The 143181-nt window shown below is 41.7% G+C and overlaps 6 protein-coding genes and 1 long non-coding RNA gene across 20 annotated transcripts in view; 2 read left to right on the forward strand and 5 right to left on the reverse strand.

The window, feature by feature from the left end:
* Positions 1–591: 591 nt before the first annotated feature.
* On the reverse strand, positions 592–25817 carry BAAT (bile acid-CoA:amino acid N-acyltransferase). 4 transcript variants are annotated; one of them, XM_045042460.1, is made up of 4 exons: positions 25739–25817; positions 5350–5843; positions 4909–5111; positions 592–1676 (listed from the first exon to the last, which is right to left on the reverse strand). In XM_045042460.1, exons 2-4 carry the CDS (start codon positions 5810–5812, stop codon positions 1083–1085), a joined length of 1260 nt encoding a protein of 419 aa, XP_044898395.1. In that variant the 5' UTR covers positions 5813–5843; positions 25739–25817; the 3' UTR covers positions 592–1082. The 4 variants fall into 4 exon arrangements, with proteins under 4 accessions (XP_044898395.1, XP_019671804.2, XP_019671803.2 ...); XM_019816245.3 differs by lacking the exon at positions 25739–25817 and adding an exon at positions 22521–22601; XM_019816244.2 differs by lacking the exon at positions 25739–25817 and adding an exon at positions 22467–22590.
* Positions 21462–47392, reverse strand: LOC101096116 (bile acid-CoA:amino acid N-acyltransferase). Of its 3 annotated transcripts, none has more exons than XM_045042462.1 (5): positions 41968–42028; positions 34375–34512; positions 29477–29993; positions 25739–25941; positions 21462–22601 (listed from the first exon to the last, which is right to left on the reverse strand). In XM_045042462.1, exons 3-5 carry the CDS (start codon positions 29940–29942, stop codon positions 22005–22007), a joined length of 1266 nt encoding a protein of 421 aa, XP_044898397.1. In that variant the 5' UTR covers positions 29943–29993; positions 34375–34512; positions 41968–42028; the 3' UTR covers positions 21462–22004. The 3 variants fall into 3 exon arrangements, with proteins under 3 accessions (XP_044898397.1, XP_044898396.1, XP_044898398.1); XM_045042461.1 differs by lacking the exon at positions 41968–42028 and adding an exon at positions 39503–41846; XM_045042463.1 differs by lacking the exons at positions 34375–34512; positions 41968–42028 and adding an exon at positions 47273–47392.
* Positions 44232–47410, reverse strand: MRPL50 (mitochondrial ribosomal protein L50). The gene is made up of 2 exons (XM_003995701.5): positions 47273–47410; positions 44232–45187 (listed from the first exon to the last, which is right to left on the reverse strand). The coding sequence occupies exons 1-2, from the start codon at positions 47362–47364 to the stop codon at positions 44800–44802; spliced, it is 480 nt and encodes a 159-aa protein (XP_003995750.2). The 5' UTR covers positions 47365–47410; the 3' UTR covers positions 44232–44799.
* A 121-nt stretch (positions 47411–47531) lies between these two features.
* ZNF189 (zinc finger protein 189) lies at positions 47532–60324 on the forward strand. 3 transcript variants are annotated; one of them, XM_003995703.5, is made up of 3 exons: positions 47532–47968; positions 48673–48799; positions 57542–60324. In XM_003995703.5, the coding sequence occupies exons 1-3, from the start codon at positions 47936–47938 to the stop codon at positions 59260–59262; spliced, it is 1881 nt and encodes a 626-aa protein (XP_003995752.2). In that variant the 5' UTR covers positions 47532–47935; the 3' UTR covers positions 59263–60324. The 3 variants fall into 3 exon arrangements, with proteins under 3 accessions (XP_003995752.2, XP_006939395.2, XP_003995751.2); XM_006939333.4 differs by having other exon boundaries at positions 48718–48799; XM_003995702.5 differs by having other exon boundaries at positions 47534–47968; positions 48715–48799.
* Positions 60325–68012: 7688 nt separating this feature from the next.
* ALDOB (aldolase, fructose-bisphosphate B) lies at positions 68013–82469 on the reverse strand. The gene is made up of 9 exons (XM_006939334.4): positions 82381–82469; positions 77368–77489; positions 76102–76313; positions 75011–75065; positions 73974–74134; positions 72779–72862; positions 71711–71885; positions 71103–71302; positions 68013–68521 (listed from the first exon to the last, which is right to left on the reverse strand). Exons 2-9 carry the CDS (start codon positions 77477–77479, stop codon positions 68426–68428), a joined length of 1095 nt encoding a protein of 364 aa, XP_006939396.1. The 5' UTR covers positions 77480–77489; positions 82381–82469; the 3' UTR covers positions 68013–68425.
* A 1294-nt stretch (positions 82470–83763) lies between these two features.
* On the forward strand, positions 83764–87977 carry LOC109493884. The gene is made up of 2 exons (XR_002148358.2): positions 83764–84007; positions 87723–87977. It is a non-coding gene; the product is annotated as an uncharacterized LOC109493884 (long non-coding RNA).
* Positions 87978–115026: 27049 nt separating this feature from the next.
* PGAP4 (post-GPI attachment to proteins GalNAc transferase 4) overlaps positions 115027–143181 on the reverse strand; it is a 44267-nt gene continuing 16112 nt past the window's right edge. For 2 of the 7 annotated variants that reach the window (XM_045043513.1, XM_045043514.1), the window contains exon 3: positions 115027–118960. In XM_045043513.1, coding sequence (XP_044899448.1) covers positions 117672–118883 — 1212 coding nt within the window. In that variant the 5' untranslated portion in view covers positions 118884–118960 and the 3' untranslated portion in view covers positions 115027–117671. Of the gene's footprint in view, positions 118961–126940; positions 127088–137147; positions 137287–141087; positions 141261–141347; positions 141938–143181 lie in introns of those variants that run through there. The other 5 variants (XM_045043511.1, XM_045043512.1, XM_045043515.1 and 2 more) reach the window with 5 other exon arrangements.

A 143181-nucleotide genomic window follows, 5' to 3' on the forward strand; every position in this document is an offset into this window, starting at 1 on the left:
CATAGGTGAAATTCTGAGAAAATATAAATGGCCAGGTTGACTCCAAAAGAAAATTTAAAACTCAAATTAGTCAATATGAGAAAATCATGCAGTAAAATTAGATGCAAAAGCAAAATGAGTCCATTAATGAATGTCATTCACCCCATTAACAGATTGAAGGCAGAAAGCAGTATGAAAATAATGACCGCCAATTCTGATACAGTAATTGCTATGTATCTGTTCTATTTACTATTCTAATTGTTTTAAATACATTAACTAATTTCAATAAATGCTACAAAGGCACATGATTAAATTCAACCCCAGTCCTTATTAAAAATGGTAAAAAGAAATATATTTTAGAGATGAAAAGAAACATCCCTATTCTGAGAAAAAAAAATACCTATTGGAAATCTATAGCAAGCATTACATTTGATGGTAGCATTAGAACTTTTCATATCAAATGTCAGAAACCCGGTTTTTTTTTTTTGTTGTTGTTGTTTTTTAAATTTTGATTTATTTTTGAGAGAGAGACAGAGGGTGAGCAGGGGAGGAGCTGAGGGGAGGGAGATACAGAATCACAGGCAGGCCCCAGGTCCCAAGCCATCAGCACAGAGCCACACGCGGGGCTTGAACCTACAGACTGCGAGATCATGACCTGCGCCGAAGTCGGACACCCAACCAACCGACTGAGCCACCCAGGCACCCCGAGAAACCCAGTTTTAAACAGAAAATGTTTTCCACCACTTGCCAAGTCCCAGGGAATTCACCTAGATTGGCAAATACCTGGATCCAAGGTATCCCTAACTGGGGTACAAAGGTTATTCAATTTGCAAGGGTATCACAATTTTGAGACAGCGATGTAACCTGCTGGTACATATAAACTAAGATTCGGTTTACAAAAATTCAAATCACATACAAATTTGTTCGAAATAGTTCATATGCACCTGTGCCCTTGTCCTTTGATTTTGTCCAATTTCCTTCCAGTTGGTCCAAAATAACTGTGAATCTAGAGAAATCAGGAAAGCCCCCTCTTTCCGTCATATTCCTGCCTTACTTTCATTGTCTGTCTCCCCAGTGCATCATCACCCTTAGCCCTTCCTTGCTCAGAGTTTGCTTCTGGTTTGAGTAAGGTGTTCCCTGAAGAATTTCTGGATCTCTCCCCAGGAGTGCTCCTGGGCTGCCGCATGGGCAACAGGGTCCCCTCCCCAGAGCAGGATCCCGGAACTCAAACTGTGTGGGGAAGCATAACACAGGGGTGTGTAGGGCGGTTCTATGAGGTGGCCCGCCCCCGGGTATACCAGCATCCTTCCATTGTTTCTCCCATGGCTCCTCAGCTGGTCCAAGGCCTGCTCAGCATACTCCCTGCTATTCAAGCATTCATCACCGTCTCCTACAATGAAAAGAATCGCACCCTGGGCCTTTTCGATGGGAAGTACGCTCTTCTGATTCAGTTCATCCCGGGCGTCCCCCTTGTAGTAGCGGAGGCGCATAGCTCCTAAAACGTCAATCTGCACGCGCTCCATAAACGAGGGGATGGGTGTTATAACCAGATCTTTGTACCTGAGCGGAAATTCATAGATGGCGTTGGGCCCATTGATGCAGATGGTGGCTACCACCTGCTTCGTGAAGCAGGCCATGGCCAGCGCGATCTCTACACCTTTGCTCACGGAGATCACTCCGATTCCTGGCTTTTGGATCTGAAGCACAAAATAAAGGGAGCCCATCACATGCCATACTCGAAGGAGCCGCCTTACAGGCCAGTAAGCTAGTGTGAGCAAACAGAAAATATTGGGTGGGAGTCCTGGCACTCGAGTTTACCAGCTTCTATGACTGAAAACATTACCTACCTGTCTGCCCTCTGAAAGCCTTCTTGTCTTATGGGGGCGTTAATATTACCTACCCTGCAGGATTGTTATGATGATCTAGTGAAACAATAGAAATAAAAGCCGTGGGGCGCCTGGGTGACTCAGTCGGTTAAGCCTTCAGCTTCGGCTCAGGTCATGATCTCACAGTTGGTGACTTTGAGCCACGCGTCCAGCTCTATGTTGACAGCTCAGAGCCTGGAGCCTGCTTCCAATTCTGTGTCTCCCTCTCTCTCTGCCCCTCCCCTGCTCGATCTCTCTCTCTCTCTCTCTCTCTTTCTCAAAAATAAACAAACAAAAAAGAAATAAAAACTCTTCATCAAAGGCAGAGTTCTGTAAAAGCAGAGTCTAAATGGACCAGCAATGTTCAACATCAAGTGAGTACAAGCAGGTAAACTTCACAAAGAATCAAATGCTTCTCTCTGGCTAGGAAAAGAGATTTCCCTAGGTTCTTTAGAATATTTTGTGTGATTCATATTTAAATAGCATTTTACAGCAACGGAGATTTTGCACATCCGTTAATCTAAGAACTAATCATGAAAGCATTGGGGGTGGAAAGATGAAAGCCTTGGATTCTATAAACAATTGAATTCCAGTGCCCAGTCCAATAGCAAAAGTAGTAGGCCGTAGAAGGGGGTCCTTAATTCTGTGGAAGGCTGAGGGAACAGAGGGAAGGGAGAAGTTAGGAAGATGAGTAGGGAAAGGTGTTAACTAACTCGAATTTAAATAAAATCTTGTGGGGTGCCTGGGTGGCTCAGTGGGCTCAGGTCCTGATCTCACGGTTCATGGGTTCAAGCCCCGCATCGGGCTCTGTGCTGACAGCTCGGAGCCTGGAGCCTGCTCCAGATACTGTGTCTCCCTCTCTTTCTGCCCCTCCCCTGCTCACATTCTGTCTCTCTCTCTCAAAAATAAGTAAACATGAAAGGAAGGAAGGAAGGAAGGAAGGAAGGAAGAAAGGAAGAAAGGAAGAAAGGAAGAAAGGAAGAAAGGAAGAAAGGAAGAAAGAAAGATCATCCTAGGGTCAGGTACCAGGCACCTAGGGACCTCTCCTATACTTAAACAAGTAAATAAATAAAATCCTGGGGGGAAATATGAGTAGGGAAAGGAAGGGCATTTGGACAGACAGTAGCAAATACATTGCAACCTGATATGTTTACTTTGCTTACACTTGTATGCCCAGCACCTTTCTTTTATCAGATCACCTGAAAAAAAATCTTTTTTAATTAGAGCTTTCCAAGATCCAGTTTTCACGTTTCTACTTCAATAGTTCTGAGTGGGCCCAAGAATCTGATAATATAGCATATCCATGGGGAAATCCAGTGGGCTCCCATACTTGGGAACCATCCATAAGAGGACAGGACTGGGGCAAGGGATGAGAGCAAGGGACGAGAGATAGGAAACTACACTATGGCGGTACCACAGTGGGGCAGTGATGACAACAAACTAAAACAGTGGCCTGGACGGTGGACAGGGTGTGAGGTATTGAGAAAGATTCAGGAACAGACCCTAAAACACTTTGGGACTGGTTGAGGATGTGGGGAAGGGAGAGGGGTAAAACCAGATGGGCAAAGATGACAAGGTGGATTTATTGAGAGTTTACTATATATGCCAGCCCCTCAGCTAAGTGCTCTACACATAAGTTGTCTCAGCTTGTCCTTCCATAATAGCACTGAGATTCAGGAAGTTTACAAGCCCTGCTTAAGGTTACAACAGTATCAAGGGGCAGAGGTGGGAACTGCACCTCTTCTGATGAATCTGAATCTAAACTGAATTTTGGGGCACCTGGGTGGCTCAGTCGGTTAAGCATCTGACTCTTGGTTTTGGCACAGGGCATGATCTCGTGGTCTCATGGGATCAAGCCCCGTGTTGGGCTCTGTGCTGGCAGCACGGAGCCTGCTTAGGATTCTCTCTCTCTCTCTCTCTCTCTCTCTCTCTCTCTGTCTCTTTCTCTTTCCTTCCCCCACTAGTGCTGTCTCTGTCTCTCTCAAAAAAAAAAAAAAAACAACAAATAAGTAAACTTAAAAAAATTTTAACTGAATTTTGACAATTGCCCTTTCTCCTCAGATAATGTCACAAATAGTTAAATTTGAAGTGAAAGAAAATTTTTCACTTAAACATTTTATCTGGACAATCCTTTAAAAAGAGCCAAATATGCTTAGAAAAATCACCCATTCACATTCATCACCTGATAACAAAGCCTCTGGGCCATGGATGACATTTTCAATGGTACAACAAGACTTGACAGAGTTCTAAAATGATCCTTCCTTTCCAGATTCCATTCCCTACCCTGGCTTCTAGACTTGGACACTTACTTTGGGCTTAGTTCTGTTCCTAGATCTGATACCTGAAGAGCTAATTCAGCTAATCAGATGGTGCAGCCACATCCATTTTGCTGATAATTCTGCTCTAATCCTGTGGCCCAGCTCTAAAACGGAACTTCTGCATGTTCTTAGTCTCGGGACTCTTTAGTGTGACTTACTCCAGCATTACCCCATGCAGAGACAATCACTGAAGTTTGAAAACACTTCAAGTCAGAGAATTCATGATTTGAGATCAGCGGCTGATGAAAATTGAAGAGCCACTGATGAACAAGTCACATGCACTTCAAATGTGAGGACTCTTGGCTTTTTCTTCCCATTGAAAATGATCATAATATATCCACCATTTATTGTCTTTTGTGCCAGTAAGTTGATCACCACCGATCCCAACAATCCTACGAGGTAGATATTATCATCCCCATTTTAAGAGTAAACTCTGCTATGCCCAAGTCTAAACAGATTGGTAAAATAGGCAAAACAAACATTTATGTGTTTTTTTCACTATAATGTTGCAAGGTAGAATGAAAAGTATTTTAAATACCTTGGATTGGGGTGCCTGGGTGGCTCAGTCAGTTAAGCGTCCAACTCTTGATTTCAGCTCAGGTCATCGTATCACAGTTTGTGAGTTTGAGCCCCACATAAGGGCTGCTTGGTATTCTCTCTTTCCCTCTCTGACCCTCCCCTGCTCATTCACACTCTGTCTCTCTCTCTTTCAAAATAAGTAAATAAACTTAGAAAAAAATAAATACCTTGGGATGAGCTAATAGCCAGTTAGCAGCTTCCTCAAAATACTCCAGGTCGATCTCCTCCAGTTCTTTAGGTAGATCTTCATAGAGAAAATATGCTAACGCCAACACTGCAAAGCCATGGGTAGCCAAAAGACTGGCCCGAAATTCAGTGAGACCCCCTCTGCCCCCAAACAAATCCACGATTCCTGGGAAAGGACCTTCCCCTGAAAGCAACAGAAAGAAAAGAGAATGGAATCAGAAAGAGTGAAAAGAGGGCCCAGTGGATATCAGGGGAAGTACGGGATGAGCAACGTGATTTCCACCTTCACTCACACACAAAACAGCGTGTTCGTTTTAAACTATCGTGTATCGAAATATTAGTTCTCCAATAATTTGATGCCATCTGTTTTTGTTTTTATATTTGTCAACAATGTGTTCCATATCACCAAAGATTGGCCTCACCTGGAGGGAGAAAAAGGGCTCCTCGCACACGACCTTCTCGGATCTGCACCCGCTGTACGCCAGGGCCTGAGAACCAGCGCTCTACCGTCTGGCTGGCCCTAGGCTGATCTGTGGTGGAAACTTGCACATGAACTGAGTCATATAGGTTCAGAGTGACATAAAAGGGGCTGTTCATCACATCCTGCTTAGTCAGCCTCCGGAAAACCTTCTTGGGCTTCAGAGACCAGAAGAGACCCATCGGGTGGACCCCCACATAGTCGCCTCCAATTGAAGGAGCCTCCATTAGGTCCAGTTCACCAACCTCGTTCGCCTTGTAGAAGGCTTTAGACTGGTACACGTACCCCTTCTCATCCTTCAGGGATGCTGTGAGGGTCACCATCTGCCACGGGGGCAGGCCTGTCACTCGGATATGCACTGGCTCATCGGCAAGGGCACTTGCCGGGGTGGCGGTCAGCTGGAACATTGGCAACTGGCAGAGAGACCTGTAGTGTGCCCTGTAATGTGAGAGGAGACTTTGAGTTGGAGACTGAAATCCCAGGAAAAAGACCAAGACAAGGCTTGCATTAGGTCTGGCCAAGTTCTGCTTCTAGAGACCTCGTGCAAAATACACAGAACATTTCCAGGAGGGAAAAGGAGACATGCAAGAGGACACATTATTCTCATTTTACATATGAGGAAACAAGTGACAGGCTTCAAACCTCATACATAACAGTAGAACTGGAAATTCAAGCTAAGGCTAAACCACAGCCTCCTGCCTTATCCATTATAACACTGTCGTAAACATAAGTTTTATGGTTTTAGGTAAGTTGAGCTTTAATTCCTCAGTTAAGATAATACCCATGTGACCTATTTTACAGGGTATTTGCCAGGATCTAAGGAGGTAACGCATGGTAGAGCACTTACAGGAAAGATCAGTGCTGCTTTTCAATCCCCATACCTAGCTGGGGCAGAGTTACATAAACAAGAAATATACTAGGATGTTGTTTCTTTTTTGTTTTAGTTTCTAATCCATCCCTGCCATTATAAAACCAACCTTCAGCTCTTTTTCGAGTTCCCATTATTTATTCTTTTCATAGGAAAATAAAACTCCATGATCTTGTCTCTGCTTTTCTGCCTTTCCAATGGGGTGATAAATGTCAAAATGCTGTTTGTAGTAAAGAGACTATAATAGACACTGGATCATACTCCGTTTCATTAATGAGCAAAATGTGGGGCATTTCCTCCTTCCTTACATTCCTTCTCCTGTCCTTTCTTCTCTCTTTCCTCCCTTCCCTTCTTCCTTCCATTCCTCATATCTACAACAAATTTGAACCTGTTTACAGATAACAGATACAGAGTAAAATAAAATAAAATAGAATGGGGAAAATATGAACAAAATCAGAGACATTGGTCAAAGAAACCCTGGAGCATGAAAACTAGAGCTTTTTGTGAGCTGTAGTAGGTTTGGCCCTAAATAAATTAGTGATAGCCAGAGGAGAAAAGGCAATCTGGGCAGTTTCATTGTTCTAATTATTCTCATAGAAAAAGTTACCAGTTCCTCAGGGAAAAGGAAGAAGTGAGACCTTTCCAATATTTAGTTCTGAAATAGATTTCTTATATTAAACTTCGACATAGGTATGCATCATTCTTCAACAAAATCTTGATGCAAATTGTAGTGATAGAACTGCTTTCTAGAGCCCAGAGATGGATACCCAGCAGCAATGTTTATACCATGTGACCTCAACCTGGGGCCATTGCAATGGATACCTGATACAATATGTGCCAGAGATGTTTTCCCTTTGCCTATTTAGAATGGGGGCCCAGAGGGGCACCTGGGTGGTTGAGTTGGTTGAGTGTCTGACTTTGGCTCAGGTCTTGATCTCACCGTGAGTTTGAGCCTTATATCAGGCTCCTGTTGTCAGCACAGAGCCTGCTTTGGATCCTGTCTCCCTCTTTCTCCGCCCCTCCCCTGCTCAAGCTCTTTCTCAAAAATAAATTAACATTTTAAAAATTAAAAAAAAAGGGGGGGGACCCAGAGATCACCAGTCACTCTGACTTGTCAGAAATTCCTCATAATGGTCACTATTATTCTATGTCTACATGTTTGCTATTTCCACCAATGTATATGCAAGAGATTAGAGTGAAATTTCCTATAAGAAGCAGTTCTCTCAAGAGAAGATACGACTTGACAGGTCAACAGTGGGTGCTTGTGAATGGTGTCTCAGGTTTCCCCATGAAAGACTAGGAAGGGACCAGATGGTCATCAGCCCTAGTGTCATTGCCCTTGGAATATAAGCTAAATAAAATCAGCATCTTTCACAAGTTGACAAGGCAGGGAGGACCCTTATGAGGATTGGGTAGGGATCTAAGGCAAAATTGGACAGATTGCCTTCCCAGAAGTTGGTTGTAAGTCTAACAGACCTCGGACTTCTCAAGCCTATGTGTCATCCCTCCCTTATATATTCAAGAAGCAAGAAGAGTCCGGGATTAAAATACACACACATAACACATACATATGTGTGCATGCACACACGCGTGAAAGAAGACTTTGTACCTCTACACCAGGGCTTCTCAACTGGGGTTCTGAGGAGCACTGAGGTTCTGCAGAATGTCATGAGGGGGTTCCACTAGAGTTCTTAGTTGAGGAAAAAAGAAAATTTTTGAATTTCAAGTGTCATGTGATGCTAGTGCACTCAAGGATGGATAGTGACCGAGCAGTCCTATCAGTGATTTCTTTACAGGTTTTTCATCCCATAAGGGCAGCGGGCAAAAGGATCATGTTCATTTGACTAAGTTCATTTTCAGTTTTGGATGCAAGATAGAGGAGGCTCTTGACGGTTAGTGAGCACTACGTTGCATGGAGAGAAGGGTGGTAGGCTGATCACATTTGCCTCTCCTTCCTGATTTACCTACTCCAAACTCCCTTTATGCTTCATGAAATGAGTTAAGGGAATAGACTCTATTGGTGTAAGAGAAAATCAGAGGGAAATTTGCCTTCTGAAAAATGAATTCTTACGCACTGCAACTCAGCTGCCCTCTGACACTTTGCTATTATTTATAAGCATTGCCAAATGTGTGGACAGTGTAAGAAAAGCATTGTCAAGTACGGATGGGACAAGAAGAACACTGTGATAAAGAACTGCTTTTTCAAGAATTTTTTCACACCCTGTTATTTATTATGCCACTCTTCTGTATTTTAGTAAGCATTTGCCTTTTGCAAACATGTCTGAAGGTCCAATAGGCTGATTTTTGAAGATTTTTTAAGTTCCTGTTTTCCCTGTATTCCATTTCTATTATCTTATTCTCATTTGGATCCCAGCTACTCCACATATTATGACAGGGATTAACACCTTTGTCAGTTGATAAGGCTTATTGCCTCTTGGAACCAGACCCTCATAGACTTTCATAATAAGCTGTAAGAAGCCTTAACGCTTATCCTGTCCAATGCTGTATTGTCATCATTATCAATAAAGCACCTACTGTGCACAGGGAAGAGGAGTCTCCACCATGCCACTCAGAGCACTTAATATATTACTGAACCTTATACTAGAACCATTTATGTTGAGCTTTCACTTTCCTGTTAATCTGTAAGTCTCTTGGGGGCAGGATCTGGTCTGACTTGTCTTTGTCCCACCTGCTGCGCATGGAGTCCTTTACAATCCATGTATTCAGTAAATGATTATCGATTGTGCTGTCTACTTCATTCCCATAAACTCTCATCCATTTATCCAATTCTTCCTCCCTGTTTAGTCTTTTGCACTCCCCAGTCTAATCTCTGCAATGTTGTCAGACAGATCTTTACAAAACACAAAAGTAATCAAATCACTCTCCTGCTTTATACTTTCAATGACAGCCAGAGTCATTAAAAGGTGAACTCTAAGTGTTGGGAGAAGATGGCAGTGTAGGGGGACGCTGGGCTCACCTCGTCCTGCTGATCGCTTAGATTCCACCCACATCTGACTAAATAACCCAGAAAACCGCCAGAAGACTACCAGAACGGACTCTCTGGACACAAGCATAGACAAGAGGTCCACGGAAGAGGGTAGGAAGGGCGGAGAGGCGGTGTATGCTACATGGACTGGCAGGAAGGAGCCGGGGCAGTGAAAGGGCAGCCCGCCCAGCAAGGCAGAGCCCCCAAAGTCTAGCTTGCAAAAGCCGAGGGGCCAGACTGCATGAGTTCTGACAGCCAGCGGGACTTAACATCTGGAACGTTATAAGTCAACAGCTCTGCTCCGAGAGTGGGAGGGCGAGAGGACACCGGGAGGGAGAGGTGTTGAGCCCTGGAAGACAGAGCTCAGCTCGGCAGGGGGACAAAGTCACTGGCCAGTGCCATCTCCCTCTCCCATCCCCCAGCTGAAATCCCAAAGGGAACTAGTTGCCCAAACTTGCTTGCACCGTGCAAATACCCAATGCTGTGCTTTTGTGGATCCATCCCTCTGACAGGTCTGCCTGCCTCCCTCTGGTGCTGCAGGGCCTCTCCCGCAGGGGACCACCGACAGCAAAGCGAGCTAAGCCTGCCCCTCCCGCCCCAGTGCAACCAGATCCACCCCAGCTAATACACCAAATCCTATCGAAGCACCACAAGCCTGGCAGTGTGCAAGTAGCCCAGACAAGGGCCACACCACTCCACAGTGAGTTGTGCCCCTGGGAGAGGGGAAGATAAGGTACATACCAGTCTGATTGTGGCCCCAGTGGTGGGCTGGGGGCAGATATTGGGTCTGACTGCGGCCCCGCCCAACACAAGTTACTCCAGACAGCACAGGGGAAGTGCCCTGCAGTTTGGAGCCACTGCAGGGACTACCCAAAATGATGAAACAGAAGACCTCTCCTCAAAAGAAACTCCAGGAAGTAGCGACAGTTAACGAATTGATCAAAAACAATTTAAACAATATAACGGAACAAGAATTTAGAATAATAGTCATAAAATTAATCGTTGGGCTTGAAAAAAAGCATAGAGGACAGCAGAGAATCTATTGCTACAGACATCAAGGGACTAAGAAATATTCATGAGGAGCTAAAAAATGCTATAAATGAGGTGCAAAATAAAATGGAGTCGACCACAGCTCGGATTAAAGAGGCAGAGGAGAGAATAGGTGAATTAGAAGATAAAATTATGGAAAAAGAGGAAGCTGAGGAAAAGAGAGATAAAAAAAAAATCCAGGAGTATGAGGGGAGAATTAGAGAACTAAGTCATGCAATCAAACGGAACAATATCTGTATCATAGGAATTCCAGAGGAGGACGAGAGAGAGAAAGGGGCTGAAGGTGTACTTGAACAAATCATAGCTGAGAACTTCCCTGATCTGGGGAAGGAAACAGACATTGATATACAAGAGGCACAGAGAACTACCTTCAGACGTAACTTGAATCGATCTTCTGCATGACATATCATAGTGTAACTGGCAAAATACAAGGATAAAGAGAGAATTCTGAAAGCATCTAAGGATATACAGGCTCTAACTTACAAAGGTAGACCCATAAGAGTAGTGGCAGACCTATCTACTGAAACTTGGCAGGCCAGAAAGGAACAACAGGAAATCTTCAATGTGATGAACAGAAAAAATATGTAGCCAAGAATCCTTTATCCAGCAAGTCTATCATTCAGAATAGGAGAGATAAAGGTTTTCCCAAACAAACAAAACCTGAAGGAATTCATCACCACTAAACCAGCCCTACAAGAGATCCTAAGGGGGACTCTGTGAGTGAAATGTTGCAAGGACCACAAAGTACCAGAGACATCACTACAAGCATGAAACCTACAGACATCACAATGACTCTAAACCCATATCTTTCAATAATAACACTGAATGTAAATGGACTAAATGCTCCAACCAAAAGACACAGGGTATCAGAATGGATAAAAAAAACAAGACCTATCTATTTGCTGTCTACAAGAGACTCATTTTAGATCTGAGGAAACCTTCAGATTGAAAGTGAGGGAATGGAGAACTATCTATCATGCTACTGGAAGTCAAAACAAAGCTGGAGCAGCCATACTTATATCAGACAAACTAGACTTTAAATTAAAGGCTGTAACAAGAGATGAAGAAGGGCATTATATAATAATTACAGGGTCTATCCATCAGGAAGAGCTAACAATTATAAATGTCTATGCACCAAATATGGAAGCCCCAAAATATATAAAACAATCACAAACATAAGCAACCTTATTGATAAGAATGTGGTAATTGCAGGGGACTTTAATACTCCACTTACAACAATGGATAGATCATCTAGACACAGGATCAATAAAGAAACAAGGGCCCTGAATGATACATTGGATCAGATGGACTTGACAGATATATTTAGAACTCTGCATCCCAAAGCAACAGAATATACTTTCTTCTCGAGTGCACATGGAACATTCTCCAAGATAGATCACATCTTGGATCACAAAACAGCCCTTCATAAGTATAAAAGAATTGAGATCATACCATGCACACTTTCAGACCACAATGCTATGAAGCTTGAAATCAACCACAGAAAAAAGTCTGGAAAACGTCCAAAAGCATGGAGGTTAAAGAACACCCTACTAAAGAATGAGTGGGTCAACCAGGCAATTAGAGAAGAAATTAAAAAATATATGGAAACAAACGAAAATGAAAATACAACAATCCAAACGCTTTGGGATGCAGCGAAGGCAGTCCTGAGAGGAAAATACATTGCAATCCAGGCCTATCTCAAGAAACAAGAAAAATCCCAAATACAAAATCTAACAGCACACCTAAAGGAAATAGAAGCAGAACAGCAAAGATGCCCCAAACCCAGCAGAAAAAGAGAAATAATAAAGATCAGAGGAGAGATAAACAATATAGAATCTAAAAAGACTGTAGAGCAGATCAATGAAACCAAGAGTTGGTTTTTTGAAAAAATAAACAAAGTTGATAAACCTCTAGCTAGGCTTCTCAAAAAGAAAAGGGAGAGGACTCAAATATATAAAATCATGAATTAAAATGGAATTATTACAACCAATCCCTCAGAAATAGAAGCAATTTTCAGGGAATACTATAAAAAATTTTATGCCCACAAACTGGACAACCTGGAAGAAATGGACAAATTCCTAAGCCCCCACATGCTTGCAAAACTCAAACAGGAAGAAATAGAAAACTGGAACAGATACATAACCAGTGAAGAAATTGAATCAGTTATCAAAAATCTCCCAACAAATAAGAGTCCAGGACCAGATGGCTTCCCTGGGGAATTTTACCAGACATTTAAAGCAGAGATAATACCTATCCTCAAGCCGTCCCAAAAAATAGAAAGGGAAGGAAAACTTCCAGACTCATTCTATGAAGCCAGCATTACTTTGATTCCTAAACAAGACAGAGACCCCACAAAAAAAGAGAACTACAGGCCAATATCCCTAATAAATATGGATGCAAAAATTCTCAGTAAGATACTAGCAAATCGAATTCAACAGCATATAAAAAGAAGTATTCACCATGATCAAGTGGAATCCATTCCTGGGCTGCAGGGCTGGTTCAACATTTGCAAATCAATCAATGTGATACATCACATTAATAAAAGAAAAGAAAAGAAAAGAAAAGAAAAGAAAAGAAAAGAAAAGAACCATATGATCCTGTCAATTGATTCAGAAAAAGCATTTGACAAAATTCAGCATCCTTTCTTAATAAAAACCCTCAAAGTCGGGATAGAAGGAACATACTTAAACATCATAAAAGCCATTTATGAAAAGCCCACAGCTAATATCATCCTCAATGGGGAAAAATTGAGAGCTTTCCCCCTGAGATCAGGAATGTGACAGGGATGTCCACTCTCACCACTGTTGTTTAACATAGTGTTGAAAGTTCTAGCATCAGTAATCAGACAACAAAAGGAAATCAAAAGCATCAAAATTGGCAAAGATGAAGTCAAGCTTTCACTTTTTGCAGATGACATGATATTCTACATGGAAAACCCAATAGACTCCACCAAAAGTCTGCTAGAACTGATACATGAATTCAGCAAAGTCGCAGGATACAAAATCAATGTACAGAAATCAGTTGCATTCTTATACACTAATAATGAAGCAACAGAAAGACAAAGAAACTGATCCCATTCACAACTGCACCAAGAATCATAAAATACCTAGGAATAAACCTAACCAAAGATGTAAAAGATCTGTATGCTGAAAACTATAGAAAGCTTATGAAGGACATTGAAGACGATAGAAAGAAATGGGAAAACATTCCGTGCTCATGGATTGGAAGAATAAATACTGTTAAAATGTCAATACTACCCAAAGCTATCTACACATTCAATGCAATCCCAATCAAAATTGCACCAGCATTCTTCTTGAAGCTAGAACAAGCAATCCTAAAATTTGTGTGGAACCACAAAAGACCCTGAATTTGTATGGAACCACAAAAGACTCCAGATAGGATTAAATACCTATCCACCAAAGGAATTTTGAAGAAGACCAAAGCAGGAGGCATCACAATCCCAGACTTTAGCCTCTACTACAAAGCTGTCATCATCAAGACAGCATGGTATTGGCACAAAAACAGACACATAGACCAATGGAATAGAATAGAAACCCCAGAACTAGACCCACAAACGTATGGCCAACTCATCTTTGACAAAGCAGGAAAGAACATCCAATGGAAAAAAGACAGCCTCTTTAACAAATGGTGCTGGGAGAACTGGACAGCAACATGCAGAAGAATGAAACTCGACCACTTTTTTACACCATTCACAAAAATAAACTCCAAATGGATAAAGGACCTGAATGTGAGACAGGAAACCACCAAAACCCTAGAGGAGAAAGCAAGAAAAACCCTCTCTGACCTCAGCCACAGCAATTTCTTACTTGACACATCTCCAAAGGCAAGGGAATTAAAAGCAAAAATGAACTATTGGGACATCGTGGAGACAAAAAGCTTTTGCACTGCAAAGGAAACAATCAACAAAACTAAAAGGCAACCGACGGAATGGGAAAAGATATTTGCAAATGACATATCAGAAAAAAGGGCTAGTATCCAAAATCTATAAAGAGCTCACCAAACTCCACACCCGAAAAACAAATAATCCAGTGAAGAAATGGGCAGAAGACATAAATAGACACTTCTCTAAAGAAGACATCCAGGTAGCCAACAGGCACATGAAAAGACATTCCATGTCACTCCTCATCAGGGAAATACAAATCAAAACCACACTCAGATATCACCTCACGCCAGTCAGAGTGGCTAAAATGAGCAAATCAGGAGACTATAGATGCTGGAGAGGATGTGGAGAAACGGGAACCCTCTTGCACTGTTGGTGGGAATGCAAACTGGTGCAAGCCGCTCTGGAAAACAGTGTGGAGGTTCCTCAAAAAATTAAAAATAGACCTACCCTATGACCCAGCAATAGCACTGCTAGGAATTTACCCAAGGGATACAGGAGTACTGATGCCTAGGGGCACTTGTACCCCAATGTTTATAGCAGCACTCTCAACAATAGCCAAATTATGGAAAGAGCCTAAATGTCCATCAACTGTTAAATGGATAAAGAAATTGTGGTTTATATACACAATGGAATACTACGTGGCAATGAGAAAGAATGAAATATGGTCTTTTGTAGCAACATGGATGGAACCGGAGAGTGTGATGCTAAGTGAAATAAGTCATACAGAGAAAGACAGATACCATATGGTTTCACTCTTATGTGGATCCTGAGAAACTTAACAGAATCCCATGGAGGAGGGGAAGGAAAAAAAGAAAAGTTAGAGAGGGAGGGAGCCAAACCATAAGAGACTCTTAAAAACTGAGAATAAACTGAGGGTTGATGGGGGTGGGAGGGAGGGGAAGGTGGGTGATGGTTATTGAGGGCACCTGTTGGGATGAGCACTGGGTGTTGTATGGAAACCATTTTGACAACAAATTTCATACTAAAAAAATTAAAAAATAAAAAATAAAGGTGAACTCTAAATCCTCTGGCCCAGCATTGAGACCTTTAGCAGGGAATGGCTTCATGACCACACCCTGGAGAGCTTCCAGGCATTCACTGGCAAAACTTGTACCACTCTGCCTAAATCTGGATGGAATGCCTTGTGACTCTGCCAGGAACATAGCAAGGTAGATGATCTTTAAAGGAGGCTTCACAAGATTGTTTTCTCACTTGTTTTTCTTATCTTAAAATATAATTGAAATGTGATATTACATTAGTTTCAGGTATACAACATTCAACAAGCTAACCAAATGGTCAACAAACTAACCACATTACCAAATGGTCACCCCGAAAGGGTTACCACCTGTCATCAGACAAAGTTATTACAATATTATTGGCTATATATTCCCGATGATTGATTTATTTTATAAGTGGAGGTTTGCAGCTCTTATCTGTCTCTCCCTATCTTACAGGAGACTGCCTCGAGACAGTTTTCCCATCCACCTGGTTCCAGAGAGGCACAGGACTTTCTGGCTCACACCCACACCCCCCTTCAAGGGCAGAGCCACAGGCTCTGTGACCATTTGCTGCAGTCTGGAGTTGGTTTCTCTGCAACAAGGCACCTCACAACTCTGTTGAAGTCATGAGGCCCCTTTTGTTTCAATGCCATTATTTCAGGGTGTAAGACAAGGACTCGGACAGCTGGCACTTTCAGTTTCTCTTGCCTCCACTATCTATGTAAGTAATAAGCTGTCTGGAATCTAACAAGGGCTTATTATTTCTTTACCAGCTGAATCTGTCAGTCTTGGATTTGAAGTTCCCTTTGTTTTTGGTGCCCTTTATAATCTGATGCAATGAAAGCCTTTTACAACTAACCCCAACCTATTACCAGTCCAACCAACCAACCATCTTGTTATAAAACTTAGTATATGATATTGTAAAAATCTGCTTCTTTATCTCTCACCCTTTTTGTTCTATCCGAGATAGTAGCCTCTAGCCACATATAGCTAATTAAATTTCAATTTATTAAAAATGAATTAAAATTTTAATCCCTCAGTTACAGTAACCATTTTAATTGCTCAAAAGCCCACATATAACTAGTGGTTACTGCATTGGACAATGCAGATATAGAATATTTCCATCACCCTAGAATAGTCTATTAACACTAGATTATAAATTATTCTTCAAGGGCAAGAATTATTCCTTGTCCAACACTCTATTATTCAGTTTCTAGAATAGTTCCTGGCACATAGTGATTGCTCAGTAAGTGTTTGAGGAATTAAAAGGAAGAATAAAAGATAGATGGAACAGTTTAAAAAAAAAAAAAAGAATAAAAATTTCTCCGAGAGAGTATGAAGAACAGAAACCCAACTGAATTTTCATAGGTTACTTCTGAAGAGGTGAGACTCTTCAAAATGCAACGGAATAAAATCTCCAGGCTTCTCACTTCTCTGCAGCCGAAGGCTACACCCTGCGCGTTGCAGAGAATCCAGGAAGCCAAAGCCACAAAGCAGCCGGAGGGCAAGAAACCAGCTGCGTCACACAGGATCAGCCCTGTGGTGGTTGCAGAGAGAGACTTGGGCAATCTGGAAGCAACCCGATAGGAGCTGAGAGCTGACAGCCATACTGTGGCATAAGTTCCAGGCATCCAGACTCCCAGGGTGAAGGGTATCAAGGCTACACCCCAGGGAGACTTTGACCCATCAGGAGAAAAGGCAGTTAGGAACTGGCCGGACACTACCGCGCAGGAGGCAGGAAAAAAGGAGAGCAAAAGGTCACTCACAGAAGTTAAAATTACCAGTCAAGAAACAGAATGTCATTCCCTCTAGGGGCTTTTTGCTCTTCATCACAGGCACTTCCTCCCCCTCCTTCCAAGCAAGAAATCCCAGAGGAAGATTTCTCCCATCAAGAAACAGTCTCTCCCTGGAGCACCTGGGTGGCTCAGTTGGTCAAGCGTCCGACTCTTGATTTCGGCTCCAGTGGTGACCTCCCGGTTGGTGAGATGGAGCCCCACGAGGGTGCTGTCAGCATGGAGCCTGCTCTGGATTCTCTCCCTCCCTCCCTCTCTCCCTCTGCCCCTCACCCTCCCCAACTCCCTCAGAAAGAAAGAAAGAAAAAAAAAGAAAGAAAAAGAAAGAGAGAAAGAAAGAAAGTCTCTAAGTTCACATTAGCAGGATCCTGACTTTTACAGCCAAGTGTGCAGTTTGCCCCCAAAATAGTCTCAAACAGTCTCTTGTTGGGTGGATGCATCTGACATATCTGCCTTTCCAAGCAACCGGCCACCCCGGGACATTAACTGCAGGTTCCTCAGAGAGCTGTGCTGCCCATCCAGACGAGAGGAAGGCAGCCAAAGGAAACCGCCTTCCCAGGTAGCAAGCAGCTAAAATACAGAAAGGACCTTGTCTGCGGCATGCCCACATCCCCCGACTGCTGCACACTCACTCACCCTGAATTCCTCTGCAGGAAGCGGCCTGGAGCAGGACGGCTTGCTGAGCCAACAGGAAGCCCTTCTGCTTGCTGATGTGTTCTCTTTCGAACACCCCAGCCCACGCTTCCAAGGTGAAGTTGTGTCACAAAACTATCAGCTGCTCCTTCCTTCTATAGGTCCCCTGTGAGGGGACTACCAGCCGGTGCCGCCGCGGGGTCAGGACAGAGGCTTAGTGGAGCTGCTGCACCTTTCAGTCCCACTGGTTCTTGTGTTTCATCACACAGCTCTGGTTTCTAAGCCTCTCCCTGACTCCTCCTCTCAATCCCTGGCTCTGGTCTCCTTCACTCCAAATCCTTTTCTATTTCCTCCTCTAAGTCATTGGTGTCTTAGGCAACTGCCTTTTTGATAGTGTCTAACAGGGTAACTCCCAGTTACCCAGCGTCAGAGCCCAGAGTGTGGGCTTAACGCTCACCGGGGGCCTGTTAGGTAAAGGTTTCTGGGCCCTGCACCTGGAGGCTCTGACCAGAATAAGGCTCCAGGATCTGTATCTTTGGCAGGGAATCGCCAAGGCATATTCCGGTGTGCAAACCACTCTTCCAAGGGACCGCAGAAGCCCTCCCAGTGCAAAAATGCCTCCCCAGGGCCAGAATCCCTGAAGTCCGCCCTATGGTTAGTCTCATGAGTCAATGTCTCTTGTCAAAGTGTACAAGTCATCAAGTTTACAGATCATGGCCTATGCTTCCAGGTTGCCACCTGCTTGAGGGAGGGTACCATGTCTTTTCACTTTTGCATCTTTGGCAGCCTGTGAGGTGCGGCTGGAAGACCACCTGTCTCTGGAACCAGAGACCTAGATTGGAACCCTGACTCTTTAGCAGTGTGACTGACCTCAGGCAGATTGCTTAACGTCCCTTGTGCTTCAGCTTTTTAAACGGGAGTGATACATACATGTATTACAAGTGAAATACAAGCCTCGAGGAGAAAGGGCTGCTCTTGGAAGTCACGGACAGGCTGAAAGTTCTGAGAGAAGACAACGGTGTCTTGGCACACAGCCATCACACTGGATGAGAAGTACCTAGGCAGGGTAGCAAGGTTCCCAGTCGAGTGACTAATTCCCAGGAGCAGATCCCAGGATGGGATGTGAGGTGGGTGAGGAAGGCAGCAGATATTAGTATCACTTTTATGAAGATTCTTTTTGTTTGTTTGTTTGTTTGTTTGTTTGAGAGAGCACATACATGCAAGCAGGGGAGGGACAGAGGGAGAGGGAGAGATAGAATCTTAGGCAGGGTCCACACAGTGCAGGACTCAATCTCATGACCCATGAGATCATGACCTGAGCCAAAATCAAGAGTTGATCACTTAACTGAGCCATCCAAGGTCCCCATTTTCATAAAGATTCTAAGAGAAGTGCAAGAAAAGGTGAGCAGGTCATGATGCTTCAGCACCCAGGTAATAAAGAGAGGAGCAGGTTAGACGGCATAGACCCAGGTCTTCTCCACTCTGCTGCTCAGAGCAGAAAACATCAGAAAACCATGGGCCCCTAAGGGATGTGGCCAAAGAAGACTGGGGACGCCGGATGGTAAGGTGATGACTATGTAGAAAAGAGGCATCCACAGTTACTAATAGCAGGCATGCACCATGCAGAAACAGCTGAGGTCCTCTCGGGAGGAAGGATATCTAGCTCCAGTCTGCCTTCAGACTCACGAATGCAACACCAGCTCTTCCCTGGGTGTCCAAGCCTGCTGGCCTACCCTGCAGATTTGAGTTCCCACAATCACAGGAGCCACTTTCTTAAAATCAATCAATCTCTCTTCCCCTCTCATTATGCACACCCTCTTAGGGTATATTGACCAGGCCTGAGAACATAACTGACTTAAGACAGATTCAGAGGAGAAAAGCATGCAAAGGTATTTAATATAAGTCTTTATGTGCCACGGGAGCCTTCATAAGGAATGAAGAGCCAAAGAAAGAGCAAAACCTTCCTGCGAGTGTCTCTCCACTTCTCATTTGTGAGTTTCAGAAGCTCCCACATTCTCACAGTGCTGGGCACGGAAGGCAGCTAAGAGCTGATGGCCAGCAGGTCGGCCCTGGGATCATCATGGTGTAGTGTAAGCTGACCCTTTAGCATAGGATATGGGGTATATGCATCTACCAGGGACCTGACAGAAGACACGACTTACACTCAGAGAATTTGCAAGGGCAATAAAAGCCAAGTGGAGCAAATGCAGAGAGTGAGAGTGGGTTGGCCAGCTGGCCTGGACCATGCCAAAAGGACAGGTACATCGATGTACATAAAAGGCCAATGCCTGGAGATCAGACTAGTTACATTACTAAAAGGTTAGAGAAGCTGGTCAAGAATGTTATTTGATCTGCATTCATGCCAATCTTCGTAGCAGTGATACTGAAAAACTATGTGGAAAAAAAACACAGAACCTTCTTGGTTTTGAAAAGCCATAAAATACAGGGCACACCTAGTTGGCTCAGTTGGGAGAGCATGCGACTCTTCAGCTCAGGGTTGTGAGTTTGAGCCCCATGTTGGGGGGAGAGATTAGTTAAAAAACAAAATATTAAAAAAAAAAAAAAAAAAAAAAGAAAACCCATAAGCTAGAAATCAAGGGATATATATCAGACCAAACACTAACAGCATACCTCATAAACATAGTCATTCTTCTTAAAATCCAAAACAGGAAACAAAATAATTATACCCATAGGGCACCTGAGTGGCTCAGTCGATTAAACATCTGACTTCAGCTCAGGTGATTATCTTAGTTTGTGAGGTCTAGTCCTGCTTAAGGTGAGCTCAAGCCTCACTTTGAGTGAGCCCCACTTCTCTCTCTCTCTGCCCCTCGCTCATCTGTGCCCTCTCTCTCTCAAAAAATAAAAATAATAATAATTATACCCATTAAACCCACTATGATAACTATTATGTAGCGTATGGCATATACAACTAATGCATATAACATCTAACATATATAGTTGTTAGCATATAGCACAGGAGATAATAGCCATTGCAATTACACGATTATTATAGCCAAAGGAGTGATGTATTCTAATTGACTAGGTCTGGGAGATGTGAAAACTTATCTGAATGAGAAAGGAGAGGCTAGTAGCCTCAGTCATACTGAATGGAATAATTTTATGACCAACATAGGGAATATCAGACATCAAATAAAAGAAAAAGAGTTTAGGCAGGTACAATGAAGTGTCCCCATGTGACTTCTATTCTAATTCCTCACTGGCTCCCCCATCACACCTACAAAATCATTTAAATATGTTTTTGCTGGTTTATCTTCACTTGATTATCTACTAATCACCTTTCACATCCATCCATTGCAATTCAGTAGCTCAGGAATATTTGGATGGTGACTTGCCCCTTAGAGAATGTGTACTTGGACAAAGTAATCTGGATTGTTCTAAACCCAGGGTCATCAAACTGTGCCCTGTGAGCCAAATCCAGCCTACAGCCTGTTTTTCTGCTGCCCAGAAGCTAAGAATGGCTCTTACCGTTTAGATACTCGGAAAAAAATGAAAAGAAAATTACTATTGTGTGACATGTTAAAATTATATGAAATGCAAATGTCAGTGTCCATAAAGAAAATCTAATTGGAACAGAGCCACAGTCATTCATTACAGCCTGTGCTGCCCTTGTGCTTCAGTGGAAGAACCCAGTAATAACGACAGAGACTTTATGTATGGCCCACAAAGCCAAAAATATTTGCTATCTAGTACTTCATAGAAACAGTTTGCCAGCCCCTATGGTACACAATCCACACCCTCATGGCTCCTTTCCTAAAATGCAATTCTGTGAATCTCAGATTGTTTCTTTCTTAAAATGCTGTATGTTTAGACACAAAAATTATTTCATTTTATTAGCATTTGTTGAATTTATTGTCGACCGACTCAATCATGTTACCTCCGTATCAGCTTCCATATTGCCTTAAAATAATGCTCTAGTTTTTCGGTGACAATGATGTAACCATGAGCCATGAGCATATTTTCAATGAGAAATATAAACATATTTAATTTGAGTTTTAAGAAATCAGCAAATATGAGCACCTGATTCTACACACGTCTGTTTTATAAACCAGGGGATTCTGTAGTTCATTTTGGTAACTTTCTTCCTCCAGAGAATTGCTATTATAATTATAAACTGGAAAAGTTTAGGGCAGGTAGAGCCCTAAATTTATTTTTCGAAATAGAAAATCCTCTGTGTATGATGCTGGATTAAGTGGGAACCATTTTTTCCTTTCCAAGTCAAGACATGACCATTGCCATCCTCTTGCTTTCTCTTATTATAACCTCCCGCAATAAGAGGTCAAAGACATTGTTCCATGAAAATCAAGTGAAGGTCTGATATTGCTTCTCTATTTCTCAGGAACATTTTCTCAGAGTTGACTGGTCACAACTGGAATGAGATGCTTCCTGAGAAACTTCTGGATCTCCTTCCAAGAATGCTCCTGTGCAGCTGCATGCAGGGTCACCTCTCCTCCCCACTGCATGAACAGGTGGAGTTTGGAGAGCTTTGAGGCACAGCACAGTGGGGAATAGGGAGGCTCTAACATGTGGCCTGCCCCAGGGTAAGATAGCAGGGTCCAATTGTCCTTCCCATTTCTCCTCAACTGTTCTGTGGCTTGCTCAGCATATGCTTTGCTGTTGATACTCTTATCATCTTCTCCCACAATGAAGAGGAAATGTCCCTGGGCCTTTTCAATGGGGAAAAAAAAGGTCTCACTGGCTTTACTTCTAGCTTCCTCAAAACAATACTGGAACTGTGCTAACCCTAAGGCATTGATAGATACTAACTGTGGAGAGAAGGACAAGGGCTGACTAATTTGACCACGATATACCTGTGGAGTGCTAAATACAAAGTTGGGTCCATTAATAAGCACGGTGGCTGTGACCTGTTTTAGATGAATAGCCATGGAGAGTCCAATCTCTGCTCCTTTGCTTATGGAAACTATCCCAATGCCTGGGCCAAGGACCTAAAAATAATGAAAATGAGACATTGATTTTATCCACCATTTAGCAAAACCCTAGCATCTCAAACAACCAAAGAACTTGAATGGCCAATCGGAATCAAGCAAGGACTAATCCCACCTACATGCCCAGTTCTAGAGTTCTGAAATATGTAATGTATGTTCAAAGGAAATACTCCTTCAAGAATATGTCAGGCTTTCCAAATTAAATACTATGAATTCAGCATGATGTTAGGTGCTGAGTTTAAAATGCCCTAAAGAAATACCAATGTAGTCGGGAAAATAAGAAAAGGGCACATAACTATTGTGAATAGTATGAGTCAAGGTATAGCTGATTGGTAAACTTTGTTGTATCAATACTGGGTCTCTAAAGGTCATAGGAAAGGCACTCTGTAGGAAAAGACTGAGGAAGAAAGGTAAAATTAGTAAAATAGGGCATTGAAACACGAACAGAGGATTCTACATCTGCTGTGGTTTCCATAGAAGGTTTCTCCTTTGGAGAAAGGTTTCATGAAGGAGGCTTGGCTCAGCTTCCTCTTCCCTGGTCAGTCACCAAGCAGGCATTTTTAGATCGTCCACCCTGTACTAACCACTGGGGGACACTGAGGGGAAAAAGGCACAAATAATCTCTTACCATCAAGGAACTCACTACCTACCAGGTGGAGAGACAGGAGGGCAAAAACAGACAATTAGAGTAACTTACAAATTCTGCAATATAAGAATGCATAGGCAAGACTGCCAACCCAGATTATCAGGGAATAAAGGCAGGATCAGAGAAAGATTCTCAAAGGAAATAGGCTATGAATTGGGTTTTTATATTTAAAAAATTTGAGTTGGGGCACCCAAGTGGCTCAGTCAGTTAAGTGACTGACTCTTGATTTCAGCTCAGGTCATGATCTCACAGTTCGAGGGATCAAGCCCCACATTGAGCCACACATCAGGCTCCATGCTGACAGTGCAGAGCCTGCTTGGGATTCTCTCTCTTTCCCTCTCTCTCTGCCCCTACCCTGTTCTCTTTCTCTCAAGATAAATGAATTAATTTTAAAAAATGGGAACAAACAAGAAGGAATGGTATTCTATGCTGTGTATAGGCTCACTAACAGGAGCCATTCTCTTCTTATTTTGAGGGGCGTGAATCCCGTCCCAAGGGATAAGTTCTGATGGATCTGAACTTAGTCCCCTTTTCTATGTATGTTTTCAGGCTCTCTTGTAAGGCCAGTACATTCTACCTAAGATCCTACCCTGCATATTAAGTGGGGTGACGTGAATCATCTCCTTTTGAATTGAAAAGAGCTCTCAAGCTCTGAAGTTCTAGGTCTTAATATAAAAGATATAGAGTCACATCACTGCAATGAGAGCTGAGAACCCAGAAAAGATCTGGCCAGGGAAGACAAAGTAAAAGGAAGTATAACATGCATGAACAACATGGTATAACAAAATGACACAGCTATCTGCAGCCTTTTGGCAGAACACTAACTCTCGTTACAATTTCTGCCACCAAATTTGGGATCAGGGATTTTAGGATGCTTAAAATCAACAGATGGAGAAATAAGACCTACAAGGAATTGAAAGATCTGTGGTCTATCCTCCCACAGAAGAGAGCATGAAGCAGGTTTAGTGCAAGTACCAACAGCCTAGGAAAGAAATCTGGTTTCCAGGTCTCATTTAGTCATTGACTATCTAAATGACATTGGTAAGATTACTGATAAAGAAGTCATGCAGCAAGTATAAGAGGAATCAGGCTAAGAAAGTGAAAAACCAAATCACACAGCCTCTTCATCTCTCAACTAAGTTAAGCAGAAACTCAGCACAGTCACATTGCCTATTTGATAGCTCAAGGACAACTCCATTATATGCATCAAAAATAGTTTTTTAAAAATTCAATGCATTGGGGCACCTGGGTGGCTGAGTTGGTTAAGTATCCAACTTGAGCTCAGGTCATGATCTAACAGTTTGTGAGTTCAAGCCCCACGTCGGGCTCTGTGCTGACAGCTCGGAACCTGGAGCCTGCTTCAGGCTCTGTGTCTCCTCCTCTCTCTGCCCTTCCCCTGCTCATGCTCATGCTCATGGTCATGCTCATGCTCTGTCTCTCTCTCTCTCTCAAAAATAAATAAACATTAAAAATAATTAAAGATAAAATAAAAAGTAAAAATTCAAAGCATCAATAGATTGTCAGTGATCATTGCCCATCTAATTACTACAATTCTAATCATATTTTGGTGATCCTGATATGAAATAGGATGTGGTACAGAGACTTAATTTTACTTAGATCAATTCTTTTTAAGAAAAAAATATTAGCTGGGCCACCTGGGTGGCTCAGTCAGTTAAGCAGCTGACTTCGGCTCAGGTCATGATCTCACGATCTGAGTTTGAGCCCCACGTTGGGCTCTTGTGCTGGCAGCTTGGAGCCTAGAGCCTGCTTTGAATTTTGTGTCTCCCTCTCTCTCTGCCCCTCCCCCTCGTACTCCGTGTCTCTCTCAAAAATAAATAAACATTAAAAAAAAGATAAAAACATTAGCAATTAGCAAGGGCTAACATGCAGCAACCCTACAGTAGCAGCAAATCACATTTTAAAATGTAAAGAAGGTATAGACTAGAAAGAACTATAGTATTATTTTTAAGGCCTCTCAAATAGCTAAAAATGCAGACTCACTCCTCAAGAAAGACAGACTATCTTTCTGGTGAAGTCTGGTGATTAAATAATTATCAGAGAGGTGATGATAATAATAATTACATTTACTGAGGGTGTAGTATTGCCAGTGACTCTAGTGAGCACTTTGCTTGTATTATCCCCTTAAATAATTCTCACAAGAGCCTTACAAAATAGCACCACTGCCATAGTATTTAATAGATGAAGAAACTGAGAATTAGAGCATGTTAGTAGCTCGTCCAGATTCCCACAACCAGATGGGATGGAGCCAGAAGGCAACCCATTTCTGTCTGAATCTAAAGCCATTGCATTTTGATTCCATCATGGACACAGGCTAACTTCCCATTTTGTCTTTCTGAGCAGAAGACATTGGGTGTGAAAGAAATCATGTGAATAATATGGGTATGTATATAGAATCATACTTGGAAGTTAAAGGGTCACAGAGTGTTATAGTTATTTAAAAACAGGAACTGAAAGAAAAGGCAAAAATTACCTTCGGATGTCTCAGGAGGAAGTTGACAGCTTCTTCAAAATATTCTAACTCTATTTTTTCTGGGTGTAAAGGCAGATCTTCATAGTCACAGTAGGCCAAGGCCAACGCAGCAAAGCCATGACTGGCCAGGAGACTGGCTCGGTATTCAATCAGCCCACCAATATCAGCAAACAAGTCAATTACCCCTGGGAAACGGCCCTCTCCTGAAAAAGAACAAAACAAAACAGAACTGGATATGAAGGGAAGGGAAGGAAAAAGGAAGAAAAATAAGACAACACAAAGAAATGCATCACAAATCGTGGAAACGACATATAAATTTTCAGTGGAATCCCTAAATTTTCAGGCTCCTATCTGGGACAGAATTAAAGCTGATTGAATACACTAATGGAACACAATATCAGGAAGCTTGATTGGGAAACCTGATCACTGACATGCTTCATCTCTGTAGCCAAGGACTACTGGGGACTCGTAGTGGCTCATTTCTATAGTACTGAGTAAAGAAAGCCATTGAAATTAGGCAAGGGCTTTTTAATCTATGAAGAGGTACACAATTAGGCTTTAGGACACCAGTGAAGGTCCTGAGATTACACACAAAATATATGTTTATATGTGCATGTTAACTAATGAAAGCCTCTATGGATTTAATTGGGTTCTCAAAGTATATATGACTCAAAAAAAAAAAAAAAAAAAAAAAGGCTTCAAAAGTATATGACTCCAAAAAGTGAATTGAAATGATTATTAGCTATAATCCTGACTTAACACTGCTCTGTTACATTAGTCTGACTACACCCAAGCAGATGTAAATGATGAGGGCTTTCATGCAGTAACACTGTTTATTCACTGCAGCTTAACACATGGCAAAAAGTAGAGGTGCTCAGAGTATCATTCTATACTCACTCTCTGTGTAGGCAACTTGTTTCCGAAATAAAGCAAGGTTCACACACTGAAAAAAAAATTTATGACGCACTACTAGGGGCATTCTATTCTTGTGTAAGTGATTTTAGCTACGGAAGACTGGTCCCATCTACCTTTAAAAAGAGTGACTTGGGGATGCCTGGATGGCTCAGTTGATAGAGTGTGTGACTCTTGATCTTGGGGTTGTGAGTTCAAACCCCATGGTGGGTGTAGAGACTACTTAAAAATAAAAAATATTTTAGGGGCGCCTGGGTGGCGCAGTCGGTTGGGCGTCCGACTTCAGCCAGGTCACAATCTCGCGGTCCGTGAGTTCGAGCCCCGCGTCGGTCTCTGGGCTGATGGCTCAGAGCCTGGAGCCTGTTTCCGATTCTGTGTCTCCCTATCTCTCTGCCCCTCCCCCGTTCATGCTCTGTCTCTCTCTGTCCCAAAAATAAATAAACGTTGAAAAAAAAAAAAAATAAAAAATAAAAAATATTTTAAAAAAAGAAACAAGTGACTTGATTTAAAGGAATATTGGGAATTTTCAAAAGAAAACATTGCTGTGTTTCCTTATGTTGAGAGAAGAAATAAAATGATACTAAATCTATCTTGGCCTTAAAATATACCACTTGTTAGGGCGCCTGGGTAGCTCAAGTTGGTTAAGCGTCCGACTTCGGCTCAGGTTATGATCTCACAGTCCGTGAGTTTGAGCCCCGCGTCAGGCTCTGTGCTGACAGCTCAGAGCCTGGAGCCTGCTTTGGATTCTGTATCTCCCTTTCTCTCTCTGCCCTTCCCCCCACCCCTCAAAAATAAATAACCATTAAAAATTTTTTTTTGTTAATTAAAAATAGAACTACCTTCAACCCAGCAACTGCACTATTAGGTATTTATCCAAAGGATACAAAAATGTTGATTCGAAGGGGCACATGCACCCAATGTTTATAGCAGCACTATCGACAATAGCCAAAGTATGGAAAAAGCCCAAACGTCCCTCGAATGATGAATGGATAAAGAAGATGTGATATACATATACAATGGAATATTACTTGGCGATAAAAAAGAATGAAATCTTGCCATTTGCAACAATGTGGACGGAACTAGAGTGTATTACGCTACGTGAAATAAATCAGTCAGAAAAAGACATGCTTTCACTCAAATGCGGAATTTAAGAAATAAAACACACAAACATAGGGGAAGGGAAGGAAAGACAAAATAAAAACAGAGAGGGAGACAAACCATAAGAGACTCTTAAATACAGAGAACAAACTGAGGGTCGCTGGAGGGGTGTTGGGTGGGGGCATGGACTAAATGGGTAAGGGGCACTAAGGAAGACACTTGTTGGGATGAGCACTGGGTATTATATGCAAGTGATGAATCACTAAATTCTACTCCTAAAACCATTATAAAAAAAGAGTACTGAGCCTCTTATCCTGGAAGAATGTCATAGTTGAGAACCACTTTGAGACCTGACTCATTCTCTTTTGGCCCCCACAGAACAAGGAGGACACGAGCACGTGCGGTGTCCAAGAGGATTCACAAATAGCACCCTCTAAACCAACACATCATCCCAACGTGGGAGGCCTGCACCAATATTAAATTTTTCATTGAAGTGGAATAATAGAGGCACAGACGTTTGTGTCACTCACTGATCCCCCCACACAATAATCTTGCCTATATGCTAATTACTGGGTGTAAACATATTGAAATTTGTCCAAACAACTAAATGGGTCATGATGACTTTGGAAAGGGAAGTTTTTATTCCTTCTACATCGTCTATAACTCTATGCTGTTGGAAACCATTTCTACCACTTCAAGCTTCCTCAATCCATCTCAGTTCTACTAAGTGATTATGTTTTTATTTTTTTAATGTTTATTTTTGAGAGAGAGAGAGAGAGAGAGAGAGAGAGAGCGAGCAGGGGAGGAGCAAAGAGAGAGGGAGACAGAGGATCTGAAGGGGGTTCCACGCTGCTCAATGGGGACTCAAATTCATGAACTGTGAGATCACTGAGCCGAAGTGGGATGCTTGACTGACTGGGGCACCCAGGCACTCTGTGATTATGTTTTTAAAAGCAGAGAGAGAGGCATACATCCTGGCAATACGATGGCTATGTCCCAGATCAAATCATGTGTCTGCAGAAGGGGGCCTCAGACACTCCTGAAACCTGGACCTGCCATGAGCAACTTCTGGAAAACTAACTTTGCTTCATTCAGTCCCACAATAAACCCTGATAAATGTACCAGTAGATGTTTTGAACCACTTACTGATATGTGGAGATCACTGTGAGAAACTATGTGTATTCTGGTAAGTTGTATGCCATTAAAAAGCATGTTGTATTTTCTGCAGATTTGTGGAATACTGTATAAATATGAAATATTTATGGAACTAGAGAATATAAAGTTTCTTTGCATCCTCTATATTTGTTGCAGTATTTCACTCCATAATATCATCAGCTTATTGCATGTGATGACCTATGCCTAAACTGAAACTCAGACAGGACAAAACCCCCAAGAGAAGCTGGGATACAGTTCCATGATATCAGGATAGGGGTCTTCAGATAGTCAGGCTTCAATATAGAAGGATTTCACATAAATCCAAACCCATAATGCAGGGACTTCATAAACTACATGTAGTCGTATCCTTAGAAAAGCTCCAGAATTGTTGAGATCAAACTTGAGTTGGAATGGGGCATCACCATATTCTTGTTCTGACCCAGAATTAACCCTGATTCTACGGCTGGCAAGGATTACACTATGTACTATCCATATCCAAGTTAAACCTCTAGAAGGACGAGGCATTCAAAAGAGGAAACACGAGGATGACAGTACCAGGTTAATTCTACTCACCAGGAGGGAGAAAGAGGGCTCCCCGAAGGTGGCCTTCTTGAACTTGGATCCGTGTGACACCAGGTGCTCTGTACCACCTCTCCAAAGTCACGCTGACTTTTGGATCAGTGGCAGCAATCTGGGCTAATGGTAAATTTGAATCATAAAGTTTTATCTGGACCAGGAAGGGGCTAGTCATCACATCTCTTTTCATCAATTTAGTTAAAAATTTTTCAGGTTTCAGAGACCAGAAGAGACCCATGGGGTGGACTCCTATATAGTCACCTCCAAGTGAAGGAGCATGATCCAGGTCTACCTCACCAACTTCACTGGTCTTATAGTAGGCTTGAGAATGAAACAGGTTCCCCTTTTCATCTTCCAGTGTTGCCTGAAAAATCACTATCTGAGACGGACGCAGGCCTGTAGCTCGGATGTGCACTGGCTCATCAGTCAGCGTGCTTGCAGGGGTAGCTGTCAGCTGAATCATTGTTAAAATGTGGCACCTTGAAGATTCTTCAAGTAATGCTTTGAGTAAACCCTGGATATAAAAAAAAAAAAAAAAATGGGATAATGAAATAAGACAGTGATAAGGTTAATGAGAGGTGACCTGGGACAGAAATCAGGCTGCTTGGGATTCAGCTCTAACCCTCCAGTTGTTTAGCAAATATACTGATATAATCTTCAAGTATTAGATACCTGAGAGCTTTCAACAAATTTATAGAATACATAAAACAAGTAGATAAGTTTTATAATCATTATGAACCAGGGTGGAGGAAGCAGCAGCCAAAATATGCATGAATGGTATCAACATATCCAAGGAAGATATCGCAATCGGCCACCAGAACCCTTGGAAAATTAGATGCAGTGGAGGATAAGAGTGAGATGTGCAGTTGAAAAGGGGGGTTTGTTAAATATCTATATATATATGGAACTGGTGACTTCACTACTAATCCCCTTCCCAAATCCTTCGGACAGAATGCTTGGCATCTAAGAATTCATGTCTAACAGAGTATTAAAAAAACAGACAAATCTTCTCAAAAGTATGAAAATAAAATCTTTGGGAAGAGCAAGGAGGCTGACATATGTATTATTCCCTAAAGAAAAAATATTCCTGGCTTCAGAGTTAGGATTTACCCAGTCCTAAGCAAAACCAGGCACTGACCAGCCCTTCAGACACCCAAAAATTTGCTGGGCTTTTTATAACTTCCATCTTAAAAATTAGGGAATGCCTCTCTCCTTCGGTTAGTGTGAAGAAAGCCACAAAAATGACCATAATTCCCATTCTAATAACCTAAAATTATCTGTATAAAAACAAAATCAATTTAAAAAAATTTTTTTAAAGCTCATTAGATTGTCAGGAATCTAAACAAATTAAACTCTAGTGAGTAACAAACTCATAGGAGAGAGAAAACTTTCTCTTCTACAGAGTGACTTTTATTTATGACAAAGCAGCAAAAAAGAAATGCCCATCAAAAAAATAAAGAGAAATCAAAAATAAGGAGAAAGTATAATGGATGTGTGTGGGCTGGTTTGATAGATTCGAATCCTGGGAAACTCCAGCCAGAGTCTTTCTCCAAGTGCCAACTCTTTAGGACCTGGCCATGTGCTCTAGGACAATACATCAAAGAATGGGAGCAGAGACATGAGCCAAGAGAAATCTGTCTGCAGGTCTTCGGAAGAAGCAAGGCAGCTAACTTCCAAAAGATAGGGAAGAATAGCAAAATAGAGAGATTTCCCCAGGCTCAGAAAGCCAGGACTGGGACTGCAGAGCAAAGAAATGTCCTTGGTGACCCTCCTTCCAGAAGAATTATAAATCAGAGGGAAATATTCTACAGTTAGAAAAGCTAGCAACCTGGCCACAAAAACCAAAGATATCTCCAGAAGTTCAGCAATGGTTAGGCACCAGTTTCTTCTGATGAGAAGAGCCTAATTTCATATCTCAAACTATGTGAAGCCAGGGGTACGCTGAATCAGATAAAGCTGAGACAAAGCCCAGATCCAGCTGGACTACAGGTCAGCCCCTAATTCTACCATTCTGACAGAACAGGGCTTTGCTCTTTTCTTGAGGTAAATATGACTTAGTCTACTCTTTTTTCTTTTTTTTAATGTTTATTTATTTTTGAGAGAAAGACAGAGCGTGAGTGGGGAGGGGCAGAGAGAAAAGGAGACACAGAATCCGAAGCAGGCTCCAGGCTCTGAGCTGTCAGCACAGAGCCTAATGCAGGGCTCAAACCCACAAACCATGAGGTCATGACCTGAGCCAAAGTTGGTCGCTCAACCGATTGAGTCACCCAGGTGCCCCTAGTCTTTTCTTTATATGAAATATCTGGGGTATAATAAAAAAAAAAAAATTACAAGGTGCAACAGAAGCAACAAAATCAACCCATATTCATGATGAGAGCAAACAATCAGTAGGAAAGGGCACAGAAATAGATGAGAGTGGATTTATCATGCAGGAACTTTGAACCAACTACAATAGAATGCTATTCAGGAAAAGAAAACAATCGAATTACTGATAAATACAATAACTGGGAGGAATCACAAGAGAATTATGCCACTCCCAAATGATTACATATTGTATGATTCCATTTATATAACGTTCTTGAAATGACAAAGTTATTTATTTGTTTGCTTATTTGTTTGTTTTTAGAGAGCAAGCAAGTGGAGGAGAGGGGCAGAGGGAGAGAGAGAAAGAAACATAAGCAGACTCCACGCTCAGCATGGAGCCTGGTGCAGGGCTCGATCCCACAACCCTGCGATCATGACCTGAGCCAAAATCAAGAGTCAGACACTCAACCGACTGAGCCACCCAGGTGCCCTTTGAAACAACAAAGAGAAATGGAGAACAGATTAGTGGTAGTGGTTGCCAAGGTTCAAGGATTGGGTTGGGAGGAGATGTCTATAATAAAAGGACACCATGAAGGATCCTTGTGTTCATAAGAATATTCTGTATCCTGATTGTATCAAGGTCAATATCCTTGTGACACTGTACTACAGTTTTGCAAGATTTTACCATTAGGGGAAGCTGGGTAAAGGGTACATGTGTTCTCTCTGTATTATTTCTTACATATGTGGTAAATCTACCATTACCCCAAAATAAAAGCGTAGTTAAAAAAAATAACTGTGATAAAAATGCTAAAGGATCAAGTAGAAAAGGCAGACAAAATATTTGAGAATTTCATCTGGGCATGAAAGTTGTAGAGAAGAACCAAATGGAAAAGCTAGAAATAAAAAATACAAGAATAAAAATGAAGAATTACTAGATAGACTTCATAGAAGACTAGAAAACAACAGCAGAGTAAAGGACCAGACTAAATTGCAACAAAGAAAAAAGGGTATAAAAGAAAAACAGAGCACTTGAGACGTGTGGAACAATATCAGATTCTAATATGTGTGTAATTGGTGCCTCAGAAAGACAGGGGAGAGAAAGGCACAGAAAAAATGTTTTAAAAAATAGTAATGGAGAGGCACCTATGTGGCTAAGTTGGTTGAGCATCCGACTCTTTTTTTTTTTTTTTGGTGCAAAAAGATGATTTTTTTTAAAGCACATGGACAGTACCCATGGGCAGAAAGACAGAAAGAGCTGCCCCAGGACCATGAGAAGAGACTGGTTCGAGCAACCGACTCTTGATTTTGGCTCAGACCATGATCTCATGGTTACTGCGTGGGCAAGAGCCCCACGGTCGGGCTCTGCTCTGACCATGCAGAGCCTGCTTGGGATTCTCACTCTCCCTCTCTCTCTGCCCCTCCTGCCTCCCTCCCTGACCCCTGTACTCTCAAATGAATAAACTTTAAGAAAATAAATATTGACTGAAATTTTCCGAAAATTGTTGAAAAATATCTTGCCACAATTACAAGAAACTCAGCAAACCAGAAGGAGGACAAACACTAAGAACACCACAACTGCAGCATTGCCTATTATCGTTAGTTAAACTAATGATAATAAAATATAAAAAGCAAATATTAAAAGCAACCAGAGAGGGGCACCTGGGTGGCTCAGTCGGTTAAGCGGCCGACTTCGGCTCAGGTCATGATCTTGCGGTCCGTGAGTTCGAGCCCCGTGTCGGGCTCTGTGCTGACAGCTCAGAGCCTGGAGCCTGTTTCAGATTCTGTGTCTCCCTCTCTCTGACCCTCCCCTGTTCATGCTCTGTCTCTCCCTGTCTCAAAAATAAATAAAACGTTAATAAAAATAATAAGTAATAAAAATAAAAGCAGCCAGAGAAAAATGGAAACCTTGCATATAGGAGAATTAACAACATAAATAATGTTTGACTTCCCATCACAAGCAATGGAAGCCAGAAGACAATAGATTTTTTAAATGCTTAAAAGAAAACATAAAAACTCCAAAATGCTCTATCTAGCAAAAATACACTTCAAAAATGAAGGCAAAATAAAGACATTTCCAGGAGGTGGGGAAATGGGAGACATTATGTCTGTGGTAGACCGACATTATAAGAAATGCTGAGTTGTTGGAGGGAAATTGGACCAGATGGACAACCAGATCTGTGGGAAAGGATGAAGACCACAAAAATGGTAATTATAGAAGCCCATTTAAAAACATCTTTAATATGTATACACACATATATATATGTGTGTGTGTATTTAAATGCAAGTAAGAGACTATATAAAATAAAAATAATAACAATGTCTTGTGGGGTTTACAGAATACACTGAAATAAAATATAATGACACAAAGGTGGGAATGGGGTAAATAGAATTAAACTGTTGTAAGATTATTATATATTACCTGCTATTTTTCGACCAATACAAGATTATTTGCAGGCTGACTGTAATTACTTAAAGGTACTGTTAGGAGCTCAGCTGAGCTCAGGGAGATAGAGAAAGCTGAGTGGCTATGTGTCAGAGTAGCTGATTAAACCAACAAGCCAAAAACAAGAGTGAAGTCTTTAATCACTTACTGTGATGGGAGAAAATGCCTGGGCAAGACGAGGCTCGACGGTCTGAAGTTGGTGGCTCAGCCAGAAGTGGGGGTGGGTTGTTGAGGGAGCTTCAAAGGATCCAGCAGTTCTGAGGTCAGGAGAGAGTGAGGGGAAGGGCTAGAAGTAGAAAAGAGCTAGGCGCTGAATCACAGTGAAAAAAAATGTCTTCAAGTATCCCTCCTCCTTGCATACAGAGACCTCAGCAGACACACCTTGACAAGAATTTGGACCCTGAACAGGCCTGATATAAAGAGATCTACAATGGGCAGGGAAGGCAAATACGAGAAGAACATGATGGGCCTGAGTGACTAATGACTATGGAGACCAGTAACTGCTGAGTGGCTTAAGTCCTTGACTCCAACTTTTTCAAGAGGCTGCCATGCACTGACTGTACCCCAAAACTGGTGCTGGAAGGGGAGCTTTCTCCCATGATGCCTGCCAGCTAAAGCCTTTGTAATTGCTTATGGTCAGTTCTGGAAAATCATACATAGGTTTTTAACTAGGAGCTAGACTCCTCAGGTACATATTGTATTCTATAGAGTCTCTCACACACACACACACACACACACACACACACACACACATTTAAGTAACCCCAAAAGAAACAGATGTTTAATTTACTATGGCTGTGTAGTAAATCCCAAAATTTAAAGGCATACGATAGTGATTATGCTCATATATTCTGTGGGTTGGGAATCAGGACAGGGTTCAGTGAGATCAGTCATCAGTTGCAAAGACAACTTTTCAGAGACTGCTAAACCAACCTCCACAACTGTGTAAGTTTAAATCCTTAAGAGTTACAGATCAGCGGGATTGAGGAGGCTAAAGGAAAGATTATTTATCGTCAGTTGATATTTCAAGCAAGCCAAGTTCTGAAATCGCTGTTGGCTATACCATGTAAATCCTTGTGCAATTCTAGAGAGAGGAGGCCAGTAACATGTGACAGCAGAACCTGGTAAGAGCAGGGTTGAAGAATAAATATGATAGCTTAATTATTCGAGAATAAGAAGAGAAACAGGGTGGTGGTTAAAGGAAGGGTCAAGTAGTTTGTCCTATCTCGGGTTGCTCGAGAAGCCTACCTTGAGGTAAGAACTCAAAACAAGTAGTGTATTTTGAGGGGGTTCCAGGAAACAGGAATGCTGAGGGGCAATGGGAAGTATCCAATAAATGGTTAGCTAAGGGCTGAGTGGTAAGGGAGGAAAAAGCCTTAGTTTCCCACCACTTCCAGCCTGCCATGCTGAGAGGTAAAGCTGACTCTGGAGGCCCAATAAAACTATCAGCCAGAGGAATCCAAGGTCTGATGTTGTGAGTCAGGCCTGTGCACTAATGCCACTAGGGGAAGTATACACAGGCAAGGTATTGACAGTATCTGCTAACACGACAGTCTGGGTTGTTTTTTTTGTTGTTTTGTTTTTTGTTTCATTTATTTTGAGACAGTGTGGGTGTGTGTGTAATCTTCAGATGGGGCAGAGAAAGAGGAAGAGACAGAATTCCACGCAGGCTCCGCAATGTCAGTGCAGAGCCTGACACGGGGCTCGAACCCACGAACCGTGAGATCATGACCTGAGCTGAAATCAAGAGTCAGACACTTAACCAACTGAACTACCCAGGTGCCCCAGGATGAGTTTCTTTTAATGTCAGCCCCACATCAGGCTCTGCGCTGGGCATGGAGCCTGCTTGGGATTCTATCTCTCTCTCTCTCTCTCTCACTCTCTCTCTCTCTGCTCCTCCTCCCCTTCATATGTGCTCTATCATTCTCTCTCTCAAAATAAATAAACTTAAAAATACAAGAAAAGAAAATCATCCTTCAAACAATATAAAAATGGGACCACAATTCAAAAGCCCAAACTAAGACAGTTTCTTCTATACTATTCTAGGAAGTCATCTTTAAAAAGAGGGAGAAATATTAATGGAGATATGGGGGAAGACTGAATAAAGAAAAGTTAATTTCAGAGAGCCTGTCATTCTCCCTCAGAAATATAAATTCTGGCTTGATATCTTCATAATCACAAGTTCCTATGATATCCTTTCTAAACAAAATCCAACAGATAAGACATACCCTTATCTGAGCACTCTTTGAACTCCAAAGCTGAGATTACAAAATGAATAAAAAGACTATTTGTCCACACGAACTGCCAAATTCCAAACACTGAAAGTAAGAATCTAACTTTATGACTTGCTCAAGACCTGAGACTTTAACCCATCTCCAACTAGCCCAGAAGAGAGAGCCCTGATTACAAACCAAAGTACTTGACTTTTTCCTCTTGAGCCTCCCTTTCCATCCCTAAAGGAAGAGTGGCACTCCCTAGAGTTCTTATTAATCAAAACCCCAAATACATCTTTGCAATCTGACCAAACTAATACAAGAGAAGCACCGGCTTATGGCCCACTGTTTGCTCTAGTTTCCTATTAACTTTTAAAAGGTATTGAACCCAGTCCCCTCCTATTTTCCCCTTTTTCATTCTCTATGCTTTCTAAACCTCTCCCTCTTAGGAATAGCACCTACATTTTACTCACATATTTTATCAATTTTTGTCATAAACAAATTGCTTGACCTTCATTGGCACCGTTTGGCCATACCTTTGCTCTATAAATAAAGAAGTCAAGGACTTTGACTTACTACCAAAGAGTTCTGAACTGAGAATTGCAAATGTGGCCACAGTAACAGGCAACAAAATACTTGCTCTTGGGCCCACAATTTCTGCTTTGGGAATGTGGGCAACACCAAATCTCCCAGTCATTACCTCCCCCTCCTGAACTAATTCATAGGAGCTCTTGAGAGCCTACTTAATGCTATAGAATGGAGCATTAGTGTGTGGGAAATAAGGTTAGGAATTCCCTGAGTTTCCACCATGGGTTAACAAGGCATAAAGAATTAGAAAGCCACAGGATAAACACACTCAAGTTTGGGTAAACAAGATTAGGTAAACAGGGCAAAGTCTCCCAGTATAGGACAAAGGTATAGGAATAGGAAATCTCAGGATGGAAGCATCCAAAATGAGGTAAACAAGATTAGGTATTCAGGGCAGAAATGCCCCCCAACTTAGTACAATAGCAGAAAGCTGCTTTCATAGGAAGGAAAGACAAAAAAAAAAAAAAAAAGGAAAACAGGACTTTAGACAGGGCAGGGCAAAGTTGCCCAGAGTGGAGCCAATTAGCAAAAGAAAGGTATCTTTTTGACCCTGAGGTAGCCTGCTCTGTCTTTCTTTACCTAGGCCAGTTTAGGTAAACAGAAGTGGTGCCTCTTATCTTTACCTAGGCCAGTTTAGGTAAACAGAGGTGCTGCCTCATATCTGCTGTAAAAAACCTTCCACCCAGCTCCAGGATTTTGTTTTGTATTGACCCAAACTGCTAATACTGCAGATCTTCAAAACCCCCTTTTCCCCATGCCCATGAGTTAACGTTCATGGTTCCATTGTCTCTGTGCACATCCATCATGCTTGTAAGCCTTCTGATCCTAATAAAGATGGAGCAAGGACCTTACTCAGGGCTCGTCTCCTCTCGGACATTAGCCTCTCTTGCATTTCAATTCTGCAGACGCTCTCTTGCTGGACAAGAGAGAACTCCAGACCCAGGGTCTACGACATAGTGGGATTTTACATGATAAGAAAATAAAAGCACTATTAAATCATTGAGCCCTTATTTATTTATTTGAGGTGACAGACAGAGCACTTTAAAAGTATGAGTTTAAGGGCACCTGGGTGGCTCAGCCAGTTAAGCATCCTACTCTTGGTTTTGGCTCAGGTCATGATCTCACAGTTCATGGGTTCGAGCCTGCTGTCGGGCTCTGGGTTCTGTGCTGACAGTGTGGAGTCTGCTTTGGATCTTCTGTCTTCCTTTCTCTCTGCCTCTCCCCCACTCACTCTCTATCTCTCTCTCACAAAAATAAATAAATAAACGTTAAAAAAAATAAAAGTATGAACTTAAAGAAACTATTAGTAAATTTATCTTCCTTAATTGTAAGGACTTCTGATCAGCCAAAAACTCCATGAAACACTTGAAAACACAGGCTGCTAACTTGCAGTAGACTTATATTACACATAAAATTGATTAAAAATTATTAAGCAGTGGGGGAACCTGGGTGGCTCAGTCAGTTAAGCATCAGACTTCAGCTCAGGTCATGATCTCATGGTTTGTGGGTTCGAGCCCCATGTCGGGCTCTGTGCTGACGGCTCAGGGCCTGGAATCTGCTTTGGACTCTGTGTCTCCCTCTCTCTCTGCCACTCTCACATTCTGTCTCTCTTTCTCTCTCTCAAAAATAAACAAACATTTTTTAAACATTAAATAAATTAAAGCAATAAAAATAAGACTCATAACTATATTCAAAAACCTAGGTGAACATCACAAACATAATATTGAGTGTTAGATGCCAATCATAAATGAATATACATAGATTAATCATAAATTTATGTATGCTAAAAAATTATATAACATACTTTTAGAGTAAATTTTTAAACAAAAGCAAGGAAGAGATTACCAAAAGAGTCAGGATTGTGGTGAAAAATTATCAGTGTAGTTCACATTGATAAACTGCAAGTAAATGGATGAAAAATAATATACCATGCAACAGTAAGCATAAGAAACCCAAAGTGGCTATATTAATGTCAGATTAAGTAGATTTCAATATCAAGAGTATTATCAGAGATGAAAAATAATGGGGCACTGGGTGGCTCAGTTGGTTAAGCATCAGACTCTTGATTGTGGCTCAGGTCATGATCTCACCATTCGTGGGACTGAGCCCTGTGTCAGGCTCTGTACTAGCGGCCTGGAGCCTGCTTGGGATTCTCTTTCTTTCTCTCTCAAAATAAATAAACATTTTTTTTTTTTTAAAGAAAAAAATAATAGGGGCGCCTGGGTGGCTCAGCCGGTTGAGCATCCGACTTCAGCTCAGGTCACGATCTCGCAGTCCGTGAGTTCGAGCCCCGCGTCGGGCTCTGGGCTGATGGCTCAGAGCCTGGAGCCTGCTTCTGATTCTGTGTCTCCCTCTCTCTCTGCCCCTCCCCCATTCATGCTCTGTCTCTCTCTGTCTCAAAAAAAAATAAATGTTAAAAAAAAAATTTAAAAAAATAAAAAATAAAAAGTAATAATAATGACAAGTTTGGGGCACCTGGGTGACTTAGTCAGTTGAGTGTCCTCTTGGCTTCGGCTCCGGTCATGATACCATAGTTCATGAGATTGAGCCCTGCATCAGTCTCCCTGCTGTCAGAACCTGCTGCTCGGATTCTCTTCTTCCTCTCTCTCTGCCCCTCCCCGCTGGCATGTGCATTCTCTCTCACTCTTTCTCCCGCAAAATAAATAAGCTTAAAAAAATAAATAATGGCAAATTCATAAAAATCATAAATCTTAATAAAGGATTTCAAAATATATGAGGCAAAATTTGAGACAGAATTAAAGCGAGAAATAAACAATTCCATAATGATGGTTAAAAATTTTAACATTCCTTTCTCAGCAATTGATAGAATAACTTGGCAAAAATCAGTTAAGGCATAAATTTAAACTATGCTATCAATGACCTTGACCTAATTGCTATTTATAGAACACTAAGCCCACATGATATATTTAACAAGATAAACCATACACTGCACCATAAAATTAATCTTAACAAATTCAAAAATGCTGAAATCAGTATTTTTTTAGACCACAATGGAATTAAATTAGAAAGTAATAAAATAATCCAGAATATGTTATTCCTTATTTGTTCCCAAATATTTGAAAATCAAACACACTTCTAATTATCCACAGGTCAAGGAAGAAGTCAGAAATTAGAAAATATTTTAAACTGAATGATAATGGAAGTACAAAATGAAAATATTTGTAGGATGAAGCTAAAGCTACAAAGTGAAATTTATCATCTTAGTGACTTATACTGGAAAAGAAGTTCTAAAATCAACGACCCAAGTCTACCTCAAAATCTAGGAAAAAAGAGGAAAGTAAACCCAAAGTAAATATAAGAAAGGAAATAAGAAAAGCATATTATCAATGAAATGGAAAATAAACAACAGAAAGAAATTAACAAAGACAAATTTAGTTCTTTGAGAAGACAGACAAAATTGATAAACTACAAGCCCGACTGGTCAAATAAAAAGAATAAAATAACAAATATCAAAGTGAAAGAGGGCTTATCACTGCAGATCCAATAGACATTAAAAGGAAAATAAAAGAATATTATAAAAACTTTATGCCAACTACTTTGACAACTTAGAACTCATTCAAGTAAAAACTTGAGAACTTTTGCACTGTGAAATAAACTAATAAAAATGATATAGAAAAGTAACTGCAGATAAGATAAAGCTCATGTGTGCAGGTATGACTGAGTTCAAGGTACTTGTCACTTTATACTTTAAGATACACAAGAACACACTTTAATGGATTACAAATGAAGAAGTAGGACAGGAGGGCCTGGCTGGCTTAGTCAGTAGAGTGTGACTTTTGATCTTGGGGTTAAGTTCAAGCTCCATGTTAGGTGTAGAGCTTACATAAAAAAAAATATTGCCAAAAGGATGACTTGCGATTAATAAATATTTATTAAAACAGACACACACACACACACACACACACACACACACACACGGAAGCAGGACCAAGTTGCCCATTCCTAGGTTCAGAGTCAAGAAATTTACAGTGGAATGATTTCCACTTCTGAGTAAAAGGGAGTTTTATGGCAGACCAATACTCAACTATAAAAAAGCCAGATTAAAACAAATAGATAAGAATAAAAGCAAAAAACTGGCAATAATTTAATTATCCAGTAATAGAATATTGGTTGAATAATTCCAGTAGTCCTCCCACCCCTACCCCTTAGCTGCAGTTTCACCTTCCACAGTTTGAGTTACCTGCAGTCATCCCCAGTCTCCAAGTAGATAAGCCTCCTTCTGACGTAAATCAAGTCAATAGTAGCCTAATGCTACATTACAACACCTAGATCATTCACCTCACTTCATCTCATCACATAGGCATTTTATCATCTCACATCATCACAAGAAGGGTGAGTACAATAAGATACCTTCAGAGACCACCTTCACATAACATTTATTACAACATATTGTTATAATTGTTCTATTTTATTATTAGTCATTGTTAATCTCTTACTGTGCCTAATTATAAATTAAGCTATCATAGGTCTGTATGCATAGGAAAAAACATAGTATATATAGGGTTCAGTACTATACAGGGTTTCAGGCATCTACTGGATGGCTTGAAATGCATCTCCCCAAGGTTAAGAAGGGACTACTGTACTTAACATCCAGTTATGGCATAACGCATTATTAATCAAATTTATTAAGGACTTTTAAAATGTAGAAACACTCATAGAGTGAAGGGAGCAGGGGGACAATGTCACAGTAAATTTTAAAATACAGGAGAGGGGCGCCTGGGTGGCTCAGTCGGTTGAGCGTCCGACTTCAGCTCAGGTCACGATCTCACGGTTTGTGAGTTCGAGCCCCGCGTCAGGCTCTGGGCTGATGGCTCAGAGCCTGGAGCCTGCTTCTGATTCCGTGTCTCCCTCTCTCTCTACCCCTCCCCCATTCATGCTCTGTCTCTCTCTGTCTCAAAAATAAATAAACATTGGGGCACCTGGGTGGCTCAGTCGGTTAAGCATCTGACTTCAGCTCAGGTCACGATCTCATGGTCCATGAGTTCGAGCCCCGCGTTGAGCTCTGTGCTGACAGCTCAGAGCCTGGAGCCTGCTTCGGATTCTGTGTCTCCCTCTCTCTCTCTGCTCCTCCCCCATTCATGCTCTGTCTCTGTCTCAAAAAATAAATTTAAAACAAAAATTAAATAAATAAATAAATAAACATTAAAAAAATACAGGAGAAAAGTTTATTTTCATTTAAAAATGTACTAGTATATTAAGTGATTATCTGAGCAGTAAGATGGAAATGGTATTTTTGTCTTTCCCAAATTTTTAAAAAAAGTGCTTTTATAATCAGAAAAATGACATTAAAATTAAAAAGGAGAGGGAGAAGTCTACTTATGTGGCTTAAAATACATAGTGTTTGTACAAGACTATTTCTATTAACCCTGAATATTTTATCATCAGGGTTTTTGTGAGTATATTTATGGAGTTCAAAGATCCAACTAAGTAAAATTAATGGACAACTTCTTGTATACAGCAATCACTTAATTTTTACAAATGTAACCTTTTAGAATTATATCAAGTTTGGTTACTTAAGTGAATAAGTTAGCAAACCTAACTTAATGTTCAGGAAAACCAAAGGTCATTATTCTGGTATGTTTATGGTGTTGGACTGTAGAACAGTGACGCCCTCTAGAGTTATTGATGGATGTGCAGTTTATCTTTTCTGGTAGCTCAACTTTCCAGGATTGCTGCTTCAGGGTTGGAACTTTCCCACTTCAATACTAGGGTCTAGGGCCATGTTACTCAAAACATTATCACCACTGCCTAGGAGGTTTTTAGATACACAGAAGCTCAGGACCCACTTTTGACTTATGGAATAAGAATCTGCATTTTAAAAAGACCACCAAATGACTTGTATGCACATTGGATTTTGAGAAACACAGCTCCAGTCTACAAAGAAGTAATTTCTTCTGCCTTTACATTCATGAGAAGCCTGGTTTTACAGTTCTCCAGCTGAACCAATTGTTTTTTCAAACCGCCTTTATCATCCATTACTTCCATCATGCCCTTTATACATTTTCCTGTCTCCAGATCAGAAATAAAAGTTGTGTGGGAAATGAAATGATCAAATCCTGTATGTAAAATTCAAATATTTCCATACTGAAACCCTCTCACATAGAAGGTATATAATAGCTCTGATATTTAAGCTCCAGACACTCTGATACTCCAGACTTCTGAAAAGCTCTTTAATATACAGGTTATTAAAAACCTGATCATCTGCTGATGTTTATTGGGCATGACTGTAATGTAACTGATTTTTCTAATATGCCAGAATTTACACACCCACATGATTTTTGCCCTCTTCAAAGTAGTCATCCTGGGAAAGAAAATAAATGCAATTTCCTTTGTTTAAAACCTGTCACTTTTCTTTCAGAACTGTAAGTAGTCAAGGTAAAATATAAGAAATTCCTTCTCCCTCTTATTACTCTCTAGCCATTATCTAAAGTCTAAACAAAAATAATTCCTAATTTAATCACTTCCTCATCTAACATCTGTAATTCAGAACTGTCTGGTAACTTGCTAATTGAGTTATTTCCACAAATTGAGTACACCAAAGTCTGCAAAGACTTACCGCCCTAGTGGATACCCATAGGTATTCAAAGCTGCTTTTAAAAAGTTACAGAAAAGGGGTGCCTGAGTGGCTCAGTAAGTTAACCAACTGACTTTGGCTCAGGTCACGGTCTAACGGTTCGGGGGTTCGAGGCCTGCATTGGGCTCTGTGCTGGCAGCTCAGAGTCTAGAGCCTGCTTTGGATTCTGTGTCTTCCTCTCTCTCTCTCTGCCCCTTGCAGACAGCTTGCGTGCTCTCTCTCCCTCAAATATGAATTAAAAAAAATAAAATAAAAAGTTACAGAAAAGATAAAGGGTTTGAAATAAACATCATCTCCTTTGAAGAGCATATTCATTTAGATACAGAAGCTGGCATATCTTTTTTAAGAAAAATCACAGCACTTCATAGCTGGCATATATATTCTTTCGTTTATAATACTTAAATTAAGGAAATGATAAGGCCAAAAAGCAAATTTTACTTTTTTTTTTTAGTAGGCTTCACACTCAGCATGGAGCCCAAAGTGGGGCTTGAACTCACAACCCTGAGATCAAGACCTGAGCTGAGATCAAGAGTCGGACGCTTAATCGACTGAGACATTCAGGCAACCCACAAATTTCACCTTTAAAAAATTTAAAAATACACAACACTCTTCAAGAAATTTACTTTAATTCCAAAAGAGATTAATCTAGAATGAACAGTATCATTTTCTACTATTTTTACTCTTGTAGTAAAGCAATGAAAGAAACAACTTGCTGTAATATACAACATAGATTTTTACATTTCTTTTATACATATCTACGTTTCCTTATTTGTATATGTACTATATATAATTAATACCACCTTAGGTTTAAGAGTCCTAACAGGATTAAAACCTGTTTTTGCATCTACTAATTTATGCGTAAAAAATAAAGACCATGTGTGAACATATAATAGCCTTGTATCTTAAACCCAAGTTTAATTACAGTGTCCTCCAAAGAAGGAAATTTTCATACATGATTAAAGACTTGATTCCATTAAAAAAACAAAGTTCCAGCAAACGTGAAAAAAGAAAATCTTGTTAATTCATGATGAGAAAAAGAGATAATTCATCCTTCCACAGAAAAAGTGGGTTTAGAGAACAGTTCTGATAGCATTTCACATGGTAACGTATCAAAAGTCTAATTAATAACCAGCCCCCTTGCTCAGGACAAAATGATCTTAATGAGCTCCTCTTCTGCTCAGTAACCCCAAGTGATTTTTACATTGGGAGGCAGATTACTAGCAGTAAGTTCATCAAATTTAGATTGATCCCTAATAGGCACATTATAGAAATCAAGAACATCTCTGACCCTGCACATCTGGTGAAGCCTGGAGTTGGGCACTGCATGGCCCAAGTCATCAGCTAAACGTGCCAAGAAACTGAACTTCAGAAGGCCATCTTCCAGGGACACATCCTGCCAACTGTTACCAACAGAGGAACCAAAAATTTCTTTGACACAAGATTCCAAACGACTCTGGAGATCTTCAGGTGGTATGTATGTTCGGCTTCGTAAGGGTGGACACACCAAAATAGGCTCTTTCTTCGCTTCTTCTACTGTCTCAGCCACCACTAGCGTTTTCTCTTTTCTAGAATGGTCAAAAACAAGTATGTGAATCTCTGGTTAACTGCACTAATGCAGCTGACAAACTGACAAACACCAGACCTAATCTTACCCATCTATCTAAATCAACCAATAATTTGCACACTTACTACTCTTCTGGGCACTGGAGAGAGAAGAATAAGATAGGTGCCTGCCTTTGGAAGCTTATAGTTGAACTGAGCTGATACAGAAAAGAAAAGCTACTTACAGATTTCACATGCTGTAAGAATTCCTAAGAACACGTAAAGAGGTAAATCGCCTGTCTGGGATTCCCAGTTTCCAAACCCAACCAACCGCTCTAACCTCATGTCCTACAAATCTACTAGAAACACTCCATGCCCTACCCACACTAAACTACTACATTCTGTTTCCCACTTTCCTGAGGTCATGTGTTACCTCAAGTTACATCCTACAGGAGATGCCAATTTCATCTTTGCCTATTGAAATCTTACTTTAAGTCCTAGAACAGAACTGTTCTCTTCCAAGGAGTTTTACTTGATTTCTCTGAATATAACTATAAATTCCTCTGATCTAGTATAGCGCTTTATATTGCCTTCACAGCACACTTCATCGTACCAGAGTTTTATTTATTTACATTCTATTTCTCTTACTAGATCATGGTTTCTCAGCCCAAACACTTGACATTTTGGACCAGATAATTCTTTGTTGTAGGAGGCTATCCTGTAATTGCAAGATGCTCAGCAGCATCCCTGGCCTCTACCCAGGGCAGGGTAAATGCGAGGCGCACTCCTATGCTCCAGTCATAACCAAAGGACATTGCCAAACGCCCCCTGATAGGCAAAATTATCTCTGGTTAAGAACCACTGTACCAGATTATAAACTCCTGAATACAGAAACCTGTTTTATTGATTTGGGGTCCTTTGAAAACTGCTTGAATAACTACTACTGAGTACATGGGCCAACGTGAGGAAATCTGCCTAAGACACTATTTCAGTGCTTAATGAAATATTATTCACTCTTGTTTTCCATGCAGCTGGTATCTGACTGGGATTGGTCATCACTACAAAAATTGGGAGGCATCAGAAATGAATGATGTGGGGGGGGGGGAGGAAGGACGAAGTACAGAAGGAAGGAAGGGGAGGGGGGAGGGGGAGAGGGAGGAAGGGAGGAAGGAAGGAAGGAAGAGAAAGAAAGAAAGAAAGAAAGAAAGAAAGAAAGAAAGAAAGAAAGAAAGAAAGAAAGAAAGAAAGAAAGAAAGAAAGAAAGAAAGAGAAAGAAGAAAAGAAAAAAAAAGAAAAAGAAAAAGAAAAAAAGAAAAAGAAAAAGAAAAAGAAAAAGAGGGACGCCTGGGTGGCTCAGTCGGTTGAGCGTCCGTCTTCGGCTCAGGTCATGATCTTGCAGTTTGTGGGTTTGAGCCCCGTGTTGGGGAAAAGCAGTAGATGGAGAGTCAAAGACGGGTTCCAGCTGTGCCATTAACTTGCTTTCAGCAAAATACTTCCTATGGGGCCACCGTTTCCCCATATGCCAGAGCACTTAAGCTCTGAGAAGGGACTTTGTTTCCACTGCTGTAACCTACTTAGGGAAATGCTGGGCCAGAGAGGGCGTTTAGTTAACTATCTGTTGATGAATCAATGGATGGACAAACGAACAAAACGAGGAGGCCACGCTTCATTTCTGAATCTAGCTTGTGAAGAAATACCCCGCGCAAATGCACTTAGTTTACCGAGCACTTTCACGTTCATGTTCCATGTTACTCGTTCCAAACGAACCACTTGTATCCTGATACCACAGTCGGTGCCTGGAGGAACACATGGTCAGTACTGTTTGCTTACTACACTAACAAGTGAAGTGGAAGGGAAAGGGGGCGGCATTTCCGTTATAAGATGAGAAAACTGAGGCCAAGACTGGGCCCCACCACTCAAGGACACCCGCGCTGAAGCCTCTGAACTCAGAACCTAACGTACTTTCTCGTCCTATCCCAAGTCAGGCGCAGGGCCAGAGTACCGTCCTAATAGCAGGACTCCCACTTTTGAATTAATTCGTCCTTTCATCCTCCTCAGTTTCTCTCACTTTTGCTGAACGAGACCCACCATCTAACCTTCCGCTTTACCTGAATCGAGACCAAAATTCTCTGCGTGGTGCCCCTAAGACTATCCACGTGAGGCCTCTTCTGGTAACGCCAGACACTGACAGCGCCGCCATCTCGGAGGAGAGCTACCGGCTGGGGCTCTGCCCCCCGCCGGCAGTGACGCGCCAAGACCAGCCAATCAAGTGTAAGCTTAGTGGTAGGCGTTCCCTTTTTCCTGTTAAGCCTCCCCAGAGGCTCCCTCCCGCTTTGCACGCCGGAAAATGTAGTCCGATGGGTCTTGCCGGCGGAGGCTGGACCGAGGCGCGCTCTCAGAGCACGACGGGAGTTGTAGTTGGGGGGCGTCCCGGGAAGGTTCCGGGTGACGCCTTCTGGTCCGGGGGCGGGCGGTCATAGCGCTCCTTGGCTGAAAGGAGGAGGAACTGGCAACTGGGAGGAGGCTCTAGTGAGGCCTGGAAGGCTGCGCAGCTAGGTGGGGAGGGAATTTGGAGTTGGGGGACAATCAAGTAGTGGGTCTGATATGCTGCTGGGGTCGTGACCGCTCTGGGACCGAGGCAGGACCTGGCCAGACCCAGCCTGGAGGCCTCGCCTTCGTGGGGCCTAATTTCCAACGGCCGGGTAGGCCTCACGAGAAGCTCCTTTCCTTGCGGCTTTCCCGGGTTCCCGTCCTGATTTTCTGTCCTGGAGATGGCCTCCCCGAGCCCCCTGCCGGAGCCAAAGGTAAGTCGCTCCTCTGGGTATCCCTGTTCTCTGGCCACTACTGGAGCTAGGCCGCGCTACCCACTCTGCCCCCCCGCCCCCATCCCCACGACCGTGGTCTTTAAGGGCAGCGCTGTGCAAGGAAGTACTCCGTAGTGGTCCGGATTGCGCCTCGCGACCAAATCGCCCACTTGGCCCTTGGTTTCAAGAGCGACTTGATAAATTAGCTGAAGAAAATTAGTAATGCTGCAAACAAGCGCTCTCATTTGTGAGTTCTTCCAGATGAGGCACCATTTTTGACTCTTCCCTGTGTCTTGTGCGCCTGTCACGAAGCTAGGACCCCAGGTAGACGCTTAGAGAACTTCCTGCAATTGAATTGAATAGGGTCTCAAGCCACTGCTAATAGAGTTGGATGGAGCCGGGCAATGAGGTGCAGGAAACTTGGGGAGGCCTTGGGGCAACTTACTAAAATAAAAGTGTTAGGGTATAATGATTCAGCCAGAAAAGCTCTATCCTTAGGACCATCACTACTGACGACCAGGATCCAGTTCAGTTGCCCTCTAGTTGGAGGTGCTTGTCTGATACAGAATTGGGCCCCATTTGGATTTCTGGGTAATCATGTTCCTCCTAGACTACCCGGCTCTGAAAAGTGATTGCTTCGGCTACTTTCAGTGGTAGAATTGTCCTTGAGACAAGAACTGACTACAGAAATCGTACTATTTCAGGGGTTGCTGACATTTGAGGATGTGGCTGTGTTTTTTACCCAGGAGGAGTGGGATTATCTGGATCCAGCTCAGAGAAGCCTGTATAAAGATGTCATGATGGAGAATTATGGAAACCTGGTCTCACTGGGTAAGAATCTTTTGTTTCTCTGATTAAAATATCTAAGAAGCTATAAGAAATCAGACCCTGAGAACACTTGAACCACCACGAGTACCAAAACTGCTTTGTTCCAAAGTTCAGATTCAAACATTTTGGCCATTAATTGTTTCCATGACTCTTGTCTGTAGTGTCCTTGCAAAAACCAAAATACAAGCCTTTCTGGCTTCTTATCTTCATAATCTCATTCCCATACTGCTCTGCACTTTCCCTCCTGGCTCATCCTCCCACTGCTTTCCTCCCACCCCTTTTCACTCTGCCTTCTGGAGCCCCTGTTCTTCTTCACATAATGTTCCTTACCCCTCCTGGCCTTAACTGAAAACTGGCACTTTCCCAAGGACACCACTTCTCTGGCAGAGGCTGCTTACTCTCCCACATCCTCCTTTTTCCCTATCCTTTGTCTCAAGGCTGGAAGGGAGAAGTTACTATTCTCCTGGCTTTTCAGTGTTGTTCCCAAAGCATTAGTTTGAACCCTTCAAACAAAATCTCCCTTTGGAGGCTTCAGCAGTCTTGCTCTACCCACCCAATTATCTTCTGCTGTCACCTGCCAACGTTGTTTGGTCTGTCACACGTAGATTTTGTCACATTTCAGAATCTCTCTATGCTAACCTATGCCATCAATGATGCAGCCATTATTTAAGCCTTGCTATATCCTGACCATGTTGTCTTCAGGAACCTTGCTTTCCTTTTTTGTTCAGCAAGTCCCATCAGTGATCAAACCCTCAATTTTGTCAAGGCAGGCAAATCTTAAGCCCCAGTATCTTAGTCTTTGAAAATTCTTGAGCCATTGTTTTTATCTTAGACCATAACTAAACAGGGGTGACCAAAACAGACATGATCTCTGCCCATGTAGAGCTTACTACAATTTCTTACGCTTCTACATCTCCTACTCATTTCCTCCCAAACCAGCTTATTCCCAGTCATGCTACTTGTTCCTTGATTTCTCCTTTTTCCTCCCAGATTATCAGTCCTCTTCTAACTTCACCTCTTCATCTGTTCCATGGACCTACATATGAATTATCACCAGCGTGCTCTCTTGCCACCTTGTCATTGTGCTCTACCCATTCTGCAAACTTCATATTCTGTATTGGTTATAAAATCAGCTTTTTCTCCTGAGTTGCCAAGCACAGCAGGGGAAATTGTTTAACTGAAAGGATTAATGCCCTGGATATATGCATGGCTTTTCTAATAGTCTCCAGTGGGTTTTCACATCTCAGCCAATTTTTTATCATTGATTTGCTCATTCTCTTCTTCCCTTTAGTGACTGTTCCAAAAACTTAAAAAAGTTTTCCTTGGGTCCATCACTCAGTAGTAGACCTCACTTTCTGTTTCACAGAGAAGATAGAGGCCACTGAATATGAACTCTAACTTTCTGCCCCTCGTGTGTATGCTTAAGTCTGCTCCTTTTTCCTCACTTTTCCAAGAACCTATCCGTCATCTTTTTTTTTTTTTTTTTCCCCTTACAACTTCAGTCTCTATTCCTTCTCCTCTGGTACCTTTATTTTGGTGATGGGTATGTTTATGACTCTTCCAGTTGGGGAAGGTAGGGCCGGGGGGGTGGCTGTCCTTTGAGAGAGCCTGTAACCTGCTCCTTGTTCACTTACAGCCAAGTTTTTGTAAGAGTAGTTAATGTATATTCTTTACTTTCCCTACTATTATCTCTAAGCCCCTTCTCTTGCCTCTACCCTTCCCCTTAAATTGTTTAACATTCTACTTTAATAGCCTAATTGTCAAGTGGAATAGACACTTGGACCTTATTTTATTTCACCTCTCTTTATGTATTTGAAGCTCTTTATTGCTTACTTGTATTGCCTTCCTCTCCATCTATGTGCTTTCTTTGGCGAACCTTATCTATAGTCAGGTCATCACCTACCACTGTGATGAGTCCCAAATCTTTATCTCTACCTAAGAGAAGCAATTGAAGCCTAACTGCCTAAGCAAAAGTCCTGGTTCCACCACTTAGAAGCCTTGTGACCATGGGTGAATTATATAACCTTTCCATGCCTGTTGCTTTTTTACCCAATGGCAGTAATAATAGCACTTACTTCTTAGAGTTACTGTGACTACTGAGTTAATATGTGTAAAGCACTTAGGACACTGGTTAGCATGTACTAAGTATAATATAAATGTTGATTGCTATCGTCATCATACCTATTATCTTCTCTAAGAGCTCCAAAATCTTCGTCATCTCCTTTTGAAGACCACATAAATAACTCACACCTGGCCAGTCTCAAATAATCCATTAAGATCTCAAGGCCCTTCTCTTCAGAATTAAGTACTCCTTTCTCTGTGCTGCCATGTATTGCACTGTGCTGCACTTCTGTTGAATTTCTCAACTGTATGCACAGTTTACAATCAATTTATCAAATGACTGTACTCTAGTCATTCTTGATGTTATTTCTCTAACCAGACTGGTCTCCATGAGGATGGTAACTATATATTTTTTCATTTGATTTCTCCAGCACTTAGCACAGAACCAGGTATATATTATATGCCTTTAAATATTTGTATAACTGAATTACTGTACTTAAGACTCAGAACCTCTTGTGGCTCCTGGGTGGCTCAGTTGGTTAAGCATCCAACTTTGACTCAGGTCATGATCTCGCAGTTCGTGGGTTTAAGCCCTGCATCAGGCTGTGTGCTGACAGCTCGGAGCCTAGAGCCTGCTTCGGATTCTGTGTGCGTCTCTCTCTCTGCCTATCTCCCCCACTTACACACTATCTTTCCCTTTCTCTCTTTCTCAAAATTAAATAAACATAAAAACAAGAAAAAGATCGGTACCTCTTGAACAGATTATTGCATTAGCCCATAAACTAGCCCCTTGCCTCCAACTCCCTTTCTTTTAATACATTCTATTCACTGCCACCAAAGTGATTTTGTTAGTTAACTGCTTACAATTTCTGATTCCTGAGAGCTTAATAAAAAATTTAATTTCTTGTCCTACCTACCAGGGCCTCTCTAAATAGCCCCTGCCTAGCTTTCTAACATCATCTATTATTTCCTGCACACCACTTCAGTCTCTAGCCAGATCAGCTGCTGATTTTTTTCTCCCAATATGCCATGGTGTCTCTGAGTCACTGCCAGCTTTATCCACACATATGGTATCCTGGTTGATAGAACCAGGCAAATGCCCAGTCTTGCCTGTCCCTACTACTGTAAAATGTGAGTACCATATGGATGAAGGCATGGCAGTGAGCCCATCTGTGATCTACTTTCAGGCTCTCATTTTAGCTGAACTACAGCTTTTTATCAGTTCTTTCTCCCTCCACAATCTTTTCATCTTCCTCTGTAGACTCTGTCTCCATTCCCTTGATGACAAATCACAATTACTTAACCTTTTTTTCTTTAATTTTTTTTAATGTTTATTTATTTTTGAGAGAAAGAGAGAGACATAGTATGAGTGGGGGAGAGGCAGAGAGAGAGAGAGAGAGAGAGAGAGGAGACACAGAATCTGAAGCAGGCTCCAGGCTCTGAGCTGTCAGCACAGAGCCCAATGCAGGGCTCAAAATCACGAACCGCGAGATCATGACTTGAGCCAAAGCCTGACACTTAAATGACTGAGCTACCCAGGTGCCCCCTTAACTTTTCTAATATAGTGTTTTCCTGCACTTCATCTTGCTGCTTTACTTAATACAATACTTTTCCAGTTTTAATTTTGGTCCTTTATTTAATACCTTTCTCCTTTCTATGCTGATTTTTACTTAAAAGCTTTAGTAACAACATTGATAATACAGCTGACAGCTTGATCTCAGTTCTTTGAAATGAACTGGATTTCTTTAATTTTAATGACTCCTTTTCAGTCTGCTTGAACCTTATTGGACCTTGACAGAATTGGGAATTGCTGTACCTGTAAGACCTTAATCTCATTGCTTCAGTTCTTTGATTATAGTCTCTTTTCAGTTATTTGTTCAACTACTCATCCATTCAATAAATAGTTAATCAAGCACTGTGCTAGCGCTAAGAATGCAAGTCTTCCCCATTCTGTCATTCTTTTACCAAGAAAACTGTTCTTTTTATACTTTTTTAGATACTCGGGTTAGCAACTATGGTCCACAGCCCAAATCTGGCACTGTCCATTTTTATAAATAAAGTTTTATTGGAACATGGACATGCCCAATCCTTTGTGTATTATCTGACACTACTTTCACGCTATAGTGACAGAGTTGAATAGTTGCAACAGAGACCATTTTTAGCTAACAAAGCTAAAAATATTTATTGTCTGGCCCTTTTTAGAAAATGTGTGGTAACTCTTGTTCTTTCCTAAAGTTTAGCCACTTCCACTTTACCATTTCCTTGCTTTTTGTCTCTCTCCTCAGCTAGCATATTATTAAAACGGATTAAAGATTATAGGAATCAACTCAAACTAGCTTAAGCCAACAAGAGAACTTACTGTAGGGACATAGGTGGCTCACAGGATATATAAGCATGATTGCAACTGGATATCAGAAAAGGACTAAACCCAAAAATTGGTGCGCTCAGGAAGTCAGTGATTAACCCTTGCATTTTGTTTCTTTCTCCTTGGTAGATTAGTCTTTCCTCCTCATATCCACATGCTTTTGTCCCTATAGCTTCTGAGTTGATAGGTTACAATTCTGTCATGTTCAGAATAACTGCATATTTCATTTTTAATTCCAAATTCCTGGGAGAGATGCACTTTGAGTCAGCGGTACTCTAGACAAATTAGCTATGATCACAGGATGGGAACATAAGACAAGCGTGGCAGAGACCTCAGAAGGTGATTATAGCTAACAAGCCCAGATCTCACAGCTAGTCCTTTCTGTGCTGCTTTGTGTACAAGACTGAAGTCACTTGTTTTCTTTACCTATCTGTTTGACCTGTTTATTTTTGTGCCAGAGCATCTCAATTTTACTTAGCAATATATTGCATTTTATATCTAGCATGATAAATCATTCTCTTACATTCTTTTCCAGGATACACTTAGCTAGTTTTCTGCATTCTTCCAGTTGAAATTTAGATTCATTGGGGTTTTTAATTAGTTCATAAGATTTTGATTGGAATACAATTGGGTTCATAGATTGTTTTAGGAAGAATTAAGATCCTTATAATATTGAATCTCTTTAGCAATTTGGTTGACTCTATTTGTCTGTCTTAAGTCCTTCAGAAAAAGTTTATGGTTTATCTCTGTGGATCTCGTACAGTTCTTGTAAGATTTATTTATAGGTTTTATGGTTTTGTTATCATGAAAAGCATATTTTATTTTTCTATAATATTTCCCAACTGGTTATCCTTGGTAGTAAGTACCAGTATTTATTTTATAGCTTAGTCTTCATGTTGCTATTATATTTCACTTAATTCTTCTAGAAATTTTAGTTAGACATTCATATTGTCTGCAAATAAGAATTTGTCTTACTCCTTTGAGTAAAACCCCTGGAACAGTAACCACTGGGTAAACATTAAAAGAGACTTCCCCTTCTCACAAGGAATTTACAAACCCATAGAAGAGACGAACACAAACAGTTAAAACAGCAGTGCAGTAATAGCTGTAATACAGTTGTGGATGAGGACTGGTGATAAAAAACAGAACACCTAATCTGTCTAGTGGACTTAGTGAAGGCTTTGTGGAGGAACTGTTGCTTTGAATTGAGTCCTAAAGAGCAACCAAGAATTGGCCAGGTAAACAATGCTGGGGGACATTTAGTAAACGAGATATGCAATGAAATGGTATAAAACATTAACATAAGCAATTTGCCCAATTCCAGTGTGAGAAAGTGGGTAGAAGGGTGACTTGAAGTTTAGAGAACCTGTTGTGAAGCACTGAGTACCATAATGTAAAGAGCTTTGATTTGATCCTAGAGATGATAGAGTACTAGTGAACCTACAGGTGGTGATGTGACTGGAATTCCATTTCCTGTACATCTCTCTGGATGCAGCTAAGTAGGTACAGTGTGGGGCAGCTTAAAGACTAGAGTGAAGGATTATTAGATGGCTTTTGCATCATCCAGAGAAAACATGGGAAGAAGGTAGATGCTAGAGAGTTGGATCTTTGGTTTTGGTGATTGGGTAACAAAAAGAAAAATGGAGAAATCTAGGAAGATTTTCTACTTTGGGTAATGGATGAGGATGCCCGTTAAGAGAAGATAATTAGAGGTAGAGACCTACATGACAGCAGATGATGAGGATCATGTTAATTGCAAGCCCTTTTTGAGGCATGTAAGTGGCGATATCGTGAGTATGAATATAGAGCAAGGTAAGAATGTAAACGTGGGTGGGGCACCTGAGTGGCTTAGTCAGTTAAGCATCTAATTCTTGACTTCGGCTAAGGTCATGAGCTCAGTTTGTGAGACTGAGCCCTCCTGTCAGGCTCTGCACTGACAATGGAGAGCTTGCTTGGAATTCTGTGTCTCTTCTCTCTCTCTCTCTCTCTCTCTCTCTCTCTCTCTCTCTCTCTCTCTCAATAAATAAATAAATAAGCTTAAAAGAAAGGAATGTAAACATTATTGGTAACAGTAACCTTGTCAAACAGCAGTTGACAAAGGAAGAAAAATACATGAAGGAGATTTTTTAGAAAAAGCCAAAGAAAAAGGAGGGAGGGGACTAGAACAATGCAACATACAACAATACATACATACAGCATACAGCAACAGCATAGAAACCAAATACAGCAACAGCATAGAAACCAAAAACAGATAGTGTCAAAATGGGAATAATCGACAGTGTCAGATGCTGCTGAATAAAGGACTGAAAAATGTTTGTTGTATTTGTTATTCAAGAGTTATTGGTGATTTCATAAGAAGCATCTCTAGATGCCAGAAACCAAAGCCAGATTTCACAGTAGGTTATAGAACAGATTGAATGGGAAGATGTTGGGCATGGAAAACATAGTTGGGAAATGGAGAGCTACAGAGTTAAAATTTTATTTCACAAATTTCGATTTCATTAAGAGAAGGATTTCAAGTTCAAGATATAGTTGGACGTATTTGTATGCTGAGCATATTTGTATGCATGTTGATATGTTGGACAATGGAGAATACAGATGGAAGAAAGAGGGAAAAAATGCTAATAATTGAACAAACACTCAGAGACAGTGGGATAAAGAGAACGTAGATGAATTCAGCTTGGATAGGAATGGGATAGATCTTCATGTGCCATTGCATATAATTTTATAGGAAGGGGGCAGAAAGTTGAGGGAGTTCTTTGATCCTTTTTCATTGTGTGAAAGAAAGCAGTCCAGTGAAGTGAATTTGAGAGAGAATACTGTAAGTAGTATAAGCAAAAATAAAGTTTCTACTAGTTTCTTAGAGGAATAAGAGAAAGCTTTTTGGAATAAAATAACTTAATGACTGGTTTAAAGTGAGTGAAAAGAAAATTCGAAGATGACTCCAAAGGTAGAAGGTTAGAAAATTAAGAGAAAAGAGGAAGTCTAAAAAAGGAAATTGTTTAGGGCCAAATATATATTTGGTAGTGATCAACCAAATATGTGGAATTATCCAGCAGAAAGCAAGAGAGAAAAGAAAGAAGTCAGAGGCAGACTTAAGTGTTCTATATGCCACTCTGTTTACATTGTAGACCATTATGTTATCTTTCCTTAACACATGCAAGATTTTCATTTCTCAGATGTCTTAGAGACTCTCGGTTGGAACCAGATGGTTCCAATGTGGCTCTTACATCTTTGGAAGAGTAAGAATCATGTATACTTGAAGAACGTGGGGTGATTTGTGGTAGGTGAAGTTACCACACACTGCTTTTCCCTGTTTCTTTCATTAACCTTGACTGTGTTCCTTTGTATTTATTTTTGTCATTCTATATCATAGACTCCATGTCACTCCAACCCATTTTTTTAAAGCTGTTTAGTCTCTTGATACAGGAATTGCTTTACTTAATATTTTACCATTTTATTTTCTTTCCCCAGTATACTTGTCATCCATTTTATTTGGTAGGAAGTTTCATGTCTTATCTTTGAATACTGAATCATTACACAATGCCTGGCATGCTTTTGATTGCAATAAGTAAATTCTTTTTTTTTTTTTAATTTTTTTATTTAATAAGTAAATTCTTATTAATTGTTGCTTCCTGGTTTTTGTCTTTTATCTTTCTCAACATCATTTTGTGTTCCTTTCTGTCAGTTACTTAATCTACTCACACTCCAGCAATGTTGTTTCACCCCAAATTTCCCAGAACCTACTGTTTTCTTCCTGTGTCATCCTTTCTTCTTTGACAGACTAATTCATCACACCACTATTTGTTTTATTTCATTGTTGGCCCATCTTACCTTGCATAATTCTCTGTTGATCACCAGCCCTTCCTCCCAACTCTGCTTACCCCCACTAACTTATTTGCCTCATAAAAACACTCTTTTCTGGGCACCCAGCTGGCTCATTCAGAGGAACATGTGACTCTTGATCTTGGGGTTGTGAGTTTGAGTCCCATGTTGGGTGTAGAGATTACTAAAAAAAATTAAAACTTCAAAGCTTGCTCCGTTAAAAAAAAACAACACTCTTCACACCCCTTCTCTAAGAAAAACTTTTCATCAGATAACTAGTAATATTTACATAGCTTGTATTTGCCAGGTATGGTCTTAAATGCTTTATGTATAGGAACTAATTTAATTTTTACAACAATACTGTGAAGTAATCATCCACATTTTATAGATGTAGTGGATTAATTTATCTTAATCTTATTTTCCTAAGCATTTCTCCTTGCTAGCAAAGAGCCTGGCTAATCTTTCTATTTTCTATTTTCTATTTATTATTCCAGATGTTTTAAACAGAGATAAGGATGAGGAGCCAACTGTAAAACAAGAAATTGAGGAAATTGAGGAAGAAGTGGAACCACAGGGTGTAATAGTTACAAGAATCAAAAGTGAAATTGACCAAGATCCCATAGGTAGAGAAACCTTTGAACTTGTTGGTAGGTTAGATAAACAGAGAGGAATCTTCTTATGGGAAATACCAAGGGAATCTTTGGCCCAGGAACAGAGAATGTTCAGAGGAAACACTAACATTATTCGTAAGAGACCAAACCCAGAAGAGAAATGCCATAAATGTGAAGAATGTGGAAAGGGATTTGTCCGCAAGGCCCATTTCATTCAACATCAAAGGGTCCATACTGGTGAGAAGCCTTTTCAGTGCAATGAATGTGGGAAAAGTTTTAGTCGCAGTTCATTTGTTATTGAACATCAGAGAATTCACACTGGGGAAAGGCCCTATGAGTGTAATTATTGTGGAAAAACCTTTAGTGTGAGCTCAACCCTTATTAGACATCAGAGAATCCACACTGGAGAGAGACCCTATCAGTGTAATCAGTGTAAACAGAGCTTCAGCCAGAGAAGGAGCCTTGTTAAACATCAAAGGATCCACACAGGTGAGAAACCCCATAAATGTAGTGACTGTGGGAAAGCCTTCAGTTGGAAATCACACCTTATTGAACATCAGAGAACTCACACTGGTGAGAAACCCTATCACTGTACCAAATGTAAGAAAAGCTTTAGTCGAAATTCATTACTTGTTGAACATCAGAGAATTCACACTGGGGAAAGACCCCATAAATGTGGTGAATGTGGAAAAGCTTTTAGATTAAGTACATACCTTATACAACACCAAAAAATCCACACTGGTGAGAAGCCTTTTCTTTGTATTGAATGTGGAAAAAGCTTCAGTCGGAGCTCATTTCTTATTGAACATCAAAGGATCCATACAGGTGAAAGACCTTATCAGTGCAAAGAGTGCGGGAAAAGCTTCAGTCAACTGTGCAACCTTACTCGTCATCAGAGAATTCACACAGGAGACAAACCCCATAAATGTGAGGAATGTGGAAAAGCCTTTAGTAGAAGCTCAGGTCTTATTCAGCATCAGAGAATCCACACCAGAGAGAAGACTTACTCATACAATGAAACTAAGGAAAGTTTTGATCCAAATTGCAGTCTTGTTATACAGCAAGAAGTCTATCCCAAGGAAAAATCTTATAAATGTGATGAATGTGGGAAAACTTTTAGTGTCAGTGCTCATCTTGTACAACATCAAAGAATACACACTGGTGAAAAGCCCTATCTATGTACTGTATGTGGGAAAAGCTTCAGTCGGAGCTCATTTCTTATTGAACATCAGAGAATCCACACTGGTGAGAGACCTTATCTATGCAGACAGTGTGGCAAAAGCTTTAGTCAACTTTGTAACCTTATTCGACATCAGGGTGTTCACACAGGTAATAAACCCCATAAATGTGATGAATGTGGGAAGGCCTTTAGCCGGAACTCAGGCCTTATTCAGCATCAGCGAATACACACAGGAGAGAAACCTTACAAGTGTGAGAAGTGTGACAAAAGTTTTAGTCAACAGCGCAGCCTTGTCAACCATCAGAAGATCCACGCAGAGGTGAAAACCCAAGAAACCCACGAATGTGATGCTTGTGGTGAAGCCTTCAATTGCCGCATATCTCTGATTCAGCATCAAAAATTGCACTCTACGTGGATGCAATAAATGTCAAGAAATGTTCGAGCGCAGTTTGACTTGAGACTAGCTACCCAAGTGCGGTTTCAGTATGGCTCAACATGAGTCAGGTTTAGTGATAAATTCTCCTTGGCCTCAGGCAAATTGTTTCTGAAGATTCTGTGAATAGTGGACAACTGCCCACAGGCAGCTCAAGACTTCCATTACTCTTTGTTTTGATGATCATAGAGAAAGACTCAGTAATTTATTTAAGCATCCTTTTCAAAAAAAAAAAATAAGCATCCTTTTCTAACACATCTTTCAGCAGAGAGGTCAAACCCAGGTTCAGAGCACTTGGTATTGTAATTAAAAAGGGGAGAAGGACAAAGTTGCATTGGTACAAGGGAGCTGAAGGTAGAAAAGTAGCGTAATTATTCAAGAAAGTCCTCTGTCACCATTATATGGTGGTTCTTTCAGTTCCATGATGTGTCTGGCTGTGCATGCCAAAGCCTAGTAATTAAGCATATGATTACATTTTCAAGGAAACAAAGCCCCAGGTGTTTTTTTTTTTTTTTCCTTTCTTTTTTTAACTGCTTCTCCAAAGTTTTGGTCATTTCTTAAGAAAGCCAGTTTTTTGGCATGTGAGTTAAGCAGTTCCAATGCCTTGTGGTTCCCAGATCTGTGAAATGAGTGGACCAGTAATTTTACACGTAAAGATTATGTGAGCAATTAAGAAACCTAGCAAAGGTGTTACCAAGGAACCTTAGGGAGTGCCTTTTTTTAAGATGGGCCCAAAAAGTGGAGGAAGACACTTCTTTATGTGCCCTCCCAACTGTGAAACATAATTGTAGTCCTATACAAATAATCTTACTCCTCCACTACCAGTAGCATGCAAAAGTGTACATATTTTGATTACCAAGAGTTGGAAATAAAGAATATCTGGAGTCTATGCTAGGAAGCTGAGATATTTTGGTATTGCTTTGGTTTTTATGGTAACTAGACTTTGCATGCAATTTTAAAATCCTTATTTCTGGTTCTAGGGTTTCCCTTAGTTAATGGTTATATAAACCTACTAATTCATCTGTTCTAATCATTAAACCTGTTTTGTTTTTTGCTTTGTGTAAGAGTTCTTTATTACTTTAGTGCAAAATCTATCCTGTCAAATACTGCATTTGAAAATTAGAATTGGGGTGCCTGTGTGGCTCAGTCGGTTCAGGTCCAACTTTGGCTCAGGTCATGATCTCACTCCTGAGTGAGGGAGTTTGAGCCCTGTATCAGACTGTGTGCTGACAGCTCAGAGCCTGGAGCCTGTTTCAGATTCTGTCTCTCCCTCTCTCTCTGCCCCTCCCCCACTCACTCTCTCTTTCTCTCTCTCAAAAATAAACATTTTTAAAATTCTCAAAAAAAAATTAGGATCAAGATTTAAAAGAAATTGCTCTCACTTGTTCTACCTGTGACTACAGGCATACCTTGGAGATATTGTGTATTTGGTTCCAGACCACTGCAATGAAGCAGATAATTGGAGTGAAGCAAGTCAAATTAATTTTTGGTTTCTTAGTGCATATAAAAATTATGTTTGCACTTAAGTGTGCAGTGGTATTATGTCTAAGAAATCAATGTACATACCTTAATTTTAAAATATTGCTAAAAAGGGCTAACCATCATCTGAGCTTTGAACGAGTCAATCACTGATCAGATTAGCATAACATAATGAAAATATTTGAAATATTGCAGGAATCACCAAAGTGTGACAGAGACATAAAGTGGGCAAATACTTTTAGAGAAACGGAATGAATAGAATTGACACAGGTTTGCCACAAACCTTCAATATGTGAAAAAATGCAGTATCTTGAGTAGCATAATGAAGCAAACCAATAGAATGAGGTGTGCCTGTAAGTTACCTTTCCTGGGTTAGTTCAATTAAGGTTAAATACAATTTTTTTAGTTTCTGAATATGGAATTCCAAAACACCAGAACTCCAATTCTAACTTCCTAATAGCTTGAGGAAAAAACCTCCCTTTTTTCAATATTGGAGACCTTCTGAATGTCACCTCCAAACTTAAATCTTCTCAGAATAGGTGTGTGTGCACATGTAAATGTCAGTGTTCTAGTATACGTGTAGAAATTGTGCACTCTCCTATTCAAATTAGGTGCTCATAGTTAGCATATAGTTAACTTTTCAAAAACAGTTTGTAGCCCAATGAAAAGCATAAAAAGCTACTGAAAGTGCATTTGATGTCTCAGTTATCCTCCTGCCCTAAATCTCCCCCGTTTTACTAGTCCACTAGTGGTTCAGAGGCCATGGTCTCAAATAATGAGGTTCTTATACCTGTTCTCAGTATTTTGAAAAGCTTAATGCAAAGTATATTCTTCATACTTTGCAGTTTGCATGCACACTAAGACATTGTGCTTTTTGCTGTAGTTGCATCTGTTTTGTGTATGGTTACCTTGCTTAGCAGAAGCTCTGGCTGTTTGCCTCATTGTAATGTGGGGACATTGTCATATGAGATATACCAACAAAAATTACATAACATCCTTGGATGTGAACCTGGAATGATATCTCAAAACTCCAGTAGCAGTGAAACAATACTGGATTGTATGTACAATTCATTGCTTATAAAAAGCATAGCCAAAAAGATGAACTTTTAAAGCAAGGTTACTGCAGTGTTCACTGTTGTTTTCTAGAGGATGATAGAAATAACAGAGAGGAACATGAAATGCCAGAAGAGGAGGGAAGGAGAAAGTTAAAACTTTCAAGAGGAGATGATGCTATAGATGGGCTAAAAGATAAGTACCAAGAAAAAAGGATAGTGTCTGAAGACAGAATTGTAAGAGGACCTACTAGCCACAGAGCGAACCTCCAGTGATGGGAATGTGGCAGGAGGTAAGCCTGCCTGTAAAGGGCAGATGAATAGAGTTGCTGTGCTAAAGAGATGATAGGACTTAATGCTGCCTAAAATTCTGTGATAACATTTTCCTTGTATTTAAATTGTGTGTGTGTGCATGCCCAAGAGAGGGAGGGACACTTTTAAGTGTGCCGTTCTGAATTTTCACCACTAAATCTACGCAAGTGGCACTTGAAATGTTCCTGGTACACCTGATACTCACCTGGGTACCTTTCCAGAAACTACACACACACCAGATCTTGTGATGCCTTCGTTTTAAAAGACAATATGGGATTGAATAGGAGGAGAAAGTTTTGAGCTAATGTGATTATAAGGGCTAAGAAGTCCCATGATATGCAATCTACAAATGAGAACCATGAAAGCCAGTGGTGTAGTTCAGTCCCAGTCCAAAGACTCAAGAACCGGAGCACTGATGTCCAAGGACAGGAGAAGAGGGATGCCCCAGCTTAAGCAGAGAGCAAATCTGCCCTTCCTCTGCCTTTTTGTTCAGTTCATACCCTCAATGAATTGGATGATGCAAACCAGCATTGTGAAGTTGATCTTTACTCAGTCTACAGATTCAAATGCAAATCTCTTCCAGAAACCGTCACAGACACGAGGAATAGTATTTTACCAGCATCTCTTAGCCCAGTCAATTTTAAACATAAAATTAACCAGATAACATTTAAAACAAACAGGTAAAAGCCTTTGGTGGCAAAATAAATCAATAAATCACTACAGTACTCCATTTCTCTAATTTCGGTAAAATTTTGTTTTCATCTGCCTTCCTTAAGGAGGGTTTCATCAGCAAATCTAGAGGCATACACAGCATACCCAGTTGAGCATATTTGTAAAATAAATTTCAACTTTTAAAAATCTAGTCCAAATATTCCAATCATTTTTTAAAAATTACTGTACCTAGTCAGTATTTAATACCTTTCACCTTCCTTCGTGATCCCCTTCAAATGTGTTTTATGGCCTTGGGTGGGTGGCCAAGGAGTAGGTTGATTGATTTCTTTTTAATTAAGGCTATCTCTATAACCCTAACACGTGGAAAATAGAAAGACAGTTACATTTACTTTACTGCACCAATGGTTCAAGTTCAATTAACATATTTTTAAATACCTGCCAGGTGCTATGTTAATACTGTAAGTATTAGTTGCATAGTGGCTTCAAGCAGTCCTTTAGCTTCAAGGAGACTTTAGGAAGTGAATAGTAAGCCATATGTACTCCATAACAAAAAGAATGGGGGAAAATCACTTAACTTGCCAAAATACATTTTGTACAAATAAAACATAGTGCATATCTCTCTACCTGTCCTTGTTCCTGTGCAGAAGCCATGATCTCAAGAACATGCTTCTCATGTTCAATGGCTAAGAAATCGTCGCATCACATGATAGTCATTTCATCCCTGGGACAAAGAAGCACACTCTGACTTCTTTAGCCTATAAAATCTCCCAGGGAAAACCAGGGCAGGACAAGGAAAAGTTGGAAGTGTCTGCAGAAACATGTTTGACCTTGAATTTTTTAAGAGGGCAGGATAGATTTCTCTGACATCTAAGACCTTAGGCTACAGCCAAGCTAGCCCTGGTTGTTCTGAACTGCCAGAACAATTAATGCTGTGTTTAGAAGATGCTTTATATTTCACTGTGCCACCACCATACTCAAAGAGCCAAGTCTGTACATGTATGTAAGCTTCTTTTTGAGAAGCAGAGGTAGAAGAATTTTGAATTTTTATTTGTCCCAGTACTTGCCTGTCAAGTTGCAATAAGACACTTTATTAGGGTGGTAAATAGCAATGCTCCATGAGAGTTTTCTGTTGTTTCCCTCAGTGCAAAAGATGTCATTTCCACTCACCCCCCCTCCTCCTAGAGTCTAGGCCTGTGCTGGATTGCATTTCTACACTCTTAGCTGCTTCCCACCTTCCCAATCCTCCCAACCCTCTACCTTTCAAAAAATAATAATTTTCAGCACTGTTCTTTTATCATGTTATTCCCTACTCAAAAATTATTCACAGGTCCCTATTTCTCATTACTTCAAGGTAAGACTTTCCATAATATCTCTGCCCAACCTCCCCTTCCCCTCCACTGTATCACTCTACTTAGCCTCACTCTTCTAAGTTCTGACAATGTCCTCAACATATCCAACCTGTACTCTAGGCAACATACAGTCAATTCATCTTCATACCCACTCAAGTGCCTTGACCATTTCTCAACAGCCAATTTACAGAGAAAAAATATAATATTTGTTCACAACTTATATACCTGGCACTATACATAAAATATTGCTAACCTCATGGCAATCCTATTTTACAGATGAGGAAATTGAGTCTCAAGACCCCAAGATCATATAACTAGCTGTCTGTAATTCATCCTACTGTCTTTATAAAGCCCCTTTGATCTCAGCATGTAGCCTATGCCACTGTGATTTAGCACATTTTTGCATACCATTTTGTTTCCTAACTGTACCCTTGTCTTCTTCATCTCCATGGTAAGTATACAAGGACCATGTAGTGTCAACATCACCAAGTATGCAGTAGGTGCTAAATGAATACTTGTTGACTGATTTTATAAATGTTTAGAGATTGATACCCAGCATTGAGTGTTCAACCATTTCAGGAGGTTAGGACAGACTGTGTTACAGCCAGAAAAACCTTTATTTGACTACTGAAAAAGAGCTATGACTGCCTATGTTGACCTTTGCCATTACTCCTGTCTCTTCATTCATCCTTTCTAGAAAATGGGCTTAGGGAATTGGTAGCATTACATGAGCCCTCTGGGCTCTACTGAGCATAGGTAACTCATTTTTACCCTACATATGAGATAGATATTGTTCTAAGGGCAGGTCCACAATTCTTTATCTGATTGCCTTGAGGGTGTATGCGTTTTAGAAATCAGAATTTTTCAGATTTTAGAGATTAAATATAGTGCTTATGCTACATATTGTATAACTCCCTCTGCAGGGTCTGAGTCAGAACCTAAAATCAGGCACATTTTCTCTGCATCCCATCAAGTGGAATAAAGGTAACAGTCTCAAGTCACATTTTGCCACCAAATAATTTGCTGCAAACTTATGAGAACATTCTTGTTTTCAGAGCCTTTTGGATTTCAGAATTGTGAAAATTATAAAGGATGTGAACCTGTTATTGAGATGTATTGACTCATTTAATCTCTCAATAATTTGCAATGCTGTACTTGTTTTATTTTGAAGAGAAAGAAACTGAACCGCAGAAAGGTTCTATAATGTGCCCAAGGTCACATGGCTAGGAGGTGGCAGAGACAACGTTTGAACCTAGATTGTCTGGCTCCAGAACTGGTGTTTTTCACCACCCCAAATTCTGCAAACCAAGAGGACTTTGCATGTCTCACCTACTGGTGATGTGACCTTGGACCACTGCCTTAGCGTCCTGGGCCCCGTTTCCCTCATCTGTTGCTAAAAGTGAAATGTAGATGTCAACCCGGAGGCTTTCACCCCAGGAGAGCTACATCAGATGAACCTGAAGTCTTATTCCTGCTTTGCCTAAAGCCTGCTCTAAGATTTCTGCAAGGTTCTAGAGACTTATATTCTCATTGTCACAGTTGGCTTCAGCTTCTGTTAAATCAGCTCACATTATGAATCATTATGAGTCATCTCAGTATCTTGTTTTTGACAGCATGATGTAAACTCATGTGTGAAATTCAGCTCTTCATCTCAAGCAGACAAATGTCTTTAGATTGCTTGTTATTTCTCCACCTTCTTAAAAGTGCTTTAGTCACCTCCCCACTGCCCCACCACCACCCCCGCCCTGCTTCCATATTGCCCTGGCTTCTCCTGCTTTTGGTACCTATGCCTTCAAGATATCCTTTTCTCCCAGTAAATTTTCTTACACAAAGGCAGTTGTAAGAGTTCCTTCCCCTTGGCCATGCCTCGGTGCTTACCCTAGATGCTATCTCCTCCCACTTCCCAACCTCTAGTCAATGGCACCTGTGTTTCTTGCTTAGCTACTTAAGTTTGATTGTGTGATATGCAAATATCACCCCTAGCCTAAAGCTGAAACTTCTCAATTACCTTCAGTGCCTAGTACCAACTTTTATTTTTAGCAGGTGTTCAATAACTAGAATAAATCCGACAGTGTGCCAAAAGGTAGGAACCCACTAATATATTCCCTCAGTGATCATACAGTTAATAGAAATTAAAGTCTGTAGCCTCATAAAATTTGTCTTCATATTACTCTCAGTGGCATAAATTACTGGGGTTGAGATTTCAAAGACAACTGTAGTGCTTTAGTTGGAAAAATATACCAGATGATAGCCAGGAAAATACATTATATAAATCCTTATCCCTAGGGAAGTGTAATTTGGCCTGGATCAAAATACATTGATTACAGATTCTTGCTCAACCAATAAATGATAGTCTAGGAGGTTTCTGTACAACATAGGGTGAGTGATGCTAAGTGAGCTCTAGATAAAATTCCTGGTGAAAGAGTTTGTCACATCAGGTGTTGCCAGCTTTAGGGGAGCTTAGCACATGGTAGGAGCTCAACTACTTGCTGATTGAATGAATGAATGAATGAATGAATGAATGAGGTAAGAAACGTAGAAGACCTACAACACTGGTGATAGAGGTTTTGAACACTGCCTGTTGTCCTGTCCTTACCTTCCTTCCTGGCCATGTGTCCATTATAAGAGAAAGAGACCTGGATTCTAATCTCTCAGCTCTATCCTAAACCCCCATGTGTGTGACCATCAGCAAGTAATTTCACTGCTCTAGGCTTGGTTTTATCATCTGTAAAGTGAAAGTCTCAGGCCAAATGATCTCTAAGGTAGGTTTGAATTGTTTATATGAATATAGCTGTCTTTAGAGAAGTAATACAAGTATACAGAAACAGACACTCAAGTGTGGTGGAGACACATGAGTTAAAAATTTTCTGTGTGCCCTACTCCCGGGTCTCTCTCCTCAAACAAAGCCCCTTTAGACTAATTCTGTCTTCCTGCCTTAAATACTTTGCTTATGCCTCTAGTTCTTAATTTATCTACTCCAAGCAATATCATTTATCTTTGTACTCTTCAAGACAAAAAATTTAGTTTACTACTTTCTCCTATATTTAATTATACATATGGATATTTTAGTGATTTCTATTCATTTCCTTTAATAGACTTAGAGGACTATTTCTTTTTTTAAGCACAATTTCTTAATCCATCAATTTTTAGTAATATCTTGACTTCCCACTAAGTGAATTAATGTTCCCTCACTTCTCTCCCTTTAATTTCCTAGCTTCTATCAGTTCAATCATTACTTTTATTCCCACCAAAATCATTATTTTTATATTGCACAAAATTAAAATAGTTAAATTCTCTTTTCTAACTATGGCTGTCTATAATGCTTTTTCTGTAGGTTAATTTTGAAAATTAAAGCCAATAAAGTATAATTGTGTGAATAGCATTCACTGCAAAACAAGGTAGCATGCTTAGATGTGCAGAGGGAGTGCATAGTCTATATCCCCAAACCTGAGCCACTTCAAGAGGAACCCTGCAGGCATCACAGCAACACTGATTCTCCCATAATACTCCGTGTGTTGCTTGAAATCACTTTACATTTTAGCTTGTTTCATATTATGAAGGGCTTTCATTTCAAAATATCCTCAAACTTGAAATTTAGCGTGGTAGCTCTGAAACTTGGCTGTACGTTGGAATCACCAAGGGAGCTGTTAAGAAACCCTGATATTTAGAGGATCCCACATCCACAGTTTCTGATTTAATTGGGCTGTGGTGTGGGCTGAGCATCTGGGAGTTTTAATTTTTGGCAGGTTATTCCCAGGAGTAGCCCAAGTTGAGGACCCTAACCATTAATGTCAGTCATGTCTAGTAGAGTCAAAGGTAATGAAATATACTGAGCCCTTTGGAAGCAAGAGCAAAAAATAAAACCTGATACTGGCCGAAGGCTTCTAGAACATTTTATTTCTTTGTTGGTTGCAGTTGTCTCCTTCATAACATATCACTGCTAAGATTGTTTAATGAGATGCACTTCTCTGCACTCAGCTTCTGTGATATTTGAATGTCGTTATTTGAATGGTTTTGTTTTCAAGTCTATTCTTTTCTTAGGTAGATACTCTGGGGCATGGGGAGCTGGAGCCGTTGGAAGGAAATTGCGTGAAATTTTGTCAGATCCTTGATATTCACACCTATGTTTTAGTAACTGATGTTTTTTCATTGAGTCTAAGAATTTAACAGGTACTGTGTTTCCAGTAGTTCAAATCTGATTTTGTCTAATGTCCAAGGTCAGTTGTTCTCTTTCAGCACTCCAGCCAAGGCATGTAGGAGAGCTAGAGGCAGGCTGGTTGGCCTCAGGTTCTAGTAGGAATAGCAGGCTGTGAAGAGAGACTGAGTGGAAGCAGCACCAGAAGAGCCGGAGTGAACATACTGTCCTTTAGCTGCCTGGCAGTTAGCCTAAAAAGCAAGCATGAGAGAGGACATGGGGTTAGAGCAAATGCAACCCTGTGCTTGACTCTCTCTGTCTCTCCTTTGAAACCAGCTCCACCTGCATTTGGATTTTTTTTTCTCCCACAGTGATTTTGCTAAATATTGATGCTGATAGCTTTCCTTTCCTTTTATGATACATTATCTCCTTTTTTATCCCAGCTTTCTGAGCATTTCTCAGGCAGGCTGAGGTTTGTGTCAGTTACTGAGAAGGTCTCTTTTTAGTACCAACGGTATTGCAACAACAGTACTAAAAGTTGAGAAACTTCTCATTGATATAGTGATAAGGGAATGGACATTTCAATCTGAACAGTGGAGAAGCTTGCAATGGCTGTTCAAGTCGTTTGCTAGGAAATGGTCCAGATATTATGCCAAAGGACCAGGCAAGGTATAGCCAGAGGTACAACACAGCAAATTAAAGAAATTATTCCAGGGGCGTCTGAGGGGCTCAGTTGGTTGAGCCTCTGACTCTTGATTTCAGCTCAAGTCGTGACCTCATGGTTGGTGAGTTCGTGCTCCAAATTGGGCTCTGCACTGACACTGTGAAGCCTGCTTGGGATTTTCCCCTCTCCCTGCCTCGCTCCCTCTGCCCCTCCCCCACTCACACTCACACTCTCAAAAAAAAATATTTCAAAAAAAATTTTCCATTTTCCATCTATATTTGTCCACAAGAATATATAATTTTTTGGAGTTGTAATTACACTATCATTTGATTCCTTGTATGAATTCCAATTAAAGATGAGTCCAGAATTACAAAACCTGCAATAATAATATTTGAATGCCCCTCGATGGTATCATGTCTTCAAGTCACTGTTGCTATAGTCTTGCTCTCTCTGGGACTTATTTCTACATCTACAGTGATTTTCAAAGTATGTTGCATGGACTTAAGCACTTCTTTAGGAATGAAAATTCTTTGGCTTGACCCCAGTTTTTCTCAATCAGAAACTTCAGTGGCTGGGGCCCAGAAGTCTGTATTTCCACACACCCTCCAGGTGATTCAGATGCATACTCAAGCTTGAGAACCACCATCCTGAATGATGAACTCAACTTCCCTTGTTTTGTGTGGATGGCCCTTCCAGCCCTTTCTTTCACAATCCCTCCATCATACTAGCTACATCTCCCCACCTCCTCAGCCACACATCAGCACAGCCAGACCCAGCTCTCCATCCTAACAAAGTCAAGAACTACCTCTAAAATCTCACACCTCTTTTATGCCTGTGGGATGTCTTCTAAGCTTCTCTGGGGCCTTCCTTTCTTTAATGTCTCATCACCAAACTTCTGGCTACGCTTGATTCCTTGCCCAGCCTCCTCTGTGATCAGCAAGCCACATTAGGGCTATTGCTCAAGTTCAGCACTGTCCTAGCTCCCTATTAAACTTTTACTCTGCTATCCTGCCATTTCCCACTGAGATTGATCTGGATCTTCCTGCATGATTAAGCTATTAGGAAACTTCAGGATCTAAGTTAACACACCACAAATTTACTCTCATTTCAGCCATACCGTGCTTGATGCTTGGCCATTATGTCTGGTCAGTCTCCTCCCAGGCTACTCCAACGACTATTCTGAGCTTCCCCAATGTTAATTAAGACTGAAATCTCCATTCCTTTATCACCCTCAACAGATGGCCTCAACTGGAATCAACTGCTACATCCCTTCACCTCTACAGACCTGATTCCAAACCCATTTTTTTTTCTTCTTTGCTGCCTCTTCCCTCCTTTCCAAGACCAACTCTGCCACCTGCATTTAAAATTTAGTTTCGTGCAATCTTGTTTCTTCTAACTCCTTGTCCTCTCAGTTATCCCCACTGCCCTTGTCTTTAATCTCTCCTCTGGCTCCTTTTGCTTTACACTTAAACATGCCAGGCTCTCCCCTATTTGGCTGAACCCTAAGCTCCCTGAAGGTGGTATCTGCATCTCCTTTATTCACCCCAGCCCTTGGGTCATACTAGGTATTCAAAAAGGAATGGTTACTGATTGAATAAAATCGTTTTAGTCCTTATTTCTCCTGGTATCCTTTCTGGGCCTTTTCCCACCAACATTCCTTCCTGACAACCTTTCCTCTTCTCTCTCTATTGAAATCGTTGAGCTGAGGGTCGCTGTATATGCTCCTAAATGCCAATGTCCGCTTTCCCTCAGCCTTTATTCTGAATCTCCCTGTAGCGTGTTACTACTGATCCCCTTGATACTTGTCTCCATTTGTTCCCAGGATCCTTGGTTCATATTATTGCTGCTTGTCATGATGGCTTTCTTCTTCATCTCCCCAAAATGAAAGGTGCCTGGGGTCAGTCCTTGGCCCTCTTATGTTCCTTCACCAGTGTCTCTGTGGAGATTGTCCTTCAGTCTGCTGTCATCAACTAAGCTCCCAGTGTGGATAATTCACAACTCTCTCTAGCCCTCTCCTTCCTACTGAGCTCTAATGCCACCTTTTCAAATATCTAGCAGACACTCTCTGGAGATACCATCATGGCCTGAAAAAAAAAGCAATGCTTCCCCAGGTAAGAAAGCTCCAAGTATCCACTTGATCAAGTAGCTAAGAAGCAGTAGCATCTTACCAGGGCCCGCTTCATGAAAGCCTCCTGGGTCGCCTTCTTGTTTGCAGCTTTGCCGCCCCAGGCAGCCAGTGCACTAGCCTGCAGGGCCCGTCCGTAGGAGAAACTTAGTTTCCAGGGTTTTGGTAGAGGGCAAAGGTTGATAGCATTGAGGTTGAGAGTAGCATCCTCTTCGCTCATGCCACCAGACAAAAAGCAGATACCTGGAAGGAAAGAAGCCATTCCTCTCTACTATTCCCAGTTTATGTGCCTGGCTTGAGAAAGCGAGCAATGAGCCTAAAAGAAATGTGATGCCTCAATCTTTTCTCTCTTTGCATGGAACTGGGTTGTAAAAATTAGTTAGCTTTTGCTGAGGTTAACTGGGCTAAAAAGAAAGGCTTTAATAAATAAGGAGGGTGATTAAATATTGAGGAAATAAATGGATTTTGTGCATTTGGACAGACTCAGGATATGTGGTATCATGGAGTATGAGGGAAAGTGCTGGCTGCCTCTGAGATACAGAGGTCTGTTTCCTGGAAAAAAGAAGACTTTTAGACAAACACAAGAGGTTGTGGAACTCCTTCACAGGATGAGAGCTAAGATCTCAAGTCAGAGGAGAAGGAAAGCCTTACCAGGAACAGCTGCAGGAACAGTACGGTGCAGAGCTGTGACAGTGGCCATAGCCACTTGCTCTGGCATATACTTCTTGGTACAGGCGTGTCCAGCGGTCACCATGTTGGGCTTCAGCAAGGTGCCCTCCAGGTAAACATGATGGTCATTCAGGGCCTTATAGACAGCAGCAAGGACCTGAAGGACAAGAGGTCCAAACAAGTGAAACCCAGAGCCAGCCTGACAGTCACCTGACCTTGGCACTTTTATGTCGCAGGGATGCGAGCCAAAGGTATTCTTGTATGAGGCTTGGCCAAAGCTTCCCAACCAGCTTCATCTCAGTCCACCTACTTTTGCAAGTGGAGAAACTGAAATCAGGTTACACTGCAAGTATGAATGAAGTACCTTCTAATTACATTTTTCTCACGTGATGCTCGTCTTATTTTTACCTATTTATTTATTTTTTAATATACAGGTTTTTAAATTTTTATTTATTTAAATTCAAATTAGTTAACATACAGTCTAGTATTGACTTCAAGGGTAGAACCCAGTGATTCATCACTTACATACAACACCTAGTACTCATCCCAACAACTGCCCTCCTTAATGCCCATCACCCATTTAGCCCATCCCCACCCACGTCCCCTCCAGCAACCCTCAGTTTGTTCTCTGTATTTAAAAGTCTCTTATGGTATGCCTTCCTCTCTGTTTTTAATCTTATTTTTCCTTCCCTTCCCTATGTTCATCTGTTTTGTTTCTTACATTTCACATTTACTCATCTTATTTTTAAATTTCTTTGTTTACATATAATGTAACTGATCCAAAAAGATAACAGGATTTACCAAAGGTCCCACAGCTGGGGACGTGGATTGTGAAATGCAAGTCTTAGTACAGAAAATTCTGTGCTTTTTCCATATGGAGAATACCATTGTGCCAAAAAAAAAAAAAAAAAAAAGTTTGATAAGTACCTCCTTACCTTCTCAATGCTACGTAATGATTCCAACTGAAGAACATTTCATATATCACAGCTGATATATGTTAAGTACCAAGATTTTTCAACTGGAATTGGGACTTTCATGTTCAAGACTTACCTTCTCAGTAACATACTGGCAGTGTTCCATGTCATGGTCTCCATCAGGAAGTACCTCTGGTTCAACAATGGGTACCAGCCCATTCTAAAAAGGGAAAAGGAAGAGGTAAAGAGCAGCTCTGCTCACTGTGATCCTTTCCTTAAGAAGATGTTTTACAGCTTCCTGGGGCACCTGGCTCAGTCGATTAAGCGTCTGGGCTCTTGCTTTCAGCTCAGGTCATGATCTCACAGTTTCATGAGTTCAAGCCCTGAGTCAAGCTCTGTGCTGGCAGCGAGGAGCCTGCTTGGGATTCTCTGTCTCCCTCTCTCTCTGTCCCTTCCCCACTCACACTGTCTCTCTCTCTCTGTCTCAAAGTAAGTAAATAAACTTAAAAAAAGATGTTTGACAGTTGCAGTTGGTATAAAATGGGGCCCTTATAGAGAAATACCATTCACTGACTTAAAGGCAGTGAAAAGAAATTTAATGGGATTTCTAAAGAGCATTTGTAGCTTGGCCAAAAAAGCACAGTGAGGTTTAAAAAAAAAAAAAAAAAAAAGTTCTCCTGGGAGTGAATAAAAAAAATAAAAACCCATAGTTTCTATAGATACAGATCATGCTAGAGATTATTCTAGCTACCTCAGAACCTAGTTGTCACCCATTTAGTGCAGTCAAGATCACTAAGAAAGATCCCCCTTGTGTGGGTTAATTAAGGAATTAAGCACTGTTTATAGTTCTGAGAATGTTGGTAACTCCAACATAACACCCACACAAGCAAATCAGACGTTAACTGGGATCCCAGGACACTTAAATGTATGTTGGAAACTAGTGTCAGGTCACCATCTTCCAAGATACTACTTGGATTGGGGCTAAATCAGAGCTGTCACTCTTGAGCTAGGGATCTCAGAGGATCACGTTTTAGATGTGATGGAGCATAGGCAAGCAAGTGCCCTGGCCCTAGGGGCTGGATCACTCGTAAGACTCAGCTTATAGAGCTTTGGCAGAGGGCAGCTGTTGATGGCATCAGCCTTTGGGTTCATAGCTAACTTGTGGAAGCAAATCTTACCCTACCATACCTAGCTATAGCAAAAGTGGTACAAAATGCCACCAGGATACAGGGGTGAGATAAGGTTCATGTACTCATAGTAAAATTGGAAAGAGAAGCTCTGAAGAAGGCTCTTTCCTACTGTTGTTTTAGCTCAAGGGGAAGGCTGAGCACCTGCTGACAGATGCTGGCGTAGCGGGCCAGGGCATTGGCATTTTCCTGGATGGCAAGGTTGGATGGACACTGGTTGTCAATCCTTAGCACAGCACGCCATTTCCCAAAGTCAGCACCATCTTTCTTGTACTGGGCACAGCGCTCAGAAAGGCCATCGAGCCCTGCAAGTCACAAAAGAGAAAAACACTTCTTTGCACCCTTATCCCTGATCCTTGGGGCACTGATGAAGTGAGGAAGTTCTTCTTTGCCTTACCTTTCAGTTGGTGGAGCTTAAGGACTGAAAACATCCAGGCAAATAAATATCAATCCCGATACTGTGCCCAAAGATCTGGGGCTTTATACTTTGTAAGAATAGAGGGAACTAATATTTGTTTAGTATTTACTATGTTCCAGGCATGATTCTAGGAATTTTGCATATTTCATCTAATTACCATAAGAATTCTAATAGTTAATATTATAGTAGTTTTACAGATGTGAAAACCCAGGCTACAAGAGGTTAAGTGGCTTTACCAAGTTTGCATAGCTAACAAGTGACAGAACAGGAATTCAAATTCCGCTTAGCTAACCCAAAGCTGTGATTCATACTTATCTACTTGGGCAGTGAAGTACCTTGCAAAATTGTCTAATTGGGAAGTGATAGGACCAGGAGTCAAACCCTGGTGAGTCTGATTCCAAAACCTGGGACGTTTCCTCTCTTCTGCTGCTGGATTTTTCTCTAAAACTTATACTCTCAGGTACAGAGTATCTTCTCTGCACAAAGCACTGTGGTAAGCACTTTATGTACCTTATCTAATTTAATTCCCACAACTATTCTGCAAAGCAGACACTGTCATCCCATTTTAACTGGCTCAGAACATTGACATGACTAGCTTGAGGTCACACAGTTATTACATAGAGGAGCTGGGATTGAAAAGCAGATGTGTGTGGCTCTAAAACCAGTGTGATATTCATATTTTGTTTTCCCTTGCTTCCCTCTTTGCTTGCCATCATTTCTAACACATATTGGCATGATTCATATCAGTGGGTGATATCCTTACCTTGAATGGTGGTTTCTTTGTTGGTTCCTGCAAGGGGAGCACCTCCCTGGTCTAACTGTGAACATAATTAACAAGCAATTAGCAGATGTCATGGGCCCCAGGAAAACACAAGCAGAGCCCCTGGTACTAATAGTTGTCATTTTTCATAAGCCAAGGAGTTGAATTCCAAAGGTGTGTTAGTAACAGGACGGAGGGAGGGGCAGAGACACACAATTCAGTCCACAGCAGAAGGGAAGTTACCTGGAAGGAACAATGCCTGAGTGTCAACACTAAGAAGATGGAAAGTATGGAAAACACTGGGAGCTTGGTAAATAAGAAGTAATCTGACAGTACCTGGGATGTAGAGGTGCCATGTAGGAGTAGCTCCCTTAAATTATGTGTCTAAGAGAAATTTCATGAGCACCTGCACATACCAGGCACTACATTATTCCAGGAAATCAAAAGAATAAAGACACAGTCCCTACTCTCGGCATACCAGAATCTGAGGTCATGAGCCAGAGAGGTAGACAGCCTGGGTTTGAACTGGCTCCAGTTTTGCCTTGCTGTGGGCAAGTTACCGCTATGCCTTGTAATTCCATTTTCTTGCCTCATCTCTAAAATTAGGATAATAACTAAACTGACCTCCAGAGGTTATGAGGAAGATTAAAGGAGCACTTGGAGTTGTAAGCACTCAAATGATACTAGTTTTCAATCCTGAGCTCATGTGGTTTGAGATAACAGAGTTATAACTGAATGGTAAATGCTTCAATAATAATAGTGATCCTGAAATAAATAATAATTATGTGACAGGAACTGTTTTATAAACTCCTCATTCTTATAAGTGCCTTATGAGGTACGCCCTACTATTCCCATTTTAGAAATGGAGAAACTGAGACACCAGGAGATAAAGTACCTTATAGAAAACTTGGCTGGAAGAAGAAGGCACTGACACAAAAGTCTAGAAGAGGATCTGGTCCTCAGGGGGAAGATGATGCTGGAAAGGAGTACTAATGACAGTTGGATGATGAGGGTGTCCAGAGTGTTGGCCCAGTGACTGTGCTGAGAGTTGGGCTGGGATGAGGCACAAGGGAGGTGGAAATGGAAGTATTTACCTTGATTCCCACCACAATCCCCTTTTCCTTGAGGATGTTTCTGAACAGCTTCCCCTGACTGTCCTTCTGGTAGAGGGTCTCATGGAAAAGGATCACGCCCCCGATGCTCTGGTTGATGGAGTTGTCTACGGTAAAGAGGATTTCCCGGAACTGCCGGCGGTTTTCCTCAGTGTTCTCCACCTTGATCCTCTGCAGGCGGTTTCCCATGGTGCCTATAAGGTGGGCGGGCCAAACGCAGCTGGAGGGGCAAGCCAGAGCTTTACTGCTGGCCTCCTCCACTCTAGCTCAGCGACCCTCAGCAGGACGGCAAGACTCTGTTTTATTCAGATCTTCAAAACTGTCTCCCTTTTGGCTCCCTCAAGAAAGACCTGGGCTGCTGTCAGGATGCTGGTTAGGAAGTGCATGGAATGGACATGTCAGGGTCCAGGTGGGTGGAAGCCACCATTGGGTCCAAGTGGGTTTGTAAGGCCCTCAGACCTCTCTAGCCACCCCCACCCACCACCCCCAGGTCCAGCCCTCAATCTGACTAGACGATACAGTAGAAGGAGGGATGGGGCGGGCTCTTGACTCCTCTAGCTTCTATCATTTTATGGTGGGCCATAGAGGCCGGCCACAACCCTCCCTTGTGCCATCCTGGGCTTCTCTCAGCCACAAGCCCTTCCCTGTTCCAGTTATGGACACTTCCCTGCCTTCCCTGACCTTCCTTAGCTGACTTTACACTGACTTCTCAGCAGCAGAGGTCTGTGTATCTGACCTCATTCTTATTACTGAGTTCCTGGCCTTGCTATAGTCTATATTCAAAAGATCCCTGGCAGGGCACCTGAGTGGCTCAGTCAGTTAAGCATCCAACTTCTGCTCAGGTCATGACCTCGTGGTTCAAGAGTTTGAGCCCCACACTGGGCTCTGTGCTGACAGCTCAGAGCCTGGAGCCTGCTTCAGATTCTGTGTCCCCCTCTCTCTCCACCCCTCCCCTGCTCCTACTCTCTCTGACTCTCTCTCTCTCTCAAAAATAAATAAAACATTAAAAAAAAAAACCCAAATGATTTCTGGCAAGGGGGCCTTAAAATGGAGGGCTTGAGTCTCTTCCTTTGTTTTTCAGAAATCTACCCACTGGAACTACAGGACTCAAAATGTCTATGTTTACTGGGTCTTCTGCTCCCATTGCTGTGTACCTTTACTCCTCCGAGAGGAAAGAATATGATTGTTGATTGCCTTTGCTAAGTTGTAGAAATAAGAATACACTTGTATGATGTTACTTGCACTCACCTACGGACTCATCTGCAGCCAGGATCCCCTTCCCATTGGCAACAATGCGCTGGGCGATTTCTGAGAGCTCCTTCTTCTGTTCTGAGGTGAGGGCTGGAAATCGGTGGGCCATGGTGACAGGTCTGGAAAAGAGTGTGGGAGTGTCCTGAACAGAACTGCAGGTGGATCAGACAGGTTCATGACCAAGACAGCCAATGTATGCTACCAAGCCCTGTGGGCCCCTCTATTTCTGAACCATGTCCATAATGGATAAACAAATGAAGCCTGGGTTTTTCCCCCTCTAGCTTAAGTAGTTGCAATTAGCCATGATGGAGGAAGGTGGGATGCCAAATTTCATGGTCATCCTAAATAGAACGTCTTCCAGGAGACCTTTGGGTTCACTGATTCTGAGACTGAACCAGTTAACTAGTGACCCACTCAAATCTGACAAATAGACGGCACTGCGGTCATTGACTATCCCTCCGTGGATCTCTGGTGCCTTTGGGTGCTCTGGATGACTTGAAGCCAGGACAGTGAGGCTTTCAGCCTCGATGGCCATCTCCCATTTTATTCTGTTAGCCTGAATTATTCTTTGGTTAGCACGCTTGAGAGGAGGAACTGCCATTTGGCCTTGCAGTTAACCTCCCTTCGGCTTTGGGACATAGAGTATGGTGTGCAAGTCTCTTTTTTCTTATATTCGACCACCTATGACACCATTTGGGATATAAGGGGAGGATTTTCCCTAAGTGGCTCTGGACTGGAGGCTCCCATGGACTCTAGGATCACTCTGTATGCCAAAGTCATACAGTGATCCCTGCTCCAATCCCTCTCAGCTTCACTGCTCTAGCAAAGAGAGACTCTGGTTTGAAGATCCCCTATGCAAGCACCCTCCTCAGCAGTGGCCCTCTGAAAAGAATCTTGCCTCTGTTCGGCTGCCACCTTGGGCTAGTCAAAAATGCAAGCTCCCAGCACTCTCATCTGGATGTTAGAAAGAGTAATTTTGCAGGTGTTGGACTATCAAAGAAAAAAAAATGGTGGTAAGGATTATCTTGAATGGTGTCCTATTCATTCCTATGACCTCCTCCTTTCCCTGGTCTTCTCCCTCTCAAACACTCATCCATAGGGTAGATGCCCCATGCCTGCTTTCTACTTCCTGCAAGCACAGGGACATCTCAGTTCTCATTTAATCCACTCAGCAATGGGGTAACCAAGGCAGCTATTATCTTCATTAGTTAACCAGCAAGTTAATACCCAGAGAAGTTAACAGACTTGCCCATGGTCTCAGCTAGGATGAGGCAGAGCTCCCCACCCAGTGCTGCCCCGCATGGCAAATCAATTTCTTCACATTTTCTGCATCCCTTCAAGGCAGGGTTGATATAAGAAGTGGATGGCTACTGAACTAATTCACAAGAGGGTGTCATTGATGCCACTCTCACTTCAACAGGGGTTCTCGCATTAACCCCAAAGAGTGGAACCACAGCACTGTCACTGGGGACAGACAGGATAGACTAATGGGCAATGATCTCTAGAGAAGATGATCTTCTGAGACCCCTCCCATCCCAGCCACCTGAAGATAGGGTTTCCCCTCATTTATATATTAGTTCCTAAGCTTGTATTCGGGGATTACTAACTTTAAATCTGGCCACTAGTTCTTTATGTGGATAAAAGCCAACCTGAAATTGGTGACCTTCAGACCAAAGTGCAGATTTTCTCTCTCAGTTCAGGTAATTGCATAAAGGAATTAACAAATAAGAAATAAAGATGTTTCCCTGATGAAACAAAAGGAAAACATCACCCAATAATAGCAAATGACCATTTATTGCCAAGTACTCTGCTAATTGCTTTACATGCACTATATAATTTATTCCTCATTATACCCTCAGAAGGCAGCTGGGCTTCTCCCCTCCCCCCACACACATTATATAATAGATAAGGAAAGAATATAAGAAAGTTTAATTATTTGTCCAAGGACATGTAACTAATAAGGCACAAAGTTAGGATAAGGGGCAGTACTCCCCTCTTTCAAGGAAAGAGTGAGCCTGGTGAAAGGAATCAGCCTTTGGGTGACTCTGATGTCCCCAATAACACCCCCAGAGTACTTGTTGATGACACCCCCAGAGGACCCAAAATCCTTGGGCTGTGGTTCATCAGCCTTACACTATAGAGCTTGTCGATTAATAAACATCTCATATATTCACACAGGGTTTTGATCCTAGGTCAGACAGACCTGGGTTCAGACACTGGCTCTGCTTCCTCCTCACTGGGACCTTGAGCAAGTCAGTAACTTCTCTGAGTCTTAGTTTACTATGGAATAAATGGTGCTAATATCTGCTCTGGTTGTCTCACTGCCAGGTCTAATGTAACTTGTGAGCACCCGTACTCATTGTAGTTGCTCCAAATATGTTCGTCGAATTAATTGCATGATAAATTGGAAGATGTTTTATAATGCATTATGAAAATGTTGGATATTACTATATATCTCTTTATAAATGTTAAAAAAAATAATTACCCAAGATCCCATGTTTCTATATACTACCAAGTTATTTTTTTAGTCTGAGTGTGCTGATTCAACCAGAAAAAAAAAACAGAGAAAAGGTCAAATTGAACCAATACTGCTTATGGGAAGTTAAACTTCTACAGAGAGATTAAAGGTCTGTATCACATCAGCACAAATGTTGCCCCTCTGTTAATCATAAAACAGGGTCACAGACCAATGTTCATCCCTGGAGACAGGAAGATAGCCAGGAGTGGGTGACCGTGGAGAGTGATTTCTGTGCTCCCCAGCCTCTGCTCACTGAGGTCTCAAGCCGATTTGTTTTTAAAGTGTGATAGGAAGTTGTTCACATTGTATTATTACAATGGGGGGTGGGGGGAGGAAGCAAGTTTCAAGGAAGTATGTAATATTTAGTATCATTCTTTTTTAGTTAAAAAAAATGGTTTGGGGCGCCTGGGTGGCTCAGTCGGTTAAACATCCGACTCTCAGTTTTGTGTCAGGTCGTGATCTTGCAATTTCGTGAGTTCAAGCTCTGCATCAGGCTCTGCACTGACGGCATGGAGCTTGGGATTCTCTTTCTCTCTCTGCCTCTCCCCTGTCCATGCCGTCTCTGTGTCTCTAAAAATAAATAAATAAACCTAAAAAAAAGTTTTTTACTGGTATAACACATACTGTTTGTGCATCTATGTAAGCAGAGAGTAACCACCCTGGAGTTACTTGTGGGGACTGAAATGGGATGGAGTGACCCTCACATTTTACTTTATAAATTTTTTGTAATGTTTGATTTCTCAATGAATAGGTGTATATATTACATTATTTATTATACGTAATATATTAACAGGTGATACATACACAAATCTGGGAGAAGTTTGTATGGAAATATGAGAATAGAAGGTAATCACAGAAAAACAGAAGTGCAAGTGACCTCAGAGATGTCAACCCTGCCAACTTTAAAGATGGGGAATCTGAACCTGGGAAAGAATATGTCTGATGCCCCTCCTAAATTGTGATGCCCTGGGGTTATAAACCACATCCTACTGGCTTCTGACTTGGAATCCTTTTTCCAATCCTTTTTTAGAAAAATAGCAGATGAAACCTACAGTTCTTTCTGCCTTCCTTGAAGAGGTTCTGTGAAAAGATAATGATTTGTAAAAATGAATATTTAACTCCTAGAGAAATATAAGGGAGTAAAGAGTCCATTCGCTTCTCCATGTGCAAGGCAGATGGGCTTTCAAGAAGACATGAGGAGCTAATACATTGAAAGCCTATGACCTCCAGGCACTGCGAGCAAGATTTTACATATAGATGTGTGAAGATGCCCACAGCTTCATTACCCACCCACCCACACCCATGTCACGGTGACAAGCGCAGTGAGATGCCCTATGACAGCTTGATCCCTGATGCTTTGAACACACATGAGGTAGCTCAGAAAGAGAGCTGAGTGTTGCTCTTTCTTCTAAACTGGCACCTAGGTCAAAGGCACTTCTTGGTCTCCATCCAGCACCTCAGGCTTTAGCGTAGGTCTGGGGTGGTCCCCAGATGTGCCTTGGCTTAATGGCAGCAGAGCCCAAGCCCCTACTGGATCCCAATTGGCTAACGGAGCCCTAGGTAACTAGAAAGAAGTTTATTTTAAAAGGCAGCATCTCCTGGGGTGCCTGGGTGGCTCAGTCCCACTCTGGATTTTGGCTCAGGTCACGATCCCACAGTTCATGGGATCAAGCCCCCTGTCAGGCTCTATGCTCGCTCAACAGGGCAGAGCCTGATTGGGATCCTCTCCCTCCCTCTCTCTCTCTGCCCCTCCCTTGTGCATAAAGGCAGCATATCCTCATAAGACATCTATTTTTCAGACAGTAGAACAAATATCCTAAAGTACGTCAGCAGCTTCTGAGTTATTCCAAATAACTTAAACTGTAGGATCTTCAAAGTAGGAAATGTTACAGAAAGCATCAAACAAGTGGAAATTTGACAATTCATAAACAAATGATGATGGTGCTCTGTGACAATTCCCAGCCTGTTCCATTTTCTCATTTGAGCAGTGGGTGAAGGCAAGGGTAACAAGCAACATACACCAGGAGCTCATTTATGTGACAAAGGAGCTTCAGCGCCAGCACTAGTAGGAATAGGAAGAGAATGAAGAAAATGACATCAGGCAATAGATATGTAAACAAATCATTGAATTAAGCAGTTGTCATGGGGAGAATAGAAATGAGCAGGAACCTCAAAACATGATTGGCACCTAACCAAATAAGTGCATTCAAGCTGTTTCTCCTAGGCCAAAGACAGAAGAGCTTTCATGCAGGTCACACTGGGAGCTGACATCCATCCTGAGCATTTTGCCTCCAAAGAGTCAGCAAAGGTGTGGATGAACATTCACGCTTAGGGAGGAAAATCATTTCAGTACAACATCACATTTTCAGCCACCATCAAGTTTCTCCTGAAAACAAAAGCAAACAGACTTTCTCCTCTACCTGTGTAGTGCCATTGTTAACCCCTTACTCCCAGGTACCGTCCAGGCAGACAAAGGAAGTTCTTTTACTTACAGTTTGTGGGGGAGAGTCCTCTTAGGTATCAGAAGCTGTGGACGAGGCAGCAGCCGCCAAATAGGACGAACCTTTGGGAACACACAGTTTTTATAGAGGTCTTGTCAAAGTTTGTTTGTTGTGGGTTTTTTTTTTAACTTTCACCCTCCCCTACCCACCTTGGCCTGATAGGGAGGTGTTTATCCGATACCTGGTTGGCTCATAACCAGCCAATCCTGATCACGCTCACACACTCACTGGACTCACAGAATGTTAAAGCTACAGTGGATATCTGGAGACCATGTAGTTCTTAACCTAGACATCATTTTTCAAGTGAGGAAACTGAGGCCCAGAGGATTAGGGGATTCCCTTAAGTCACAGAGCTAGTAAATTACAGAGCTCTAGAGCCACCCAGAGAAACTGGGAAGAATGTCACTCTTGCTATAGCACTTACTAAACACATGACTTTGGCCAAGGCTTTATGTCGGTTTGTTTCTTTTCATTTCTGCAGGCCTTAATATCCTCCTCTGTAAAATGGGATCTCAACTTCACGAGAGCATTAAATGAGTTTGCAAAGTCCTTGCACACATTAGGCATGAAAGATCCTTCCTATTCCCCAAGAACCAAGCTTGGCCCCATGATGTTTTTAATACCAGAACACACTGTATTTACCCCATTCCCATTCTCTCTTACACTTTACACGTTTGTCTTTAACTTTGCTAAAAAACAGAATAAAACCCAGAGTGATTGGTATAAGCCATCAGTTTTCCTAGATATACACTGTGTGGGTGTGGGTGCATTCTACAGGGTTCTTTTTTTTCCTGATCACTAAACCAAAACCTAATTCAAGAGAAGGCAAATAAAAATAGTGTCTGCTTCCTCAGGCAAATAATGAACATGGCAAATAAGAGTTATGTGGAAATCTAAAAATAATGGAGTGGCCACGATCACAGGAAAGTATAAAATTTTCAGGAACCTATTCCTTTGGAATAACTCATAAAATGGGAGGAAAAAGACCCTAAAAACCAAGTGCCCAGTGGTATAGAGTGTAACACTCTAATGAATGAACCGTCAATGAAATGAAAGAAAAAGAAGCAAAGAACTAAGCTGTCTTAACATCAGAGTCTAGGCTCAGACAGCTTCTAAAAATGGGGGAGTGTTAGACATTGAATGTGATTGTGAAAGGAAATTGAAATGTTTGAAACACAAAATTGAAGCTCATTTGCCTAGGGAAGGTTTGGCCAAGCAAGGCCTGTCCTAAGGATCACAGGGGGCTAGGCCAAGTACAGACCATTGGCATTCTTTTTTTTTTTTTTTTAAACATTTATTTATCTTTGAGAGACAGAGACAGAACATGAGCAGGGGAGGAACGGAGAGAAAGGGAGACACAGAATCGGAAGCAGGCTCCAGGCTCTGAGCTGTCAGCACAGAGCCCGACGTGGGGCTCAAACTCACGAATCGTGAGATCGTGACCTGAGCTGAAATCCAGTCGGAAGCTTAATTGACTGAGCCACCCAGGCGCCCCTGGTGTTCCTGACTCCACTTGCCACCTGAAGGCACGCTTTCTGGTTTCCCTGTGTCTGCCTGGTGCTCCTTCAAGCCCCTGGTGCTTGATTCATCAGACCACGATGATCTGCTCTGGGGACATGTGAGTTTCATCAGATTTGCTTTGTGTCAAAGGAGAATGGAGGAAGAGAAGGTGGACAGTGACGAAAGAGTGCTGAGTAGGATTAGTGACAGCCATTGGCGTTCAGGGCTGGAGTGTCAGAAGTGTGACTAAATCGTGCCACCCACTGAGAGATGCATGGTAGAAATCATTTTACTTACGCTCCCAGCACGAGTTCTTCTTGCTAGAACAGTGGCAGCAATAACAATACTAATAGCTGTGTTTAGAGGTGTTATGATGCATCTGGTTCTCCCTATACACGATTTGCAATCGCAGCACCCCTCTGTGGAAGGGTTTATTACTCCTGTTTTCTGGATAAGGAAACTCTGGTTCAGAGAGAGCGAGGAACTTGCCCAGAGTCACAGGACAGGTACACGGGGACGCTGCCTCCTCCAAGCCAGCGGTCTAAAGCAGAGCTGCTTACCTTTTGGCGACCACAGACCGCATAGATTAGTCCTTCCCCTCCCCGCCTCCCAGCAGTTTATAACCTTGGACATTAACCTGCATTCATCAGGGAAGAATGCCTTGCGTAGGCAGACCTGGGTGGCCCTGACTTGCTGGGCATCATTTCACGTGGACAGCAGCCTGGCCAGGCATGTCAGAGGATCACTACCATGCTCACCCCTAGTGGTGCCACCAGCATTTGGCCGCCTCCACGGTTTGATGTGCAACTGAAACTCAAAGTTCAGGAAAGCAAGGATAAGGCTTACCGGAACATAGAGACAACACAGACTGCTAACAGGGTTTTGGTTCTTTTTGTAAGTCTCTTAACTTAGTAAAATGTTCAAAACTGAGGTGCCACAATATGCAGAAAGAACATGGGACTTGGGCACTATGAAACCCTGGGGAATCCTTCAATCTCTTTGATGCTCAGTTTTGCTATTTGTAAAATGGGCTAGCGATGCCTCCATCCGAAACGGATTATGAAGCAGGAATGAAATGACATATGATGAGGCATTTAGCACACAGTAAATTTGTATTAAATGGCTTGATCTGAATATATAACTCTGGTTTAGAAGTCCCCAGTTGCAGACTCTTCTAACAGAAGCGTACCTCCACAACTGCCATGTTTATTCTCCACTCCCTGCCCTACTCTAGATACTTTGGATTTGAATATGATATCTACGTAAGTCAACTGACAGGCCATGAGTTCAATGTTTTCATGAGCACTATGAAGTCTGAGTCCACAAACTTACACATGCAAGTTAATCTCCTATATATCATAGTTACACTCAATATAGGCTTAGTAATATTATAAGGGTGCCTGGGTGGCTCAGTCAGTTAAGCGACCGACTTTGGCTCAGATCATGATCTCATGGTTCATGAGTTCAAGCCTCGCATCAGGCTCTGTGCTGATAGCTCAGAGCCTGGAGCCTGCTTCGGATTCTTTGTCTCCCTCTCTCTTTGTCCCTCCCCTACTTGCTCTCAATCTCTCTCTCTCTCTCTCTCTCTCTCTCTCTCTCTCTCTCAAAAATAAATAATAAACATTATAGGATTAGTAATACTACAGAGGAAGAACTTTCCTAAAAAGGGGTCACATCTACACAATGGAAGGAAGATCCACGATTGGGTCAATATGGCCTTTTAAAATATCGTTTCTAATCTGTGGTACAGACATTTCCTTACTATCTTGCAATCTGCTTAGTGGTTGGGATGGTTTCAGGGCCCTGAAAGCAGTGGCCCTTATTTTGGTCACAGAGATAGAGCTAGTGTTATTTCAACATAGCTCACAGCATTTTTACTGAGGTTGTACGTATAAGGCATTTTGTTAGCTACAGAGGCATTTTGCAGAGAGTACACTTTTGTAGAGAACACAAGATGATTAAGACTGGCCTGTTGTCAAGAAACCTCTAAGAAGTGGGAAGAGAGGGTTGAGGTCAGGACCAAATAAAATCAAACCAAATAAGAGAATGCATTTGAAAGTACAAGAGATTGTGGTGGTGGTCGTGGTCGCTGTGATTGCAGTGTTCAGTGAAGACTCCATGAAGAGACATGAAAGAAAAGTCTAGATAGTCTGGATTGCTACATGGCCAAGTTAGCCTCCATACCATCTGATTCAGCACGTCAGACTACAAGATCTATGTGCAGAAAGACAGTGATAATTTAAGATTATCTAAATTCAAGGGGCGCCTGGGTGGCTCAGTCAAACGTCTGACTTCAGCTCAGGTCATGATCTCGTGGTTCATGAGTTCAAACCCTGTGTTGGGCTCTGTGCTGACAGCTCAGAGCCTGGAACCTGCTTTGGATTCTGCGTCTCCCTCTCTCTCTGCCCCTCCCCTGCTCACGCTCTGTCTCTCTCTCTCTCTCTCAAAAATAAATAAACATTTAAAAAATTTAAAAAAAAAGATGATCTAAATTCTAGGTCTTAGAAATACCACCCCCTTGAGACTAGAGACAACTAAAGCCAGAATATGATAAAGAATGAGGTTTGCCTTGTCTGAGGAAACTCCTATGTGCAGTTAGGACGCTGCAGAGGCAGAAGCAGTTAGAAAGAATGGGGCTGCAGAATTTCAGAATTAGAGTGTCCAGTAGTTCTCTGACAGGAAAGAGTTACACTGTGGTCAGCAGTGACCACAAGCCCCCGTTGTCCCATATTCCCTCCTGGAGAGTTGTTTACTGCCTTGTCAGTGTTTTCTCTCTGCCTTTTGCTCAATCATATCAAAGTCCAATTTTTCCCTCACTATCTAATCAGGACTGTGGGTGACTTATGTCATTTATGACCCCCACCGTGTATTTTTTTCCCCACCATTCCTTATCTCTTTGGTGAAACTGTTTGGTGTTTAAGTGAGAACGTATTGTGTTCTAGTACAAAGAGCCACGGATAAGGAGCCACAAGATCTGGGTGGTGGTCTAGTTCTGCCCCTGGCTAGCCATGGGACTGAAGGAAACCACGTTTTCTCAGCCTCCCGTCCCTGATGGGCAAAGTGGGCCTAGCAATACCACTCCTGTGTAATTTTTCCATGTTGTTGCACAGAGTGAACAATATCATCTAAGTGAGTGCTTTGAAAACTATAAAGTCCCAGCTAATTACAAGGTGACTAAACCATGTTCTTCATGGAAGCAAACATCACCAATGCTCCGTGGCGTGCGTGTGCACACTCACACACGCATGAGAATCAGAAAAGAAGGTTCTAGTCCTAGTTCTGCTCTGAACATCTGGAAGATATTGCCCAAGGGAGGGTATTACCATTTGTTGACCACCTACTCCTTACAGGGGCTTTTCTGGGCACTTTGCATAGAGTACATCATTCAGTCCCCACTGCATCAGCCAGGTAGGCATTGTTTTGGAGAGGAAGGAGTTGATCCTGTTTCTGGCCCAAGGGCACACCATTAGTAAGTAGCAGGGCAAGGACTTTTAAATACAGATCTCTAAAGCCATCCTAGGACCTTCTATGGGACTATGCATCATCCATGCGGTGAAGGAGGGATCCCTTCTAGCTGTGATATTCTATGGTCTTTCCCCCTGAAATTGTGTGATTTTGACATACATGGTTATCCTAAAACAAAGAAAATGGTTTTAAACAATAATATAAGAAGCTTAAATTAGACCATAAAATGCTTTCTTTTGGGAAGTATTGTTAAGATGGATTATTTATTGATTAGAAATCTTCAAAATGCTGATGTGTATGAAAGAAACCGGGTAGTTCTAAGTCCCTGTCTCCTATTCCCCTACCCCTTGGTTTGCTTTATCCCATAGGAATGAAGAGTGCCAGGCTGACCAGATCCTGGAAAGTTGGATAAAAGGTCCAGACTCTGAGCGGCAGCCAGCCAGCCAGCCAGTATATGCAAATGGTGGACCAGTCACTTGCTTAGTGACCACATCGGTGCCACCTACTCTCCCACAAAATGAAGAACAGGGTCACTCAGCCTCCTAGGTAATTAATCCAGTTACCTGAAAACTCAACCCTGTGCCTTTCTGAAGGCCCAGACATAAATTTTTTTGGCAAGTCAATATTTTTTTGTTGTTGTTGTTATTAAGAATTTGGACTTTGAAGTCAGACAGAACTTACCCTTAAATTCTGGCTCAGAGCTTCCTAGTCGTGTTACTTTGGGCAATTCCTCTAAGCTTTTTGAGCCTCAGTTTCCCTAGCAGCAAAAGGATAATAATAAGATGTGACCTATGACATTGTTGGAGGATTGGATTGAATAATGAGCAAAAAGGGTTATGCATGATGCCTGACAAAAATTAATTACTGGATAAATAACAGTTGCTATCATTCTCCTCTTCATTATCCCCTTCTCCCACATTGTCCAAATTCCCCTCTCCCTTCTCTGTCACCAAAGAAGGGTCATTCCAAAACTTTTTCTCCCATAGCACCCAACCTCATCATCTCCTGTGTCGTTCACCCTGAATCCTCCCACCTCACTCCCACCCTCAAAAATCTTTCTTCACTTAATATACAGAAAAATTAAGGTGGCTCCTGAGTTCATCTCAAAAGCTGCATACCCACACCCAAGAAGAGGAACATAGCCTCCAGAAGGTAGTGGGGAGCTGTAGAAGAGGAACATTTTTTTCACCCATCATGGTACCCAAAGCTTAAAGGTATGACTTGTCCCTTAAAAGAGATGAAGAGAGGCAGAAGCAGTTTGAGGAGATTAAAGAAAATGGCATGGCGAGTGGGTGGCTCAATTGGTTAAGCATCTAACTCTTGATTTTGGCTCAGGTCATGATCTCACTGGTGGTGAGATCAAGCCCCAAGTCAGGCTCCTGCTTAAGATTCTCTCTTTACTTCAGTCCCACCCCTGCTCGCAAGTGCCTGCTCTCTCACTCTCTCTCTCTCAAAAAACAAACAGACAAATATAGTTTCATTTTAAAAAATGAAGAAAAGAGGGGTGTCTGGGTGGCTCAGTCGGTTGAGTGTCTGACTTTGGCTCAGGTCATGATCTCACAGTTTGTGAATTCAAGCCCTGCGTCGGGCTCTGGGTCGACAGCTCAGAGCCTGGAGCCTGCTTCAGATTCTGTGTTTCCCTTTCTCTCTGCTCCTCCCCAGCTTGCACTCTCTCTCTCTCAAAAATAATTAAACATTAAAACAAATGTTTAATGAAGAAAAGAAAAGAAAATGGTAACGTGATTTGTGGAAAGTGTAAAGGCACATGAAGGAAAAGAGATGAATAAAGAGATAGCCATGCCTTAAAGACTTATGAGACAGAAAACCATTAAAATCCTAGAGGAGACCACAGTCAAGTAACCTCTTTAACATCAACCATAGCAACTTCTTAGGAGATACATCTCCTCAGGCAAGGGAAACATAAGCAAAAATAAACTATTGGGACATCATCAAAATAAAGACTTCTGCACAGTGAAGGAAACAATTAACAAAACTAAAAGGCAGCCTACAGAATGGGAGAAGATATTTGCAAATGACGTATCTGATAAAGGGCTAGTATCCAAAATATATAAAGAACTCATAAAACTCAATACCCAAAAAACAAATAATACAGTTTAAAAATGGGCAGAAGACATGAATAGACCTTTTTCTAAAGAAGACATCCAGATAGCCAACAGACCCATGAAAAAATGCTCATCACTCATCATCAAGGAAATGCAAATCAAAACTACAAAGAATGGCTAAAACTAGCAACAACAACAACAACAACACAAAAACTACAACAGGTGTTGGCAAGGATGCGAAGAAAGGGGAACCCTCTTACACTGTTGGTGGAAAAGCAAACTGGTGCAGCCACTATGGTAAATAGTATGCAGTTCCTCAAAAAGTTAAACATAGAACTTTGTGATCCAGCAATTGCACTACCAGGTATTTACCCAAAGGACACAAAAATACTAATTTAAAGGGATACACACACCCCAATGTTTATAGAAGCATGATCAACAACAGCGAAATTATGGAAAGAGCCCAAATATCCATCAACTGGTAAAGAAGAGGCAGTGTATACACACACACACACACACACACACACGCACACACACACTGGAATATTACTTGGCAATCAAAAAAGAATGAAATCTTGCCATTTGCAACGACATGGATGAAACTAGAGAGTATTATGCTAAGCAAAGTAAGTCAGTCAGAGAAAAACAAATACCACATGATTTCATTCATATGTAGAATTTGGAATTTAAGAAACAAAACAAACAAAGAAAAAAGAGACAAGCAAACAAACTCTTAACTGTAGAGAACAAACTGATGGTTACCAGAGGGGAGGTAGATGGGGGGATTGGTTAAATAGGTGATGGGGATTAAGGAGTGCCCTTGTGGTGAGCACCGGGTATTCTATGGAAGTGTCAAATCACTAAATTCTACACCTGAAACTAATATTACACTGTATGTTAACTAACTGAAAGTTAAATAAAAACTTGAGGGAAACAAAAAAGAGAGAGAGAGGTGGCCACGCAGCCACACGTCCAGAATCAGAAAAGCAGGTTGAGTGGCAGAAAGGGCCACCATGCTAGGCAGGCAGATAGGCTGACAGGCTGACTTCATCAGCACCCCCGTGCCACACAATTCTAGAAGCATGGCTGTATGCCTGTCCCCAGCAGCACAACTGACTTCTAGGCGCTAGACCCCACTGCGCGGCCAGGTGGAGGTGTAAATAAGAGGCTGGAACAAGTTATCTCTGAGGCAGAGGGCCCAGGGAAGTCCTCATCCAATTACTGGCACCCTCACAGCCAAGGCTACATGCAGACTGATCCTGACCAGGCAGCAGATGCCCTGGCTCCCCTCTTTTTAAAACCCTCTTTTAACCCATTTCCTGTCCAGGCTTGCCCTGTCCTGTCATTCATTTTGGTGGCTCTCCTTTGGGCCATTTGTCCAGTGAGAGCAAAGACCTTTGATCCTGGGGGGTAATGTAAAAGCTGTCACTTTAAAAACTGTGAAGAAGGGGATAGTGGGTGACTCAGTCCGTTGAGCATCTGACTTTGGCTCAGGTCATGATCTCACAGTTGTTGGGCTCGAGCCCCATATTGGGCTTTGTACTGACAGCATGGAGCCTGCTTGGGATTCTCTCCCTCCCTCTCTCTCTGCTCCTCCCTCGCTCGTTCTCTCTCTCTCTCTCTCTTTTAAAATAAACATTAAAAAAATAAATAAAAAGTAGGAAGAAAAAAGGCAGCCTTGGGGGGTACCTGGGTGGCTCAGTCAGTTAAGAGTCTGACTCTTGATTTTGGCTCAGGTCATGATCTTGCTCATGGTCATGAGATTGCACCCAGCATTAGACTCTAGGCTGGGCATGAAGCCTGCTTGAGATTCTCTCTCTCCCTCTCTCTCTGCTCCTCCCCTACTTGTGTGCAAATGCTCTCTGTGTCTCTCAAAAAAAATAAATAAATAAAGGCAATCATTTATTACAAATAACTACATTCTGGAATGTCACGGTCAGAGAAACAGTTACCTCTTGCTAGAGCTCTTGCTCACACTGTATGCAGGCAAATCTGCCAATCTTTTTTCCAGTGCTCCCTCCTGTCCTCCAACCTCCAGAAGCACTGACTCTGGGATCGTTTCCGTCATGCCTTCTCCCCCATGCATCTTGGACCTATGAGGTTAGCCGCCAACAGTTTCCCTCTGCAAAAGTCAAAGTCCCATTTGGGTCTAGTAGGGTGAGAAGGCAAGATCACAAATAGCTGTAGTTAACTCTCATCTCTGCTTGACTTTCTTTGCCTTTTCAGATCCAGCTAAGATTGGCTCAAACCTCCATTCTATAACCTCCGGAAAGCCCAATGCCTTTCTCCAGTTTGAGGGAGATTCTGGGGGTTCCATTAAGGTCACTCTGGCTCAGAGCTTCTCATTTCACTGAATCTGTTCAGTCAAGCACACGGGTCATCCCCCAGCCCAGGACGCCAGCCCCATCCCTACCATGATGACCTAGATGGGAAACTTGACTCCTTCATTAGATTTCTGTAAAAAAAAGCAAAAACAAACACACAAGCAATTTCACTTGCACAAAGTCTTTTCGTAGCGCTAAAAGATTAACTGGGTCATGCGAAAATTCTAAGAATTTATCTGAGCAATACCAAGTAAAAGCACTCCATTGAACAGAGTTGAGGAAAAACTTCTATAGATAAAAGGCAGAAGCAAAGAAATGACATTGATTAGCTGTAACTTAAAACCTAGTTGGCTGTTAGCGATTGGCTGTCCTTAGGTTTCAATTTCGTAACCTCGAGGCATTTACAGGCTTAGATTTTGGTTTGCTCACGTAGGAGCTTTGGCATTAGAGCCACATCTGTCTAACAGCCTCCTTGTATAATTAACAGTAGACACAGCTAACCGTTTGCAGAAAGGAAGGGGAATTACATGGTGGTGATCGAACAATTTAAAATCGAACATTAGTCATCCCTATTCCTAGAAGTCCTTTGAAACACCCACCTCCCCCCCCCCCCCCCCGCCCCGCCCCGCCCCGGTCCAGGCAAGGTGTTCCATTCAGTGCTTCAGGAAGCCTCTCCTTTGCCCTGTCCCCCCCCCCCCCCCCCCCCCCGCTCATTTCTTCCCTCCCAGATTGTCCTTAGAAGTCTGAATTGGTTTTACTCTCCCGGTTGAGGCAGTACCTCCCAGTACACCTCCAAACCTTGTATCTCCAAACAAATCAACTTCCTGGGCTGTCAGACAGGGTCCTATACTCTGCTTGTGACAAGCCACTCAGAAACCCTGAAACTTGGGGTGCCTGTGTGGCTCAGTCAGTTAAGTGTCCCACTTGGGCTCACGTCATGATCTTGCAGTTTGTGAGCTCGAGCCCCACATCGGGCTCTGTGCTGTCAGCTTGGAGCCTGGAGCCCACTTCAGATTCTGTGTGTCCCTCTCTGCCCCTTCCCTGCTTGTTCTCTCTCTCTCTCAAAAAAAATAAAAATAAAACATTAAAAAAAAAAAAAAAGAAACCTTGAAACTTTCTCGAATCTATTCCACCTTCCTTAGCATGTATTTTTGGTATGACATCACATTTTTGGTTTCTCTTATAAGTGTATTCCAAGGTTGTGTGGTGAGGGCCATGAGACAGGCAAGCCCTGCCTTGTGAGTTCAGAGGAGGGGATTCTCTTTCTCTGAGATGGTCAGGGAAGAATCCAAACGTGGACCCACTGAGAGTGTAGAGGGTTTCCTGCTCCGAAATAGAACTTCAGGTACATGTTTTGGATGGAGGTGGGTGCTGGGCTATGAGGACGAGTAATCCTTCCATGGGCCTGTTTTCCCCTTACCCTTCTGCTCTGAATGTGGGGGTGGAACAGGACCAGAAAACACCAGAGAAGAATTAACAAAGGACAAGTATTCCTTTGTACCCCGATGATGTAATTTCATTTTCTTGAGCTAGACATGACCAGGACAGACAGTGGCCCTGTTAGCTAATCATGGCCTGGAAGAAAGGCAAGGGAAGATGTGTACAATTCTGAACCTTGTGTTATTTTTTCATAGACACTTACTTCCCTTAAATGGGGTCTTAAAAATCAAACCTACATAGGAGAGACCTTTTCACATGTTTGCTTATAAAGCCAGGAATGGTATTGTTTTATTAGGTATATATCAATGAGGGTTTTTATCTTGGCCAAGGAGGGCATCTAGCCAAGGCTAGAACAACCTGGGTTTTAACATACAGACTACAAATTTGTGGCATTTCACTTTAACCAGGACCAACACCAGAAGGCCTGGAAGATCTGAGCTTCAGATTCAAGAAAGGCCTCAAATTCTGTTTCAGTGTTACCACCAAATGAGTTATAAACAGAGCTCTTATTGTATGTGTGTATTCAAAGCAGTAACTTGCCAAAATGTATACATTCAAATTAACTCTGGTTTTGCCATTTCTTCATTTTTAATATACTTACTGGAAGCTGAAAATTAGGGAAGTAGCCTGGATCTCCCTTGTCCTCTGATAGTCCTTGTCCTCAAGATAGTCCCACACCTATCTTGATTATGTATTGAGAGAGAGATCTTTGTTCGACCGCGAAGGAGGTATAAACTTGGGCTTAAGTCCCCTAATTATTGAAAGATCACCTGAAAGAAATATTAGGAGAGGATACCTTATAGAATATGCAGTCCATCCAATTTGATGACGTCAGAGGTACAGAGAATGGGCACATTGCGTACCCAGGCCTCCACCTTTCCTGCAGGAACTGTTTTGGGTGAATAGCGCTAATGTACTTTTGGTTTGATCCCGTCTAACTTGCCTGGGGGCCATCACCAAAATAGGTCTGTGCGACTCACTCTCAGGCCGTTGTCCAATAATCCCCTCACAGACTGTGCTTGGTATGAAGTACACAGACCAAAATTCTTGTCTGACCTGAGAACTAAGAATAGTTGTACTTCCCCTGGACAGTCCCTTTAATTTTATCTTATAATGTTATGAAGCCTACTGTTTGAATGTTAGGAACCTAACGTTACGAATGTTAACTGGCCAGGTTTCCATTTCTCACTGCCTGCCAGTTCATCCAGACACATATTTTTGATCTACTCATATCAAATGTTGGCCCATAGTGGTTAGTTAGTTCATTGTTGTTAGTTTGGCTAGTTCTGTTTAGGTTTACCTTTGGGGGTTTTGTTTTTGTTTGTTTAACATTTTACTCATTAATCCACATGTATTTTATTTTGGGGAATAATTTTTTGTGTGAATTTTTGTTAACAGTTTGACCTCTGTGAGGGCCAGAGAACTAGGCTTATGGGCTGCAATTACACAGCCAAGGACAAGGCAGTCATGGTAAACAGATCTGACCATACCGCAGGATGGTTCTAGCAAGAAAACAAAAACAAAAACAAAATGACTCAGTGGGACATCTGCAACTCTGACAGGACTGCTCCACTCGACACCACACTTAGCAGAATAATCTCCCTGAATATGCCCCCTCATGTGGCTCTGTTTTTGTTTTAATGTTTATTTATTTTTGAGAGACAGAGGCAAAGCACGAGCGGAGAAGGGGGAGAGAGAGAGGGAGACAGAATCCGAAGCAAGCCCCAGGCTCTAAGCCGTCAGAGCTGGATGCGAGGCTTGGAACCCCCAAGCTGTGAGATCATGACCTAAGCTGAAGTGGGAAGCTTAACTGACTGAGCCACCCAGGTGCCCTCATGTGGCTCTTTTCCACATGAGATATCATGGGGTAGGGTAGGGTGAGTGCAGACCTAAGTCGTATGCCTGATTAATGGATTCTCTTAGTAAAATGGACTTACAAAGTAAGAAATATCGGAGAGTGTTCAAAAGATGTTGGACAGCCATAATGCAGAGTTATGCTACCTTAATGTTGATGCTATTTCTAAAATAATTCAGCATCCCTTTGAGATGCTGTTCCTAATACACTTGATTAGGGTTCCTAATACACTAGATTACATATGATGCTTTCTATTTTTCTATCAATGCATTTTACTTTATCCTTGTAATACTTGGCACTATTTTAATTACTAGAACTTTCTGATACATGTAAAGATCTAGGAGATGATCTCCCCTACAATCTTCTTCAAAGATTTCATGGCTCTTCTTATCTTTTAATTTTCCAAGTGAACTTTAGAAGCGTTTTGTGAAATTTTCAATTTGGCATTCTGATTGAAATTCTACTAAACTTATAAATAAACTGGGAAATAATTGATGTGTTGTTAGAACTTAGCATCAAGAAAGATAAAATGGCACCTCTATTTACCTGTTAATTTTTGTAATTCACTGAATTTTCATAATTCTTTGGATAATTGGCTCTATGCATTTCTTGTTAAGTTTATGCTAGGAACTTTTTTGCTGTTGCCATGTTGAGTAGAATATTTTTCCTTTCTATTTTTAACTTATTGCTGTTAGAAAATCTATTTCTTTTATTAGAGACAAGCTCTTTAGTAACCCACCTTCTTCTTCTTCCTCTTCCTCCTCCTCCTCTTCTTCTTCTTCTTCTTCTTCTTCTTCTTCTTCTTCTTCTTTCAATGTTTATTTTTGAGAGAGAGAGTACAAGCTGGAGAGGGGCAGAGAGAGAGAGAGAGAGAGCGTCAGAGAATCTGAAGCAGCTGGGTGCTGACAGTAGAGAGCCCAATGTGGGGCTGGAACTCAGGAACCTCAAAATCATGACCTGGGCTGAAGTCGGAGGCTTGAGGGACTGAGCCACCCAGGAGCCCCACTCACCTTCTTTTTGATATACATAACTAGTTCTAACAGTTTTTCAGTTAAACATTCTTCCATTTAAACTTTCTAATCTAAAAGAAATGATTAGACTGGGGCGCCTGGGTGCCTGGGTGGCTCAGTCGGTTAAGCCCCCAACTTCAGCTCAGATCATGATCTCCCACCCGGTTGGTGAGTTCCAGCCCCGTGTGGGGCTCTGTGCTGACAGCTCAGAGCTTGGAGCCTGCTTCCGATTCTGTGTCTCCCTCTCTGCCCCTCCCCTGTTGGCGCTCTCTCTCTCAAAAATAAATAAACGTTAGAAAAAAGTTAAAAAAAATTTTTTTAACGTTTATTTATTTTTGAGACAGAGAGAGACAGAGCATGAACGGGGGAGGGGCAGAGAGAGAGGGAGACACAGAATCAGAAGCAGGCTCCGGGCTCTGAGCCATCAGCCCAGAGGGCGACGCGGGGCTCGAACTCACGGGCTACGAGATCGTGACCTGAGCTGAAGTCGGAGGCTTAACCGACTGAGCCACCCAGGCGCCCCCCAAAAGAGTTTCTTAAAGATAAATGATACTTTGTACAAATAATGAAATATTGTTATAGTCCTTTTCAGTAGCCTCTTACTTATACATTGGTTAGAACTTCCAGAAAAAGGCTAAAATTTTGTGATAAGAGTGTGCTTCTTTATTTCTAATTTATTATTTTTCTTAGTAATCTATCGTTTTACCGTTAAGCGTGGTATTGCTTTTTAGTTTGAGATATTCTTTTAGAACATGATCTACCTAATTCTCACAAACATCAAGAAGGAACATTGAGGGGCACCTGCTAGCTCAGTCGGAAGAGCCTGTGACTCTCGATGTTAGGGTCGTGAGTTCCAGCCCCACCTTGGGTATAGCGATTACTTAAAAATAAAATCTTAGGGGGAAAAAAGGGAAGAAAAACATTGAAGCAGATGATTCTGTGGGGCGAGGCAGCCACGCGAGGAGCGCCTGCAGGAGAGACTAGCGGGGCCTGTTGCGAGGAGGGGACCCTGCCTGAGCAGGGCAGAGGGAGTGGGGTCGGGACGCCAAGATCTGTGGGACCTGGTGGCTTACGTGGGGCCGAGGTGGGAGGTCTCTGTCCCGGCTGCCGACGCTCTTTCGGGGTGAGAGGGTGTCGCCGTGCCAGGCGGAGTCGGGGGCAAGCAGCGGCAGGGAAGGGGGAGCGAAGGCGCAGAGCCCAGGCCTCCTGCAGGGAGCGCGCTGACCTTTTGCGCGCCCCCGATGCCCGCGCAAAGCAGGCAGACGACCTCCAGGTGGCGCACGAGGACACGGTGGTCCCGGGCGGAGGCAGAGAGACTTTGGGGTTGCGTTCCCGGGCCAGCGAACGCCAACACACGCCGGCATCGGTAAGCGGAGCCACCTGGAGACTTAGCCTTGGAATCAAGCCCATGTGACCTTGCAAGAACAGGCAGTATTTTCCTGAGCAAATGTGAGACGGATGTGCGAGAGGAGAGGAAGGGCAACCGCATAAACCGTGCGTCTGCAGGCAGCGTACTAGAAAGCATAGTTCATGGGTAACCATAGTTCTACATGCTTGCAGGGTCAGCCCAACTCACCTGAGAAGTACAATAAAATATGTGACGGTAGGAGTTCATTACCAGGTGAGAGACAGATGCTGGGACAGATCCCTGGAGACATATAAATGTGGATGAAGATACAGATATATATCATCCTTTCTCACTTCCAAAACAAATTGAAAACATGCTTAGAGAATAAAGGAGAAAAGACGTATTCTACCCCCCCCCCCCAAAAAAAAGGCAACGGAGAGAAAGAGAAACAAAAAAGGAAGAGGAGATAGTGCAAAATAAAATGATAGAAATAAATATAAAAATCTCAATTGTGATACAGGTATAGATGAAGATCTCCGATAAATATATACCTATGCTGGATTTAAAAAAATCAGTATATGCTGTTGATAAGCGACACTATTAAAATGTCGATTTAGAAAGTTTGAAGTGAAAGACTTTTTTGTCTTAAATGTTATATTAGAAGAGCGAAGAGACTGAAAATTGAGTTAAGCTACTTAAGTTGAAAGGCAAAATAAATTTAAAGATATGAGCAGAAACAAATGAAACAAAGTAGAGGTAAAAGTTGATTTTTTTGAAAAGATGAATAAAATGACAAACCCTCTGCCAAGACTGTTTATATATTTGCCTCCTTTTTTCTTCATTAACGTTAAGGATAAAAAGACAGGTACTAAAAAGGCAACAAGGATGTCAAGAAACTTGTTGCCCACATATCTGAAAACCTAACTAAAATGAGCAATTACTGGAGTAATATAACTAAAAAAAAATGACTCAAGAAGAAATAAAATAATCATTAAGGAAATAGAAACCGAAGTTGATCTTACCACAGGATAGTTCTAGGGTCACACAGTTTTATTGGTTTGTATATACCATGAAACAAATGCTTCCAATTTCAGTCAGTACTATTCCAGAGTACAGAAAGAGAGGACACTACCCAACTTATTTATGAAAGTACCATAAACCTGAAGTCCAAACCTGACAAGATGGTATGAAAGAGGGCAGTTACAGCCAATCTCTTCCGTGAACAGAGATGGAAAAAGTCTAAAGAAAATCTTAGCCAATTGAATACAATAACTTGTACAAGTGACAGTGACATGGGTTTACCTCAGGACTGCAACCTGAGTTTATCATGAGAAAATCAAATAATAGAAGTGACTACATTATTAGATCGAAAGGGGAAAATAATGATCTCTTCGTGAATATGTATCAGACAAAACTCCTGATTCAAGACTTATTATCAACTTTTATCTAATAAAATATCTATGAAAAACCAATAGCAAGCATCACAGTTAATGGTGAAATAATGGAGAAATTTTAAGATAAAAGACAAGGGTCTCTGATATCACCGCTTGTGTTCAGTATTGTCCTACCCAGTGAATTAAATCAAGAAAGAGAATAAAAAGCATAAAGTTTAGAAATGAAGAAACAAATTGTTCATTATTTGTAGATGATAAGATTGTCTGCTTGGAGCCCCCTCAGGCATAAGGTTCCTCTTAAGAATGCAATGGACCCTGCCTACACCCCCTCAGGTTCCCCCTCAGGAATTTGACATAAGATCTAAGTATGGCCATAGACCACTCTTCATACAATGGAAATGAGCCAACCAGGAATGGACAACCCAGCACCTAGAGCCATCCAGCCAATAAGGATAGAACCTGAGAAGGAACAAGGGGGACGGGATGGGGGAGGGCTGACCAGAATCTGATAAAACAAGGACCCTTGCCTACAGTCCTGGGCATTCACTTTCGACTGTCCCTCTCTGTAAAGAGAGCTTTCCTGCTATTCTTCCTTTCTAATCTTATATTCTAATACTCAAACTTTTGCCTGCTGCTCAAAAAAAAAAAAAAAAAAAAAAAAAGATTGCTTAGATGGAATAATTATTAGAATTAATCATAGTTTAGCGAGGTTGCAGAATATAAAATCAGTATCAAAGATCAAGCATCTTTTCAAATACCATCAAAAACCAGAAAATATGTCTTTAGAAAGTAATTTTCAAAAAAAAAGTAATTTTCAAGAGCATCAAACAGTATACATTACTTAGGAAAAAACTAACAAATAGGTAAGATCTCTAGGAAGAAAATTAGAAAACTATTTAAATTTAAAATTTAAAACGAAAATAGAATTAAAAATTTCATTCTTTAGTTTGTCTCGTTTCAAGTGTTTATCAGCCACCTGTGAACCATACAGGCTTAGAGCCTTATGGTTACAGAAAACGAAGCAAGTTTTTTTAGTTCATTGCAGAGAAGTATGACACAGTGATCAATAAAATTTCCAAGCCTAAAAATATATTATATATAATTCTGTGTGGATAGAATCCTGTGAGGGGAGTATAAAAGAATAATAAAAATAGCCCAAACTTTTACATGTATTTTTCTTTAATGGATGATGGTGGGTATTTAATCACTACAGTATTTAAGATTCCATTATATGTATTTAGAGTGACTAATATTAAAACATACTGGATATTGTATCCTTTGGAACTCTTCACACTTATGATGAAAAATTATATGTTAATTTAAAGTGCAAAGGTATACATAGTTTCTCAAGATTATTTCTGGGGACATGTGGCCAGAGTTTGAAAACTGCTATGCTAAGGATGCATATGTATCTCCAAAAGATACGTATATTAAATCTTTTCATCTTTCAAAAAAGAAAAACAAATGTTGAATATTATCAAAATCTGGCCATTTTTTTAAGAACTTATTTTTTTAACTGCTGATGTAATGTAGATTTTAAAAATTAATTATTTTTGTATCCCTGGAATATGACTTCAGGGTCCTATGGCATTCAGTCCTGCTGTGGATATATTTGAGGTCACTTAACCAAAAGCAATTAAAAAAGAACTTAAATGTATTCATGTTTCTCAAGGGACATTAATGAAGGTCAAACTCATACCTCCAGCAACACTTCATTAAATCCCCTTTTGTTTTTATCTTATACCCCACAAGTGCTGTCAAACTCTCCAGTTCACCCTCCTCCAGAACTCTCCCAGACACTGCTCTACAAAAGACTCTGCTCCAACCTCCTTCCCTTTTGCCACACCGTATTTCTTACCCACAGGAAATGACGTCAAAACCTCAGTTCCTGCTCACTAGCTGTAGGACTCTTGAGAAGGGCTGGAGGACATCAGGGCTCTGTGCCTCCATTTTTCAGTAATTCTTTACAGAGAGATGTGTAGAGTTCTCTGAGAAGTGTTGTTGTTTTCTCACTCTGGCTGCTTTTCTCAAAAGATCCTCATGGAGAATGCCTTTAAGAATAAAACCTTCTGCTTTGTTAGTGGACTGAAAGTTCCTTGGCTGTGCTCTATTGTCCTCTAATATTATGCTGGAACATATATATATATATATATATGTGTGTGTGTGTGTGTGTGTGTGTGTGTGTGTATATATATACATATCGCTATTATACCTCACTGGTATATATATATATATATATACATGTCGCTATTATACCTCACTGTCAATGAGTAAACTTACCTCCTTGCATGTATTTATCTTATGGTTCTGGTTGAAATGTCTCAGAGAGACAAATCTGTTCTGAGTCTGTAAACAAAATCCAGTTTCTGATCCTATAGGGGTATCGTCCAAACATACGCTGTGAGAAATTAACACTGTGAGGTCGATAGTTTTATTCCCTTGATCCCTGCAATAAACCCAGACATCACCTATGTACCTGAAAAGATGCAACTAAAATTGTATTGTATGTAAAGTTTTGCATTCTGCTTTTCTCATGTATCATTATATCCTGAACATTTTCCTATACCATTGAATATTCTTTGAGAACACAATTGTTAATGGGTCTATAATTTTCCAGAATATAGATAAGCCTTTATTTATTTAACCAATTTCTGTTTTGGAAATCTGGGTTGTTTCTAATTTCTTTGCCATAATTACAAAAGGAGATGTCCTTAAAACTTTTTATACATTTCTGATTATTTCCTTAAGATAAATTCCCACAACCGGAAATATTAGGTCAAATTAATGAATAGTGTGACTAACTGCAAGTTGTTTCCCAATATCCGTTTCTCCTTCTTATATTTGTTTTAATTTTTTATTTTTTTATAATTTTTACTTTTGGGGGGAAAGTTCCTTTATTTTTTCTGAGAGAGAGCGAGTTAGGGGCAGGGAGAGAGAGAGAGAAAGGAGAGAGAGAGAAGTGGGGCTCACCCAAAGCAGGGCTAGTGCTCACCTAAAGTGGGGCTCAAGCTCCACTTTAGATCATACTGAACAGAGACATGACCCCAGCAGATATGACTCCAAATCCCTGGTGCTTAGCCACTTCTTTCTATTCAAGCTTGATCTATGATGGCAAGATAATTCCCAAAACAATGGCCGGTTGGAGAGATTGGCAAAAGAAATCTTTTCCTTTACATTTTGCAGCAAATCAATGTCTACGATAAATCCAGAATTTTTGTATCCTATCAGATCACTCAGTCCCTTTGATTCCTGCCATTGCCAACAAACACCCTGAAAACTAGTGTCTTCAGCCAGATAGATTTTGCTCAGAGAAGCTGTGGTCTTTTATCCCCTGGTGACCTCTTGTTGGTTTGTGGACTGCCTGCTGGGGATTCCACATCAGAGTATCCCTGGCTTGCTGCCTCCTGAGTGCTCATCCTTGGGCTACAGAGGAAAGGCCCTAGGGGAACTGCCTGTCTCTGGAACCTTCAGCTACTCACCTCATCAGTATGAATGTCAGTTTTCTCCTCTAGTAAAGGCAGGCACAGATATATGCCCCCAACAGAACTGTGAGAATGAAGTGAAATGAAATGAAATGAAATGAAATATTGCACAGGCAAGGGCTGTATAAAGTGCAGGTATAATATGTGACAGAAGAAAAAGAACAGAAAAGAAAGAGAAATCACTGAACATTGCAAGGTAGGAATGTGATCAAAGGGCTTTTGTTTTTTACGGGCGCTTCCATTCCTCCAACAAACACCATTGCTGAGGGCCAGCTGTGTTCCAGGAACTGCTGCAAAGGATGAAGGACACCTCAGCACAGGTGCTTCCCTCAAGGGGCTGCAGGGGAGGTGAACCTTGACCTCTCTGCTCATAGCATCTCCAGCTGGGACTGAGAATTGAATCAACATAAAACAGATTAACAGCAGAAAGGCATACAGACTTTTACTTGGTTATTTTTTTGTTATTTTTTTTTAAGCATTCAGACTTTTACATGTCCATGAAAATGAAGACCCAAGGAAACAGAGCCAAATGTTCATACACTAAATTGAACAAAAGTAGTAAATTGTGGAAACGTGGAAAGACAAAGGGTTAGGGAAGTTAATGGTGGAGAAGTGACTGAGATGTAAGGGTGAGTTTAACAAGGTTGGTTTGTCAAGATTTCTCTCAGCCTAGTCTCCTGTCTCAGGTGGTAAGGATTTTTCTTTCCTCCTGTTGCAGGGAAGGTGTCTTTCACACAGAACTTACATTTCCTGTTTTGAGGAATAAAAAGTAAGGTCAGGGTGTCCTTTTTCATCTGCTGTTTTTTAGGTGCCTTTGACTCTAAATAATCTTTGTGTCAGGGTGACATTTTTGGACGTGACATATTCTGGTTTCCTTCAGGGCTCACACCTAAGGGGGACAGATGGGCTTGTAACAGCCCACATAGTGCTATGTGGTAAGTACCATACCGTAAGAGAGGTATGTTCAAATCAGTAAGGGAGTCTCCAAAGCCTTTTCTTGAGAAGGGAAGTAAAATCCTGGGTAAGCCTGTGGGGAGAACAGAATGGGGAAGTGCGGTCTTCGTGCTCTATCCTATAGGGGGAGCTCCTGCACTTTCTCTGAGGTCTGAGAAGCCCGTATTTCTAGTAAAGATAGAGCTCCCTTCAGTAGAGCTGGGTTAAGATAAATGCTTCGGTGCCTCTTGGTCTTCTCAGATGTTTCCTATTGAATTGCTTCCCTCTTTGCTCCTCCTCGGAGCTGGTACTGTAGGAGGACTCGGAGTCCTCTTCCAACTCGAAAAATTGGCTTCCTTCCTTGGTAGACCAAACAAGAACCTGAGTGGAGTCTCCCAGGCAGGAGGGTGACTCATCTAGGCACAAGTCATACTTCCTAGCCCAACAGCTCACAAGGATAGAGGACATCAAGATTTGGGGATGATGTTCCCATAATTGTCACTTGTGCACATACTCTAGGGGGTGGCCTTTGTCAAGGTATTGAAAGGAGGTGGCAAGACAGGGTTCCGAAATTTGGGACCGAGACATACTTATCACTCACCACAACTAACAGATAAATTTAGATATTTCCATTTTATTTTTTAATCAATTTTTTCATTATCATTTCATGACTACAGGAATTTTTGATTTAAGATTCTCGGGAATTTTGCAAAAACTTGATTCAGAAATTTGCTATAATTTATTTATTGCAGCAACTATATTTAATAGGAAGACACTTCTCTAATTCCTAGATTGAGTCCCTTCTTTTCATCATGTATATTTTTAAAATCCATCAATGTTTCCATTTTCATACTCTTACATAAGGAAGCCAAAAATAGTCTCTGATTGTCTCACATGGGAAGTTAAGATAGAGTCCCTCCAAGTTTGTATAACATCCAAATGAAGGGAAATATGGACAAATTATTTTTCACCTAATTTAACTTTTATTTTTTGACATAGAAAAATTGCTTATTTAATGTATATCGCTCGATGAGTTTAGAGATAAGTATACATTCATGAAATCGTCACAATACATACCACATTCATCACCTCCAAAAGTTTCCTCCCACCCTCTTTTATTATTATTACTTTTTGTGCGTGATAACATTTAACATAAGATCTTAGCAAAGGCTTAACAGAAGATTTAACATAAAAGCTTATCAAATTGTAAAGTATACAATCGGTATAGGCTCAGTGCTAACTGAAACTTTACCATTTGATTAATACCTTTCAGTTTCCCCCTCCCCCAACCCTCAGACACTGGAAGCCACCATTCTACTCCCTGTTCTAGGAGTTTGACTATTTTAGATTCCTCATATAAATGGTATCAGCTAATATTTGTTTAATGTATTTCACATCCTCTGGGTTCATCCATGCTGTCAAAACTGGCAAGACTTCCTCCTTTCCTGAGGCTAAATAATATTCCATTGTATGTGTACAACACATTATCTTTATCCATTCATCTCTCAATGGACATTTAGATTGCTTCTATGTCTTGGCTATTGTAAATAATGCTGCAATGACTATGGGAGTGCAGATATTTCTTTTAGATTCTGATTTCAAATCTTTTGGATGTATACCCACATGTGAAATTGCTGCATCCTATGGCAGTATTTTGAATTTTTTGAGGGACCTCCATACTGTTTTTCCACAGTGGCTGTACCAATTTACATTCCCACCAAGAGTGCACAAGGGTTCCCTTTTCTCTACATCCTTGCCAATATTTATGATCTCTTGTTTTTTTGATAATAGCCATTCCATAGGTGTGAGGTGATATCTTATTGTGGTTTTGATCTGCATTTCCCTGATGATTCCTAATCCAATTTACATAAGTGTAACCAAATTTACAATTTTAAAAGATAAAATGGATTCTGGATATAACCCTAGCATCAGGGCTTCTACAGATTCTGGGCAAAGAGGAAACTTGTGCTAAGTGTGAAATTTGGAGTTTTGGTATGTTGCTTCTTCTTTAGAGACTGTGCCTGAGACTAGCCACAGTGCTATGGGCCACAACATGAGCACCTTGAACTTATAGAGGCAGGCCCTTGGCATCCCTTTCGGCAGCCTTGGGATTACTTGCTACAGGGACTATTCTCAGTCATACTTTGTAATATTTTTGAAACTGGAGTGAATCTTTTAATAAGTGTACTTTTACTGCTTTTTTAAAAGCTAGAGATAGAGTGTATCTTTTATAATTGAGGGCATCTTCAAGTCAAACGGACAGTATACATAACTGATTTATAGAACTTTAGATTCACAAACTGTTATAGCTAGTAGGCATTAAAGATGAGATGATCCACCAAATTTTAAAGACTTTTTCCATTTTTTCCTAAATCTGGCCTTTTTTGAAGTAAGTCTTTACCGAAACTCTAAAGAAACCGATAGATAAAAGCACAGTGAGGTAATAGGTAACCCAGCACACTCACCCTCCTCTCCACTGACCTACACTCTTGAAAAGAGCTTTTTGGGGTGCCAAGGTGACTCAGTTGGCTAAGCGTCCAACTTCAGCTCAGGTCATGATCTCACGGTTCGTGGGTTCGAGCCCTGCATCTGACAGACAGCTCAGAGCCTGGAGCCTGCTTCAAATTCTGTGTCTCCCTCTCTTTCTCTGCCCCTCCCCTGCTCTCTCTTGCTCTCTTTCTCTCTCTCAAAAATAAACATTAAACATTTTTTTAATTAAAAAAAAAAAAAAAGAAAAGCGCTTTTCAAGAGCAGTTTGAAGCAATGAAAAGATGCAAGCCAGTTCTTTCATTTTTGGTACAAAAATCACTATGTGAATCTTTTTCAAATAACAGTTTTATCAAGATATAATTGACATAATAAACTGCACATTTGTAAAGTGTTGATGTTTTGACATATGTATACACCCGTGAAACCATCACTGTAATCAAGATACTGAACATAACCACCCCCCCTAAAACTTTCTTCATGTACCTTCCTTTCTACCCTTCCTTTCTACCTCACTCACATCTTCAAACAACGCTGATTATGCTCTTTGTCCTTATAGGGACTCATTTTTATCTTCTAGAATTTTACATAAATGGCATCATACAATACATACTTCTGTTTGTTTGTTCTGACTTCTTTCACTCAGCATAATTATTTTGAGATTCATCCACATTCAAGTTCTGTTGCTGACTAGTATTCCACGAGATGGATGTCCCTCTGTGTTTACTCACTTGCTGCTGATGGACAGTTGAGTGGTTTTCAGTTTTTAACTATTATAAAGCTCTATAAATATCCATGTACAAGTCTTCATGTGGACATTTGTTTTCATTTTTCTTGGGATAAATATCTAGAAGTGGAATGATCAGGGCTGATCAAACAGTAAGTGTATGTTTAACTTTTCAGGAAACTGCCTACTTGTATTTTGAAGTGGCTGTACCATTTTATGTTCCCAACAGCAGTTTTGAGCATCTATTTGCTCCACATCCTCACCAACACTCAGATGGTCATTGAAAAATTTTTGTAGCCATTTTAATGGGGGCGTGGGATATCTAATTGTGGTTTTACTTTGCATTTGCCTAACGACTAATAATGTTGAGCATCTTTCCATATGTTTATTGGCCATCTTCTGTGGTGGAGTGTCTGTACATTACTTAGAAGTCTCTTAACTGCTTCCATTTTCTGTTTTTTTTTTTCTTGTAAAGTTTCTGCAGTTATGAGAATGCTTTGAGGTGTTTTGCTATTTTTTTATTCTAAAATTTCATTGACAGAACTATTAGATAAACAGCACAATTCGTTGGAAACAAGGAAGATGATGTTAACTAACAGCTATCTAAATAGGTACTACCTAAATAGATACTTATGACATAGACAGAGACTCTTCACACTAATTCAGGCTGGCAGAAATGAAGGTGAATGGGGGGAAATAATGGCATAAAATTGGGAGACTGGGAGAGGTTGAGAGACTGGAGCTGGCAGGGAAATACTGACTGCCCCATCCAAAATCTCTCCTCTCACATTGCCCACATCATGGTCAAACTTCCAGTCTTTTTCCCCCCAATTGCTGTTTTTAATTATGATTATGAACTTTTTGTTATTTTACAGCAAACACGTTAAGGCGATGGGGACCCTAGCTGAGCAGCAGAAGCTAACTGCAGGCTATTTCTTATGTAAGTTTCCCAAGAACTTAGAATAGTGCACCACTTGCTCAGAAATCCATATACAGGCAAAAGAAAGTGTATCCATATGCCAGTATTAACATGTAGTGAGTTTTGTATTTTTTTCTTAAAGGACTTTGGGCCTCCTGGGTGGCTGAGTCGGTTAAGAGTCCAACTCTTGGTTTTGGCCCAGGTCATGATCTCACGGTTTGTAAGTTTGAGCCCTACATCAGGTTCTGCACTGATGGTGTGGAGCCTGCTTGGGATTCTGTCTCCCTCTCTCTCTGCCTCTCCCTCTCTCTCTCAAAAATAAATAAACATTTTTTTTAAGTTGCTTTCAAAAATAATAAAAAAAATAAAAAAGGACTTTGTACAAAAATGCATCAATAAGCCTACAGTTTGAACTGGTCTCTCTAACAAACTTGTTTAGTAGAATGAGGACACTGGCCTAGATTGGTTTTCTGGAGACAGTCTGTCATGGAGTGGAATAGGTGTGACCCTATGTAAAGGACTGAAGGGTTTAGGCAAAGAGGAAAGTGAAGGTAGCATTTAAGATGAGGAAGGGTAAAGAGCTAATTATGGAAGAGGGGAAGATGAGATGGAGAATTTCCAGCCAGTTCTCCTTCCTTTTCGATATTGGGTCTGTAGAGGAGGGGGCATTTTCACTGCTCCCACACCCTCAGTCCACCCTTCTTACCAGCTTCTTTCAAAGGGGGGGGAGTTGTTCAAGCACTCAAAGCACAGGGCTAATACCAATTATATTCTACTAGGTGGTAGAGTCTCTAAACCGATGTTCCCTCGTTTGTACACAGTCCCCTTACTGCAGTGCGCTGGGTCAGGGCCTGGCCATTCTCTCTTTTACCTAAGAGCTTCAGCATCAATTGCATCTGGTCTGTTCCAGACCTTTCCATCACTCTCGAGTGATAGAAGTATGCAAGCCTTCCTTAGATTCCAGGCCTAAACAGCATAATCTCATGTGGCTTAACAAAGATGTCTACACTGGCAGATAATAGGGTACTTACTTACCAGTTAATAAAAAGGTATTTTATTTTCCATGTGGTTATTGTTTTCATGTGCACATTCCTTAAGTTGAGTGGTAGAATTTCAGCCACTAAACTGAAACTCTCCCTCTCCCATAGTTAATCTTAAACAAGGTCCCAATCCAAAGGGAGCCCCCCAAAAAAGCCAAAAGTGGTGTCCAAGACAGAAGGACTGAAGCTAGGGTCAAAGTGCCAGAAGTTCAGAGGGTAAATAGAAAGTAGTAACAGGCTTCCCTTGAGTTCCTCTCTGGGTAGAGAGAAAACCATCATTCATCAATCCACCTACTCTTCCATCCACCCATCCATCCATCCACCCATCCATCCATCCATCCATCCATCGACTCATTAACACATTTCTGAGTTCCAGACACTGGGCTGTGACTTTATCCTATTGCAGTGAACAAGTCAGACACCTAGTGAAGGAGTTAGAAAAAAAGGGGTGTATGTGGATTTGTCCCTCAATGAGAGAGATGATATGGCATTGTCCCCCCATTCTTGGGCTATGTTGAAGCTCCTAACAAAGAGAAATTACGACTAAACAATGGACCCTACTCATGAGAAAGTTTTGGGGATTCTGGGTATAAGCAGTACTGATTTGAGGATCAGGTGACAAAACAGAGCAAAGAACTGGAGAGGTCTTTGTTTCCATTTTTTTTCCAGAACCCAGCACTGACCTGTAAAGTAGGTCTTACTACTATGCATCAAATACTGTTCCACTATTGTTCTTCTCCTCTTTCGTATCTGTGGAAGACTTCTCTGTGCTTTTCAGCCCTCTTGCAGTTGAGTGGGGCCATAGTTCTGGCCATTTGCAGTCTGATATAGAGAAGAGCTAGTGAGTAACCAGTAAGCCCTTTCTTTATCTGGCATCTCTTTAAGCCTGCTTGGTTGACCAGGGAGGTTTCCTGCTCCTGATAGGAGAGCTACAGGACTGTGAAACCATTCTCAGCCTAAATTGTTGACTTTCTATATGGAAAATAGTTGCTCTAAAGGGTTGTCCAGATCTTTATTTATTAGGTTTTATGACAGTGAGAAATAAACCTTTGTTACGGTAAGCCCCTGAGACAGTAGTATTTGTTCTTGGTGTGGCCAAGTCTCACCTAGCTTCTGGGACTGACAGTTGGGTTAGCATTACAAATAGAAAGCCTGGCACAGGCTAGCATAGCAGGGGAAAAAGAAAGGCCCTTTAGAGTTACTTTGCAGGCAGTATGGGGCACTGTGCAGGCAGGAGAGGAAACACAAGATGGATGCTGTGTGATAATTGTGGCTGGCAAATTGCTATGTGACACATACGTGCAAGGTACCTTTTTGGAGATTCTCAAGAAATATCTGAGTGAGACTTTTATGGGGTGGGGAAGGGTCTGTCAACAAAGGAAACTGCATTATTTACTATTAACATGACTTCATTTGTACTCACAGGCTGGTGAGACTAGGTGTCTTTAGGTATTTATCGATTGAGTTTTGGGTTATCTTTTGTTGAGGAGAGCTTGCAATTCTAGAACTGATTGTAATTCTTCACCTTTATTCCTTTCTTAAAGAGTACACTGCCAAGCATTGCTCAAATTGCTAGAAATGTCAGGACCTCCCTAGAGTTCATGTCTAACCTCTAAAGTTCATGAGACTTACCTCTAAACTTCTAGGGATGCCATGTTTTCTTGGTGAACGTAATTTGATTTCAACTTCATAGTTGTCTCTTGAAACTGAATACAGACAGGAAAATACTTTCTAATGGAGCCATATTACGATTTGCCAGTTTTAGAAATTCACTGCACAGTTCATACTATGTATCAAAATTCATGTGACCACTTTCCAAAATTATGAACTTGGAAAAAATTAAAAGCTCTTTGTGTGCCCCAAATCAATAATTCAGAACAGTTCAACAATAAGTAGAAAGCATGATCTTCAGTTACCAAATGGTCAATCTCCCTTGTCCAATTTGAGTTTGACTACCTGTATTTCCTTGAAGCTAGCAACAATGATCTTATTGTTTACGTGGTGCTTCATGGTCAACCACTCAGATGTCCTGACATCATATTGGAAAGAAAATGCAGTCTTATGGGCCTATAGGAATCTGACAAGCTAAGCCTCTCAAAGCTTTTGACACTCCAAGACAATTAGTCTTGTAGCAGCACCTTTTTTGAAAGGCTCCTATGACATAACTCTGTAACTATACGGTTAAATAAATCTTAATAAAATAAATCTCCATGTTGCTTCAACTTCTAAATATTATATAAAGGGGCAAAAGTAGGAAGAATATTAAAAGTCTTGGCCACTTCCTCCAGAAACAGAACAGTCACTGTTCACATTTTGCCTCTGAGTTATCCATATATGTCTTTCTGGGTAACAAAAGCCCTATTTTGTTTGAGTGATGGGCAGAGAGCACTTGAGGTCAAGAAAGATAAGCCACCACCCAAGCTGTGAGGGAGTGAACTGGGATTGGGCTTGTCCCATCTCCCTTTGCCTGGGATTGGTCTAAGAGCGAGCCTGGCCGGTATCTGGCCAATGCAACAAAAGGAGAGGTCTCAGGGAGACTTCCTGAAATTTTTCTTCCTGGAAAAGAAACATAACTTCAAAGAAGGAAGCTTTTTTACCCCAGTCCTTTCCACCTTTGAATGTAGCCTCGTGAAGACTTAATATCTGAAGCTGTAGTAGCCATGAGGTGGCAAAAGATGGAGGACCAGAAGGACAGACAAGAATCTGGGTCCTCAATGAGACTATTGCACTGCTAAGCCTGCCTTCTCCAGGCTTCTTTTTAGGTGAGAAAATTAAACATCATTGCGTGAGGCCCTGGAGACTGGATTCTGTTATTTGCAGCTAAATGCATCCTTATGCCACAACTGTCTATGCACTGAAACCAACCTGCAAGATTTACAACACGCCTTCATGATGTATGAGATGTAATTCTGAATTTTAATGTGTGTCTGCCTTAGTGTGAGGATTCATGTGTAAGTGTGACAGTAGCAGTTAATTTAGCTGAAACGATTTTCTTCCTCTGGCGTTAACTGGTAAAATGAAAGATAATGAGATTTTAATCTCTTCAAAGCTTTTTCTGTTTCAAACATGGGAGTGTGTTTCTACAGCGTGGGGCACTTCAGCTAATACTTCATCGAGATTAAAAAAAGAAATCATCACAAAGAAAAATGTTTTTTCTTTTCTTCTTTCTTTTCTTTTTATTGTGCCTATATGACAAGATGGATGTTAGCTGAACCTAATGTGGTTATCATTTCACAATATATGTAAATCAAACCAGCATGCTGTATGCCTTAAACTTATACAGTGATTATATCAATTATTCTCAGTAAAGCTGGAAAAAAATTTTAAAGTAAGAAAACAGCTTGAGTCACTTGAATGAATATTGCTAATGTGATTTAGGCATTTATTAAGATGGAGATAAAATGCTATACTTAGATTTACATATGATTACTTTGATGTAGTTCCTTGCAGAATAACACAGGAACTATGATTTTGAATGTGACAGACACACACAATTCCTTTTTTTTTTTTTTTTTTTTAAATAACTTTAAAACTTAGATGCTTTTTCACCTCTTCTAGTTCAAATGAGGGGGAAGCACTCCAAATGTACATTCCGGGAATCCTGCCTCCTTTGTCATAAACTTCGTTGCAGGGAGAGCTAAATGGAAGCCAAACTTCATTTGATGAACCCCAGATGGCTATGGATTCTGGATGTATTAGTGTTGGCAAGGGTATGGTTGAGAAGGACAAAAGGAATTGCCCAAACATGGTGTTAGAAAAAAATCTACACAGATTCGTTGACTTGTGTTTCAAAAGTTTGGGCTCCTGACTGTACAAGCAACCATGGTCTCAAGTCCTCGGGTCACAGCAGTGCCAGAGCTAACATCTTTTTCTGGATAAAAACAAACTGGGGTGGTGTACATTCTTTGTCTAAAATGTTGCCAGTGTATGAGTTTTGCAGAGGACTCAACTTTTACAAAGAACTCACACTTAAACAAAGCTGCACTGATACAATAAAAAGACCCCAAAAGTCATGTACCAGAAAAATGATTCCTAAGTAGTCTCTTGTTCCAGACATCTAGTCTCTGGGAAGGTTTACCTCTCTATTCTTGGTTTGTGTTAAATCGTGCAATGTTTTGCCAAAAGCCACTCCTATCATCCATAGCCGCTTACCCACAGAACTTGGGTTCATTGGTACAGTGAGGTGATGGTTGTGTCACTCTCTTTCCAGCCTGTTGGCCTAAAAGTCCTAGAAGAGGCTGTGGACCCATGATGGGTGGTGTTCATGTCTAGATGATTCCCAGTGGCAACACCAGGAAGATTCAGCAGTTGCAGCCTGAAGGAAAAATCCCAACCTTTGCCTAAGAGTAACACACGGGACCCTACACCACACTAGAAATAAAACCGTAACAACCAAAAAAAAGCAGCTACGTGTTAAAAAGTTCCTGTTCACACTTGCCATTCCCTCTGCTAGAATGCATGCAAAAAAGCTTCTTTTCACAGCGGTCAGAATTGTACATCCTAACCAACCCTCACTACCTGGACCCCTCTTTGTTTCTCTCCTAAATTGTCTTCCCTAGTTCCTTTTCTCTTCGGCCAGTATTCCTCTTTTCCATGGGCAGTTCCACTGTGGATCCCTCTACTCTTTCTCCCTTTCTTTTTCTTTTCTTCCCTTTCTTCCTGCCTGCCTTTCTTCTCCTCTCTCTCTCTCATTCATTCATTTCCTACTATATGTCAGATATTGTTCTAGGATCTGGGCCTACAGCAGTAAATGAAAAAGAAGACTCCTGATATTGTGAAGTTTATATCCTATGGGGGGAGGTGGGGGGGGGAATATCCTAAAATAAAAGGGGAATTTGGGGTCACAAGAGCTTTGAAGAGAATCAAACTGGGTAAGTGATAGATGGGCCTGGGGGCTGGAAAGCAGGGAGACTGCTTTAGATAGGATGGAGAGCCTGCTGGGAGGGATTAAAATTAGGTTGAGACCTGAATTATAGGAAAGAATTAGCCAAAGGAAAAGTGTTCCAGACAGAGAGGATGGCCATGCAAAGGCCTTACAATAAGAACAGCATAGCAAGTCCAAGCAAGTGAAAGCAAGCTGGTGTGGTTAGAACCTGGAGAACAAGGATGGGAGTGGCACTAAGACATGAAGTCAGACGGTTCCATCTGGCCTGGAAATTAACATAGGAGGTTTGAAATTTATTCTAAATGCAGTAAGAAGTCAGGCCCTAGCAAAGTAATGCATTATATATCCAGAACATTGACCATTCACTGTTTAGTTCCTATGCATTCTCCACAGGCTGTTCCTATGACGATTTCATGATGGTGATGCACGCATGAAGAATTTATTACAGGGGCGCCTGGCTCAGTTGGTGCAGCATGCAACTCTTGATCTCAGGGTTGTGAGTTCGAGCCCCATGTTGGGTGTAGAGATTACTTAAAATCTTAAAGGGGTGCCTGGGTGGCTCAGTCAGTTAAGCGTCTGACTTCAGCTCAGGTCATGATCTCACAGTTCATGAATTTGAGCTCTATACACAGTATGGAGCCTGCTTGGGACTCTCTCTCTCTCTCTCCCTCCCTCTCTCTCTGCCCCTCCCCCACTCATTCTCTCTCTGTCTCTCTCTGTCTCTCTCTCTCTCTCTCAAAATAAATAAACTTGAACAGGTGACAAATGCGAGATCCTCTGCTCTACTCTACATCTTTGTCTTCTCCCATCTCTTGAACATCTTAAAGCTACCCCATTCCTACATACTTACACAATCTGATCCTTGTTTCTTTTTGAGAAATTCATCATTTGGCTTTGGATTTTCATCTGTTTTTACCCCAAACTATTAACAGAGATGCCTTTTTTTTTCTTTAAATCAGTTCACTAATCCACATTTCTGTGTAGGTCATATGGGAAAAGATCAAGAAAATCTGTTAAATTCTAAGCCAAAAAATCCCCATTCATTACAGAGTGATGACTTATAACAATCCTGCAACCCAAGGACTGGAGGGACCTGGAAGCCACAGCACATTTCCACTGCAGTTCTAATACATTAAGTACTTTTTAATCACATTTCCAATCATCTTTGACATGGCCCCCAAAGGTTTTCAATATAAAATTCAACCTAAAAAAAAAAGGGCCAGTTAATGAGCATTTCTCAGCAAATTCATTGTAGTTGAGATAAAAATCCAAATGGTTCATGTGACTTAAAACTAGCCAGTTTCATATCATGCGTTACTGTAACTCACAATGCATCATGGAGTATATAAAAATCCCACAGTAATCAACTCCAATTATAATGCCTCTCTACCGAAATTAAGTTGCCAATTAAATAAATTCTACCAAATGAGGGGTGTATCCACGGTAAATTAGATTAATCCTACCATCTTATTAATTCAGTTTGTGTTCTCCAGTTGTACTGTAGTATTTTTTACCCTTCTTTCCTTAAACAACAATACAAAAGAATGCACAGTTCAGATGTTTCCACTCAAGAAATACAACAAAATCAGTTATCAATTTTTAAGCAAACGGCCCATAATTGTGAATGGTTACCTTGGGACTCCAAAATGGCATGTGTGTGTGTGTGTACGTGTGTGTGTGTGTGTGTATTTTCTCTATTATTCACCACATTAGAAAATCCATCCACAGAAATGAGAGGGAATGACAAAAGTCTTCTCAGGATGCCTCAGTGGAACAGCTGCTTTTATTGGAACTGATATGTCTATGCAAATACACTCAGTCGCAATAGGGAGCTTCTTAGGCCTGATCATAATTTAAACCCTGAAAGGTGAGCAGGTTCTGTTAGATACCTTCATCCTCCCGGTGACCTATGTCCTTTGTTATGGGAAGGGGACTTTAGTTCTCCTCTAGCCCCCTTGCTTAGGATTAAATGAGACTTCAGCTTTGGTGTAAAGCTGTCAACTGTCCTAATGAAGGACAACATACAAAAAATGGACTCTAGGTATGAGGGAGAGCTAGATGCGGGTGGGGACAAAATGGCAGAACGGAGCCTGCATCTGCAGAAAATGTCCAAGGACGGTAGACTCTAGTTAAGATCTATGGGGGAAGGTGTCTTTGTGTAGGCAGAGAAATGAGACAAGGCAAAAATGGCTTTAGCCATCCAGGAGTCAAGGGAGGGGATGTCTGCATGCGGTAGACAACTGAATTAGAAAGAGCAGAAATATAAACCAGCAATGATTCCCTATCTTCTGCCTGGCTAGCTTAGATTGGACTCTCCTGTCGTTGGGCACAAAACATTCATGAGGAGATCCATTTGTTAATGGAACAAATGCTAATGAGTTGTAGGTTGAAGGCAGTTCTGTTCCTGAACACGGGGATAAACCAGTCACTGAGAGAAGATGAATTTAGCAGTGGAGTCTGAACATCTTGATAAGTCATCTAGTAGCTCTGCTCACTTTGGACATTCCTGAGGGACATGTAACATCTCACGATAACAACACAACACATACTTATGCCTGTTTGTTCCCCAAGACCAACGGGACAATGAGGGTCTACCATGTTAGCTTACAGAGACATTTTTTCAGTCCAGGTTACAATCAGGTTCTACAAAAGAGAATTTGACTACATAGATATTTATAAAATGAATGTGGTTAAGAAAAAAGTGCAGGAACTCAGAGGAGCTACGTTCCCATCCTGGCTCTGCTGCTGTCCAGCCGTGTGAACCCAGAGAAGTTGTTTCGTATCCCTTGGTCTCGGTTTGTCCACCTGCAAAATGTGGTGTGGAACCCCCATGTACTGCCTCAGTGCTCTTGAGGGGTTCTCCAAATGGAAGTTTACCGGAAATTTAAAAAGCAAAAGAAGGCATGGCACTGAAACAAATGATCTACACAACACACTTGAAATCCAATGTAGACACACATCCTCACAAAGGGACTTGTTGGCCACTGGCTTGATAAATACTGTCCGAGGACATCTACGTGGAACTTTGGAGAAAAGTAATTTTCAGATGCTAGTCTTGGAATAAACTCAAGAGGAGTCTCAGACCATTTCCCATTTAAATGAACAATTATTTTTGGCTTGGTTGGAAGAGGCGCCAGATGAAAGCTGAGCTACACCTTCTTCACAAGTCACAATGCCAAGTCAGCTTTTATTCTAGTAGTTTGGTCCAGAATGACTGCTCCCCAGGTGGAAGCCCTACGCCCTACTGCACACTTTAAACAGTATCACTAATATCTTTATCCAAAATACACTTGAATTTCATATGCTTATTCTAGGAAAAGAACTAGTGTTCGTCAAGTGCCTTCTATGGGATAAGCACTTGCTAGGTGTTTTACATACATTCTGTCATTTAATCCTCAAGGCAACTTTAAAAGGTAGATATCACCATCCCCGTTTTACAGGTGAAAAAACTAAGACTCAGAGTGGTCATAACTTGCCCAGGTTCACGTCACTAGGGCATGGCAGAGATCTGAAATAAAAATTCAGGCCTTCTGACTTCACAGTCTACATTTTTTCTTTCTCTAACACCATGACATCCAGAAGAAGAAAAAAGTGAGGGTGAATGGTTAGCCAGAAAAATAAGGGGAAAGGATACGCTATTAGTGAGCTCACCCATTTTATATCATTCGGCAATGTCCAATTTTCAAAGAATCAGAATATGACAGAAATATTCAATACTGAATCACTACTGAACATAAGAAATCTGGTTTTGATGATCCAGAAGGTGCCTGTAGATCTTGCTGTGACTTCAAGTTCTCACTAGCGGTATTGACTAGCAGTACACTACAGATGTGTGGGGGAAAAAAACACCAGGAAACAGAAACGTGATCACCTGCCTCCAAGTCGCCAGGCCCTGCAATGGATTTTACTGGCTTTTATTACACCAGGTCAAAGAAACAAATGGAACCTAGCAACATGGTCCTGCCTCTGTGGACACACATTCTCATGCCTGGAAAGAAAGAAATCAATTCAAAAGGATCTCACCTTTCACCAAATTCTACCCTTAAAATCCTAAAACAGTCCTATCTTTATGCACACTATTTTTGGCAGTCACCAGCTCTATCACAAAGCATTGCTGAAAACAGTTGGAGAATAGAACTGGTATGTAAATGCCCCCTCGGTGGGTGGGTCAGACTGCATGAGGCAGTATGGCTGTGTGGAGGGAGAGGGGTCCCGACTCAGGGCCAACATCTGATCCTGCCGGAGTTACCAAAGCCAGGGTTCTTGATGTGTATGTTCTCAGCTGCCTCAGTGCCTAGATCCCTAACAACCTTAAACAATGAAATGACTGCAAGCAACCACGTCCAAAGAAAGAGCTCGATATCGGAATCGCCAAGAATGGCCAATTTCAGAAAGGCATTTCTTGGAACACTAGAGCAGACTGGGATGAAAGTTGTACCGGAGGCTGGAGAAGAGCCCAATGTGCTTCACGAGGTTGGGCTCCACCACGTAGGCCCGCTCCCCCTTGGCCCTCAACAGTGAGTAGAGTGCCATATCCTTGCCAAAGCCCTTGTGGCAGTACACCTGAGACAGGTAGGTGAGGGTCCGGCGGGCCGCAGGGGCAGGGAAAAGCATGGCTGGGGTGCAACACTGAGAGGCAGGGACCACGCTATACAGGGAAGGACTCAGCCGCCGCAGTTCCAGGAAATAGTGCCGGCCCACCAGCTCCACGAGACCCATGCTGTATAGGGAGAAGAAGAGCATGACAGGCCAGCTGAACCCCGGACGGCTGGCAAACCGCATGTATATCCAGGTTAGCAGGGGCCCCAGCAACATGCCCACACCGACCCACTCCAGGATCCGCATGGGCTCAGGGTTGATGTAGTGCTGGAGCCTCTCGGGGTGATAGAGCTTCAGATAGAGGGCATCTCTGAGGTGGGACTCGGAGAAGCGAGCCCGCAGAAGGTGCTCCAGGACTGGGAAGATCTGCTCTTCTGGAACAGCATCATCTTCTACCATCAGGACGTAGTCTGGGTTGTAGGTCTGCAGGGAGGACTCCAGGCAATAGACATAGTCCTGCTTCTCCTTCTCAAATGAGTTGGTTGAAGGGTCATCGCCATAATCATCCTCGGTGCCCTCATAGCGGTTGGCCACGGGGACATACTTAGACAGCAGCTTGGCATCGAAATGGCTTACACTACGCTCCACGTTGCACAGGAAGAGTTGGTGGCCCTCGCATTGGGGGCCACACTGTTGAAGAAGCCGGTGGAACTGGGACACCACCTGCAAGACGTAGTGGAAGCCAGGTTGCCTGTCGACGGTGATGATGGTGATGACCAGCCAGGGGCGGGGGGTGGCCTGCCAGACGATGGGCACTGAGCCGTTGGCAGAGGGCAGCTCCTCAAAATAGTGGAGGGCAGCTTCACCCTCTTTCAAACTTTGCTGCAGGAACTCTTGACTCATTTGGTTCAGATGCCAATGGCGCAGATAGAAATAAGAGTGCAGAAGGCGGTGACAGGCCAGGGGGGCCAGCAAGCCAAACGTCACCACTGTTAAGATCAAGAGCTGGACAGCAGTGCTGCCCCAGGAGAGCCGCCTCAGCCTCCGGAGGAGCATGGCAGCTGGAGGGGCTGACGTGCTCATGAGGTCAACTTCTGGTCAGGTCTGGTCCCAAGAACAAACCATCCTGGAACGCAGGCCCACCTCAGCACAGATGACACCTAAAGAAAGAGGAAGGACAGCATGGTAAAAGAGGCAGTAAGCAGTGCCTAAAGACTAGACGGTAAACCTAAGCCCCTTATGTCAGAAGCATAATAAAGTGTGCACACATTTGGAAGAAACTCCCCAGCTTGTGAATTATCTTGTGTGGTACCTGACCAGGTACCACATGAGGCTGTGTTGCAGGGCTCAGTGCTGCCATATCCGTGTTCCTCCCTTCCTGGGCACACTGAAAGACCACATTCCCTAGTCCATCATCTTCCAGGTGAAGTCATGTTGACTAGGACTTGCCAGGAAAATGTGAGCCAATGATAGGTGTGGCTTCTGGGCCAAGGTAGTTGAGAGTGGATGTGCCTTCTCGACTTTCTCATTCTCCATTTGCCAACCTACTGGACAGGTTTTGTGGATCTGGAGGAGGTGGAGCCACCAGACGGCAGGAGCCTGAGCTCCTGAATGACTGCATAGAACAGAGGTCCCTCCCACTGCTCATCTCGGAGCAGCCTCCCAGTCTAGAGGGGGCTATGTGGGAGGCAAGACGTAAACCACTGTGTCTGGTCACTAATAATTTTTGGACTCGTTTATTACAGCAGTTACCTTCCAGCCCACTAGAGTTGTGTAGAATACCACACCTCTCTCTATAGGACCATGACATAGTAATTCAAGGAAGTCCCATGTCAGCAACAGAAGCAGATTATACTGTGAGATCCCAGAGGTGAGACAGACTACCCCAGTACTAGGAAGAGATCCGGATAGTACCTGAAGAGGGAAATGGCAGGGAGAGGTTTGCATTCTATGCAACCCTGCTGGTGTGTGAATGTTCCGAGTACACAAGACTGGTTGCTTCCCCCTGGAACTGCTCAGGCCAATGGAGTTAATAAATGATGTAGGTTCACGTCCATATGGCCTCACCAGTTTCATATCACTCCTAGTAGAAGCCAAGAACTGAAGTTGGATTGGGCTTACACTCCTGCTAGGGAATGGAGTCATTCCAGTGGCTTCCTGCTCACCTTGTCCTCCCTACTCTTGCTATTACTCAAGAGAGCTGTACCCACTTAGAGGAAGGAACAAAATACAAGATAAGGCATGCAGCTTGGAGAATGCCAGGCACATCATGAGTGCAAAGATGAAAATGTGATTATGATGACTGTGCAAGCTCTGTGTTTGGTGTGAAATCACTATCCATACTCCTTCAACACTCTCTTCCAGTGACAGTTTCTGGTAAAGCGAGAATGTGACACTCTGTGTGTGTGTGTGTGTGTGTACATGCACACAGTTATCATTTAAATATATAAATCCGGGGGTGCCTGGGTGACTCAGCTGGTTAAGCATCCGACTTCGGCTCCGGTCATGATCTCGTGATTGTGAGTTTGAGCCCCGCATTGGGCTCCGTGCTGACAGCACTGGGCCTGCTTCTGACCCTCTGCCCGCCCCCTGCCCCTCCCCTGCTCTCTCTCTCTCTCTCTCAAAAATAAAATAAACATTAAAATATAAACCTGATCATATCACTCTCCTGCTTAGAACCCTTCTGTAGCTTTCCATTGCTCTGTTAATAAAATCCAAATGTCTTATCATAGTCTACAAGACCCTGTATGATCTGGACTGTGCCCTACTCTGTCTTCTCTGTCATCTCGTTCTACCATTCCTTTCTCAAGTTGCTCAAAACTAGAGGTTGGCAATATTTTTCTGTAAAGGGCTAGACAGTAAATATTGCAGATATTGTGGGCCACATACTATCTCTGTTGCACAGTCTTCTTAGGCTCTTTCGTTTTGAAAACGCTTTAAAAATATAAAAACTATTTTTAGTGCTCCAGCCACATAAAAACAAGCTGTAAGCCAAATCTGGCCAGCAGCTCGTAGTTTACCAATTCTTATTCTAGACTAGCATAGTCCAATAGAAATATAATTCAAGTCACACATGTATTTAAAAATCTTCCTTGGGGCGTCTGGGTGGCTCAGTCGGTTAAGCGTCTGACTTTGACTCAGGTCATGATCGTGGGTTTGTGGGTTCAGGATCAGGTTTGTGGGTTTGGGCCCCACATTGGGCTCTGTGCTGACAGCTCAGAGCCTGGAGCCTGCTTCGGATTCTGTGTCTCCTTCTCTCTCTGCCCCTCCCCCGCTCATGCTCTGTCTCTCTCTGTTTCTCAAAAATGAATAAATGTTAAAAAAAAAATTAGAAAGTACAATAAAATCTTCCAGCAGCCAGAGTAAAAAATTATAAAGAAACAGATGAAATTAATTTTAATAGTATATTTTAAACACAGTACATGAAACCAATATGAAAAAATTATTAATGAGATGTTTTATGTTCTTTTTTTTGGTACTAAGTCTTTGAAATCCAGTGTATCTTTTACATTTACAGCAGATTTCAATTCAGACTGGTCACATTTCAAGTAATCAACAGCCACATGTCACCAATTAGCAGGAAAGCTCTAGATACACTGATCTTTCAGAACATTGACTATGCTATGTTTTTACCCAACTCCTGGCCTTTGCTCCCACAGCTCCCTCACCCTGGAACATTTTAGTCCACCCCCTTCCCTGCTTCCTCATACAGATTGCTTTTTCTCATCCTTTAGTACAATCTCCTTAAGGGAGCTGTCCCTGGCCCATGCAAAGGACGACCTATCAAATTGGCACTTACATATTTTGCTAATGGGAGTATAAATCAGCACGACCTCCATAGAAGTAATCTGGGACTATCTAAGAAAACCACGAATGACTCAGCAATTCCATTTCTGTGTAAGTGCCGTGCGCTAACCAATTGTGGCACCGGGGCACCTTCAGCAATTCCATCTCTAATGTTCCTTCCTAGGTATATATTCTCATATGTGAGAAATGACTTGCAGCATCATCTGTAATAGCAAAATAGTGCCAAGTGCCCATCGGTTGAGAGTGAGTCAAATACATTATGGTACAAAGTACCCATTAAAAGTAAGCAAACCTGGGGGCACCTGGGTGGCTCAGTCGGTTAAGCGTCCGACTTCAGCTCAGGTCACGATCTCGCGGTCCGCGAGTTCGAGCCCCGCGTCGGGCTCTGGGCTGATGGCTCAGAGCCTGGAGCCTGCTTCCGATTCTGTGTCTCCCTCTCTCTCTGCCCCTCCCCCGTTCATGCTGTGTCTTTCTCTGTCTCAAAAATAAATAAACGTTAAAAAAAAAATTAAGAAAAAAAAAAATAAAAGTAAGCAAACTTGGAAGAGACCGAGATGGCAACATAGAAGGCTCCTGCACTTCTCTCCTTCCATGGATGCATTAAATGTATAGCTACACCGTGAGAAATTCCCTGTGAGAGAAATCCAGAAACTAGCTGAGCAACTCCTACACATAGGGAAAATGAGATAATACCCACGTTGAATCAGGTAGGAAAGGCTGAAACAGACACCAGCGATAAACCCCACCCCCAGTACAGCACCATACAATCTGGAGGGAACTCCCAATTCACAGCTTCTTTCTGAGAAGTAAAGGGTTTGGAGCACACAAATATCTAGCACTCCAAATTTTAGGACTCCCACCTGAAGGATGGGCGCCCAAAACATCTAGCTCTAAATGCCAACTGGGCTTTCATCCAGGGGACCAACAGGACCATAGTAAAGAAAGAAGCAGTTCTTAGCGAGTTCATGGGCGCTTGCCACTTCTGTTCCCTCCAGGGCTCATCATGGAGGAAGCAGGCAAAAAACCCCTATCCCCCAGTTTTTCCCTGGAAAGGTTTGGAGTGCATACTTTATAAACACCTGCCAGAGGGTCCAGCTTCTAACTTAGCACATATCTAGGAGCTGGCTGAGATTCTGTGCAGAGCCCAGGGGAGCTCATAGGCACTTCTCCCACCTTCTTCCATGGGCCCCTCCAATGATAACACCAGATCGTCAGTATCTCTCTGGAAGGCACTTGTACATAGGTCTGGTGCCCCAGCTTTTGTGGCAATAACCTGAGGGATGAGCCTCTGGATCACCTGGCTCTAATAGCCCCCCAACACTCAAAAAACTGTGGGAACCAATAAATGAACTTGGTAAAGTTGCAGGATCTGAGATCAATGTACAAACATCAGTGGCATATCTATACACTAACAAGGAGAAATTAAGAAAACAACCCCATTTACAAGAGCATCAAAGAATAAAATACTTAAACGAATAAATTTAACCAAAGAGGTGAAAGATCTGTATACTGAAAACTATAAGACATTATTGAAAGAACTGAAAATGACACAAATAAATTGAAAGATATTCTGTGGTCATGGAGTAGAAGAATTAATATTGTTAAAATGTCCATATTACCCAAAATGATCTACAGAATCAATGCAATGTCTATTAAAATTCCAATGGCATTTTCCACAGAAATAGAAAAAACAATCCTAAAATTAGTATGGAACTACAAAAGCCCTGAATAGCCAAAGCAATTTAGTGCAAGAATAAAGCTGGAGGCATCACACTTCCTGTCGTCAAACTGTATTACAAAGCTGTATCAAAAAGATATGGTACTGGCATAAACAGACATACAGACCAATGGAACAGGATAGAGATCCCAGAATTAACCTTTGCACAGATGGTCAATTAATTTATGACAAACGAGCAAAGAGTATAGAATGGGTAAAGGATAATCTCTTTAATAAATGGTGCTGGGGGACAATTGGGGGTTCAGTCGGTTGAGCATCTGACTCATGTTTTCAGCTCAGGTCATGATCTCAGGGTTCATGAGCTCAAGCCCCGTGTCTGGTTCTTCACTGCTTGGGATTCTCTCTCCCTCGCTCTCTGCCCTTCCCCTGCACGCGTGTACACACACACTCTCTCTCAGAATAAATAATAATAAATAAACATTAAATAAATAAATAAATAAATGGTGCTGGGAAAAGTGGATAGCCATATGCAAAAAGCTGGACCCCTATCTTAGACCACTCACAAAAATCAATTCAAAATATATTAAAGACTTGAACAGAACGCCTGAAACTGTAAACTCCTATAAGAAAACATAGGAAATAAGCTTCTTTTTTTTTTAATGTTTATTTTTGAGAGAGAGAGAGAGAGCATGCATGAAAGGAAGGAAGGTGCAGAGAGAGAGGGGGACAGAGGATCTGAAGCAATCTCTTTCACCGAAGAGAGCCTGATGCAGAGCTTGAACTCACAAACTGTAAGATCATTACCTGAGCCGAAGTCGGACACTTAACCGACTGAGCCAGGCACCCCAGGAATAAGTTTCTTGACACTGGTCTTGGCAATGATTTTGGATTTATCACCAAAAGCACAGGCAACAAAAGCAAAAATAAACAAGTGAGACTACATCAAGCTAAAAAGCCTTCACACAGCAAAGGAAACCATCGATAAAATGAAAAGGCAACTTATAAAACGGAAGAAAATATTTGTAAGCCACATATTAGACAAGGAGTTAATATTCAAAATATATAAAAATTCATACAACTCAATAGCAACAGTAATAATAATAATAATAATAATAATAACTCACTTATTTAAAATTGAGCAAAGGAGGACCTGAATAGACATTTTTCCAAGGAAGACATATAAACAGTCAACAGGGTGCTCGGAAAGGTGCTCAACATCACCAATCATCATAGAAACAAATCAAAACCACAATAATATATCACCTCACACCTACTGAGATGTCTACCATCAACAAGGCAAGAGATAACAAATGCTAGCATGGATGTAGAGAAAGGGAACCCTTGTATACTGTTGGCTGGAACATTAACTGGTATGGCCACTATGTAAAACAATATGGAGGTTCCTCAAGAAATTAAAAATAAACTACCAAATGATCCAGCAATTCCACATCTGGGTATATATCCAGAGGAAAGAAAATCATTATCTTGAAGAGGTATCTGGCATTACAGCGTTATTCACAATAGCCAAGATACGGAAACAACCCAAATGTCCACTGATGGATTAATGGATAAAGAATATGTGGTATATCTATGAAATGGAATATTATTCAGCCTTTAAAGAAAAAAAGGAAATGCTACCATTTGTGACAACATGGATGAATATTCAGGGCATTATGCTAAGTGAAATAAGACAGAGAAAGACAAATATTGCATGGTATCATCTAATGTGGAACCTAACACAGAATAGAAAGGTGGTTATCATGGGGTGCCTGGGTGGCTCAGCCGGTTAAGCATCTGACTTCAGCTCAGGTCATGATCTCATAGTTTGTGAGTTTGAGCCCCACATCAGTCTCTTTGCTGACAGCTCAGAGCCTGGAGCCTGCTTCAGATTTGGTGTCTCCCTCTCTCTCTGCCCCTCCCCTGCTTGAGCTCTGTCTCTCCCTCTCTCTCTCTCTCTCTCTCAAAAATAAATAAACATTAAAAAAAAAGAAAGAAAGAAAGATGGTTATCAGATGCTAAGGGGTGCAGTGCGGGGATAGGGAGAGGTTGGTCAAAGGGTATAAACTTTTACTTACAAGGTCTTTTTTTTTAAGTTTATTTATTTTGGGGGAGGGGCAGAGAGAGAGAGAGAGAGAGAGAGAGAGAGAATCTCGAGGAGTCCCATGTGGGGTCTGAACTCACGAACAGTGAGATCATGACCTGAGCCAAAATCAAGAGTCATATGCTCGAAGAAAAAAAAGTCATATGCTCAACCAACTGGGCCACCCAGCGACCCCTAAGGTGAATAAGGTCTTTAAAAAAAGTACGATAAACAAGGGTCTGAGCACCTAATGCATAACTTGGTAACTACAGTTGATAATACAGTATTGTATAATTGAAATTTGCTAAAAGAGAAGAACTTAAGTGTTCTCATCAAAAAAAAAGTTACAAAAAGCAAACTCTTTATGCCCAGATATGGAAAAACTGTAAGATATTTTTTCAGTTACAGAAGACACAGAAAGTATGTATAGCACACTACCATTTGTGTAGAAAAGGGGGGAAATATACATAAGTGTACTTGCTTGTATATAAGTTCACTTAGTGAACAAACTGATTGACAGCACACTCTTTTTTTTTTTTTTTAATTTTTTTTTTCAACGTTTATTTATTTTTGGGACAGAGAGAGACAGAGCATGAACGGGGGAGGGGCAGAGAGAGAGGGAGACACAGAATCGGAAACAGGCTCCAGGCTCCGAGCCATCAGCCCAGAGCCCGACGCGGGGCTCGAACTCACAGACCGTGAGATCGTGACCTGGCTGAAGTCGGACGCTTAACCGACTGCGCCACCCAGGCGCCCCGACAGCACACTCTTAAATCCAAGTCCTTCCAGGCCTGTGGTTTCCTGCTTTATTTTCTAGGACCTTGCTGAGGGTCCTGGTGTGGTTGTGGGGCTGCCTTCAACACTTCTGTACAAAAGAGGCTTGTATGTGGCAGATGGATAGAAGGGGAGAAGCCTTTCTTGAAGCTATCAAGCAAGCATGATGATTTCCCTTAGATTTTGTTATTAAAGTGGGGCCAGCGAAATTAAGGAGATGTCTGTTCTATCCAAGCCACCCTGCGCTGCTGCTCTCAGGCCATATCCTTCCCTTGCCACCCTAGGCTCCTAATTTTCTCTCTCTTCCCTCTGGCAGTTGGGTCAGGAACTGAGACACCTGGTACTGACATAAAGACGACCTTTAATCCCAGGCAATTTCCCCTCTGGGGTCAATAAAATCATTAACATCTCAGAAATACCTTGCTTTAAAAATATGGTAGTGAGGAGCACCTGGGTATCTCAGTTGGTTAAGCATCCAACTTTGGCTCAGGTCATGATCCCGCGGGCCGTGAGCTCGAGCCCCACATCGGGCTCTTTGCTGACAGCTCAGAACCTGGAGCCTGCTTCAGATTCAGTGTCTCCCTCTCTCTCTGCCCCTCCCTGCTCATGCTCTCTCTCTGTCTCTCAAAAATAAATAAACATTAAAAATTAAAAAAAAAATTAAAAAAGTATGGTAGCGAGACTGCTCTTCTCCTGACCTTCAGGGAAGGAATAGGACTCATTTCCGAGGACACATGGTCCCCACATATATTGATAAGCTCTTAGCTGGGGTGACGAACAGCCCAGACCTTTAGAACTTACGATAAGGACATGCATTTCTTGCTCGCGGATCTGTGCAGAGCTGTGGTTCAGCTAGGTTCAGCTCTAGACCGCAGGTCGGAATCAGGTCGTTTCATGTAATTCTTGTTCCAGGTCCAGTGTCAGAAGAAACAGCCATCTGGGCATGCTCTTTTGGTGGATGGCAGATACACAAGAATCAAAACACAAAGGTTCACTTACAGCCTCACTTAAGCATGCCACACGTTAAGTCCACTGACCATGCACTAGCTGAAGCAATGGGGCAGGGAAATGTACTCCTCCCACAGAGCAGAGGAAGGGAAAGTGAAGGTTCAACAGAAAGCAAAAGCAGCAGGCCAATTTCTAAGCCCTCAGGAAAAAAGAAAGGTTCTAGCAATTTGCTCAGAGTAGGCGACATTTCTAAAATGCTCATAAGGCATCTGGCTGCCATATCATTATACTCAGTATGAGTCAAAAGAGACTATGGTAATGACCCCTAAATCTCCGGGTTTTATAAGAAAGAGGCTTAATTCTTGCTCATGTTACTTGTCCATTACGGATCAGTTGAGACTCTGCTCCCTGTCATTTGCACTTCAGGCCCCAGGTAGATGGAACTGCCTCTTTTCTGGACATTGCTGGTTTTGTGGCAGAGGAGAAAGAAACAGACAGTGAACCACAAGCTGGCTCTCAAAGCTACGGCTCAAAAATGACACACATCATGTCCACCTACATGTCACTGACCAGAGCAAGTTACATAACAACTTTTTTTTTTTTAATTTTTTTTTTCAACGTTTATTTATTTTTGGGACAGAGAGAGACAGAGCATGAACGGGGGAGGGGCAGAGAGAGAGGGAGACACAGAATCGGAAACAGGCTCCAGGCTCTGAGCCATCAGCCCAGAGCCCGATGCGGGGCTCGAACTCCGGGACCTCGAGATCGTGACCTGGCTGAAGTCGGACACTTAACCGACTGCGCCACCCAGGCGCCCCAACAACTCTTAAGTTCAACACAACAGTTATGTAATTTTCCTGCAAGAAGGGGTACCGAAAGACATATGGCCAAGCCTGAAACCAATGATTAGGGAAAGATATGTCTCTCCAGTAAGGGGCAGAAAATACCTTGAACAGGGGTGCCTGGGTGGCTCAGTTGGTTGAGCATCGGACTCTTGATATCCTAGGGTCTGGGATCGAGCCCCACATCAGACTCCATCCTGAGTGTACAGCTGGCTTAGAATTCTCTCTCTCTCTCCCTCTGTCCCTCCCTCACTTGCACACATACACTCTCTCAAAAAAAAAAAAAAGAAAAGAAAAGAAAAGAAAAGAAGAAAATATCTTGAACAATAATACAATCTAGTCCACCCATCTTGGACCATAGGAGGTGGGAACAGATCCTTTAATGATCAGATGACTGATCTGCCTAAAATCCAACCACATGGAGGTAGGCATTCAAGACTACGTTCTGTTTGCTTTTTAAAGCATCTTCTTAAAGGATTTAACCAATTGCTGCACAGTGGGGTCGGGTGTCCAAGGCCACCTATAATTTATTTCACTTTACTGATTTGGTTTTAAGATAACTTACCTTAAAACAAAGGATTTTGAATTGGTAGTTCAAGGGAAGGAGCTCTCTACTCCCAGCCCAATCATGGGGGTGGGGCAGAAGGAGGACCATGTCTACATTATCACCCCGATTGTCTTCTTCCAGAATTCCATAGTCACCCACAGCATCACCGGCTCAGGACCATGCTCCAGTGATGTTGTGGACTGACCTGCATCTGTGAGGTGGCCTGGAAACAATGACACCATTACAGCCTGGATACTCTGGCGTAATGATTCCTGAATTCTTATCTAGGCCTTACTAGTGCACTTTGAAACACAACCATTTTGTAAATTGGACTATGCCTGTTACCATGTCTGGGATGGAGGGCTCAGAAAAGATAGTAAAAGACAAAGACACCAAGAAATGAACGTGAAATAGGGCTAGAATGAATAAATGGAGCAACAATGACAAGTTACATTTTATGGCAGCTTCTGAAAATTAAGTTGAAGGGGTCACAGGGGTATGTGAGGCAGTATACCAGGCTTAGCCTGAAGAGATAAGCAGTCAAGAGGACTGTTTCCCAAGTCAGCCCTCATGCATGAATGGCACCACCATACCCCCAGGCACCTTGGGTCCAAAAGACCAGTATGTTCTGACTTCTCGCTCCTAGCCAGTCACTTGCAAATCCCAGCAATGCTACCCATATGGCCTCTTGTACACCTCTCTTCTCTCCTCCCCTCCCACAGCCATGCCTTTCTGCATTGCCTCACCCTCACTACTCACCATCACCTCCAGGATGGCTACCAGCAACAGCCTCCTAACTAGGCCTATGACTTCCAGAAAGACCAACAGATTCAAAGCCATAAGATCTGGGTGCAGGTCTGGTCCCAACACTCGCTAATTAGGTCCATTTGTAAAGAAATCATTTGATCTCTCTGAGACTATTTTGCTTCTGTCAAATAGGAAAATTAAAAATATCTCATGTATGGAGGCACTGTGAAGACAAAATGAGACACTGGCTATGAAAGCCATTTGTCAGAAAGATAGCAGAAATGATGGTAAAGTGTTACATCACCAGCATCCATCTGATGCTCTGAAGCATGGGTCTGAACATGGCACTCTTTTCTGCAGAACTGTTCTAGGATTCCCCGATGGCTATAGAATGAAGTCCAAATTCTTCACCATGATTCTTCAAAATCCAGCTTTAGCTATCTCTCCAGACTCTATTCTTCTCCTCGCACAGTCTACTCAACCATCAAGAATCAGCTCAGAGGCAGCTCTTGATTTTGGTTCAGGTCATGATCTCACAGTTGTGAGATCGAGCCCCAAGTTGGGCTCCACGTTGGATGTGGAGCCTGCTTGAGATTCTCTCACTTTCTCTCTCCCTCTGCCACTCCCTGGCTCATGCACATGTACAGACTCTCTCTGTCTCTCTCTCAAGAAAAAAAAAAAAAAGAATCAGCTCCAAAGGAACCTCTTCTGGGCTGCCTGTGTGGCTCACTCAGTTATGGGTCCAACTCTTGATCTTGGCTCAGGTCATGATCTCACGATTCATGAGTTCAAGCTCCACATCGGGCTCTGTGCTGATGGCATGGAGCCTGCTTGGGATTCTGTCTCTCCTTCTTTCCGCCCCTCCTTGGCTTGTGCTCTTTCTCTCTCAAAATAAATAAACTTAACAAAACAAGGGGGGGGGACCTCTTCTGAAAGCCAACTGTCATCTCCCCCAACCAGAAATAATCTCTTGTTTCTCAACTGCTTGGGCCTTTTACATGAACGTTCCCCCCAGAACCTTCATTTGTCACTTTCTACTTTAGACTGTATCTATTTATAGCTACCACTTATTAAGTTCCTGCTATATATCCAAGTCCCGTAGTAGACTCTTACATCTATTTCATTTAACCAAAATAGCAACTCTCAAATAGCAGTGGAACTAATTCCATTTACATGAAAAAAAAATGCTACCAAGTTGAAAGCAAGAACTTAAAACAGAAGAAAAATTCCAAAGCCCATATTTTGTCCCCAATGCCTGCTGCCTTCCATGGCTTTATTTATGGCCCCTGACTTATGCGTCAATTAGACTTATAAATCCTTTGTTAGTGGATTCAGTCTGATTTATCTTTGGTATCCCTTGTAGACTCATCACAGAACTCTATGCATGGAAGAGGCTGAATGTTTTTGAGCTAATAAATGCCCATAGTCAAGTCATTTGACCTCTGTGGGACTCAATTCCTCAGCTATAAAATTGGGAGTATCAAAGAGCCTGGCCACATAATGTGCAGAGATCAACTTATTTGTACGTGTTTGCTGAGCACTTATTACGTGCCAGACACTGTTCTAAGCATCTCAGTGATCCTCATAAGAAGCTTATGAGAGGGGTGCCTGGGTGGCTCAGTCGGTTAAACATTAGACTTCAGCTCAGGTTATGATCTCACGGTCTGTGAGTTTGAGCCCTGCATCGGGCTTTGTGCTGACAGCTCAGAGCCTAGAACCTGCTTTGGATTCTGTGTCTCACTCTGTCTCTGCCCCTCCCCCTCTCACACTCTGTCTCTCAAAAATGAATGTTAAAAAAAAATTTTTTTTTAAAGAAGCTTAGGAGAAGTACTGTTATTCAGCCTGTTTTATACCTCAAAAAACTAAGGCAGAATTAACTTGTACCCAAAGTTAACAAAGCTCTTCAGTGGGTGGCAAAACTCAAATACTCGAACACAGGCAGTCAGGTTCCAGAACCCACATCTTCAACCAATATGCACTACTGTTTCTGCACAGATTGGAAACCCAAGAAAATCAGCTGACAAATAATTAGAAATGGTAAAAGAGTTTAAAAATGCAATTGATAACAGAATTAATATGTAAAAATATTATACACACACACACACACACACACTGCTTTCACCTAATCAGATAATAACCAAATTAATCAATGGGATAAAAGATCCCTGTCAAAATGAGGTTAAAAACCCTAAAATACCCAGGACGAAATTTTTTTAAATATGTGGAATATACACACACACTATAAAATTCTACTGAAAGATACTTAGAAAGTCTTTAGTAAGTGGAGAAAAAAAATAACGTTTTCTTAGCTGGAAAGCCTCACTAATGAAAGAGGCGATAGAGTTCTCTTTTTCCGGAACTAGTCTCTACATTTAACATAAGGTCAATTCAATTTACTTCAAGAGGGAGTGGCCTAGTTCAACAAACTGGCACTTGCAAATACATTTGTGCAACCTTTGGAAGGAAAGTTGAGCCGGGTATCTATAAACATTTTATGTATGCATCCCCCTTGACCTAGAAGTTCTACTTCTAGGAATCTATCCTGCAGAAATCCCAACACATGCTATCAAAGATAGAAAAGGAAGGTTCATGCCAGTTTTGTTTGTAACAGCATGAAAGAGAAAGATAAAGAGGGGGGAGGAAGTGGGAGAGGGGAGGGGAGGAGAAAGAAGGAAAGGAAGAAGGAGGAACTGCAGGGAAAAAAAAGGCCCAGCAACAGGGAACATATTTCTAGATAATTATACAAAGGGATAATAAGGAGCCATTAAAAAGGAAGAGAAAGTTTTAAATATACTAACATTAACGCCAAACATACTAACATACTAACGCCAAAGTCTTGGCGAGGTCTCTGCTATGGACTGAATGTGTTCTCCCAAAATTCCTATATTAAAACCCTAATCCTCACGTGATGGTATTTGGATATGAGGTCTCTGGGAGGTAACTAGGTCTTTGTGGTGGAACTCTCATGCTGGGATTAGTGCCCTTATAAAAAGAGATGGGGAAGGGTGCCTGGGTGGCTCAGTCATTAAGCCTCTGACTCTTGATTTCAGCTCATCGCATGGTTTGTCAGTTTGAACCCCGAGCTGGGCTCTGAGCTGACAGTGTGGAGCCTGCGGGGATTCTCTCCCTCTCTCTCTCTGCCCCTCTCCCCTTTGCGTTCTCTCTCTCTCAAGAAATAAATAAACATTATAAAAATTAAAGAAAAAAAAAGAAGAAATGGGAGTGTGCTTTCTTCCTCTCTTTGCCCTCTGCCAGTGAGAACAGTGAGAAAGTGGCATCCATACACCAGGAAGAGGGCCCTGAGCAGCACCCAGCTATGCTGGCACCCTGATCTCAGGTTTTCAGGCTCAGAAAGAAATGTTTCTGCTGTTTACACCACCCGGTCTATGATAACTTGTTATACTAAACTGAGCAGATTTTAAGTCTCTAAAGGGAAAAGAATGCAAATTATGTCAATGCAAATTATAAAAAAAAAAAATGTACATAGTATGGTCATTCTATTTTTAATATGGAATATAATTTAGTAGGAGATGAATGTATGGAAGACTCCTGTTTTGCTTTCAACACTTCTGTAAGAGCACGTGCTACTTTTATGGCAATTATTAAACGTTCATTCAACAAATACTGAGTCTTGTGCACTGACTGGGATGGTGAACATGTCTGCCAGGGCCCTTATACCCTGAAGGCCGTTGTTATCAAAAATCCAATAGAAATCCAAATAAAATTTTGTTTGCTTCTTTTGGTGGAGCAGGGAAAGGCTAGTTAACTTGATGAAAGTATTCTAAAGATTTTCTGGAATTCGTACTAATAAAAACGGCCAGGAAATGCTTACTTTGCTGGCATATATACGGACATTGGGGGGATATATCAAAGATTAGCCCTGTGCAGTGATGACATCAATGTCATGTGATGCTTCATAATTTTTATCGTGATGGCGGTTACATTTGACAACATTCTTCAAAATACCATTTAAATGCTGTGTTTTATTGCATGTAAACTATGCTTCAATAAAATTGATTTTTCTAAGAGCCAGGAAAATAATACAGAGTAATAAGAGAGAATCTGTCTAACCAGACCTTAAAGCCTACTATAAAACTTCAGTCATTAAAATAACATGGCACTGGCACCAAAATGTACTGATAAATAGACAGATGCAGAAATCCACACAGATACAAACATGTAATAATTTAATCTGCCATACTTGAAGCAATTTAAATCAGGGGTGAAAAATGGATTTACTAGCTTTGCAGCAACTAGCTAACTATGCAGGAAAAGTAAACTAGTGCTCCACTTTATAACTTAAACTAGAATAAATTTCATATTAATACTGTCAAACAAAAGCTTAAAAGTACCTGAAGAAAAACAGAAGTATATTTACATAAACTTCGTTTAGGAAAGGACCTTAACAGCAAAGTCCATAAGCAGAACCATTGAAAAAATATATGACTAAGTAAAAAGGCAGATTAGGAAACACTATGCAACATAAATGACAGAATTACTACTTTAATGTGTAATGTGCAAAGAGTGCTTAAAAGTCAGGAACAGAAAGACACTCCAATTGAAAAGCAAAAGACTGAAAACTATAGAAAGCTTATGAAAGAAATTGAAGAAGACTCAAAAAGTGGAAAAACATTTCATGCTGATGGATTGGAAGAAAAAACATTGTTAAAATGTCGACACTACCGAAAGCAATCTATATATTCAATGCAATCCCTATCAAAATAACACCAGCATTCTTCACAGAGCTAGAACAAACAATCCTAAAATTTGCATGGAATCAGAAAAGACCCCGAATAGCCAAAGTAATCCTGAAAAAGAAAACCAAAGCTGGAGGCATCACAATTCCGGACTTCAAGCTGTATTACAAAGCTGTAATCTGATCAAGACAGTATGGTACTGGCACAAAAACAGACACATAGATCAATGGAACAGAACAGAGAACCCAGAAATGGACAACTAATCTTTGACAAAGCAGGAAAGAATATCCAATGGAATAAAGACAGTCTCTTCAGCAAGTAGTGCTGGGAAAACTGGACAGTGACATGCAGAAGAATGAACCTGGACCACTTTTTTATACCATACACAAAAATAAACCCCAAATGGATGAAAGACCCAAATAAGACAGGAAGCCATCAAAATCCTCGAGGAGAAAACAGGCAAAAACCTCTTTGACCTCAGCCGCAGCAACTTCTTACTTGACATGTCTCCGGAGGCAAGGGAGACAATAGCAAAAATGAACTACTGGGACCTCATCAAGATAAAAATCTTCCGCACGGTAAAGGAAGCAATCAGCAAAACTAAAAGACAACCGACAAAACGGGAGAAGATATTTGCAAATAACATATCAGATAAAGGATTAGTATCCAAAATCTTTAAAGAACTTATCAAAATCAACACCCAAAGAACAAATAATCCAGTGAAGAAATGGGCAAAAGACACGAATAGACACTTCTCCCAGGAAGACATCCAGATGGCCAACCGACACATGAAAAAATGTTCAACATCACTCATCATCAGGGAAATACAAATCAAAACCACAATGAGATACCAGCTCACACATGTCAGAAAGGGTAAAATTAACAACTCAGGCAACAAAAGATGTTGGTGAGGATGCAGAAAAAGAGGAACTCTTTTGCACTGCTGGTGGGAATGCAAACTGGTGCAGCCACTCTGGAAAACAGGATGGAGGTTCCTCAAAAAATTAAAAATAGAACTACCCTACGACCCAGCAATTGCACTACTAGGTATTTATCCAAAGGATACAGGAGTGCTGATGCGAAGGGGCACATGCACCCCAATGCTGATAGCAGTACTATCGACAATAACAAAGTATGGAAAGAGCCTAAATGTCCATCGACTGATGAATGGATAAAGAAGATGAATGGATAAAGAAGATATATATATATATATATATATATATATATATATGTATATATATATATATATATATATATATATACACACACACACACACACAATGGAATATTGGCGATCAGAAAGGATGAAATCTTGACATTTGCAACATGGATGGTACTAGAGAGAATTATGCTAAGCAAAATAAGTCAAAGACAAATACAATATGATTTCACTCATATGTGGAATTTAAGATACAAAACAGATGAACATAAGGGAAGGGAAACAAAAATAAGACAAAAACAGAGAGGGAGACAACCCATAAGTGACTCTTAAATACAGGAAATAAACTGAGGGTTGCTGGCAGGGTGTTGGGTGGGGGGATGGGGGTGATGTGCATTGAGGAGGACACTTGTTGGGATGAGCACTGGGTGTTATGTGTAAATGATGAATCACTAAATTTTACTCCTGAAATCATTATTACGTTATACATTAACTAACTTAGATTTAAATTTTTTAAAAAATTAAAAAAAAAGAAAAAGAAAGCAAAAGAGAGGTGCCTAGCTGGCTCAGTCATTGGAGCCTGTGACTCCTGATCTCAGGGTTGTGAGTTCAAGCCCCACCTTGTGTGTAGAGATTACTTTTAAAAAAAGTTAGAAGGGGGCAAAAGAATTAAGACAGTTCACCTACACAGATGCAAAAGGCCAGTACACAGAGGAAAAAGGTATTTACTGCCCCGGGGACTGGGGGGGGGGGGGGGGATTCAGACATGCAAATTAAAACAAGATACTATTTTTGTCCATCTTATTGGTTTAGATGTGTGCATGCAGAGAAACCTTTAAGAAGACATCCAGAAAATCTCAACAATCTAGATGTTTTGTCATCTTTATTTTCTCCTTCACATTTTTGTTTCCTGAATTCTTTGTAATACACTTACCCTTTTTTAAGATTCAATATTGGTGTTAGACACACATAGCTTTCTCTTGTCGCCTCCTAAAGTACCTGGTACAGTGCACTCTAGAAATGCACCCCTAAAAAAGCTATCCCCTTACCAGGTTCAGTTCTCCTGGCGAAATAAATACACGTGCACGCACACGCACACGCACACACTGAACCTGCAGGTTTTGCTAATGGTCTGCATAGTGAGATCATCACTGGAGTCGCTCTGCGGTTCCCCCGGGGACAGCAAGGGACCAGCAGGGGATGCCAGGGTCACACCCACCCTGCAGGAGCTCTCGCCCCTGACTACCAAGGGCGCAGTGCGGAACCGGCAACGCCCGCGCCCAGAGGCCAGGAGGATGATGCGACTACCGGGGGGTGGTCCTCTCTATTCCTCGCCGAAAGAGAATGGGAGCTGGAGACCACAGTCCCGGATCTAGTTCCTGCGCCGACCTTGGGCAGTCCCCGCCACGTTTGGGCCTCAGTTTCCCTACTCGTCGGTCGAGGCTAACGGTTCCGATCGCGGAGGTGGCTCCCTTCAGCCGGTCTTTCCGGGAGCTGGGAGCGACGCCTTCCTCTGCCGGGTCGCCCTTCCTCGGTCCCCGGCTGCGCAGAAACCCCACGCCGCAGCAGCGCGTAATCCGCGAGCCCGATTAGCCCGAGGGGCTGACGCGGGAGGAACCCTCGCCTCAAGCGCGCGGCCATTAGGCGATGCGCTCTTCGGCTGTGCAGCCCGACTGGGCTCCCAGGACCTGGGTCTTAACCTGGGTTGGCACGAGCCCGGATCGCGCCTTCCTGTCGGCCTCGCGGCGCAGCCGAGGCAGGCGAAGGGTGGAAAGATGCCCTCGCCGCGACACTCATTCATCCCTGCCCTGACACCGGCCCCGCCCGCGCGGAGGAAGCCCTTCTGGGGTCCCCGCAGTCCCCCGGCAGGAAGCGGCCAGAGCTCCGGGCCGGGCCGCGGCGAAGCTCGCCTGCTCAAAGCGCACGGCCGGGGGCGCAGGCCCTCCCGAGCTGCGCAAGCCCCCGCCGCTGCTGTCCCCGCGCCAGCGGCGGCCCCGGTAATCCTCATCCCCGAGCTCCGGCCGCGATGCCAGAGGGGCTGGGCATATCGCACGCAGTGCAAACCTACCCGGTGGAGGCGGTCAGCTCCGTCCTCCGCGTACGCCGAGGGCCGCCTCCAGTGTCGCCTAGGCTGGCTGGCTCATCGCCACTGAGGAGCCATCGCCCGACCCTGAGGCCCGAGCGGAGCGGGTGCCGCGCGGTTCGGGTGCGCGCCGGAGCCTCGCCTCCTCCCGCGGCGCAGCTCCCGCGCCGGGTCCCCGCGCTCCGGCAGGCCATGTGACCTGCGAGCTGCGGAGCGACCAGCTTGGGGGGGAAAAAGGACGGCAAAAGGCGCCAACTGATGGGCAGAAAGGGAAAAGCAGGCTCATGGCAAAGGAAACTGAAATTCTGGAAGGATTAGGTCTCTGCGCTGTTCGCAGCCCCAGCGGGCTTGCAAGCATTTTCTCCGCTGGAAGGAACTGGTTTCACCCATAATGAAAATAAGAGCGGACACCCCACTTCCGCCCCGAATCCCCACTGCACCCAGGCGTCTTAGTGAACGTTCCTCTAGATCTCACTTCACCCTGGACGTTACAGATTATCATCCCCAATTTGCAAATGACGGAAGATTTGAGAAGAATTGCCAAGTACAACCTTTCCTAATTCCAAAAGCCAGACTGTAAACATTTATTCAAAATCAGAAAGGTTTGGCTAAACTAGATCACCTATCCAGGCATGGGATTTAGGTCTGTGGCTCTTTCCACTTAACCTGTCAGTCTTCCGGGAGTGACTTCGATGGTTCAGTACCCATCCCCAACCTTTAATTTTGGCTGATATTTATTGAAGAGCTCTTCTGACACCGTGCCAACACCGTAGATGAGAATGAGGTAAGCCTACTTCCAGAACTTCTTTTACATGAGAAGGTTAAAAATTTTTCACAGAACATAAAAGAGAGCTGAGCAAAGGGAGAAGAGCGTTATGAAAGAGATATCTGAAAAGTGGCTATCATTACTAATGAAGGGCTTTCATGCATTGAGAGAGGTCATTTGTGAGCTTCATCTCTCAGAAATCATTTAGTTAACAGGCCACAGAGGTTTAATAAAAGATCCAAAAATAACTAGGTGAGAGCTGAAGGTGATAACTTAGGGTTTACTGTGTTAGAGCCAAGTATTCACTAAGTACATAATAAATGCCCATTTAAGTGGTAATTGAAAATGTAATCTGTCATACATTGTAACTTTTATTTTATTCACCTATCATGAATGAAACTACCTAAAGTCTAAGCACTTCTTAAAAACAGCAGTGAGGCCTCAAGCCAACTCAGTCTCCAAATGAGAACTGCAGAATATTTTTTCCCCTCAGATAAGTCATCACTACTTGTTCAAGCAGAGGAATGTAAATCTGTTCCTGCCCTCAGGGCTACCCGAAGTCTCGCAAACAGGAAGCATGTTTCTTTTGGGAGAGGAATATAAGCCAACATAATATTCCATCACGTGGGCACACAGATTTATTCACATTAAGGAAATGATGTCTCTCAGTGCACGAAAGCCCTTCATTAGAAAGCTATTACTTTGGGTCTCAAATGTTTTTCAGTCTTCCAGTAACCTATTTTAAGCAAAACCGTTTTGAATGATGTAACGCTTGTGGTATGAGAAAATGTGCACGTTGGTTGAAGACCGATTCCGAGGAAGAGGACCCGAGGAAAGGCAAGTGGAGTGATCCTGGGGAAGAAAAAGGAAAGCCAAAGAAAAGTGAAAGCCAGCTCCCAGGGTTTTCACCTCATTGTTTTATTACCTTTCTTAGTGCTTCTAATTCTGGGTCAGTTTGCCTTTGTAGGCTGAGGGTTAGCAAACTACAACTCACTGCCTGTTTTTGTGCAGTCCACAAACTAAGAATGTTTTTTTATAATACTGAATGGTTAAAAAATAAAAAGAAGGACATTTTGAGACATGTGAAAATTATATGAAATCCAAATTTCAGTGTTACTGGCACGTGGTCATTCATTTACATGTGTCCATGGCTGCTATCCTGAGTTGAATAGTTGTGGCAGAGACCTTATGATGCAAAAGCCTGAAATACTTACTGTCGGGTTCGCAGACACCTACTCTGAAACGTCTATTCAGTGGTCACAAGGTAAGGCAGTAAAGCCAATGAATGCTCATGTGATTTCTTCTTATGTCAGCAGAGTTGGTGCTAGATATTAAGTTCCCATGGAATCTTGTATCCATCTATCTGAACGCCCATCTGTCCCCCTGAGCATCCAGTCAGCCTCCATTTTACAAGCAGTATTTACTGAAGTACTGTTCTGACAGTGCCAACACCATGGATGAGAATGAGATAAGAATGAGGTGTGTGTCATGCTCTCATAGAGTCTGTCATTAGGAATGCCCAGGGGGTGCCTGGGTGGCTCAGTCGATTAAGTATCCAGACTTTTGGTCTCAGCTCAGGTCTCGATCTCAGGATCGTGAATTCAAGCCCCAACTTAGGCTCCTCGCTCAGAGTGCAGGCTGACAGTTGCACCTGTCACAGACAGGAGATTGGGAAGCTATTCCCATTTCCTGGACCAGTCGCAGACCTCCTACTTCCAGACTTCTTTTACATGAGAGGTTAACACATTTTTGTTGTTGTTGTTATTTTGGTTTTTAAAAATTATATGTGATTAAACTTCATCCAATATGAAGAGAAACACACAATTATTTGAAGTTGTTTCATACTCAATTTGTTAAAATCATATAGAAAGACTCTAATTTGCATGTTGAATGGTAGTTTAAAGGGTGTTTATTTTTATTTTATGTGATTATCATTAGGCATAGATAATAATAACTACATACAAGAGTAACAGGGAGTCAGTTTTTCAGATTAAAACCCAAAGCGGAACAGCCATGAAGGTATTTTATGAAAGGTAATAAATCAAGAGATTCTAGGGAGAGGCAGGAAGAGTGGTAATCTAGGAAAGACTGAGTTTCTCTTTTCTCTTTCATTTTCTCTCTCATTTTCTTCTTGTTTTTATAAAATTTGGACTTGGGGGTCACAGAGAGAGATTAATCATAGTTCTCATTACGTGTCTATATGAGGACTTCTATCTATCAACAACAATAATAATATAAGAAATGCCCTTGAAATCACCACCCAACATGGAAACCAGAACCCTGACAACAGCTTCCATCTCTCACAATAGAAGATCCTTCTAAGAGATCCTTTTAAGGTTCACAGCTATGATTCTTACTCATCCATCCCTTTGGGTGTGTTAAAGAAAAAATTATTCAATGGCACTTATTGAAGATGGTAAGGCGTCAAGGGGAGCCATGATGATAGGTACAGGGACCCCCTGACATGGAGTCTTACAGAAGGGAATTAAGCTCAACTCTGAACATAGCATGGGCAAATGGGAATTTATAGCCAAGAAACAGGATAGGGAATGGTGGATAGCAAATCACTGAGAGGAAGCATCATGTGCAAAGAGTGACTCTGGCTAAAGGTACTTGACAGGATCCATGCTAAAAATAGGCCACGATGATCAGATATCGAGGGTGGGGTTTCTTGCCAAACTAATTTAGCAAGATTCTTGCTAACACTGGATTTTACAAGGAAGTGTACAGAAGGGCTTAGGAGAAGATTGAGGAGGCTGACTTAAGTTTGGTCAAGCAAAGAATCTTTGAAAAAAAAAAAAAGCAAAGAATCTTTGTGAGCTTTGGGGTGCCTGGGTGGCTCAGTCGGTTGAGCTTCTGACTTTGGCTCAGGTCATGATCTCACAGTTCCTGCGTTTGAGCCCTACATCGGGCTCTCTGCTGTCAGCCCAGAGCCTGCTTTGGATCCTCTGCCCTCCTCTCTCTCTGCCCCTCCCCTGCTCTCGTGCTCTCTTTCTCTCTCTCTCAAAAAAAAAAAAAAAAAAAAAAAAGCATTTAAAAAAAGAATCTTTGTGAGTTGTGAGGAAAAACCTTATTGAAACTGTTACTTTACCAAAACACCATAAACATTTCATTAAAGACTCACTGCAGACCATGTCCCAAGAAGTGCCTACAACTTACCTGAATGCTTTTGGCGTCCTTCTTCATCTGCAGCGAGAAGGATCTCCAGTTGCTCACCACCCTCGACACTGGAAATTCTGTCATGGTAACCTCTAACCATCACCTAATCTTGGATTCTTCCCATTTCACAAAAGAGAAAAAACCCAAAAAGCAGAGACCATCCAGGGTTAAGTCCCAAAGTTATGTTTATTACAGCTAAACTTTGATTATCCAGAACTAACATTTGGAATCTGAATAGTCAGACCCCTTACTCTGCTCACCTGATTTTGACAGCGGAGCGTAGATAAAAGTCAGCATCTCTCACCTGGTAATAGTCTCCTATGCAATCTTAGGCTGTGTAATCTTTGGACTCTAAACAAACCTCCAGAGGGCTAACCCAGTGAATTTTCTAAAAACATTAACCAGATCAGGTTTCTCTCCAGTTTAACACACTCCACCAGACTGAAAGTTCAAGCTCATTTGCATGACAGTTAAAGCCATTTATGACCTAGCCTCTGACAATAGCTCCTGCCCTGGGGAGGATTACCTGTCTGGAAAATGAGTTCCCTGTGGACCTAGAGCAGTCTTGTCAGACACCAGTTACTTATAATGGGTGTTTTTGGAATGAATGAATGAATGAATGAATGAGGAAATGACGGAACCGATTGTAAGTAGGTTTGGATACTACCTGTGTGTTTTATCCTTTGAGGTAGCCTTGATCGGGTGGGGACTATAGTCGATCCTTGGTATCTACAAGCAATAGTTGATTAAAGAACTACAATATGGTATTTTTGCCATGAGTCTGATTTTAAACTGTGCTTATTTTTACTGTCTGATGTCCAGTTTATTTTAGACCCAGAGTTCGTGAGTGATAATTTATTCAAATTTCTAGAGGGATGTCAGGGCGCCTGAGTGGCTCAGTTGGTTGAGTGTCCAGCCCTTGATTTCAGATCAGGTCATGATCTCGGATTCATGAGTTCGAGCCCCACATCAGACTCTGTGCTGACTGTGTGAAGCCTGCATGGAATTCTCTCTCTCTCCCTCTTTCAGCCCCTACCCTGCTCACTTGTGTGTGTGCTCTCTCTTTCTCAAAATAAACTAAAAAAAAAAAAAAAAAATTCTAGAGGGATGTCAAACTAAGTTTTTATGTGATTGGCATACATTTTTTAAAATTTCCGATTTAAATATAATATACATAACACCACTTTTTTGAAACCTGAGATTTCATTTTCTTCTATTGTTGCTGTAAGAATTTAGTTATGATAATGAGAGTTTGTGTTTTTTTAATGTGTGTGGGGGGGGCTTTTCTGCCTTTTAAGAAATACCTGCAGTTACATGGATTGAAAATAAGGTGAATATATTAATGTGGAAATTCTTAAAACCTATCTTTTTTTTTTTTAATTTTTTTTTCAACGTTTATTTATTTTTGGGACAGAGAGAGACAGAGCATGAACGGGGGAGGGGCAGAGAGAGAGGGAGACACAGAATCGGAAACAGGCTCCAGGCTCTGAGCCATCAGCCCAGAGCCCGACGCGGGGCTCGAACTCACGGACCGCGAGATCATGACCTGGCTGAAGTCGGACGCTTAACCGACTGCGCCACCCAGGCGCCCCAAAACCTATCTTTTTTTAACTCTGTAAATTTAATTTATAAATCTGTTCTTCTGTTTATAAATCTGATAGTTTTATATGTAAACAAGCAATTTTTCTTTTTAATTTGTTGATTTTAAATTACATTTGTACATTTAAATATGTTTGATTTTCTTACATGTTTTAGTTACCTGACAGTAAACACAACACTTTCATAAGCAAAAAGCTTACAAAGTATTTAAACAACTTTTGAACATCTAATACCTTCCTGTATAGAATGCCTCTAAAGTCTTGTAACATTCAATGCAGTTTCTACATTGAATCAAATTCTCCTATGTCTTTTAACTTACAATTATGACAGACTGCCAGATTCTCTTAAACATTGTAGACACACACAGATTCTCTTGAGTTAAATGAAAGTATTAATACTATGTGTTTAATTTAATTCATTTTCTCTGTAGTTAATTATAAATCTTCCCAGGACTAAAAAGCCACTCATCTAACTGAGGAGGGTTGTTTTAGCTTC

The sequence above is a fragment of the Felis catus genome, chromosome D4, assembly GCF_018350175.1.
Source record: "Felis catus isolate Fca126 chromosome D4, F.catus_Fca126_mat1.0, whole genome shotgun sequence".
NCBI lineage: Eukaryota > Metazoa > Chordata > Mammalia > Carnivora > Felidae > Felis > Felis catus.

Bases quoted from the DNA above. Each gene is read 5' to 3' on its own strand.
- MRPL50 (XM_003995701.5), bottom strand. From the start codon at position 47,364: ATGGCGGCGCTGTCAGTGTCTGGCGTTACCAGAAGAGGCCTCACGTGG. The intron at 45,188-47,272 runs GTAAAGCGGAAG...TGACCATTCTAG, and splicing joins GAATTTTGGTCTCGATTCAG to AAAAGAGAAAACGCTAGTGG.
- ALDOB (XM_006939334.4), bottom strand. From the start codon at position 77,479: ATGGCCCACCGATTTCCAGCCCTCACCTCAGAACAGAAGAAGGAGCTC. The intron at 71,303-71,710 runs GTAAGGCTTTCC...CTTTCCTTCCAG, and splicing joins TGTTCCTGCAGCTGTTCCTG to GTATCTGCTTTTTGTCTGGT. The intron at 68,522-71,102 runs GTAAGATGCTAC...CTTGCTTTTTAG, and splicing joins CTTTCATGAAGCGGGCCCTG to GCTAACTGCCAGGCAGCTAA.
- BAAT (XM_019816244.2), bottom strand. From the start codon at position 22,498: ATGGACCCAACTTTGTATTTAGCACTCCACAG. The intron at 5,112-5,349 runs GTGAGGCCAATC...TGTTGCTTTCAG, and splicing joins AGCCCTTTTTCTCCCTCCAG to GGGAAGGTCCTTTCCCAGGA. The intron at 1,677-4,908 runs GTATTTATTTTT...TTTGTGCTTCAG, and splicing joins GGCTATTAGCTCATCCCAAG to ATCCAAAAGCCAGGAATCGG.
- LOC101096116 (XM_045042463.1), bottom strand. From the start codon at position 29,942: ATGATTCAGCTGACAGCTACCCCTGCAAGCACGCTGACTGATGAGCCA. The intron at 25,942-29,476 runs GTGAGTAGAATT...GTTCTTTTTCAG, and splicing joins AGCCCTCTTTCTCCCTCCTG to GAGAGGGCCGTTTCCCAGGG. The intron at 22,602-25,738 runs GTAATTTTTGCC...CATTATTTTTAG, and splicing joins TCCTCCTGAGACATCCGAAG to GTCCTTGGCCCAGGCATTGG.
- ZNF189 (XM_003995703.5), top strand. From the start codon at position 47,936: ATGGCCTCCCCGAGCCCCCTGCCGGAGCCAAAG. The intron at 47,969-48,672 runs GTAAGTCGCTCC...GTACTATTTCAG, and splicing joins GCCCCCTGCCGGAGCCAAAG to GGGTTGCTGACATTTGAGGA. The intron at 48,800-57,541 runs GTAAGAATCTTT...TTATTATTCCAG, and splicing joins TGGAAACCTGGTCTCACTGG to ATGTTTTAAACAGAGATAAG.